Source organism: Herpailurus yagouaroundi, unplaced genomic scaffold, assembly GCF_014898765.1.
Source record: "Herpailurus yagouaroundi ecotype Mexico unplaced genomic scaffold, PumYag 141, whole genome shotgun sequence".
Classification (NCBI taxonomy): Eukaryota; Metazoa; Chordata; class Mammalia; order Carnivora; family Felidae; genus Herpailurus; species Herpailurus yagouaroundi.
The window spans coordinates 42,466,291-42,603,447 of NW_024412396.1; the positions used below are offsets into that span (position 1 = coordinate 42,466,291).

General features: G+C 42.4%; 4 protein-coding genes, 1 long non-coding RNA gene and 1 other non-coding gene across 10 annotated transcripts in view; 4 read left to right on the forward strand and 2 right to left on the reverse strand.

The window, feature by feature from the left end:
* Positions 1–18,766, forward strand: part of PALS1 (protein associated with LIN7 1, MAGUK p55 family member) — a 96,236-nt gene extending 77,470 nt beyond the window's left edge. For both annotated transcript variants that reach the window (XM_040477445.1, XM_040477444.1), the window contains exons 9-14: positions 3,038–3,109; positions 3,461–3,532; positions 5,735–5,902; positions 6,821–7,023; positions 8,278–8,388; positions 15,875–18,766. In XM_040477445.1, coding sequence (XP_040333379.1) covers positions 3,038–3,109; positions 3,461–3,532; positions 5,735–5,902; positions 6,821–7,023; positions 8,278–8,388; positions 15,875–16,051 — 803 coding nt within the window. In that variant the 3' untranslated portion in view covers positions 16,052–18,766. The remainder of the gene's footprint in view (positions 1–3,037; positions 3,110–3,460; positions 3,533–5,734; positions 5,903–6,820; positions 7,024–8,277; positions 8,389–15,874) is intronic.
* Positions 10,091–10,197, forward strand: LOC121032553 (U6 spliceosomal RNA). The gene has a single exon (XR_005791363.1). It is a non-coding gene; the product is annotated as a U6 spliceosomal RNA (small nuclear RNA).
* A 1,768-nt stretch (positions 18,767–20,534) lies between the features above and the next one.
* ATP6V1D (ATPase H+ transporting V1 subunit D) lies at positions 20,535–42,456 on the reverse strand. 4 transcript variants are annotated; one of them, XM_040477449.1, is made up of 9 exons: positions 42,288–42,456; positions 37,547–37,664; positions 28,183–28,262; positions 26,352–26,419; positions 25,395–25,439; positions 24,171–24,274; positions 23,518–23,584; positions 22,140–22,218; positions 20,535–21,199 (listed from the first exon to the last, which is right to left on the reverse strand). In XM_040477449.1, exons 1-9 carry the CDS (start codon positions 42,326–42,328, stop codon positions 21,058–21,060), a joined length of 744 nt encoding a protein of 247 aa, XP_040333383.1. In that variant the 5' UTR covers positions 42,329–42,456; the 3' UTR covers positions 20,535–21,057. The 4 variants fall into 4 exon arrangements, with proteins under 4 accessions (XP_040333383.1, XP_040333384.1, XP_040333386.1 ...); XM_040477450.1 differs by lacking the exons at positions 37,547–37,664; positions 42,288–42,456 and adding exons at positions 31,137–31,288; positions 32,485–32,622; XM_040477452.1 differs by lacking the exons at positions 37,547–37,664; positions 42,288–42,456 and adding an exon at positions 35,971–36,055.
* Positions 42,457–42,959: 503 nt separating this feature from the next.
* EIF2S1 (eukaryotic translation initiation factor 2 subunit alpha) lies at positions 42,960–64,805 on the forward strand. The gene is made up of 8 exons (XM_040477447.1): positions 42,960–43,099; positions 47,279–47,520; positions 51,568–51,647; positions 54,396–54,547; positions 58,135–58,241; positions 59,834–59,931; positions 60,838–60,981; positions 61,867–64,805. Exons 2-8 carry the CDS (start codon positions 47,280–47,282, stop codon positions 61,990–61,992), a joined length of 948 nt encoding a protein of 315 aa, XP_040333381.1. The 5' UTR covers positions 42,960–43,099; position 47,279; the 3' UTR covers positions 61,993–64,805.
* Positions 64,806–65,342: 537 nt separating this feature from the next.
* Positions 65,343–83,833, reverse strand: PLEK2 (pleckstrin 2). The gene is made up of 9 exons (XM_040477446.1): positions 83,705–83,833; positions 74,714–74,878; positions 71,132–71,313; positions 69,784–69,875; positions 69,338–69,525; positions 69,003–69,104; positions 67,488–67,571; positions 66,523–66,601; positions 65,343–65,816 (listed from the first exon to the last, which is right to left on the reverse strand). Exons 1-9 carry the CDS (start codon positions 83,744–83,746, stop codon positions 65,689–65,691), a joined length of 1,062 nt encoding a protein of 353 aa, XP_040333380.1. The 5' UTR covers positions 83,747–83,833; the 3' UTR covers positions 65,343–65,688.
* Positions 83,834–90,821: 6,988 nt separating this feature from the next.
* On the forward strand, positions 90,822–94,111 carry LOC121031938 (uncharacterized). Its single transcript, XR_005790990.1, has 2 exons — positions 90,822–91,353; positions 93,866–94,111. It is a non-coding gene; the product is annotated as an uncharacterized LOC121031938 (long non-coding RNA).
* The last annotated feature ends 43,046 nt before the right edge of the window (positions 94,112–137,157 follow it).

The window sequence follows — 137,157 nt, forward strand, 5'->3', positions numbered from 1 at the left end:
GATTCTCTCTCTCTCCCTCTCTGCCTCACCCCTGTTCACTCTTTCTAAAAACAAATAAACTTAAAAAAAATATATTTAAAATATAAGGCTTCAGAGAGAAGAACTCACTTTTTCATGTCCTTTAAAAACGGATGTAGTTACTTTTTCATGCAGTTGAGTCTATGTGTATAAAACCACAGAAGGCCACAAACCGTCTGCTTTAAAATCCAAAAGCTGAAAACAGATTTTGTCTATACTCAGTCATATTTCAAGGAATGAGGAATGGGCTTCTTATATTAACTTCAGGGGATGATGCTACACCCTTGATTCTTCACAGTAACAGACATGAGATGTTCCTCTAGAAATCCTGCGGTATTGAGCAGCCATCATGTTCTACTTAGTGCTCGTGCCAAATATCAATTTGATATCTTCTCATCATGCCAGCCTTAGCCCATAAATATTTAGAACTAGAGTATATTGACTGATTGTATTGAGTTTCTAAAAGTATAGAGATGCACCAAGGAGATTTCAGTGATATCATTTGTAAGGTTTTTTTTATAGGACAAATAAATGAACCCACCTTAGTTTGAGTTTGATGATGGTTTTGTTAGAAGACTTCTTAAGAAGTCATATTGTCTACCTTCCCTTAATGTCTGCTGTCATAACAACAGTCTACATCCATATGTACTATAAAAATGTGCCATAGAAGTACATGACTATAATGCTTTTAAACATTTTAATATGTAACTGATCAAAATTATTTTGCTCCTTATTTTTTCTAAATCTGTTAACATCAGATACTTACATTTATTTCTTTTTTACTTACTTTAAAATTTTAGTGCTCTAAAATTTTCCATCACCATAGTTACTTGTTTTTACTAGCATTGCAGTCTGTATAGCTCCTGAAGATAACCTGGTTATCTTTAATGCTTCTTGAGTGTATCAGACTCAGTATTAATGGTTTTGCTTTTGTTCTTATGAAATACACTGAGTTCTGCAGATTACGCCAACATAGATGGAATTTGCTTATTGATTTCCAAGAATCCTTGGCTTGAAACAAAAAAAAAAACTAGATATAAAAATTTAAAAAGTTGAACTCTAGTCCAAGTTTTTTAAGTAAAACCACTTTTATCTTTCAAAAAAAATACATTTGATTTTAAGGTAGATCTCTGAAAACAAGATGAAAATCAAAAACTTTGAAAGCCGCCTATATTAAAATCTTAATTCTAAAAGGAAAAACTTAGAATGAAATGTTTTTCATTTATTTGTATCATTGGTAGCTGAAAGGTGGAAGTAAAAAAATGATTAAAACATATATATGTACATATGTATATGTGAAGAAAAAGGGATTGAGAAGAATAAATGCAAGGGAATACATTGAGTAGTATCTTAAATTCAAATGGTGAATGTTCACATATTATTTTGTAAAGTGACCTCCTGGAATTAATTTCTTTAATTTGAGATAATTTTAAATGATCCAGAACCAAGATCCAACGTAGTACTTTCTACATAGTAAATGCTTAATGAAAGCTTTGTAAAAATTGAACTATTAAATTTTCTAACACTGGTTTATTATTTATCTTCTATTATAAGATACTATATTCTAGTAAAACATGTCCTAGGATTGGTTGATAGTGAGGCTGAAACTTAATACTTTAAACATTTGGAGGCTTATAATTATAGCTGACATACTCTCATATGATGGCAGGAAGATTTAAAAGGGAATATATTCTGCCAACTAGACTGAGTTTCATGTCTTTCTACCCTCAGCACATAGCCTGGTGTCTTCCATATGTATCACAGATTCTTTACTACATGATCTAAAATTAAACTGATCTCATTATACATTATTAGTTATTGAGAAGAAAGAGCAGTCAATTCCATTGAAGGGAGGAAAACATAAAAAAGAGGAAATAAAATGTTATGGTTTCATAGTACCATGAAAAGAGCACTGTCTTGGAGAGTAAGAGATAGGAATTTGAATCCTAATTCTGCTCCTTTTGAGTCTTCAGTAAATCATTTAATTTCATTGAGGTGTAGCTACCTCACCTGTAAATTCAGAAAATAATGCTTCATAAAAACATCAGTGTTACGCATAAAAATCTGTCAATTGGGGCCTGATAAGAAATCGTAACTGGAAACAAATGGTATCTACTACTATTTTAGTTTACTTTATGGTGATCCTCCCCTCAGAAAAACCTTTTCCAAATGCTACTTGTTGGTTAAATTGAAAAATTAAAAAGACTCTGTTTTGGATAAAATTTTGTGTCAAGTAAGTACGATCTATTCTTTGGGAGTTAACCCAGTAATCTCTAGAACATATTTATATCTTATGATTGAATCCATCCAGTTATTTCTGTGTCTAATTTTTTGTTTTTTCATTTGTATATGAGAAAGGGAAATAAATAGTAACTGGTTTGATTACTAAGAACCACTGGAAAGTGGGTAGGGAGGTAAGGGCTGGAAGGTTCTTTGAAAAGCAAATAAATGTTGATCCTACTCACAGAAACCTTGAACCAAAGAATCAAACAGTTATAATGTATAAATATCAGTAATTATTACTGATAACAATAATGCTGAAAAGAGGCCAGTTAATACTTTTAGTCATAAAACATTACTGTGTGCTAGAATACAGAGAATACAACTTTTAAGTTTTGTTGAAAATTGCATGTTGAGGAAAAGAGAGTGAAAAGGAAAACTATTTGTCACAATCCATCTCTTAGACTGAGACCACAGAGGGGAATTCACAAGAACTTTTTAAAATATGTGTCTTACCATTAAATAATGTACCCTCTAATTTACATTTGATCATAGTCCAACATTAGTGTTTGACATATTAGAAACATCTTATAATGGATTGTATTATTGTTGCCTGTTTGTTTCTTTTGTGGTTTATATGTTTATATTAAAAGAAGGTTACCATAACCAAAAAAAGGAATATAAGTGAAGAGCTACTTCTGGTGTTTTCCCCTTGATTAAAAAAACAAAAACCCTTCTATTCTTTTGTCTTAAATTATACTAATTTAATTATACTAATTATTTTCTTTCTGCTACTAAGGGAAAAGCTTTCAGCAGCAAAGGGAAGCTATGAAGCAAACCATAGAGGAAGATAAGGAGCCAGAAAAATCAGGTTGGACACTTAATATTTGACATTAATGAGAAGTTTCTTGGGTCTCCATCTGAACTGTTTAAATCAGTTAGAACTGTCAAGAAAGATGTATTCATGGTAAGAGTGATATGAGCAGCAAAACTGATTATCTTAGGACTCTAAATGAAGGACAAGATTTAAGTATTAAAAAGTGTCTGTGATGTGAGACTAATGGAAAATTGTAACTGTTTCCCTGAAAAATAGTTCTGTGAACAATGTAATATGTGTTTATAAATTTCAATGGAAAACTATTTCAGTTCTTTAATTTGAAATACATAGCTTTGTTCAAGGAAACAAGTACCACATTTATAGTTGTTTCTGATTGTTCAACAGGAAAACTATGGTGTGCAAAGAAGAATAAAAAGAAGAGGAAAAAGGTTTTATATAATGCAAATAAAAATGATGGTGAGTTCTCCTCTAAGATATAGCTGGATTTACATCTCAAAGAGGTCTATATCTAACACTTGAAAGAAATTAAACTGCTATTTTTAGGGAGTTATACTATTAGTCCTATTTTGCTTCTTAATGTAACATATGTGCTTAAGAAAGTCGTTTAGCAGAAATTATTTTCTTTTGGAATCCTATGAGTAATGCAGTGTTTTGAGTTTAGAGAAAAACTGGCATAAAAATTAAAGTACAATTTAGCATTATGTAGTGTTTGATAGATTCCTGTTTTTCCTACTTAAATTCTTTGCAAAATTAATACATGCCTCCAAATGAGTATTTTGCTTACAGTAACTCATGTCACCAAGACAACCCTTCCACAGAGCCTGCTACCTGTTGGCTGAGTCAGGCACAAAAGGAGAGTGTTTTTGTTTTGTTTTATTACTAAGATTTAAAAAAAAAAATTTAAGTGTAGCTTCTCTACACATCAAAGGCTCTAGTAACACAGGGTTTGTGTTCACAAGTGACAGCAGTCTGCTGGACCTGAGTGATGGCTGTTGCCTCTCTATTAGGCACCAACTACCTTAGTTCGGCAGTTTCCACATCCAATTTTTATAAACCCAACCTCATTTACTGCTTTTTGTTACCTTCTTCATTGGTCCTTAACGTGCATTAGAATTTTCTCCCTCTGCTTTGCTTCATGTCAGAAACAAGCCAAATAATAAAGCAAAGGCACTCCTTAACTTCTTATACAATTTATAAGGCTTATTATTCTCTCAGTATCTTGAGTTTTTTTTTTTTAGGTAGCATAAATTAAACACAAAAATAACATAGGTTATTGAAAATTTCTATTTAAAAGAGATTCAGTCTACTTTAATAAAAATTTTTTTTCCAAAATAAATATCCATAATGCTAATTAAATCACTATGTCATTAAGATTTATTGAATTTTTAATCCTTTGCTCTATATTTGGGTAAGTAATATATGTTTCTGCATCTTTTGAAACATACTAAATTGGTTCAGCTCTAATAGCTATTATAGAAAACCTGCATATCTGAAGCTTACAGATCTATAAACTAAGTCTTTATAAATAAAAATGCTGCCACAGTCTGATTGTACATGTTAGAAGGAAGAACTCAGATTTTTCAGAGTGTAAAGTATTTTGGGAAAGGCAGGAATTATATTTCTACAATAATAACTGTCATTTATAATAACCATTCTATTCCAGGGGTAGTAACTATATACTTTAGATACTTTCATCCATTTAGGCCTCACAATAAATTCCTTGAGATTACAGATTAACAAACAAGTTCAAATATTAAAAATCTGCTTTAGTTCTTAAAGCATATATAGCTGAGCTCGAATCTAGACAGTTTGGGTTCCTATTCTGCACTCTGTGCAAAGCACTGGCAAGACTAAAATGATTGCCTGACCCCGTGGAACTTACAGCCAAGTGTGACCATATATCTGGTGCTCTTTCCCCGTCAGGGAGTGAGAACAGGAGTGAGAAGATAGCAGGCTGCTAGTTCTCTGCCTTTGTTCTTACCACTTGACAGCTCTGATTTCATCTGGGTTATGGGCTTTAGGAATGTTACCCCACCTTTCACAATTTATACATCTTGAATCGTGACCTCAAGTTAGTATTCCAAGTTCGGATAGCACACATATGATCTGATTTCAAGTTATATAATCACAGAAAAGTATCCCTACTTTCTCTGATAACACTAGTTGTAGCTACTATTTGTAAATGTTTGTCAGTACCAGGTGTTGTGCTCAGCATATATATTGTGTCTGATCCTTAAACCAACCCTCTAAGTGAAGTATTATCTCCATTTTACAAAAATGGCAGATAATATTCTCATTAGTTTATCCCCTGGTGCCCACCCTCTGACAGAGTATTGACTGCAAACTAGTTATTTTACATAAGAAGTAGTCTAGTTATATTGTATTAAAACATTCAAACTATGAAGCATAAGGAGCAGTAAACACTTCCAGAAAGATCAGTATATTGTCTGATTTATTTTCGTAGTATCCTGGGAAGTATATATTCACATTGGAAAATATTCATATAATCCTACCCAGTTATTACTATCTTGATCCAAAAAGCTAAGCATTTTTAATGATAATAAAGTGTCTTCTCTCCAATTTTTTGGAAAATTTGAGTACATTTTTATTACATGGCAATAATTCTATCTGAAGGGCTTAACTTTTTCTTTTTCAAAGATTATGACAATGAAGAGATCTTAACTTATGAGGAAATGTCACTTTATCATCAGCCAGCAAATAGGAAAAGACCTATCATTCTGATTGGTCCACAGAACTGTGGCCAGAATGAATTGCGTCAGAGGCTCATGAACAAGGAAAAAGACCGCTTTGCATCTGCGGTTCCTCGTAAGTTTGGATGCATTCTCATTTTCCTGTGCTTTTCAATTTTCTATCTTAGAACCTAACTGGAGGGAAATTTTTCATCCAGTTCATCAAAAATAGTTTTTCCCAGAAAAGAGGAACTTTGTTTTAATCAAATCTTTTGAGAATATGTAACTCAAGATAGTCATTATTGAGAAATTTCCATTTTTCCTGTGGTACTAATTACTTTCTAAATGAATTTCAATTTGGGTTTCTTACGATTCCCTATTCAATATGGAATCAGCTTCTGTTTTTTAAACTGATGCAGAAGATAGAAATGTAGACCGAATGTCTGAACACAGAAGTTCTGTTTAAAGATTTTATAGTACCTAAGGGCGCCTGGGTGGCTCAGTTGGTTAAGTGTCTGACTTCGGCTCAGGTCATGATCTTGCCCTACATCGGGCTCTATGCTGACAACTCAGAGCCTGGAGCCTGCTTTGGATTCTGTGTCTCCTCTCTCTGCCCCTCCCCTACTCGTGCTCTGTCTCTCTCAAAAATGAATAAACTTTTAAAAAAAAGCTGTATCTTAAAATTAAATAGTATAAGTAAATAATAAATAGGTAAGGAAGTGAATAAATATTACACAGTGCCTAATCTTATGGAAATAAACTTTAGGAAAAAAATGGTAGTGTTTAAATGCAAGAAGCAATTTAAAGTGTAAGCATAAAATGTGTTACGGCAATTATAACTATTATTAAGATACTAAAACCACATTTTTGTTCATTTCTCAGTCTAGAAATAAAGCCAGTCAGTGTTAAACACATGGGCTCTTAACATTTCCTCAGTTCGTCATTTTACATTTCCTCTGTATTACAAAATTAAAATTTTTCCTGACTAGCAGAAATATCCCCCATCTTTACTCTGATCCATGCCCGTTATTTTTACCTGATTTTGTTTGCCTAGATACAACTCGGAGTAGGCGAGACCACGAAGTAGCTGGTAGAGATTACCACTTTGTTTCACGGCAAGCATTTGAGGCAGACATAGCAGCTGGAAAGTTCATTGAACATGGTGAATTTGAGAAGAATCTGTATGGAACCAGCATAGATTCTGTACGGCAAGTGATCAACTCTGGCAAAATATGTCTTTTAAGTCTTCGTACACAGGTAAATAAAGTTCTCATACTATTTTTTCCACTGGTCATCTGTTTTTTTAGTGGACAAAAGAACTTAGTCTCTACTATTTCAATTATAAACATTTGATTTAAGAAAAGTACAGGGGCGCACCTGGGTGGCTCAGTCGGATAAGTGCCCGACTTTGGCTCAGGTCATGATCTCATGGTTTGTGAGTTGGAGCCCCGAGTCGGGCTCTGTGCTGACAATTCAGAGCCTGGAGCCTGCTTCGGATTCTGTCTCCTTCTCTCTCTGCCCCTCCCCCACTTGTGCTCTGTCTCTTTCTGTCTCAAAAATAAATGTAAAAAAACAAAAAAGAAAAGTATAAATGCGGGGCACCTCGTGGCTCAGTCAGTTAAGCGTCCAACTTCAGCTCAGGTCAGGTCATGATCTTGCGGTTGCAGTTCTTGGGTTCAAGCCCCAAATCGGGCTCTGGGCTGACAGCTTGGAGCTCAGAGCCTGGAGCCTGCTTCAGATTCTGTGTCTCCCTCTCTGCCCCTTCCCTGCTCACACTGTTGTCTCTGTCTCTCTCTGTCAAAAATAAACATTAAAAACATTTTAAAGAAAGTATAAATGCTTTCACTAAATGCCTTCAGAATTCTTTAATGTTAAATTGGGTGAAAACATTTATCAAAGAACTTAGGGTAGTTAAAGCGTATTGTCTTAATAATGTTATTAGATAGAAAAAGCATGTTCCTGTAATCCCTGTTTAGACAGTGTGCTTCAGTTGAGGAACACACAGTCATGCAGTGGCAAAGGCAGGGTGAAAACCACAATCTCCTAATTCAGTCTGCTTTTTCTTGGGTGTACTTTTCCAGAACTTCTTTTTATATATGTGTGTGAAATTTTTCTTTATATTCTGCTTGTATTTAGCTCCCAGCACCCAATAACATTACTGCTTATTTCTACTTCCTCCAAAATGGAATTTGAATATGGTTATTTATAATCTTTATGTGATCTTATTAGAGGATATTTTAGCATCACATAGTTGTATACCTTCAGTGTCATTTTTATTTCATTATATAAACAGGGCAAGCTAATTTGTGTGTGTGTGTGTTGCATAGGTACATAATATATTCTTACAGTGAATGGTAGGATCTTAAAATATTGTGAATTGTTACAAAGATGTTTGGAAACATTCATAGGCAATGTTTTTTTTTTTTAATGATATTATTTGGAGTATATTACTGGGAAGCAAATAAATGATGAAAATTATTATAAAGATCCAAAATATTTTTTTTTTAATAGTCATTGAAGACTCTCCGGAATTCAGACTTGAAACCTTATATTATCTTCATTGCACCCCCTTCACAAGAGAGACTTCGTGCATTATTGGCCAAGGAAGGCAAGAATCCAAAGGTAATAATGTTGTACTGTTCCACTGAAAGTAAACATGAAAGAGTCATGACCTAATATGTCACAAGTGCTTAAAAGCTACATCGGCTTGAGCTTTCAAACTGATTATTCTTTGAGCCCTGTCACTTTTCCCAAAATTTCTGTTGTTGTTTCTGGCTGGACTGTGACAGCTCTCCAAAGCAGGGACTTCCCTTGTTGTTCCCCACACAGTCTCTATTGTTATCCCAAATGTGTGGTTACTCTTGGTATTCCTTAACCTTCTTTACATGGGTCCCTGTTATTTCCAATAGAGATTATGTGACCTCCCTGCTTTCTACCCCCAAAGAAAAAAGTACTCAGCAGATTCTTAGGGATTACCCACTTTTCTTTGTTACATACTCTGTATATGTGGGGAGCCGACTTGGGTGCTCTTGATTTTCTCTTCTTTTTTCTCTTTTTTCTCATTGAAATTTATGTTCTATCTGCCTTCCCCCTTTGGTCTTCTCAAATGACCTGAAACGGAAAAAATTTTTTTAATTATTTTAGATGCTGGACATGGTTGAGGTAGTTCACATTTTACTAAACATCGTTAGTAATAAAACTATACTGATGTACTTAATCAGAAAGCATTGACTTTGTTTAAATATGTGAAATGAACTGTCAAGTGACTTACTATATCAAAGTAACAAGTACTTTCCCTTGTTTTTTGCTGATTTTTTAAAAAATTTTTTCTAATTTTTTATTTTTTAATGTTTATTTCTGAGAGAAAGTGAGCGAGCATGAGGGTGGAGGGGCAGAGAGAGACAGGGATACAGAATCCCAGGCAGGCCCCACGCTGTCAGCACAGAGCCTGACACAGGGCTCGAACCCACAAGTTGTGTGAGATCATGACCTCAGCTGAAACCAAGAGTTGGATGCTTAACCAGCTGAGCCACCCAGGCACTCCCCACACCCCACTTTTTTTTAATGCTTATTTTTGAGAGAGAGGGTGTGTGAGTGGGGGAGGGACAAAACGAAAGGGGACAGAGGATCCAAAGCGGGCTCTGTGCTGACAGTAGAGAGCCTGATGGGGGGCTCAAACTCAGGGAACCATGAGATCATGACCTGAGCCAAAGTCAAATGCTCTACTGATGAGCCACTCAGATGCCCCAAATATCTTAAATATTTCTGTTTTACAGAGGAATCATTTAGTCTCCTCATTTCATTTGTTCTAAGTCTCCTTAAAAACCATAAACAGGGTGCCTGGGTGGCTCAGTCGTTAAGCATATGACTTGAGCTCAGGTCATGATCTCATAGTTGGTGAGTGCGAGTCCCATGTCAGATGAGCTTGTGTCCTGCTTCAGGTAAAAAACACAAGCCGCTGGCGAGCCCGGCTTCTCTCTCTTTCTGTGTCTCTCTCTCTGCTCTTCACTCACTTATGCCCTCTCTCAAAAAACAAACAGGGACGCCTGGGTGGCTCAGTCGGTTGAGCGTCCGACTTAGCTCGGGTCACGATCTCGCGGTCCGCGAGGTCGAGCCCCGCATTGGGCTCTGGGCTGATGGCTCAGAGCCTGGAGCCTGCTTCCGATTCTGTGTCTCCCTCTCTCTCTGCCCCTCCCCCATTCATGCTGTGTCTCTCTCTGTCTCAAAAATAAATAAACGTTTAAAAAAAAAAATTAAAAAAAAAAAAAACCATAAACACACATCGTCACACTTTTGTATAATATCCTTAAAAGTCACTAAAAGCGTGCTCGCTTTGGCAGCACATATAGTAAAATTGGAACGATACAGAGAAGATTAGCATGGCCCCTGTGCAAGGATGACACACAAATTCGTGAAGCATTCCGTATTTTTTAGAACAAACTGAGGGTTGATGGGGGTTGGGAGGGTGGGGAGGGTGGTTGACGGGTATTGAGGAGGGCACCTTTTGGGATGAGCACTGGGTGTTGTATGGAAACCAATTTGACAATAAACTTCATATATTGAAAAAAAAATTTTTTTTAACATTTATTTAAAAAAAAAAAAAAAGTCATTAAAAGCATAACATCACTCCTTTCCTGATTCTTGGCTATACACCATAGCCACCAGCCCTCTTTCTTCCTCCCCAAGATAATATCTTTTCCCGTTCTCGGTCTGCTTATGTTTCTTATTCAATCTATATGTGAAGGTCATATTTTTCAGTGTCTTAGGCTATAGACAATCAAGGACTTTCTCATCCTACATGATGAGCGTAATTCTGGTTGCTTTCTTTAGGCAATCTTTAAAGTAGGCTATCTGGTTAAAGTAGTGTTTCACCCTTTTTTCAGTTTTTGCAACATAATTGTTAAGTTCATTAATTAATAGAGTCAAAGTATCTGTTGTTCTTAGCACTTGGGATGATACCCAAAAAAATGAGACATGGTCACTGGCTGTTCTTGAGGGGGTCACAATAAAGAAAACAAAACTGGGGCGCCTGGGTGGCGCAGTCGGTTAAGCGTCCGACTTCAGCCAGGTCACGATCTCGCGGTCCGGGAGTTCGAGCCCCGCGTCGGGCTCTGGGCTGATGGCTCAGAGCCTGGAGCCTGTTTCCGATTCTGTGTCTCCCTCTCTCTCTGCCCCTCCCCCGTTCATGCTCTGTCTCTCTCTGTCCCAAAAATAAATAAACATTGAAAAAAAATTTTTTTAATAAATAAATAAACAAACAAATAAATAAATAAATAAAAAAGAAAACAAAACTGATACTCTATGAAACTTAGTGCCCAGTAATTACTTTGGTAGACCAGAAGAAATACCATGGTTGCTTAAGGAAAAGGCTGGATATTAAGGACGAGAGTGGACTTTATCCTACTTGTTCAGCCTAATTTTTCAATTTTCTAATTTGCACACTTAACTTTTTTGTTAGTTTTTTCTTCTCCAAGGATTCAGTATTGTGCAAAGGGCTATCTGTATACCATTCCAGAACATGTTAGGCAACCTTCTTTGGGTTGGTGGTCTGGAGTGCTCTCATGGGATTATTTATCCTATTATTTATTTTGAATTAGCTATCCCAAATTGAGTAAGGTCTAGAATGATACCAGTTATACATATTTTTAAGTGAAGAACTTAATCAGGACCAAGATGTTTTACTAGTTTACAGTATGCTTGATTTTCTAATGAGAAATTTCTAATTTTTAAAAATTAACTTTATTGAAATTATTTTATATATTTTACCTGTATAATTCAGTGAGTTTTGGCAAAATGTATAGCTGTGTCACTGCCATGCCAGTCAAGATTTAGAACATTTTCATCACTTTAGAAAATTCTCTCCTGCTTCTTTATATAAATTAAAAATAAAAAAGTTTATTATTCTGAAAGAGAAGGGGTGGGAGAGAGAGAGAATCCCAAGCAGGCTCCATGCTCAGCATAGAGCCCAATGTGGGGCTCCATCCCACAACCACGAGATTTTTACTTGAGCTACCCAGGTGCCCCCATGCTTCTCTGAAGTTAATACCCCTCCATTCTTCCCTAGGCAACCACTAATTTCCTTTCTGTGACTGTGGATTTGTCTGTTCTAGCAGTTCATTTAAGTGGAACCATAGTGTATATTTAAGTTTGCATCTGGCTTTTGATTAGCATAGTGTTACTGAGATTTATCAGTGTTGCATCTAACAGTTCATACCTACATATTGCTGAGTCGTATACCATGAGCTAAATATATCACAGTTGGTTCATTCATCAGTTAAAAACCGTTTGGGTTGTTTCCAATTTTGAGCTGGTGGGATTAAAGCAGCTTGAAATATTCAGTCTTTTGGTGGATATGGATGTTTTCGGGTTTTTTTGAATTGCTGGATCAAATGGTGAGTGTATATTTTAATTGTATAAAGTTGTAAAGCTGTTTTAAAACAGTTTGGTTCTACTTGCTCCCACTTTGGTTCCATTTGCTTCACATCTTACCAGCTTTCGCTTTTGTTGGTTTGTCAACAACTTTTGCCATTCTAATAAGTGTGAAGTATCATTAAGGTTTTCATTTGCATTTTCCTGATGACTAATGATAGTATTTTTTCATGTGGTTATTTAAGTATATTCTTTTGTGAAATGTCTTATTTTTTTTTTTTCAACGTTTGTTTATTTTTGGGACAGAGAGAGACAGAGCATGAACGGGGGAGGGGCAGAGAGAGAGGGAGACACAGAATCGGAAACAGGCTCCAGGCTCCGAGCCATCAGCCCAGAGCCCGACGCGGGGCTCGAACTCACGGACCGCGAGATCGTGACCTGGCTGAAGTCGGACGCTTAACCGACTGTGCCACCCAGGCGCCCCATGTCTTATTTTTTTAAATGGTGGTTTTATTGAGTTGTAAATTTTTTTTTATATATTCTGGAAATATTTTCTCAAAATATTTTTAATTTTAAAGAAGCACTCTTTTTCATTTTTCTTTTAATGATTTTTGCATACTGTCTAAAAATATTTGCCTACTTCCAAGATTATAAAGATTTTATCCTATGTTTTCTTGTAATAGCTTTCTTGTATTTGGCTTTTACTCTTAGGTCTACAATCTCTAAAATGTCTTTGTTTTAGTATGAAGTAAGGATGGTGTTGGTTTGGTGGTTTTTGTTTTTATTATTTTTTTTAATCACATGTGGATGTTCAGATGCTCTAGCATCATTTCTTGAAAAAGACCGTCCTTTTTCCCATTGAATTCAATTGGCATGTTTTTAAAAAATCACCTGGCCAAATATATAGTGGAGAGTGGGGTAGGATTATTTCTGGACTCCATGCTGTATTTATGCTAATTACACACTGTCTTGATTACTGCAGTTTTATTTAGAAGTTTCAAAAAAGTCAGAAAAAGGAATGAAGTATTCCTACATGGTGCATCATGGATGAACCTCGAAAACATTATAAGAGAAGCCAGTCACAAAAGACTACATGTTGTATGATTACATTTTATGGCAAACCTATAGGGACCTAAAGTAGATTAGTGGTTGCCTGGGGCTGGGGGTTGGGAGACAATGGAGAGTGGCTGCCTAGGGGTATGGATTTTTTGGCTGGGGTGGGAGGATGATGAAAATATTCTAAAATTGTGCTGTTGAATGCAGAACTCTGTGACTATACTAAAAATGATTGAATCATTCATTTTAAAATGGGTGAATTATAAATGAATTGTATCTCAAGAAAAGTGTTATCAAAAAAGAAAATCCCAGATGTTTCTGTGAAATTGAAAAGATGATTTCAGGGGCACCTGGGTGGCTCAGTTGGTTAAGCATCCGACTTTGGCTCAGGTCATGATCTCACGGTTCGTGGGTTCAAACCCTGAATTGGGCTCTGTGCTGACAGCTCAGAGCCTAGAGCCTGCTTCAGATTCTGTGTCTTCCTCTTTCTCTGCCCTTCTCCTGCTCACACTATCTCTCTCAAAAATAAACATGAAAAAAAAATTTCTGAAAAGATGACTTTAAAGTTTATATGGAAATTAAAAAGAATAACCAAACACTTTAGAAAAAGAACAGAGTCAGAGGCCTTTTGTCTTTGTTAGTTTTCTTTATTGTCGGTCTCTCATTTCATTAACTTATACTTACTTTGGCTTTAATTTGCACTTGCTCTAGTTTCCTGAAGAAAACTTAGATTTTAAAATCTTTCTTTTCTAATAGGCAGTTATAAATCCCTTTAAGCAGTTACTTAATGGCATCCTACAAATTTTGAGGTAATTTTTCCATTATCATCTTGTCAGAAATACTAATTCCCTTTGTCCTTTTCTTTAATACATGGGTTATTTAGAAGAATGTAATTTTCACCAATTTGGAGATTTAAAAAAATACTTTATTGATTTGTAATTCCATTATGGTCCAAGAACACTGTAGCCTTTCAAAAATGTTTGAGCCTTATTTTTATGACCCAACATCAGTTCTGTGTGCATGTTCCATAAATGTAATGGTTAGAATGTATAGAGGGTGGTGTATCTGATTGCCTTTTTATTCCACTTATGTTTTATCTCCTTTGGTATTTCTAGTAGTGCTTTTTATCACTCATACGATAGAAGTATTGAGCAAAAACAAGTCCACATGGACCAGTCAGGAAAGTGATGGTGTTCCTCCCTGGATGCAGAATGTAAATAATCAGTTAATCTGATTGTACTCTGAATTCCTGCTAGAATGGGGGTCTGAGAGGGCTAAACTCCTATGCCAGTTTTTTCAGTCCAAAACTTTTTGAGCAAAAACATTTTGTTTCATCTTAGTTATAAATTGTTATTTGAAAAATAAGAGGAAATTAAAAGTACCAAATGGTAGATGCCATTTTGGCAAAGGACAAAATAATGTCTTAAATTTGATAAAGAAAAAACAGATGGATTGTTCATGTGAATCTTCGTAAGATGTAGGGTTTTACATTTCAGCTCTAGCACCACAAAATTTAGATTCTGAGTTCTGGAATGTTCTTTCAATAATACTGAGATTTGAGTAGAATAAATTTTAGCAAGAATGTTACAGTGTATTTAGTTATCATGGTGTAGTAGAATCCCCTAGGAAACAAAGGATTCTGTGTACCACAGCCAGAGGCACAACATTCCAGAATGAAAATTAGAGAGCCACACAAGAAACTGCTGCAGGACAAGCCAGAGCTGTCATATTTTTAATAGGTTTTCCTACTGTTACAGAAGTTCAACCAGTTGAATGATAGAAGTTGTTTTGCATTGAGTGTCCAATATAGTATTGGTGTGTCTTTTATATCTGAGACATTTGGACTTGAGTTTAATTCTCTTCATTGACAAGGGGTGATCTGGGTGCTGTTTTACTTTCTTGAACACATGTGCCTGGTAATCCAGAGGATTCTGAAGAAGTTTTGCACCTAGCTTTATCTCTAAGGCTCATCTATATGAAACAGCTGTTTCCTTTACCCAGTATTTTAAAGTAGCCTACTCTATATCATTTCTGAAACTCTTCTTAGGATACTTCTTTTGCATCTTTAAAGACCTCCTTTGTGTACTGAAAATACAGAAGCAGTTTAAAGGCAAGTAAACATTTATTAGATTATTAAATCTTGGGTTGACCAATGTTTTCATAGAAAGATATCCACTCTGTTGATCCTTTTCTTTTCCCTTGATGTTTATTTACCCTGCCGAACAGATATAAAGGGCAGTGGCTCTTTATAAAGCCAAGAGTAGATGGCATTTTGGGTCCTACCACCCTTGCTTCAACTGGAAGGGTTCACTCTGTATTACAAAAGATGTTATTTTTTAGGGAAAGTTTATAATGCCCTAAAATGCTTGAAAAGGAAGGTCTGTAGGGAATTCAAAGTAACAGTCTTTGCTCTTGAAGCCTCTAGTCTAGTGGGTAAGACAGAAATATTTGAAAACCTGAGTAACAGTACAGATTATGTTGTGTTCCAAATAATTCAGTATGAGTCCTAATTGGTGCCAGAGCAAAGGAAATCACTGAGGCCAAGACAGGGTTGAGGAGGAGCTCCTGAAGTTGCATATATTGAGACAGCAGGCAATATAAGGTCATTTTTTGTTCTTGAGTCACCTCTGACTCATCGTCTATTTTGTTAACGGAATTACCTGTTTTTGTCTTCTTTTTACAGCCTGAAGAATTGAGAGAAATCATCGAGAAGACTAGAGAGATGGAGCAGAACAATGGGCACTACTTTGACACGGCAATTGTGAATTCAGATCTTGATAAAGCCTATCAAGAATTGCTTAGGTTAATTAACAAACTCGATACTGAACCTCAGTGGGTGCCATCCACTTGGCTCAGGTGAGGGAAACATCCGTTCTGTGGCGTGATTGGACCTGATCTGGCAGCCTACCACTAGGAAGATAGCCTTGATACTTCAGCAAGACCCTGAGTACAGGTGGAAGGCCAAATAAGCTATTCTTTGATCTCAAACTAGGGAGAAGAAAATCCCCTTAGGCAATTTGTTCATAGCGGTTATTCTGTATACATGGCTTCAGAGGTTCTTGGCTCCTTTGGGGATTCTAAATGGAAGCTTTCAACAGACCAGTTCCATTTTATCCATGTAAAAACTTTAATTCTGTTTTCACCTAACTAAATCTTTTCTGCCTGGCCCTCGTTCCATGAAAAACTTGTAGGACTATACCCAACAGGCCATATCTCGCATAGTTATAAATATTGATGCTATTTAACAGTTAAAGGACTTTGTGGGAATTGGGGGGATGGGGACTGTGCTTCTGTGCACTGGGCAAGACAGTATTTGGTTAGAAGGCTGGTTTTGTCATCAGAAATCGTTTCCTGGGGATTCCTAGCTGGCTCAGTTGGTGGAGCATGAGACTGTTGATCTCTGGAGCACCACACTGGGTGTAGAGATACTTTAAAAAATGTGTTTTCCTGAAAAGTAAGAAAAATGGTGCCACTTTGGTCTCAAGCTACTCTGTTAGGCTTGAATTCATTTGTGTGTCTTTTAATTCTTAAAACATTCCGTTAGAAACATCAGTTTTTTAGCTACTTTGTGGATCAGATTTCACTGCACATTCAACAGATTCTGATCTAGTTAAACTTACACAGCATATGCTGATCTTTTTAAAACTGTCACAACTGATTGTATAACCTTGCTTTCTTTAATCTGTGTAGTACAATAGAATGTATAAGTTACACTTATGAATGGCAGATGGTCATAAACTGTTGATCGTTTCTTCCTCATGATGCAAGTAGTTTTTCATATTCGTGAGAAGACAGCACATTCAACAGTTTTTGCATTTTTATACATGAGCACAGTAGAATTTGAGGACTATGCCATATAGGTAAGAAACTGGAATTCTGTGATGAATATAGCTGCTGTACTGTATACTGATATTTAATAGATTGACAAATGGTTATTGATAACACTCATTCAGCATTGGAATAAAATTATATCCAAGGGGAAATGCTAGAACAATTGACTTTGAGATCACAAGGAAAGGATGACCTGAAAGTCATTTGAACATTCCCCCCCCACACCCCCGCGGCCCGCCCCGCTTAAGCATATAGAAACAGGTTTTTATCCTATCACGTTCTGCCTCTTATGACCAGAATGCAGCAGCTTGCTACACCATAAATGTTTAAGCTAATGGGATTTTCATACTATCTCTATAGCTGTAGCTTTAAATTTTAACTTCTGTAATTGGCATGGAAAGTTATTTTGTAGTCTTTTCAAGCCTTTAGGGATGGTGTGATGTGTGTCAAATGACCTCAAATGTGAATGTCTTGATTTTATTTTTATGATGACTTTAGCTACAGCATTTCCTGTTCCCAAAGCTAAACACTGGAATAACATGGAGTTGTCACTTAATTTAACATAAGCAATTGTTTTTAAGGTGTTTTTCTTGGTGTCGTGTATGTATTTGATTTCTGTGTAATTTTATTTGAACAAATGTAGATAGTTTATGTTGCCGTTCGCTGTTCAAATTTGCATGGCCTTGAAGTTGGCTGCAATGTGTCTTATGTGGAAATTCTTCCTAAGGAAAGGTTATCTTGAAAGTAACATTCCTGGGTTAAGGGAAGGAATGCCACACATACTATTTTTCAGGTCTGAAACACTCCAGCTTCGGGCAGTGAAAACCAAGGAATATTAGCACTTAACTCTTCAGTTCTCCAGTTTACCTTTCATTCCTTAGGCAAAAGTAGTCTATGGTAGACAGTGGAGTTTTTTGAGCTGCTTTTCATAAGACTGTTTTCAGCCCTAACATCTAAAATGGTGGCAGTTGAAGTAGCTCTTGTGCCAGTTCCTAAGCCTGCAGGCTTTAAAAGCAAATCTCCTACCAAGGCACATGCCATGTCAAAGTATACTTTTTGAGGGTCAGTGAAGTCCTATAGATCTCATTAGCACTGGTAGAGGGATAGAAATGTTCACATCCCAAACTTTTTTCAGTCCCAGTAACATGGATGTATTGTGTTGATATTCAACAGAGCATCCCCCTACACAAAGTGAAAACTTAGTTGTTTTTGACTTCCTTAAAAAAGAAAAAACAAAAAACCTTGCTATACACCCAGTTGTCCAACTGCTGTGGCCACAGTTCATTTCCTGTCCCTTGTGGTTCTGACTGGCGACTCCAGTGTGGGAGAGGTCTTATCCACTTATAGAATGGTATCAATAGCTACAAAAATGCATATTAGTTCAAATAAGGAAATCTCTTCCTTTGCTAAATTTTCATAAGTCACAACAACTGGAAAGGAAAACAGTACTTAACACTAATTCAGATTTGCTTTATATGAAAAATGTAATGTCTGGATTTTTTTTCCTTATGGCCTAAGGAATATTGATAAGGAATAATTTGAATGTAATTTTCTGAATGTGTATGGAAAATACAAACCAGGGATTTAGCCTTAATAAAAGGTAACCATTCTTGACATCTATTCTTAATCCTCCTTTGTACTCTTATCTCGTATCTGCACTCTTATTTTGAGTTGTCCTACTGCACACTGTCTTGTAAAAACAAAAGTAAAATTATATTTCAAATAAAACCATTGAGTAAGTTGTGTTTATGTCCACTATTCAAGGTTTCAACTCGTAACCACCCTGTCTTCAACTTTTTGCCATAAAGTTCACTGGATTCTCTGGGTGAAACGTCAGATACCTTTTCATGTATTCTTAATGGCGGGGGAGTGCCCCCTATTGGTACAGACGTAGGTTCTGTCTCCTGGTTCTAAAAAATTAAAGATAGCTTAACATTGTGAACTTAATCATATAATAGGCAAATTCCACTTCTATGCAGCCAAGGATTGTAGGACATGGTTAACTCCCACCCTAGCCTCAAGTAGACTACATTCACTTCTCCCTTTTCTACTCTACCCCTCTAGATCTCCCAGAGGAAGCAAATCATACCAACAAAAAGTGTCACACGTATACATACCTGCTACCCAGCTGGCTTTCCATTCTTGATCATTCCCTTCCCCTATGGATCACATCACCCCACACAAACTGTTCACAATTTCTAGTTGATCAGTATGCTAAAACTATAAAGTCATCTGAAGTTGTGTAGGGAGTTTGGCCAAGGCCAATAAAAAATGGAGTTTTAAGAAGCCATGGGAAAAATCTAGGTTTTTCTCTGGCCTCAGTAATTAAGGTGAACACTAATTTTACCTAAATGAAAAACTATTCAGTAACCTGGCTTCCTATAAGTACACTTCAAGCTAACTTTTGCCTCCTAGAGAGGCAGTACATACTGCTTAAGAACCAATGCCTCCATGCCAGCTCTGCTATTTGACCTGACAAAGCTTCAGTTTTCTCATCTGCAAAATGGAGAGGATAGGATTTACACCTTACTCCGGTAGTGGGAGGATTAAATGTAAGCAGGTCAAGGTTACCTATTTTCAAAGCTCAGGAACTCACTCACTGGTTTTCCAATCATTATCAAAGTTACTTACAGAATAAAAGCTCAGATTCAATGTAACAGGTTTTCCTAAAACTCAGCTCCTCCAGCACAAGCCTTGTGTCTTACCTTTACCCGAAGTTTTAAATCTAGGGGAGGCAAAAAAGGATAGAGGTTAAAGGTATCAAAACACTAAGGGCTGACTGCCTAGATTCACTACTTCTAGCTTTTTGGCCTAGAACCAATTACTGAAGCTCCTTGTGCCTCAAAGTTTTCTTCTGTGAAAAGTGGCGTTAAAATAAGTATCTCTTTATGGTTGTTGTGACAAGATAAATAAAACACTTAAAACAGTTGGCACACAACTAAGATTATTTTATAGCAGGTATTAAATGTTTGCAAGATTACTTGGTACTTTAAAAAGCCTTGGCTGTGCTATCAATGGACTTAAATACAATACTCATAAGCCTAGTGTTAACAATTTCACTAAAAACTCTCCCACAGCCAGTCACCTCAGACAGTGGGTACAAGAAAACCTGAGTAATCATGGATGGCTCACACCAAATCAAACCACCAAAAACCTCGGTCTGCTTCTAACAGAGCCACTTAAATGCCTCATCTTCCTATGTGGAAGACAGCAAGTTGTTATAGTTTAGAAGATAAAAAGTTACCACCTGAGAGTAAGAAACAAGGTATTTTTTCTTAGATGAGAAAATATTAATGACCCCCCTTAACTCACTCATATTTATGAGTATCCCAAAACTCAACAGTCCTCTCAGTAAGTTTATCAGTAAAGCACTTCATATGAAGAGGGGATAAAGGGAGGCTATCCACCTCCTGCATGTCTGCAGAGAAAACGCTTTAGGTAACAATCCCATGTGCCAATCTGAGCAGAACGTGACTGATTTTAGCAGTAAATTTCTTAAATAAAGGAACAACTCATTTTTAAATCATTTTACTGTTTACACCATAGTCACATTAAAATTGGCAGAACTCCCATGACAGACAAGACAGAGACCTGTCATGCAAGGAAAAATAGTGAAGGTTTCATAAAGCTTGAGAGAAGTACCACGGTAACAAGGATGGCTGCAGCAATCTCAGGGAGCAGGTAGGAACAAAGGGTGCTACAGTGACAGCTGGCCTGAGGCCACTGCTGTTCCCTAAGGGGAATTTCCTAATATGCTTGGTAAGCAGAGCACTTGTAACAGATGTAAACAGAATAGGGTACCATTTCTGCAGAGTAACTTCTACAGGTTCCTGGGCAAGGTCTACAAATCTCACATGATATAAATGGTTGCTGAATTAGGATTTTGCAAAGGCAGCCCCATAACCAACATCCTGGGAAATGTTACCACCAGTGAAATTCTTAGGCCAAAAAATAAATAGCCACACGTACCAAACCTACACACCGTGAATTAAAATGGTGCCATGTTAGGGCTTATGAAAGAACCAGAGCAGGAAACTATTCAAACAAAAGATCCTCATCCTTCTCTTCAGCCAAAAGATTAGCAGGCTCCATCACCTCTCCAGCTGCCCTCCGCTGTTCCAAGTCCTTCTCTGATTTTTCCTTGAGAATCTTTTTCTTCTCTTGGATTTTCTTTAACCTGTAAAACAAGGAGGGGATTTTCTGAACATGGTTTCAGTTCTAAGTAGATGTGACTTCTTCTAGTTTTGTAACATAACATCTACAAACTAGAAAACTTTCATTTTTAGTGATTTATAACCCATTTTTAAAGTATTTGAGGTAGAACATAGACATTTTAAGCTAGTAACAGACTTCAAAAGTTCCTATCCCAGACTGAATAAACTTTGAGATCCGCCCCTTAATAATGGAACAGCGTTTGAGCATTCAGACATTTAATAAAATTTTGGATCATTCCATCTGGATCACTACAACCCTGAATGTCACTGAAGGACAGAAACACAATAACCTCTTATAATTAAGATTATAAATCATACTCAGATGCTACTCAAGATCCAAGAAGGCCACATCCTTCCTGAATACTTGCCTTCACCTGTCTCCCACTTCTCGGAAGCTGGCACACTGACCCCTGTGTACTATACCTATTGAGGATCTGCTGTCCCTACAAGGCCTAACTGTTGATAACCAACTCAGGTAGATGCATCATTTCTGACGACTGTGCTAATCCTCTAATGGTGTCATTTATCTGATTACATAATACCCCCCAGTACTTTATACTTTCTCCTGGAGCATGTTCACTATGCAATACATAAATGTTAACTGATTAATTCCAGTTTCTTTTTATGTGGGAGACACCTGATCTAAATTAGGATTTCATTTTAAAGAATAATCAAGTCTATCAATAGTTTCTCCTAAGGGCCTTTCTAGAGTGCCACATTTTAAGTATATGCAAAACTCAGCATACATTAGTCTCCATAGCCTTATGCCAATATTAGGTCTTGCTTCTCATTTATCACAATAAAATACAGGCTGTGCTAATTCTAAAGAACGTAAGCCAACATGTCTCTGAGAAAATCTAGCCTTTGGAATATGAAAACAAAAAATGACCAATTCCAACAAACCTATAGAACTCTTCTCGCTCTCTCTCATCCAGCTCTGTGATGATATAAGCAAGGGTACGTTCGATCCGGGGAATGATGACTAGGGTTTAAAAAAATAGATATGTGTATATATATATATACATCTATATATATATGAGAACTTCAAACCTTTTTTCAAACTGCCAGTGCTCATCTGTATAATACTTTTTCTAATTGTAAAATTAATGTACATTTAATACAGGAAAGTTGGAAAACAAAAAAAAATAAAGTATAATCCAACCACCCTAAAATAACTACTGTAAATATTTTGGCATATACCTTTCTAGGGTCCTTTCTATAGACCATTAACACTGAATCACAATATACACAACACTGAATATACTGGATTTATATGAATATGTAACACTGAACCACAGATGCTAGTTTAAATAGAACACCAATCCACTGTAAAAAAGTAAATCATCAGTGATACCAGGGTCAGGAGATCAAGCCCCATGTCAGGCTCCATGCTGAGCATGGGATTCTCTCTCTCCCTCTGCCCCTCTTTCTAACTCGCACTCTTAAAAAAAAAAAAATAAATAAAGATAAAAAGTAGATCATCAAGCAAAGAGAATGCACTAAGTTGTAGAGTTTTACGGTAGTCATAAGGTGCTATTTTACATAGAATTTGCCTATCTGCTTCTAAAAACTGAACTGACTGAAGAGTTGGAACGATTTATAACCTTACCCATTTTGTTTTGCTTGCAATTCCACTGACAAAGCCTGGCACTAGCAACCAGCCAGGAAATGTGTGTGGAGTTTTGAAAAATGAGATAACCTCATCTTTAACACCAAAAGACCAAAATAAGTTCTGTGCTGTTCAAAATCTATTCCTTTCTTACCTTAAAATTGAGCATTTCTTTAATGAAAACGGAGTTCTTTGAACGGAAAGTATTGTGCCAACATTAAGTGTAGTTTTAGAACAATAAGAGATGAAAAAAAAATGCATCAAATGGGAAAATTTTTAGGAATCAAGAAGAGCAGGACATAAAGCTTACAGGAAAAGGGATTTAAAGTTAAATATTTAATGTGTTCAAAAGATTACTGAATCACTGGAAAGAACTAGAGAAAACACTAGAGCTCTTGAAAAATAGTTTTGCCCTTTATTCATAACCAGGAATGAATAAAACACTTCAGAACTTTTAACTTCCCATTCCATTGTGTAACTCACCCCCAAATCATAAACATACTTCTATCAAAGCACTTAGTAACACTTTACTGCTGACTCATGGCCCTTCCCACTGTGGGGGCAAGGTCTTATTCACCTTGTGATCAGTGCCGGATTCCCAGCAGTTACATAACAAATGTGGAGGTATGGACAAGCGGGTGAACAAAAAGCCTCACAGCAGCTTACACTCACCATGTTCAATGGCATTTACACGCCTGTTGGTTATCTTAATAGCTTCATCCAAAGTAACAAAGGAAGTCTAAAATAAGAGAACAACTAATGTAAGCATGAAGTCTTCCTAATCATGTCCTGTTCACTTGGCTTCACTCAGACTGCACTTGTAGAGAACATTTGGAAACCAAGACTACTTTTCAATCTGCTTAAACAGGAAAATTCTTGTGAGATTGCCACAGAGCTAATACTATTTCTATGCTATTCTAATTTGTTCACTTCAGATTTGCCTAATGTTATAAAAGTGGCAAGGGGAAAGAATCAGGCACTATTACATAGATCTACATTAACTGGTCACAAAAGGGAAAAAATAGCTTTCATGCATAAACTAGGTTATATTTACATTTAAATCCAGTATCCACTGTTGCTGTTCTCACCTACACAAGAGTGAAACTATACCATTGCACACACATTTTGTTAGTAGTAAGAAGTAGACACAAAGGTACAGAAGCCATCATTTAAGGAATCAAAACACCCCTGGCTTTTTTTTACATAAAGTCACGGAAACAGTTTAAAGCAGTAAGTGCAGGATGTGTGGATTCAAGACCTGAAGCTTCCCCTCTCGGCTCTCAGCTCTCAAACCGAAGCAGGTCTCTAGTTCTCCTGCTACTGACCTGAAGTGAAGCCAGTTCCACCAGTAATTCCACTGCTTTGGCATAATTCCTCTTTAATTTAGCCAATTGTTCCCCACCTCTGGCTAAACCAGTCAGTTCATAACCTGAAAGAACCAGTTAGACAACACTTGTAGGTAGACGTATAATCTTCCCGATAAATTTCCCAAAAAGAAGTCAGAATAATACCAACCAAGAAGAAACAAATTCACTAACCCCTGTTAAATGGAAACATTAAGTACCCATCCTACTCCCTAGGCATGCTGAACAGTGAACATGTTTGTTTTGATGTGAAGTTTTAAGCATTTAAGTTTTTATTTAAATTCAGGTTAGTTACCATACAGTGTAATATTTGTTTCAGGCATACAATACAGTGATTCAACACTTCCATATAATACCCGGTACTCATCACAAATGTACTCCTTAATCCCCATCACCATCACCTATGTAACCCATCCCCCACCCAGCTCCTCTCTGGTAGCCATCAGTTTGTTCTCCAGAGTTCAGACTTAACAGTGAACATACTTTTCTCCCTAAGGAAGCTATTCTAAATATAACTATAGAAGAAGCTTTTAACCAACCTTCACTTTATTCACATTGTGCCCATCCCCTTGTATCATATGGCCTGATGCCTGCCCATGTAGTAACTCTCCATTAACAAGTGACTCTCTAGGATGCTCCATTTCTTTATTCAAGCTGTACTAAATATCCTCTGTGAACCAATGAAAGAATAGTACCAAAAACTGTTGTTTCTATGAAGAAAAGTTGATTACTTTGAAAAGACTCAACAAAGATGTGTTACTACCCAAAAAATGCTATCAAATTAGGAAATTCTAATACAATTGTAAAAAATTGAGGCTGAGCTATAAAATCTAGGAAGATTCAGCAGAGAGTCTAAAACCTTAAAGAAATTCAAACTGGAAATTATAAACAATGCATTATGGGTGCAGTTTATGCAGAAAGACAATACAGAAGTCTTTTTTTAATAGCAAATGACTGTATATTTATCTAGGTGGAAATAAAACATTTTAAGACATCACAATGTTTTAAGACCCCTGCCATAACACTTTAACTAACCATCGTCCCAATTGTACCAGATGAGAAGGCTGCTAACACACTGGAGCCACTAAAATCAAAGAAGGTCTATCTAGCACCATTTTCCAGAAAAAAGTTTAAAGAGGAACCTGGAGAATCCAGAGACACAGACTACCCAAGTTTCACACTTACTGTCAGTTCCTTCATGGTAATGTTCGAACACTGGCAAAGTAACCCCTGTTAAATACAAAACGTGTGAATTACAAACATGCCCTTGAAGTACTGTTTCTTAATCACCACTCTTCCCCTGTGTTTCTTTTTCAGCAAATACTCAAAAGTCAAGAGACTGTCTGGAACTGGAACTGGTTTCAATAAATGAATTTAGGAACTTGCTATCTTAAGCGTTCATTCCTTATTTAATAATCAAATTATCCTGAGTCATAAGAGATCGGTTCCTTTCAGTTTTGAGGCATACATAAAATGCAGAAAAAAAACTGCACATATTTTACACATACATTTTGATGAATTTAGATACCTGGGTACACCCATGATACCATCACCACAATCAAGGCAATCAACCCATCTATCACCTCCAAAAGATTTATTGTGTCCCTTTTCGTGTGTGTTAAGAACACTCAACACAAGATCTACCTTAAGTTTTTAGGTACACAACACTGCATTGTTAACTATAGGCACTATGTTGTACAGCAGATCTCTGGAACTTATTTATCTTGTGTATCTGTAACTTTATAGCTATTGAACAGCTCCCCATTTCCCCCACCCCCATCCTCTGGCAATGGTTTCAACATGTAAAGCCAATAAACTTGTTCTAAGTAGAAGAGATTAGTTAGGACATGAAGATCTTGCTGTATGAACACATTAGTTTTTAAATGTCATTTTTTTCTTGGGGCACCTCAGTCGGTTAAGCGTCCGACTTCGTCTCAGGACATGATCTCGCAGTTCATGGGTTTGAGCCCCACATCAGGCTCTATGCTGACAGCTCAGAGCCTGGAGCCTGCTTTGGACTCTCAGTCTACCTCTCTCTCTCTCTGCCCCTCTCCCACTCGTGCTGTCTCAAAAATAAAACATTAAAAAAATAAATAAACGTCATCTTTTCTTCCCAGGCATGCTAAAGGGTTGAAAACTTACCTGCTACATTATCTTTCTTAGCTCGAATCTTCACTTGGGCTTTATTTACATTTTGAATTACTGTGGTGCTGCAGAAAGAGAAAAGGCCAGGATTTAGTTGAGATTTTAGAGTGAGAAAACTACAGAGACCGATCAGGTAATTTCAACAAGGATGAGATAGCACAATTAAGTATGTTCCGAGAATGGTCTTTCCAGAAAAAAAAAAAAAAAATCACTGCTGCCAGAAGAGGGCCTCAGAGAGTAAAGAATGAACAATTTTTCAAAACATTAAGGGGGAAAAAAAAAAGTTACAGAGAGGGAGGGAGGCAAACCATAAGAGACTCTTAAATACTGAGAACAAACTGAGGGTTGATGGGGGTGGGGGAGAGGGGAAAATGGAGGAGGGCACTTGTTGGGATGAGCACTGGGTGTTGTATGGAAATCAATTTGACAACAAATTATATTTAATGTAAAAAAATTAACCATAAGAAAATAACAAAAAATTATTTTAAAGTACATGGATTGAGTTTTCAGTCAGGCATGTGGTGCCAGAAAGGTGATTTAAGGGCTTTTATTCAGCTAATGTAATTTAGAGAAAATTCGTTCCTTCTAACCTTCTAGATTTGGCTAAGGAGGACTTTAATTCCTTTAACCTGGAACCTAACTTCCATCTGGTTTTGTCTGACTCCCCAGTTTGTTCTTATAGTGTTTTCACCATAACCACCCTAAAACACATTCACATTCCACTCATACTACTGATTCCCTGTCTCTGCTAGAAAAGTCAATGCAAGGTGCTGTCCCACAAACACTGGCAAAATTAAAGTCCATCTCTTCACAAAAGGACTTCTGCCCCTGAGGCTGTAAGACCTGCCCATTAGGTAATGCTCCTGGATAACACAAACTAAGAATGGAGACACTGTGTCATTGAGTAAAGACAACAAAAATGAAAAACCCTGAAAATTTCCACCTCTGCCCCCAAATAGCCATTTGCCTTCAGGAAGGCACTGAATTTAAATGAGGAGTAACAATGCTTGCCTGGTTTACCTCACAAGGTTATTTGGGGAGAATCATACAATGTAACTGGCAAAAACCCCTTTGTAAAACAAAAACATTTTATATTCTTTGTAAAGCATGTACTGATGTGTCGAAGTCCTTAGAGAATTTATGCCCTTTAACAACCAATTCCATTCTCAAACTTATCCTAAGGAAGTAATTCTACAGAAACAAAAAAATATATATACATTAAGATGTTTACAGCATCTTTTCTAATATTCAAAAAATCTGAAAATCAACCCAAAGTCCACCATTAGAAATGGTTAATAAATTATGTACATTTAGAGAAACGTTATACAGCTATGTAAAAACCAGGAAAAATTTTCATGATACAATGTTAAATGAAAACAGACTAGGGGCGCCTGGGTGGCTCAGTCGGTTAAGCGGCCGACTTCGGCTCAGGTCATGATCTCGTGGTCTGTGAGTTCGAGGCCCGCGTCGGGCTCTGTGCTGACGGCTCAGAGCCTGGAGCCTGCTTCTGATTCTGTGTCTCCCTCTCTCTGACCCTCCCCCGTTCATGCTCTGTCGGTCTCAAAAATAAATAAACGTTAAAAAAAAAAATTTATAAAAAAAAAGAAAACTATAAAATGTTAAGTACCCTGTGCCTCCAACTGTGTAACAGACACATGTGGATGATAATAAAGGCACTAGTGTTAGGGTGACAGAGTAGTAGCAACGAACACTTGCACCCCCATCGTTTGTCTTTATTGCTTCTATGGTTTTCATTAAGAACAGCTTTGAAGTGAAATTATGAACACGAAAGCACTTTGATTTTTCAAAACACCCCATTAAGTCTTACCTGAAGTCTCCTGCCGTGAACTTGGCCTCTGCAAGTGAAAAGGCAGCTTCTCTCATCACTTCACCCATCAACATTTTAGTCTGGAAAAGCATAAACCAACAACTGATCCAACCAAGTTTATTACAAGGAAAAAACATCAAAATTACATTTAATAACCAGTATTTTATGCCAGGTGCATGCCTAAAATAATGACTTGATAACAAAAATATCCAATTTTGTTTTAACAGTTTTGGTTATGGTCAGTTAATAGTGTTACAAAACCATACAGTTTATAATTAAAACATCAGAATAAAGACATTAAGAAATAGAAAACGATCTTTACTGAAGGACCAATCTTATTCCTGAATGAGTTCATGCCAATTTGCTCACTGCAATGCAGTCAAAATCTTAATGGCATAGTGGCTTTAATATAAACCTGAAATATTTAATGTTTGGGGCGCCTGGGTGGCTCAGTCGGTTAAGCGGCCGACTTCGGCTCAGGTCATGATCTCGCGGTCTGTGAGTTCGAGCCCCGCGTCAGGCTCTGTGGTGACAGCTCAGAGCCTGGAGCCTGTTTCAGATTCTGTGTCTCCCTCTCTCTCTGCCCCTCCCCCGTTCATGCTCTGTCTCTGTCTGTCCCATAAATAAATAAAAACGTTGAAAAAAAAATTAAAAAAAAATGTTAAAAAAAATTAAAAAAAAATATTTAATGTTTGAGAATATTCAATAACCTTTTTAAAAAAAAAGTTAGGGCAGATGGGCAGAGTTGCCAAGTATTAAAAATGTATAGCTACACGGGTGCCTAAGTGGCTCAGTCAGTTTAGCATCTGACTTCAGCTCAGGTCATGATCTCACAATTTGTGGGTTTGAGCCCTGCAATGGGCTCTGTGCTGACAGCTCAGAGCCTGGAGCCTGCTTCAGATTCTGTGTCCCCCTTTGTCTCTGCCCCCTCCCCCCCTTGCACTCAGTTTCTTGCTCAAAAAATAAACATTAGAAAAATTGTTTTTAATGGGGTGCCTGGGTGGCTCAGTGGGTTAAGCGTCCGACTTCGGCTCAGGTCATGATCACAAGGTTTGTGAGCTTGAGCCCCACGTCAGGCTCTGTGCTGTCAGTTCTGAGCCTGGAGCTTGCTTCGGATTCTGTGTCTCCCTCTCTCTGCCCCTCCCCCACTCATGCTCAGTCTCTCAAAAAATGAGTAAACGCTAAAAAAAATTTTTTTTTTTAATTTTTTAAAAAGGTATACCTACAATAAGGAAATTCATTCGATATGGGAAAAATAAGACAATGAAACAGAACAGTACTCAGAAAGAGCCGCAAGCCTATATGGGAATTTGGTAACAAAGAGACCATTCAACTGGCCACCCACTTACAAAATGATAAAGCTAAATCCCTACCTCTTCACATCTCTCTCACTCACACACACACACACACACACACACACACACACACACTCTCTCTCTCTCTCTCTCTCCAGAAGTCATTAGTTTCAAAAAAAACTATAAAGCATAGAATATTTTCTTAATCTTTTTAAAAGGGCCTTTCTAAGCATTATGTATAACCCAAGTACTATGTTAAAAAGAAAAAAAAGACTTCACCAAACAAGAAATATTTTTTAAAAAGGCTAGGAGAAAATATTTTTGGCATTTTACACACTAACCAGACTATTGTAGAACTTCTACAAAAAGATATTCACCAAGAAAATCAAATTACCAGTAAACATGAAAAGATGCTCAACCTGACAATCAAAAGTAGTGCAAATTAAAAGATACCAATTTTAGTCCCATAGATTGGCAACAAATAAAAGAGATTACTAATACCCAGTTATGATGAATTTGAGAGAATAGGTGCTCTCATAATCATTTGACAGGAATGTAAATTAGTATAACAACTTGGAAAACAATTTGACAGTTATCCATCAAAAATTTAAATGAATAGATCCTTGAGATTCTAAGATTTTCCAGAGAAATGCCAGTACATATACTGTCAGAAGGTGGAGAAGGGACAGTCGAGCATCTTCCAGGCTAAGACGACACTCTGAGACCGAAACCCAATGCAAGACACTGCAGACCATTTACAGTTTTATGCAGGGAGGGACCAACAATCCAGGCAGCTATGCGGCTATCTCTGCCAAGTCTGGATCATAAACCCCCAGCTTTTATAGAGGGGGTGGGGGGTATGGTGGGGAGATCACAAGGGAGTTACCTAAAGTGATACCCTCTGTGCACCAGCCATCTCTACCAGTTGCCAAGCGAAGTCATTGCGCAGCACGAACAAGATGGAGCACTGACAAATGGGAGTCAGTGCTGTCAGCATTACTACCCTCTACCCTCAACATCTTTATGGCCCGTATAACCTTTACACACCATTCTTCCACAATGACCCTACGGACAGGTATTGGGAGGGGACTTGCATCTCTATACCACAGCAGCAACAACAGATCTGTACGACCAAAGAAAATACTTAGAACTACAATTTCCCAGCAACGCTTTCTGCAGACCCAGCAGTCAGAGCAATTGTCAACTTCAGCTTAAGTGGTGGCCTATGACAAGACGACGTTTCCAGACACAATAGAAACATTAACGATGCAAGGTTAAGGGCAGTAAGAAATGTTTTACAGGCAACAGGTGTGGCAAATCTTCATTCACAAACAACAGGGTAGTGGTTTGGGCCCCATGAGCTAAGAACACCCCTGGCTTAGGTATTTTCCCTGGGAAAAGACCCCATGTATTTTGCCCCTTAGTATCATCAAAGGGTGTACCTATATTGTACAGAGGCATTTCCGTTTGCACTAACAACCCTACCTCAATACCAAGCATCAGAAATTCAGAAGCAGTTATTTGCATGTGCTGGGCCCTGACCAATGCATAATAAAGGGTTAAGACTACTGGATGGGAGGCTGTGGCCCCAAGGGATTAGGATACCAAGCCACCTGGAGGAGGCATTCCAAGTTTATTTCCAATGAACTAAAGTCTTACCACGTGGGAGGTCTTGTAGCAATCACAAAAGGAGGCCCTCCTCCCCCAACAGACCATGGGTCTCCAGATAACACCTGCACAAGAGCTGCAAACTGCATGGGTGTTGCTGGTGAGGTGTTCATATGTAGATGTCTGTCTTGCTATGGGCATAGCCTTAAGGAGATGAATTGCTGGTTAGTCTTGGAGACCATCCTTTCAGGGATCCACCCATGATAAAGTCTTTAATGTGCTATTAGCCCATTCATCCTTTCAATTAGGCCTGCAACAGTGAGGCTGTATGGCAGGTGGGAAGTCCATAATATACCCAGGTCTCTGCCCATTTTTGGATATCATGGCCAGTAAAATGTGTCCCTTGATCACTGAGTAGGGGGGTGTTTGTACATGCTCTCCAGTTTTGTTAATCTGTTACAGTTGCAGCCTGATTAGCTCTTTTTATAGGCTAAGGCTTGTACAAGTCCTGTGCAAGTGTCCACACAGGTCTGTACATATTTGTGCCCTCCCAATACTGGCAAAGGGCTTATGTAATAGATCTGCCAGTGAGAAAGAGTTTATAGTCCACCCAATACACCCCAGGGTGTGGCATAAGGTCCATCGCTTGAGATGGCACTGGGGGCAGTTCTTGTCAGCAGCTTGTAGACTGAATATTTTACAGAAAAATGTAATCTCATTTCTCAGGTACTTTTGGGACCTCAGTGTCCTGATTTATGATGGACCCATTCTGCTACATCAGACAGGGTCAGCATTTTCTCCAGCTGAAGGGCTCATACCCAGACTAGAACATTTGCCTCAGGATTGCCTGGTAGTGTGGATGGGGAGTGAGCAGGGACATATGCCATACTTGGATGGCTGTTCGATGGCTGCACTGGGCTTAGAGCATACTACCCAAACATCTTCTCACAGTTCTACTTTCCACAGGGGTCTATTTAATATAGCCCAGCCTTCTTTGTGCCATCATTGCATCTATGTTGTCAACCTTTACAACACTGCCCAGCTGTCAGCAGCCAAATTGATGGGCACTGGCTCATGTGTCAACACAATCCATACCATTTTCAATTCTGCCCACTGACTTTGATTAGTTCCTTCAAACGAAAGTACATCAGAATCCAGCTGGATGGCAGAGGAATGCCAAATAGGCAAGTTTCCCCAGCAACAGCCATCAGTATACTATGCACCTGCTGGAGATGAGCCTACCTCTTCCCTTACTGGGGGCGGGGAGGAAGCATAAAGTCAGACAATTCTGAAGTTGGGCAGGGTCGATTTAAGTGACCAGCCCTAGTACCAGGTGCAGCTCATGAGAGAGGAGGTTCCTCCTCTGTAGATAAGCATGCCATTTCTGTAAGGTGCTTACCTGGGCACAGGCACTCTTAGGTTTGCTGAACATGTCTGTCCTTAGTTCATCCTCCTACCAGCAGAGAGGTTCGTACCATCACAGGCAAATCAGCACTCAGGCCTTCCATCTGCTGCAGTGCAAGATATATAACTAATACCTGTGCTTCCACGGGATTCTACCTGGCTTCTGTTTCCTTCCATAATTGAAGCCACAGAATCCTAACAGGATCCGTTTCCCATTTCATCCATCCCACAAGCCCCAACCAAACCCTTCTAGACATGAATTTACATCTAATTCACAAGTCACAGCTGGCATTAATATCTCCAAGGTCTGTACTTGTTTTACTGTCATTTTTTAGGATAGCCTCTTGTTGGTTTGCACCCCAATCTCATTAGCTTCCCCTCCTAACCAAGGCATATAAAAGGTCTTAATGTCTGCCCTATCACTAGACAGGCAATAAGTAGTCTTCAGTAACCCAGTAAACCAACAAAAAGCCTATAATTCCTTTACCATTTTAGGGACTAGGAAGATTTACATTTTATCAATGACCATCTGTGGCATCACTGGTCTTACACAAACTGATGATGCCCGGGAACTTTACTGATTAACCCAGTCTTTGGATTTGTTGGTATTTACCTCTCACCCTCAAGACTTCACACCTGGAATGAGGTGGCTGCTTGAGACAGGGAGGATAAATCATAAGTTAACAGAACACTGACATGATGATAAAGCACCATCTCTTCTGAAAATATTCATTTTTCCAAATCTCTGGCTACCATCCTGTGACAAACAGAGGGACTAAGGAGATACCCTTGGGCAACACCTGGAAGGTCACTCGGGTTCCACACGAAGGGAAATTGGTCATGGGATTCACATCCGAATGAATGCTGGAAAAGGCATTAGACAAGTCTAGCAGGTAATAATAAGTCTTAATGGATGCCATGATTTCCCCTAACAATAAGGCTGTATTAGGTATCATGGCATGGATGAGCAGAGTAATTTTACTGAGTTCCCTATAATCTACTGTCATTTGCCAGGTCCCATTAAATTTCATTATAGGCCAAACCAACTACTGAATGGGCTTTGAGCAGGCCTGATTACCTCCACCTTTTCTAATTCTTTAATGGTGGCAATAATCTCATCATGCCCCCCCCTAATAAGTAGCTCATATCATTTTATGTTTATTACTCTTTAGAAACCAGCAGCTGTATAGGTGCGCATTTTGCCATGACCCACAACAAGTTTCACTACTTGGATACACACCTGAATCCACCTGTCGTTGTTAGATTCAGATCCTGCAGAACATTTATGCCCAAAATACTCAGAAATGTGGGAGATATGCACTAGAAAACAACAGGCAGGAAGTCTGCAATCTGTAAGTAAAGACTAGTTTGCAGAACTTTGATAATCTGCCCCACATAAATATCTACTGCCTTTACTTTTCCCCCAAATTTCAAGGGGTTTCCGTAAGTGTGCATTCAGCTCCAGTGTCTATTAGAGCTGGTAGTCTGTAAGTGCAAGACCAATAAATGGTTAATTCAACATGCAGCCTCTGTTTGCCCCCTACTGCAAGCAATGTTAGCATAATCCCTAGTCTCTAGGGGTAAGGTGTATCCACTCCCAAAATTCCTGTTAGCAGAGGTGCTCTGGGGAACACACCTGGTTTTCTTGAGCTTTCCTCCAAGGGAATAAACTGCTTTCCCTTAAGCAATGTCTTCCATAGGCTTACCAAGACCAAACTGGGTTGTGTAGATTTTCTCTCCGGGACCTATATAAAATTAGATCTTGGCAATAATTTTTGAGAGACCTTGATGGACCCCCTCTCTGCCATTTTATCATTGGCAGGACCTTTTGTTTTCCCATTTTTCAACCTATTTCCCTTATGACAGATTCTTCTGGTTTGACTTAAGTCAGCCACCATAGTAGCTACTATAGCAAATGGGTTGATTAACCAAAGGGACAAGAACAGATACTAAGTCCCATATCATGCCCCTGGGGCTGACTGTAATATAAGGTCTTCAATACCAGAGAAAAATAATTCTTTGTTGAGGCCTCTAAAATGCTAGGCATAAATGGCAGGTTTCATTCCCAGTTCACATATAATTTCTTGTAGTTCTTGCATAGAGATCAGGGAATATCCCCTTTGCTAGGCCAAGTTTTTTTTTTAATTCCCATTATATTTCAGTTTTTATTAATGGTTGGCTCACCGTCACAGTCACAAGTTCAGCACACTGGTATGTAACGCATTATTTATTCTCTAATTTGTTTATTCATTACTATATATAGAATATATACACATATAATTAAAGCTGAATTGGGTCCCCATGAAGTATATGTTGAAGTCCTAACCCCGGTTAAAATGAGGCCTTTAGGCTGGAATCTAATTCAATCTGACGTCCTTTTAATAAGAACATTACAACACACAGACACCACAGAGGAAAAGCCATGTGAGGACACAGCCATCTGCAAGCCAGAGACAGGCTTCAGTTAGGCCAAGTTATCTTAATACTAGCATTTATCCAGTCAAATTAGCTAAGTGCCCATGATTCTCACCTAGGACTGTGGCATGTATTTGTCACAAGGCAGGTTGAGCAGGGACTGGGGCCATTTTTGACGTCCCAAACCTCCACCAGAACACCATCTTCCCCAGTATCCCACAGTCCCAACACTCAAGCTGCCACCCCTTTTTCGGCCCTCCTTCTTAAAGTGGCTGACTGGCTCTACTACGTCAGGGGCAGAATATTCCCTCACAGTCGTTTCCTGACCATGGGAATTTCTTCTGCTCATCCTCAGGCAAACAAGCAGCCTGGGGCTCTGTTCCAACCAAAGGGCATGCCTATAAATCATCTTCCCCCTCTAGGAAAACATCCTCCTCATCAGAGCCATTACCCCAGGGATTGCAGGCCTCAGGACGCCAACTCTCCTGAGACCTCACAGTTCTCCCTTTAGTGCGAGGTAGTGGGCACTCACCCTCCTCCGCCTGCCACCAACGGCCATCATTCCCAAGTGCCCCACCCCCCCAACCCCGCTGCTGGATTCCTCCGGACAGAACAACCCTAGGGGAAGAACGTGCTGCTCCCACGTCCTCTTACAAAGCCAATGCCACCTCTCCAGTCCGTTCCAAATCCCTCTCTACTCCCAACTCTCCCTCCATGGCACCTCACAACACACAGACCAACTGCCAAGCCACCGCCACAACTGCTATTCCACTCTCCCTTCTCCTTTTCTCCCCCTCTCCCGGTTTCAGGCAGGCTATACACCAACCCCTTGGCCATTTTCAGGCACCCCCACACTCACACACCCGGCCAAGTCTCCCCACGTGGCGGTGGCTAGCCAGCTCAGGCTCCCCCCACCCCTGGCCCCTAGACCAGGCTAGCTTCACTTTCAGTTTCCTGGCTGGCTTGCAGGCTGGTAGAAGATGGAGGAGGGACACTGAGAAGGCACTCAGAAAAACAATGCAAGCCTCTCAGAACCGGTTACACCCTTTTACTCACAGTAACTTACCGACTGGGGGGGATCAGGAAGCCTAACAACCCAAAAAGCTACTGTCCGCCAAGCCTGGCCCATAATCCCCTGCTTTTATAGAGCAAGGGGCATGGTGGAGTGGTTACAGGATAATTACCTAAAGTGGCACCTTCTGTGCACCAACCACCTCATTAGTTACCTCGAGCAGCTCTCCAACCACCTCTACTACTTACCTAAAGTGGCACCTTCTGTGTGCCAGCCATCTCTACTAGTTACCTAAAGTGGCGCCCTCTGTGGGCCACTTTAGGAAAGATCAGGACAAGCCTTCCCACATTCTGGTTACGGCAAACATTAACCTCCATGGAGACTGGAACACATAGCCCCAAAGTCATAGTGCAGGCATGAACAAGATGCAGGGCCAAAGATGGAGTCAGTGTTGTCAGTACTCTTACACATACACAAAAGGATTTAAGAGTACCCTCCCCCACAAAATAGTAAAACTACACATTCATCAACAGGAAAACGGCTAAATTCCATTGTCCATTCAATGGAGTACCATGCAGCTGCTATAAAGAAAAAGGAAAATCTATGCACTGATGTAGATAGCTGTCCAAACTCTGCCAGGGGGAGCAGCCAGGAAACGTTATTGAATTATGTAACAATTGCATGTCTGTTGCTAAAAACATCATGAAAGACAGACAGGGAGACTGAAAGACTAAAAATCAGTGTCATGAAGAACTCCTCTGGGAAATGAAACAAGGGTAGTTAGGTAGGGGAAGAGGAGTAACTTTCACTTTTTAAATATACTTCCATATTCACATAGCAATTACCCAAAAAGCAATGAATTGAAACATACTATGGGCCAGCACTGTTCTAGGGACAAGAAAGTCTCTGCTCTCAAGGAACTAACCAACCAAACAAGAAAATATGCAGTAATACATACTACAACTAAAATAAGGAAATGTGACAGAAGTAAATATGGTGGTCACTTCTGATTAGGTAATGAGGGATGGCCTCTCTGAAGAGACCAGAATGGCCAGAGGAGCAAATCACAAGAAGTTCTGAGGAAAGAACACTTCAGGCAGAAGAAACAGCTACTGAAAAGGTCCTGGAGGAAGATGGTAGGGAGAATGTTCCAAATGAGATCAGAGAGGCAGGCAGGGGCCAGATGGGATCAAGTGGGGCTTTGCAGGCAAGAGTAATGAGTTTGAATTTTATTAAGTAATCTGAAACTTGTTACAGTGATAATGGTATTTTTACTTTTGAGAGAAAAAAAATTAGGGGCAGCTGGTGGCTCAGTCAGTTGGGTGTCCCGACTTCAGCTCAGGTCATGATCTCACGGTTCGTGGGTTCGAGCCCCGCATCGGGCTCTGCGTGGACAGCTCAAAGCCTGGAGCCTGCTTCAGTTCTGTCTCCCTCTCTCTCTGCCCCTCCCCTGCTCACACTCTGTCTCTCTCTCTCTCAAAAATAAACACACAAAAAAAATTTTTTTTAAATAATAAAAAGACAAAATTTTAAATTAAAATAACTTAAAGAAAAATTTAAATGCCAATAGCCATGCTAGATTTTCCTTAGATACCTCTAAAATAACTGTTCTAACAACAGTTCATTCTACCTCTATTATCTTCTTTAGGATCTGTCGAAATCGAAGAGTTAAGGCATCAGATTTTTTCTTCAGGAGGTTTCGACCTGTCTGTGCTCCTTTTAATCGAGCCTTCATGATGGTCTGTGCCCTACACAAACAAAATTAGAGACATTTATTCACACTGTTTAAAAGACATACAAATATCTCCCCAATACAGTGTTAAAATCATGCTTCATTCTTTGATGTCATGAGAATAAAAATATATAGCACTTGTGCTGACAGTTACAATTAATTGGTTTCTCAATACTGTAGATTTCCACCCTCAGCATTCCATAAATAAGAAGTTCATTTATTTAAAACAGAAACAATTCTTTAACCAATATCTGGAATTAGTTATTAAATTATGATAAAATTTATCAGGAGTTCTATCTTATAATGCCACCATAGTTAAAATATTAATTTGATTTGTAAGTTAAAATAATATCTGTGTTTCCATTACACATGTATTAAGCATTTAAAAAAAAAATCTGTCCACTAAAAATTTCATAATTTGAAATGCACTTACCTCAGGACCAACAATTCCACTTTGAGGAATTTATCCTACAGATTTACTCCCACATATACACAAAAATATACACAAGGTTAAGGATGAGTACTCCAGCCTTATATGTAATAGCAAAAGGGTGGATATTAGTGTCCCATAAATCACCGTTCTTCCAAGGGAATGTTATGCAGTCATAAAAAAAAATAAGAGGAAGGTAGATCTACATATGCTCCCTATTTTATATTCTCTTACTCATACAAAATAAGGGATAAATATGCTTATTTTGATACAGAGAATAGTTCTAGAAAAGATTCACAGAAACTGATAAGTTTCCTTTGGGAAATGGGACTGAATGAAAAAAAAATGGATTACTTTTTACTATTATATTTATATTCCTTTGAACCTTTTGAGTTTTATACCACAACCATTTATTACTTTTTCTATTAAAAGTGTGGCACTAATGTTTTCATATCATCAGTCAAAATCCTACCAACAATCATTTTATTAATTTATAAATGATTCTAGGAAACAATGACACATATAAGACTTCTGAGAAGTGGCAAACTACTGAAGTCTCCTTACCTCCTTATTCCAATCTTTTCCTATCAAAAATCCCAATACAAGTCAAGAAAGTAATAGCAGAAATTGACATTTCTGTCCTTCCTACCCTATGCCAGGTAAAATTTAATTTTTAAAAAAAGTGGGTAATACAATTTAACAATATGTTGTATAATGTTGATAAAATGATTTGTATAAGGGGATATAATTTCATATTACCAGTGTTGTAACAAACTGCAAAGTATCATGTATTAATGGACTTTTGGGTAAATTCCTAGATTTTACTCTTTTACCATAGGGGAAACGTTACTGAGATAATTCTATAGCTGGAAGAAACTTTAAACATTATCTTGAAAATGAGACTTAGAAAAACGAAACACTTTCTCACTCTAGGTGAAAAAAATAAACAGACTGAAACAGATTTCTGACTCCAGTGCCTTGTCCAAGGCTCAAATCAAGGCTCAAACCTAGTCCCACTGTATCCCAACCACATGCCACGCTGCCTATTAGAAACAGCATCAGACGGGGCGGGGGATGCCTGCGTGTCTCAGTAGGTTGAGAGCCGCCAGACTTCGGCTCAGGTCATGGTCTCACCTCACGGTTCATGGGTTCGAGCCCCGCATCAGGCTCTGTGCTGACAGCTTGGAGCCTGCTTCAGATTCTGTCTCCCTCTCTCTCTCTGCCCCTTCTCGACTCTCTCTCTCAAAAATAAATGTTAAAAAAAAATTAAAAAAAAAAAAAAAGAAACAGCATCAGATGAACAGCTCTCTCTTTGAAAACTATCAGTGGCTGACTTTGTACTGACTGGCCTCACTGAAGGTCTAAGCAAAGCTGGTTCAGTTTCCAGCCTGAGCTGGAGCTATCCTCCCCAATGTGTACATTTAACATATCATATTGTTGACACTAAGGACCAGAATTTGAGCTCGAAGGGCTGGATCAAATTTAAGTCAAATCCCAGTACTGCAGATTCCAGCAAGTTTATTGTAAAAAAGATAATCTGGTTGTAAAACTGAATTTACCATGCTAATTTTAATTTCCTCCCAGCTAATGGCACTTCTGTGGAACAAATTTTAATTCTTGAGATTTGAAGAGTGACTTGCCCAAGGACTTACAGCCAGTATGTCATAAAACCTGTAAGATGCAAGTATCTGACACAGAAGTCACGAAAGTATTTTCTATCCTAGCTCTTAAAACACATATTCTTTTATAAGTTTCAGAGCCACTTGACCATAGGAAAAATGTATGACCTTCATCTAGAATGATGACTGTTTTCAGCTGAATCAAACGCATCTGACCGCATGACAAAATACCCACTGCTAAGCCTTACGGAAAATATTTAGAGAAGCAGTTACTTCCTGCACCTGATTTTCCTCTCAATCAGCAAGCTGAGTGCTCTTAAATAGCAGTTTTCACCTTTTGGAACCTATTAGTCTTCCTGTATAAGCCCAAAGAAGTTTATTTTCACTTTAGTCTCAAAGTAAAAACAAAACAAAAATGCTAACATTCTGACTACTATCAAAGATAAACACAGCCAGACATTAAAATGGTGAAAACAGAATTTGTTCAGTAACCACTAACAGTGGGAGAAAGAGCTGAGCTCCATTCTGATTTGTGCAGAAGTGGTTGGGTATTTCAAAGGAATAAGGGAGAGGACTAAGAGCAGCCTCAAGAAGGGTCACAGAACTGAAAAATTACCAAGGGTTAGTCAGTAAAAATGACTTTAGGCAAGCTGTGTCTACTAGCTGGCAATCATGAAGTTAGGATTCTATCCTCCCACAGAGACTGGCAGACAGAGGCCCTATCCTTCCTAATATCTATGTTTCAAAGAAATGGCTTTCAGGTCCTTGAGAAAGGGACTTCTAACTTGTAGAATAGACATATACATCTCAAAAAGAAAAGAAAGGATTCATAATTGTAAGCTACTTTTACTGAATGCCTTAAGGAAGGGAAGTCAGGAGCCTATTGTCAAGTATTGGATCGTGGCATCTGGGTGGCTCAGTTGGTTAAGTGTCTGACTTTGGCTTGGGTCATTATCTTGCAGTGCATGAGTTCGAGACCCGCATCAGGCTCTGTGCTGGCCGCTCAGAGCCTGGAATCTGCTTTGGGTTCTGTGTCTCCCTCTCTCTCTGCCCCTCCCCCTCTTGCTCTCTATCTCTCTAAAAAAAAAAAAAAAAAAAAAGAAGAAGAAGAAGAAGAAAAGAAAAAAAAAAGTATTGGATAGAACAAACAATAAATTCTCCTGGAAGCACTGAGCTTTCTCAGGCAGCCATGTTGATGGCCTTAGGCTATGCTAGAATTTGGTGGTCTCTCAGCACAGACATTTGGTAAGACTCAAACTCAAGTACTGGGAGTTCTGCAGATCTCACTACTTCAAAGTAGCCTTGATCCTGACCTATTTTACAGGCAGTGCCTTTCTCCACAATGGGCTTGCTTCCCACTTAATACAAATATCTACTAGAAAATCAGCAGGTAAAGGTAAAAAATAACAAAATCCCCAAACGCTTTCATTTCATTAAGAACTGCAGCCACCCTGGAAAGAAATCTAGGAGTGAGTTTGAATATAATTCTCTTATTTTAAGCATTCTCAGATTCTCTAAGAAAAAGATCAAGATGAAGAAAAAGAACAGAACACCCCCAAAGAAATAGGACCACAATCTAAAGATCTAAATGTCAGAGGCAAACCTGATTTCCTGCTCCTTGCTGGAAAAAACAAACAAACAAGACAAAAGGAAGTGGAAGAAGAGAGAGAAAATAACAATCTATACTTTCCACACATTGTTAGGCACATTTGAGAAAACTACAAAACCTTTTACAACTGTTCAAACACTTAGGGCTTTTTCTCCTGCCAAAGAATTCAGACAAAAGAGAAAGGCAGGCCACAACTGGGCAGATTCCAAGGCATAGGTTCACTCAAGGAACATTTTTTGTAGACTTTCTATTGATTAATTATTAAGACACTCTTCTCCTGGAGAAAGCTCACAGTCCAGGGGGAAAGATATGTAAACAAATATCCACTTTACAGTGTGATGGGTGGTATTAACAGAGTTCTGAACAAGGGGCAATGGTGATGAAGCAAAAAAAGAGTGCCTGGGAAACTCAGGGATATCTTCCAGCCGCAGGTGACATTTCATGGGATCTTAGAAAATGAGAAAAGGGATCCAAGATCGAATCTGACGTCCACGCTAGTGCAATTCGATTCAACCCCCAATTTGGCCTAGAAACCTCTTCTATGTGCTTACCACAGTAAACTTCCCTTCTCAAAGTATTTATGACACCTCGCTGGCCTGTCCATCTCTCCGCTAAACTGTAAGCTCTCTAAGGCAAAACTGGCGACGATTCATAGTTCTATAAACCCAGTGCCCAGCTCAATAAGGGAATATGGAACGAATGGCTCGATTAATGAATAAAGACTGCGGACCTCCATAAAAACCAGCAGTTCGGACAGACTGTTCCTACGGCTTGGGATCTTTCCAGTCTGGTTCCCTCAAAGGAATATGTGAGGGGGTCATCAGGAAGCGTCGTCCCAGACTCACGAAAAGGGACGGGGTGAGCTCAGGATCTACCCAGGAAACAATGAACCTCCCTGCTAGTCCAGGGTATGGAGGGGTCGCTGCTCCGAACAGGCGTTCATGAACCTATGAATGCTGCTCGACCCGTTCTTTTACTTACATTCGCGAGGGAAAGATTTCAATTCGGTCTTTGCCCGACATTCTGACGATGATAGTTCGGTTCGAGTCTGGGCCGGGCTATCGTGGCTGCAACACCCACAGCCACAGGGACCTCCTCTACGGGAGTCAGCTGGTTGTATCACCTGACCTCCTCGCGTTGCTAAGTGGCAGCCGGGATTCTTACACACGCATTCTTAACTTCCGCTTCCTGTTGGCACTTGGCGGGGGCGGTTGGGGAGGAAAAAAAAAAAAAAAAGGCGATGCCCGGATGTTGAGGCCTCGCCCCCTCCACCCCCGAACCGCCCCTCACTTCCGGTTCGCCTCCTAGCCCCTCCCCCTCCCCCTCCCAGGAGGCTGAGTAAGGCTTTGCACGCGCGAGGTGAAAGAACAGGGGAGGAGTACACTCCTTCTCTTCCTCCACTTTTCGTCTTTGGTCACAGCGCCACCTCATGGTTGACAGAAGCTTTGAGAGAGACTTAATTCTTCAAGGACAAGGAATGAGAGTCCTACCAGTTCCCTGCGCCTTGAAGGTTACTTAACGAAAACGACAGATAATCGAGAAAACGTACTTTTCAGGTCCTCCTATGATCTACTTTCTTCCTTTTCTTCGGAGGACCTAGACTCTATGATCGGTGAGGAAGAGGGACCGCTGTTGTACAGGCGCATGCGCAATGCGAGGTGGTTCCGCATGCGCGGTGGGATAGAGCGAAGCGCACGCTGAGGTTCGGTTGCCGCTGCGGCTGGACTGTCTAATCTCTGCGATTAAAGAGCACGGCACGGGATCCCGGCGCGGGATTCACATACATACCTCAGGTGATTAGTCCCCCAGATCGGTTTCTTCAAGAACTCGCTTTGGTTGTGTCGGTTGACTGGTGGTCGAGAGAGAGTAGGCCCTGGGCTAACACCCCTCCCTTTCCCGTTCCTGCGCGGGAAGTGTCCGACACCACCCGCCAGCGCCGGCTTGGTCGGCAGTGTTAACAGAGGTGTCATTATACGAGCGGAGGGATCTTGTGAAGGAAAGTGGGCCAAACGACTGTACACCTTCAATATACTGAAAGTGAGGGTACCTTGAGACGAGGGGGTGGCCTTGGGAAAACGCTGTGACACCCCCACCCCAGGACACTAAGAATTCCGCTCCCACCCCTTTTTTTTCCTTCCGCCCCAAGCAAATGCTACCTCTCAGTGGAAACCAGACCAGACACGTGAAGGGACCATTGGGGTGGTCCGTAACGTTGACAAGAGCTGGGTTAGAAAGATCCAAGAATAGTTTATTTGTCCGATAATTGATTTTTTTTAAATTGATGTTCATATTACTGTATCGCTTGACTTGTGCATTTTTACAGAATGAGTCACCCTTTGCATCGAAGCTAAAACATACTGTTGAAGAGTTCACTAATCTTAGTATCGGTTTGCCGTATTTCAGCACCAATGAGAAGAGAATTACACGCTGTGGCCTCACAGTTAAACATAACTAAAAAGATAAGGGAATTTTAGGGTTAAATGCGTATTCAGCCTCAGGTCCCCTTTATTATCCCCCATACTTAGGCTACTTTGTTTCTTGGAGAAGTTGTAACAGAGAAGTCCTGGTTTTTCTCCCGATTGAAGTTGTTCAAGGAAAAAAACTTGTGATTATGTGTCTTTCAACAGTGTGTGAATTATATAGAGCTTTACTACTGAGTTGATCTAATGCCAGGTGACAGTTACTGATTCTAAGATCTCAGAAAGACACACAGTAATATTTGTAGGAATCAGGGCTTCCTATTTCAACTACAGTGAAATAGTTTAAAAGCTTATTTGTGTAGCACTTCTAGAAACTACCATTCAGAGAGCGTTACTGGTGACAGTGAGAGACAAATTAAAATTATCGTGAATTGTCTCTCACATAACACACTTAACTTTGGAAAGGAATGTGGACGTCCTGGATCTATTATGGTTACTTGACCATGCACTGGTTTAAGGAGTCCTACCTACCATTTGACCAGGCACAAGGTATTTGAAATTGGCTTGGAGTTCAGTTAATACATTTTGAAAGGTGGATATTCAGCATTGAAGAACACATACCATATTGCAGTATTCTGACGCACTGAGATTCTGTGGGTTAAAGGTATTCTGGATTTACTGTGCGAAGTCTTGGTTTTAGTTCCTGTTCCAGTACCTTTTAAGTATTTATCTTTGAGGAAGCCATTTAATATTTCTGTTCCTTGGTTCCCTGGAACCCTGCTTCACTGTACTCCTTTCCTAGTACCCCATATTGCAATTGATATGCTTACCAGTTTGTTTCCCACTCTATGATTAACTTCCTTAGGTAAGAATCTTTAAGTGTTAGTAGTACTTAGTACATAGTAGATACTGCAAAAATAATTGTTTAACGAATTAAGTTACAAAATACAAAAAAATTACTCCTTTGCCTTTTATCGTCATTATTTGTATAGCACAGTACACTTTGCAGATTTACATATATTTTAATCTAATTTGATACACTCCACAAACCTGCAAGGTCCATGACACAGACTAGAAACTGCAGTTTAAGGTGAATGCATTTCCCAAGCAACAACAGGTAGTAGGTAGGAGAGCAAGGGCTGAAACCCATGTCTAGAGCTATTTTGTACTTACTGGCTATTCTTTGTGTTGAATAACATACCATCAGCTGTGTTCTTTTTTTTTTTTACTTTGTATATTGTAAAGAGACTGGTACCTCCTAGAACAGTAGCATTCATCTCTCCCATCAGGATTCTTTTACAGTATTGCTTGTATTCTTTAATTATCAAATTAAGCCTTGATTCCCCAGAATTATCAGCTTTACTATTTGCATAAATTTGGTAAGTAAATGTGGTTAGCCTCTATTAAATCTCTTAAAACTGTTTCACACATTCTGTGACATCATTTACTTCGATACCCAGTTTGAGACTTTTCTAGCTCTCAAATTTTAGTGCTTTACATACAGATATTTGACAACAGCTGTCCAAAAGGAAAAAAAAAAGCCATTTAAGAATGAAACAACCAGCTCAGCTGTTTCTTGCTGGGTAATTCTGGCCATTGAATGTCTACTTCCCTTTATTTGCTAAATCCCTATTTTGTCAAGCTACAAGAGAACTACATTTTGGCCCTATTATTAATATGCCACTTTATTTTTGTTGTTAAACAGGATAGATTGGTACTAAAAGTTTGCATTAATCTATGATCTATGATTCAGCAATGAATATGTATATTGCATTTTTTAAAGATGCTTCTGATATATCTATCAGTAATACTGGGAGAATATATAGCCTGATGAATCAGAGCACAGACTATGGATCCAGACTTCATAGGTTCAAATTCTGACTATCAGTTGTTAGCAGTATATGACAGAACAAGTTGCTTAGCCTGTTTGAATTTCTTCATTTATAATATAGAACTAGGGGGAAAGTGGTACTCAGGCAGTAGCCAATACCTATAGGTGGTAGATGTAAAAATCAGTGGGAAGCCACTGTGAAGATACATGTGGATGCAATTAGTTCTCAAACTGAACTGCAGCAGAACTCTGGTGTTCTGTGGGCTGGATGTGGTTGGTCTGTCTTTAAGATCAAGTAATGGCAGCCTTATTGCCCAATTAGGAAAAAAATAAGTAAATGAATTTTCACACATTTTTTGTAGGCCTTTAGATCCTATTACTGCCTGTTTTCTGAACTTTGACAATAGTAAATTGGTTAAGGTTAGTAGAAAAACATGAAAATCAACTGTGATTCATTTTAGAGCTTTCTTTTAAAAATACGTTCCTGGGGCGCCTCGGTGGCGCAGTCGGTTAAGCGTCCGACTTCAGCCAGGTCACGATCTCGCGGTCCGTGAGTTCGAGCCCTGCGTCAGGCTCTGGGCTGATGGCTCGGAGCCTGGAGCCTGTTTCCGATTCTGTGTCTCCCTCTCTCTCTGCCCCTCCCCCATTCATGCTCTGTCTCTCTCTGTCCCAAAAATAAATAAAAACGTTGAAAAAAAATTTTTTTAAAAATAAAATAAAAATACGTTCCTGTGCATGGTATAATTTCAGTCTTGTGGGTCATAAAAGGAGTGGTGCTGAAAGTAGGTTGGGTAGATCAAAGGGAATAGTTTTAAATATATTTAATGCTTGGTGGTTGGGACGCCTGGGTGGCTCAGTTGGTTGAGCATCCTTCTCTTGATTTCACTTGGGTCATGATCCCAGGGTCGTGGGATCAAGCCCTCTGTTGGGCTACGCTGAGCATAGAGCCTGCTCAGGATTTTCTGTCTCTCGTTCTCCCTCTCTTCCCCATTCTCACGCGTGTGCTCCCCCCAAAATAAAAAATAAAAATAAATAAATATATTTAGTGCTTGGAGTTTAAGAGATGCTTGAACTTTATAGTAATGGAGTTCTATAAAGCTATTCTCAAGATTGGGTATACCTATTCGATAGAAGTAAAGTGTTTAGTTGTATTTAGTTATATTTATTTTTTTGTTAATAAGTTTTTGGTCTTTGTCGTAACATGATACTGTGAGTTTGGCTAGAATAAATGATAGGGTATATTGTTTGATATATGGTGAGGGCTGTGGTTTAAGTAGTGGGAAGATTCTTCCCTTTATGTGGGTGGTAGTATATAAAGTCTTAGCTGACTTGGAGAATGAGTAGCTTTGGTTTTGTTGATAGGTTTATAGTAGTAGTGATGCTTCTCATCATTTGTTATTTCTTAAAGTGGTGGTATTTAAAATAGTGTTTCAAAGTGTACCTTTAATCCTTAAGTCTCAGAGTACTTCATAGATGGTCATTAGTTTTTATGATTCCTCTAAAACTGATGTCAGAGAATCACTCAAGCCCTACAAAAATGTGGAGCAACGTAAAAATTAAAGCCTCGTTCCTGAACATCCATCTGTTTTCTGGTACCATTTAAGAAGTTTGAAGAGTTGAGAAGACTAATCATTTCTTCCAGTGGCAAGATGTGGAAAATTGACATTTCTTTATTTTGACCTTAACTGAACACTCACTTGATTCTTTTGTTTAAAATGCAGAATGCCGGGTCTAAGTTGTAGATTTTATCAACACAAATTTCCTGAGGTGGAAGATGTAGTGATGGTGAACGTAAGGTCCATTGCTGAAATGGGGGCTTATGTCAGCTTGCTGGAATACAACAATATTGAAGGCATGATTCTTCTTAGTGAGTTGTCCAGAAGGCGTATCCGTTCTATAAACAAACTCATCAGAATTGGCAGGAATGAATGTGTGGTAGTCATTAGAGTGGACAAAGAAAAAGGTAAGTGGGAAAAATATCTAAAATACATATTTTGGATTTAAAAATGTTTTATTTTAGTTTTTCTTTTTAATTACTGGCTGCTGTAAAAACAAAAACATCTCCTTTTATGCTTAAATTCTTTTTACATACAGAGTTGTTAGAGAAGGATGCCAATTAGCCATCTAAGTAAGACTTCTTAAGTTAGTAGTGGCTTAATTAGCACATCCCAGGACTAGTTTTTGTGGGTGAAATGACTTTTATTCCCAGAGGTTACAGGCTCTTGGTAGTTGACTCATTTTGGCTAAACTCAGAAGAGATAGGATAAGTAAACCAGAGTACTAGTTCATTTAGATTTGTAAGATGCTTTTTTCCTGATTTAAAGCTAAATTTGCAATCAGAATATTGGATGAACGTGGAAATGGGGCAGGGGTACAATGGATTTTAGGAACATTTTATATAAGCTTTGAAAAAGCAATATGCTGCAAACACACACCCAAAACCCAGTATTCTGTACCTCTTCGGTTATCAGAATGTTTGTGACTCCCCCAAAATCATGTGGGAGATTTCAGATAGTGCTGAATGTGTATTCATTTTTTTACTTGTCCCCTTTTTTCTGGACTCCATGTAAATCTTCACCTTTGTGAACACATTTTTTTCTAGACACAGTGTACAATACCATTAAGTAAGTTTGGGGTTCAACTTCCTTAAAATAATTGGTTATAATTGTCTCACTATAATTTATTAGGTGTTAGTTTTACATAGTAGTTACCATCATTGCTTAAAAGACCAATCACCTTGATTGAACTTGTCTTTTTGAATACCTCAGCCATCTAGTTAATTGTGACACTTCTGCAAGTGATTGGTTTTATACATAGCTTGACATTTTTTTTCTCTGATTATAGTCGTAGGTGATAAACTTTAGAGACATTTTGTTATCCCTTAGGTAGTGACTACCACTTAGCATATTGATTATTATATATGTTTTGGTAGGGCTTAACTTCTAGAACCCCTTATTATTAAACTACTAAAGACAAATTATACCTTAAACTTGTGTTAAGTCTTCATATCACTGCCCCACTAGGACTTAAAATGGTGTCTTGTCTAGTATTTTATTTTCTATCATAGAAAATATATACACAAGAAGGAATCAAATATATTTTCAGTTGCAATCAGAAAAAAGTGAAAAGGTATACTTAAGTACAGTAGATGTAAAAGTATTTTCATAGCAGCACTGTTTGCACAGTGTTAATTAAAAACAAGAAACAATCAAAATCATGGTTAAATAAATTGTAACATTCATGCAGCGCAACTTTGTACGGAATGAGATCTCAGTGTTCTGATATGGAAAGATCCTAGAGTAAGATACAAGCAAAGTACAGAAGATCCTATAGAGGGCATCCACTTCTGATATTGGAGGATTAGGTTCTGTTGGACAAATGTTCCAATGTAACAGTTAAACAGTGAAAAGCTGTGAACAAATATATATATATTAAAAAGAAAAAAAAAGTGCCTAAAGATGTTGGGAGCAACCAAAGGCAGGCCAAAACTGAAGGTAGGTCAACCCTTGGAAGAGAGGAACTGCACTGGATAAGTTTTACAGTTGTTTGTCTGAGTGCATGCCATAGATAGCTTCCAGCAGGGCAGCTAAAATTCTAGTGGAAAGTCTATAGTGTTTCAGTGGCTTGAGAATCAGATGAGAGTTCTGGACAACCACAACATTTGGAAGGTAGTGATGAGGATTAGAGAAAGGACCAACTCAAGGAGAGCCCCTTAGTTTAAATTATAAATTCTCGGGGCGCCTGGGTGGCGCAGTCGGTTAAGCGTCCGACTTCAGCCAGGTCACGATCTCGCGGTCCGGGAGTTCGAGCCCCGCGTCAGGCTCTGGGCTGATGGCTCAGAGCCTGGAGCCTGTTTCCGATTCTGTGTCTCCCTCTCTTTCTGCCCCTCCCCCGTTCATGCTCTGTCTCTCTCTGTCCCAAAAATAAATAAACGTTGGAAAAAAAAAATTTTTTTAAATTATAAATTCTCAAATCTCTGCCTGAACCCTGAACCAGTAACGTATAGGATGAGGTACAGCCCCATGAGGGGCAACAGGGTAAAAATCTAAACAGATTTTGGTTGCTTTCCACCTGGGGAAACAAAGCTTTAATATTTGAATTCAGACAAGTTTTGCTTACTAAAACAAAAAATCAGTATCAAGAGGAACATAAAGGAACTCAGAGTCTCTGGCACATATTATTCACGATGTCCAAAATTGCTAAACGTTTCAGAAAACAGGAGAGAAAAGGCAGTCAGTCAGTGGAGACCAACCCAGAGGTGACCTTAATATTGGAGTTAACAGACAAGGATTTTAAAGCAGATGTTGTTAACTGCTCAAGAATATTAGGAAAATAAGCTTGTAATGAATGAAAAAAATGAAATCTCAGAGAAATTAGAAACTCTCACAAAGAACTAAATACAAATTCTAAAATTAAAAGTTTAATATCTAAACAACTCACTGGGCTAACAGCATAGATGGCAGAAGGCTCAAGTCAAACTTGCAGGGAGTTCACTTAAAAGAGCCAATTTTGGGGCGCCTGGGTGGCTCAGTCGGTTAAGCATCCGACTTCGCCTCAGGTCATGATCTTGCAGTTTGTGAGTTCAAGCCCGGCGTCAGGCTCTGTGCTGACAGCTAGGAGCCTGGAGCCTGCTTCAGATTCTGTGTCTCCTCTCTCTGCTCCTCCCCCACTTGTGCTTTGTCTCTCACTATCAAAAAATAAATAGGGGCACCTAGGTGGCTCAGTCAGCTGAGCATCTGGCTTTGGCTCAGGTCATGATCTCACGGTTGGTGAGTTCGAGCCCCGCATCAGGCTCTGGGCTGACAGCTCAGAGCCTGGAGCCTGTTTCAGATTCTGTGTCTCCCTCTCTCTCTGCTCCTCCCTTGCTCACACGCTGTCTCTCTCTCAAAAATAAATAAAGATCAAAATAATAATAATATGTGGCTATTTAAATAAATAAATAAATGTAAAAGAACCAATCTGAAGAACAGAGCAGGAAAAAAAATGTGTCAAATACTAAAAGCTCTATTCCAAAAGAAGAGAGAGAAAGGGCAGAAAATATATTTGAGGAAATAGTTGTCAAAAGTTTCTGTATTTACTGAAAAAAAATCTACAACCTGGAGAAGCTTGGCAAACCTCCAGCAGGATAAATACTAATAAGACCACATCTAGGCATGTTAAACCATTGAAAAACAGAGATAGGGAAAATCTTGAAAGTAGCCAAAAGAAAACGACTCATGATTTACAGGGGAATAGTAATATGAATTAGTATGGTATTACTGAAAATAGTGGCTGTCTGAACATTGAATGACTGACCATTTAAAGCACTGAAAGAAAAATTGTCAACCCAGAATTCTATATTTTAAGAAAATATTCAATAGTGAAGATCAAAAATGATGACATTTTTGGGTAAATAGAAACTTAAGAGGATGTATTACCTAATAAATCTCCATTATAAGAAACAATAAAGGAAGTCGTGCAGGCCAATGAGGTGTGAGGCCTGACATAGGAAATATGTGGGTAAATGTAAAAGACTATTTTTCTCTTAAATTCTTCAAAATACATTTAAGTGCTTGTCTTGTTATATACCCATGGGATTTTAATTTATGGATGTGATTGACAACATGAAGAGGTCAATGCTGTGGCCACATCATGCCATGTAGGGCCACCATGAGGAAGCACCAGTTTTGGTCAGGAGACAGAAGGAGCATCAAGAATACAGAAAATGTAGATAATACAATTGACCTTGTGATGATGGATGCCAAAAAGACAAGTATAGAGAATCTTTTGACTAACTTTTATTTGGGTAATTGAAAGTATTAGTTAGTTCCCTCTACTAAAGTGATGCAGAATATGCAGTTACATGATACAAGTGCCTTCTGAAAACAGAAATCTCTCATCTTATATTTCTTACGCAGCATTTTATTGATAATAATGTTAGTGGGAAATAAGTGTAGATATGCCAACCAAACAACATGGTTGCAAAAATTTATCACAGTGCTAAGCTTTTTTTCAAACTTTTCTCATACAGGATATATTGATTTGTCAAAAAGAAGAGTTTCTCCAGAGGAAGCAATCAAATGTGAAGATAAATTCACCAAATCCAAAACTGTAAGTTTGATATTTGAGTGAAATTAGTTCACTATTTAATATATTTAATAATCAGCATGTAATATTATAGGCAGGAAAAAAAAACCCTGAATTTTCTGTAACTGTATTTCCATTTACAACTATGAGTTGAGAAGAATAATTTGAAGTCTTAATTTCAAAAGAGTTATGACTGCAGTGTTTTATCTGGTGGTGGTACTACCTTAAGGCATTGCTTATGGTTTGCTATTCTGTAACGAGTATATTGGATGTTAGTGTTTTTAAGTTATTTTAGGTTAAATTAACTATGGGTGATTTCAGTCAGTTTGACTTACGGTAACATGTAGTTCCTGGCTTTAAACCCTGTTTGGGGATATTCGAGACAACCAGCTATTGTATGTTAAGAATAAGCAAGGGTCGGGGCATCTAGGTCACTCGGCCAGTTGAGCATCTGATTCTTGATTTCAGCTTAGGTCATGATCCCAGGGTCATGGGATCAAGCCCCAAGTTGGGCTCCATGCTGAAAGTGGAGCCTGCTTAAGATTCTCTGTCGCTCTGGCCTTCCCCCACCCCCCACTTGGACTCCCTCCCTCTCTAAAATAAAATGAAAGGGGCGCCTGGGTGGCTCAGTCAGTCAAGCATCCAACTTCAGCTCAGGCATGATTTCATGGTTCGTGAGTTCAAGCCCCGTATTGGGCTCTGACAGCTCAGATGGAGCGTTGAGGCTGCTTCAGTTTCTGTGTCTCCCTCTCTCCCTTCTCCTCTCCCCCTCTCTCTCTCTCTCTCTCTCTCTCTCTCTCTCTCTCTCTCTCAAAAGAAGTAAGCATTAAAAATAAAATAAAAAAAGAACAAGCAAGTGTTTGTGAATCCAGGAAAGCAAGGCAGGCAGGGGCCTGTTACTAGTTCCCCTCCCCCGCTTTGCTAGGGTTCTTTTCTGTTTCATTTTCTAATTTCTGCTGAAATTCCCTACTTCTGTGCAGTAAGCCTTAATTAAGCAAGAACAGTCATTTTTTTTCATTCTTTATCTTCTGTCTATATTTTTCTCTTCTCTGTTCCCATATAGATTATCCTTTATTCTCTAGGTCTTAGGTTCTTAATGGCACTGTTTCCATTGTTTCTGTTTTCTTTTTCTTTTGTTCTCTCTCTCTTGTGTGTTTCTGTCCTCAAGGTAAAATGCCAAGAAAACAATGCTTTAAATGAAGAGATTTTTGAAATCTTGATTAACCCCAATAAATAAGAGAATACAAATCTAAACAACCAAAAGACCATTATCCAAACCTTTCCTTTTGTTTTACTGATCTGTTTACTATTACTGCAGTATGGTTTACACATTAGAAAACACAATCAGTAAAATCCCTTCTTAATAATCTGATGACCTGGGGCACCTAGGTGGCTCAGTCGGTTAAGTGTCTGACTTTGGCTCAGGTCATGGTCTCCCAGTTCTGGAGTTGAAGCCCTGCGTCAGGCTCTGTACTAACAGCTTGGAGCCTGGAGCCTGCTTCGGATTCGGTGTCTCCCGCTCTTTCAGCTCTTCCCTTGTTTGTGTGCTCAAGCGCATGGGGTGTGTGTGTGTGTGTGTGTGTGTGTGTGTGTGTGTCTCTCTCTCTCTCTCTCTCTCAAAAATAAGTAAACTTTTAAAAAACAAGTAAGTAAATTAAAAAATAATAATAATCTGAGGCCCTTGCCATTCAAAATGTAGTCTCTAGGGGCACCTGGGTGGCTCAGTCGGTTGAGTGTCTGACTTTCGCTCAGGTCATGATCTCATGGGCTCTGTGCTGACAGCTCAGAGCCTCGAGCCTGCTTCGGATTCTGTGTCTCCCTCTCTCTCTGCCCCTCCCCTGCTCATGCTCTGTCTCTCTTAGTCTCTCAATAATAAATAAACATTAAAGACATTTTTTTAAATAAAAACAAAACAAAAAAACGAAAATGTAGTTTCTGGACCAGCAGCATTGACATCACCTGACCACTTAATGCAGTATTTCAAGTCCCACTAAGTTTGATAAGCTCCACTCTAGGAAACTTTCACTTTGTTTTGTCCCCTTAGAATATTGTAAAATGAGTATGTTAGTAGATCTTATCAGGATGATAAGGTGATAGGATGAAATAGGCAATGTTAGTACCTCTTCTCACTCAATTTTCATATGTAATATGAAAACCTCTTTTCTTGTCTTTAAGCCCTTTTATTTTTAGGAAATTAGAAAAAGGGTTTGGCAGCAGTGAGTGGGAGGTAGGTAGGATTGAAGGATAACTGTTAAAATGATAACAGAGCAGAAAAATATTAAAATCTCAATTCTGGTTCCATGCTGTCATATGGAGTAGTAATAATAGCTTGCACTTGCATAAGAGGATTTGTATAATTTATAAATTTTGTACATTTGTACAATATTTTCCATTTATAGTGTGCTGCATTTGGATGTATTTGACCTGTGTGAGAGCTCACTGCTGTAACAAGGAGAGATGTTAGTAGTTCCTTCTTCCAGAAGAGGAAACAAATTCAGAGAGGTTAATTAGTCCCAGAGTCAACTCATAGTCTGGGTCTTAGGACACTAAATTACATCCTGTTTCTACTTGTTATACCTACTTGAGTTAACTACTATTGGAAAGCCAATATTTCTCTATGAAAAAAGAACTTGTATGTTGATCTTTTGTTAAGAAATTATTGTAGTCTAATTAACCAAGGTTTTATATGCTGTCTACTGAAATATAAAAATACCTATTTTTTAATAGCTCTCTTGAATCTTTGAATTGTTGAACTCTTCATTTTGTTTCTAGGTTTACAGTATTCTTCGACATGTTGCTGAGGTGTTAGAGTACACCAAGGACGAGCAGCTGGAGAGCCTGTTCCAGAGGACTGCCTGGGTCTTTGATGACAAATACAAGAGACCCGGATATGGTGCCTATGATGCATTTAAGCATGCAGTCTCGTAAGAACATCTTCTTGGCTCTGTTTCTACCTTGATACCACAGCTGTGCTAGGTTTAGCACATGGGTTGAGAGCCTGACATGTAATAAAAGCACAACATCCACGTATTCTGTCCTTGCCAAATTTAGGTTAAAACATTTCAGTATAAAAGGCCCATAATATGGGCCAATCCTATATAACCAAGCATCTGTAATTTTGTACACCATAGTTTTTGTAAACCATATGGTTTCACGTTATCCGCTTACACATTTTCCCCTCCTAGTTTTGTTATTCTGGTTAACTTCAGGTCCAGTGTAAATGTCTCATCTATAACAGTAACCTTATTTTCTTTACCTTAGTTCCTTTGACCTTCAGCCCATGCCACTTAAGCCAGTTTTCATATGGCCTCACCCTGGGTCTTATTATCACCAGAATTTGCTGTGTTTCCAAAACCTGTAATTTATACGTTCTGTTCTTTCAGCACAGCTTCCTGTCCTTCCAGCTCCCCCATAGTTAGCTCTACTCTGTGTCTTCCTAATTCTTTTGCCAGTCTATGATTCCAGACCTTTTTTTTCCTCCCTGTCTTTTCACCCTTTCCTGCCTTCTCTTTATTACTCAGCATAGACATACCATGGTCCATCATTCCAACAACTTTCTTGCCAATGTCATGAGCTTTTGCCCTGTTTTTCCTTCTGTTACATCCAGCCTTGGATCGATGTTCCTGCCTTCTCTACACTTGTAGACTACTGGGTGCTGCTAGGAAAAACCACAGTCTTGCAGGTTGGTGCCACTGCATACTCATGGTCTCCAACCTCAGCTGCGCCTTCACTGCTGCCTCACATTCTCTCTGCTCTTTGTCAGTTCTTCTCCCATTCTTAGAGTGGCTATTTTAGAGCTTTTCCACACTCTCCATCAGATACCCAGTCCCCCTCTCTTCCCTCCCTCTCAACTGGTATGTTTCACTACCTATTTTATAAAGACAATATAAGCCATTGCACAGGATCTCCTGTACTCCTTCCACTATCTCAGCAAACTTCTCCCTCCCATCCATCATTACCTCCTGTGCTGGAATTCATATCCTTCCTGCTCTCAAACTAATCTTACCACCTGTGCACAGCTACTGCTCAGAGATCTCTTTTTATTCATTATTCTCTCTTCTGGGTTTTCAGCCTTTATCTTTGTTGGTTTTGCTCCATTAGTATAAAAATATGCTCTACCTTCTCCCATTTATACTAAAAGCAAACTTCTTTACTACCTTCCTCTACTTTCTCCTGTAGCAAGTATCGTATCCTTTCTAATAGCCAGACTCCTTCACTTTTGTGTACTTCCTGTCTCTCCTTCTGCACCTCCTACTCTTTCCCAAATGTTAATGCCCCACAAGCAGCCTCACCACTACACCAAGGTTAATTTCCCAGCCTTTGTGCTGCCAAAGGATATTGGTCCCCTCAGCTCTCAGAATGGCCAAGTAAGACCTGGGACTGTTAGAGTCGCCAGCAAGCCAACTCATCTGGGGCTCCAAATCCCTTACAGTCCCCCTGGTCCCCTCATCTGACTTTTTTCTTCATATTACATTGTGGGAAAGGTAAGAAGAATAGTTAGAATAGCTAACATTTATATATGCCTCACAACAACCTGTGGTATAAGTGCTGTTATTATCCCAGTCTTACAGGTGAGAAAATTGAAGCAGAGATTAAATAATTTGTACATGTGCACAGAGCTAGCAAGTGGTAGAGCCCCAATTCAGACCTAGATACTGGCTCCATATGGAGCTTATGCTATTAACCATTAAGCACTGTGGTATATTTCTTTCCTCCCTGATTTCAGTCCTGCATTCGTCAGCCAGTACATTTCATAATTTGGTGTGCTGTCATCTTCCAGTCCTGGCTTAGCTCTGTCACTTCCACTCCAGCACGCCCTCCATTACTGCTCGGCATTGGTATATGTTGTCTTTCCTTTTCCCTAACATTCTTTTGTTTCATCAGCCATGGAGTGACCACATTTAAAGATAATTCTATGCCACATGTGCTTCATATTTTTTTCTTTTAATTAAGAATAAAATTTCTGAGATAGTTGGAAACCATATTTTACCTTTCCCAACCCATTCCCCTCGTAAGTGGTAACTACTATAATTAGTATGCATCATTATTATTTACATTTTTATAGTTTTATTACATATATATATCTGTAAAGTACATATAGAATTTTTGTATTTAAAAATATTTCTTATTCATGTAAACTGAAAAACAAAATTTATTGTCGTTGCAGATCTCTGTACCTTACAGTTTTACTTATAAGGCTGTTAAGAGCAAGATTCTCGAAATTGATAGATGTGTGCCTACTTCATATTAATTTTTATACAGTATTTCGAGAATATGCTTTATTCCTCTATTAAGAGATATAAGGTCACACACACACACCCTTATCCCGTATTTTTGAACAGGGCTATTAAGAATATACATACACATAGCAGTAGAGTTGTTGGCTCATAGGACTGATTACACACATCTTTAAATTGACTCAGTTTTGTCAAAATATTCTCCGAATTGGTTCTACAATTTATATTTCCTCTAGCAGATGTATGAGCGTTCCTATTTCTCTTTATCCTCACCAACATTTGGTATATATCTCAGATTGTTTTCCTTTTTGCCAAACTGATAGGTGTAATAGTATCTTGTTGTGGTTTGCATTTTACTGGTTGTTGGTGAAGTTAACAGTTTTCCTGTGCTTACTGCTGCTTCTGTGAAACATCTGTTCATCTTATTGCTCATTTTCTGTTGGTTTGTCTTGTTACATTTTGTAGGCAGTATTAGCTGAATGAAAGTTCCCTCCACCCAAATTCTTTTGCTTTTCATTCCCGAACCTCTGCTGTTTAGGCCTGATGCTTGCTCATGCCATTTCTACTTTAATACTTTATAACTTTCTTACAACACTTCTGCCTTTGCTTTTTAAAGTCCTACCATCCTTTTAGTCATTCATTTTTTTCATTTGTTCATGTTCCGCAACCATGCTGGTGACTAAGACCCTGGTCCCTGCCTTGTGGCACTCAGAAGGGTCGGGTGAAATGCCACGATAGTCCATGCAGCCCTTCCTAAGCCCACTGACTGAAAGTAATCCCTTCCTCTACTGATTCCCAAGGATGCACTTTTATTTTTAAATTTGCTTGTATGTTTTTGTTCTTTTCAGGCTCCTTGAAACAGAGACTGCTAATTACATGGAAATGCTTAATTATTGTGGGATGCCAGATGTTTTAGAAGACATTTTAAATTCCTTGTTTTAGCCAGATCTCTAAAATTTTTCTTTACATAGTAATCAGTTAGGTGTTTTCTATTTGTCATAATTGTCCTAAGTGCTTTACTTGCACTCTCATTTAATACCACAGTCCAGTGACTGGGTGAATGAGTTTTCATCCTCATTTTACAAGTTTTGAAACTGAGGTCTGGAAGGGCCCCGAAACACCATTATTAAAGTGCAGAGCTAAGATTTGAACTCAGTCTTGACACTAAAGCCTGTGCTCTTAAACATTCTGTGGTACTGTGTTTGATGTCAGTTATTAGTAAAGTAACTTTGATCTTTTATGTTTGTGTGTGTGTTTTGTTTTGCTTTAATTAGAGACCCATCTATTTTGGATAGTTTAGATTTGAATGAAGATGAACGGGGAGTACTTATTAACAATATTAATAGGCGTTTGACACCACAAGCTGTCAAAATTCGAGCAGGTAAGTGATTTTTTAAATGTTTAAAATACGTTGCATAAATTAAAAAGTTGTTAAATGATGAGACTTACCAAAGAATATTTTGCTATATCAACATCTATAAATTTTTCTAAATGTCTATTTCTTATAACAAGAAAAGTTGAAGAAATTATTTTTGCTTCTACTGAATCATAAAATGTATATATTGACACAAGGGAAAACTGTCATATATGCATTCAACTAACATTAAGTTAGCCCCTTTTTTTTTTTTTTAATTTTTTTTTTTTTAACGTTTATTTATTTTTGAGACAGAGAGAGACAGAGCATGAACAGGGAAGGGTCAGAGAGGGAGACACAGATTCTGAAACAGGCTCCAGGCTCTGAGCTGTCAGCACAGAGCCCGATGCGGGGCTCGAACTCACACACCGCGAGATCATGACCTGAGCTGAAGTCGGCCGCTTAACTGACTGAGCCACCCAGGCGCCCCAATTTAGCCCCTTTTTTTAAAGGGGGGGTGTAATTTTGTTTTAGAAGATAACCTTAAAATATTCTAATAGTACAGTAATATCCTTTTATGCCTGCAGATTAACCACTGTTAATATAGTTTGGAGTATATTCTTTCAGACATTTTTCCTACACATATACACTGTATAGGAATATATGCTATTTACATTCATAGATTTTTTTGTTTTTTACAAAGATGGGATCATACTATGAAAAATTTTCCTCAACTAGCATGGTTGCCTTTCCATGCAAAACATGGGACTATTTCTCATTTTTTTTTTTAATGGCTTGGTGTGATATTTTTAATGTTTGTTGACAGAGAGAGAGAGAGAGAGACAGAGACAGAGTGCGAGTAAGGCAGGGGCAGAGAGAGGGAGACACAGAATCTGAAGCAGGCTCCAGGCTCTGAGCTGTCAGCACAGAGCCCGACTCAGGCCTTAAACTCATGAACTATGAGATCATGACCTGAGCTGAAGTCGGGACGCTCAACCGATTGAGCCACCCAGGCGCCCCAGCTAGGTGTGATATTTTATAGAACAGTAAAACCAGTATAAACCAGTCTTCTCTTGATGGACATTTATCTTCTGCCAGTTTTTTCACTGTGAGAAAAAAATACTACAAATTAGCATGCTTGTAACATAGACAGTTACCCAATTATATGAGTGTTCTGTTAGGCAAACTCTGAGAAGTGCAATTGCTGGGTCAGAGGGTATGTAGTTTCTAAACTGTTCTAAGCAACTTGCAGTTATTGTTTCATTCAGCCTTTATCACACTCCTCCTCCTCTCCACTTGACAGATAAGGAACTGAGGCATAGAGATGTTGGAATCATGATTTTAACCCAGGCATAGGCAGAAATCAAGGTGTTTGTTGAATTTCTCTCCTTTATAGTCATCATTCAGGGGCTTGATGTGGAGGAGAAGATATCATTTCACTGCATATTCAGATTTTATAATTATGAAAGTTAACATCTAGGGTTATTTCTATACTGAAAGGATTATGAAAGCTTTCATAAGTGTTTGAGTGCTAGTGTATCTGCCACATCTCTGATTTTTAAGCCTTTCAGTACTTTTTTGCATTATTTGGTATACGTTTTCAATTTCTGTACTTTTAGATATTGAAGTGGCTTGTTATGGTTATGAAGGCATTGATGCTGTAAAAGAAGCCCTGAGAGCAGGTTTGAATTGTTCTACAGAAACCATGCCCATCAAGGTGAGTAATGTTTTCTCTCTCCCTGCTAAAATACCAACCTAAACCAAATCAGATTCTTTTTATGATCATGTTTCATAACAGGTGTCGGGCAGAGTGGTTCTTGGTGCTGTTGTCTAAAGGATGCTACTGCTACTGTCACAGTGGATAAAGATTTCTATTGGTATTTAGTGCCAGGGGGCCGGCTGTGCTAAACCTCCTTTATAATATAAAGAGTTGCTATGGGGCATCTGGGTGGCTCAGTCAGTTAAGCGTCCAGCTTCAGCTCAGGTCATGATCTTGTGGCTCATGAGTTTGAGCCCCGCATTGGGCTGTCTGCTGTTAGCACAGAACCTGCTTCAGATCCTCTGTTCCCCCTCATTTTCTCTGCTCCTCCTCTGCTGGCTGTCTCTTCTCTTCTCTCAAAAATAAACAAACAAAAAAAAAAGAATTGCTGTGCCCATAATGCCCATAGGATCTTGAAAAGGATAACATATTCTCATATTCACACATCTTTTAGGAGTTTTGGTCTGAATCTTCTAAGCAGTACAATTAACCAGATGGTGGTTATTCAGAATCTTAGATTTTCTTCTGTCGGTTTAGTTTAGAACCAAATAAGAATTTTTGTTGCTTTTAGAAACAAATTATCCATTGTTCTGATGATGGCTGTAGTTATGTTAGCCACCAAAGAGGGAGAAGTCTTAATTGTATATATTGTTTTTCAGTGGACTGTTTACATTGGATTATATCACTGTATCAACTAGTTTTTGCTGCATTAACAAACCAGCCCCAATTGCTGACTTACAGAATTAGAAATTAAGTTTTAGGGTGATTTGTTAAGGCAGCAGATTAGCAAAAAAGTTCTCAAACATGCTGATGGTTTTGTGTTGTATTGTTATGTTCATAATTGATTTTTTTCTTCTTTCTTAGATTAATCTAATAGCTCCTCCTAGATATGTGATGACAACAACAACCCTGGAGAGAACAGAAGGCCTCTCTGTCCTCAATCAAGCTATGGCTGTTATAAAAGAAAAGATTGAGGAAAAGAGGGGTGTCTTCAATGTCCAAATGGAGGTAAGGTCTATACTGTTTTTGCCTTGTTCTTAAAATATATAAGAAATTTAGGGGTGCCCAGCTGGCTCAGTCAGTAGAGTATGCAACTCTTGATCTTGGGGTTAGAGATTACTTAGATACATACATATGTATGTATGTACATACATACGGAATTTAAATCTGTAAATGATTTGCATTCTAAAATACTTAATCACTGCCTTTTAAAACATGAGATACATCTAGGATTATAATTCTGCTAAGCATAAAATAATCATTGACTCAGAGGGCCCTTAAAGGGACTTTTTAGAAGTAAATGAGAACTGTCACTCATTTAGAAGTAAATGAGAACTGGGATGGTTATTCAGGAGTAAGGTCACTGATGGATGTTGGGTTTTATCCCCCCAAAAGAGAAAAAAAATAGACAATAAAAATGAGTGGTTATTGTCAGAATTTAATGTGGAAGGCTTAAAATTTGATCTAAGGATTAGGAACGAGTAAGATTTTCTTCATCTCAACAAGAATGAAACCTAATTAGAAAAAAATGGTAAGTAATTTATTTTAAACCCAGAGGATGCATTTTTATAAGACATCTTATGGGTTTGAAAGATACAGCCACCAAGATGATGTTCATATTTTTCAGTTTTGGCTTATAAAAATGATAGAAGGGAATATTTTCTTTTAATACACATTTCTTTTCCCCATACTCTCACTCTTTTACATTTCTCCCATTATTTATCTAATGGAATTTATTAATGATGCAGCAGCACTCAAGAATGAACAGATGGCAGAGTTGGTGAAGGAAAAGTATTTTTTTAAGAGTTAAAATACTAGGCAATAAGAGTATTAAAGTTGAATTCGTATACTGTTTAACCATCTCACTTTGAAATTATGCCTCTGCTTCCACAGCCTAAAGTGGTCACAGATACAGATGAGACCGAACTTGCAAGGCAGCTTGAGAGGCTTGAGAGAGAGAATGCAGAAGTGGATGGAGACGATGATGCAGAAGAAATGGAAGCCAAAGCCGAAGATTAACTTTGTGGGAAACAGAGTCCAGTTTAAGGAACACAAAACAGCCCTTCCTGGCTGTAAACCCTAGACTGAAAGTTTTCCAGTATTGAAAACTTCAAAGCTGAATATTTTTTATTTCCAAGTATTTAAATGTTCCAACAGACCAAAATGTGAAATGCCCTCCTAAAAGTCAAAAAGTCAGCTGTTTTCACACAGTAGCTCAAGGGAGTGGGCCTAATTTCACTAGAGATAAATCTTTAAGAACATAAAATTGGGCTTGTGGTTTCCATTTCTGATGTCTCCAGATTGGCACCCCTTTGTAGTTCAGTGCCTCCATGAGATTTACAAGGGGGCACCCAAAGCAAATAGCCTCAACCTTTCTATATAAAATGTATCAAGCAAACATTAAATAAATTTCTGGGATATTTAACTATAGGCTTCTTCCTTCTTGTCACCAGTTAAAAACATTATGATTACTAAGATCCTAATTCTATTATCTTCCTTTTAGTCTAGATGTAGAAGAAACATAAGGGCAGGTGACCAAAGGATCTATACAGCGGATCCTTTCAAAGAAGGGTTTGGAGAAAATAATTTCTCAATTTTAACCACAGTTACAGTTGACTCTTAGGGAGAAAAAGCCTTAAAACACAATATAAAAATTACATAGGATGTGTGCCTTTTGCCAGTTTGAGACTGAGAATACATGGTATGAGGGAGAATTTATCACACTGGTTCTTGTTGGTGTACTAAGCTGCTCGCCCTGAGTTTGTAATTTAGGGTGGTAAAGTTTTTTTGTTTGTTTTTAAAGATGCTGCCTTAGTTATTTTGAGTATCATTGCTCAGCTTTTGATTTTTTTTTTTCCTCTCCCATTAAATCATTCACTAGGTGCCACCTAGAGCTTTAGTTCTTTATAACAAATAGGGATCTGATTGAACACAATTACAATGATTTTTCTATATTTCCATCATTTGTATGTTTAAGAGCTAATTGTTTTAAAGGTATATGAATCTAAAGGTAAAGAAATGTAAAGAAATTTCATAGATAACATAGTAACTTAGATACATATCTAAGTTACTATTTGAAGTTAAGTTATAGTAGCCAGGGTGTAGAAAGTCTTGAGTTTGAAGACTGGTCTGTTTTCATAGATTTAATCTCTTTGGATACTTGAGGTACTAGATGTATTCATTTTATTAATTACTCCTAAGAATAGCTATTTAAAAACATAAAAGATTAAACCTAACCCACCTTACTTGACTGAGGACTAGACTTAATTCAATTATTAAAGGGACTAGGAAATAGAAGAGTGTGTTGGTGAAACAGTCAATGCCATTTTTGGAGGTTTGTCCCTTTATTTAATTCAGCAGCCTCTAGTAGCTTTTTAAATCCCAAAGTATAACTTCCTATGGCTATTTCTACAAGATAGCCTTGATTGCCAGCTAACATGCCATACTGGGAATATTTAGAGGAGGATCTAAATATTGGCACATGATTTTCACTTTGGTCTTTTTGAGGAGTCAAAAAACGAGTCTATAAGGCTTGTGACATCAAGAATGTCATCAAAATATAACTGATGCTCCCTAAATGTTTGCTGTAGGCAGGAGAATTGAATTTTCACCTTGTTTACTGACGTTTTTGTACTTCGAAGGCGTAACTGTTGAGAAGTACCGGTGACCTCTATGGTGAGTGATTTTATCCCATGCAAGCCTTTTGCTCGGCCCTACAACAATTTTGCAAATTTATGACCCGTTCCAGAGAAAAGGTTAATACCTCACTGATACCTTGAAGGAGAGAACTAAGTAAAAGCATACATATACCCTGCTGCCCTAACAAGATCACTTCCAAACGTGAGGACAAGCTACACACCCACTCCAGATAACCTGAGGAACAGATTGACAAGGACAATTGACAACTTTATCCAAATCTTGCATCTCCCCACAGCGTCTTTTCATTAAAAACTGACAATTTCATCTACTCCCCATTCTGCCTTTGAGGTAAAAGCAGTTATCAGCTCACACAACTGAAAATTAGCAGTAGTTTGGGTCTCGTTTAATCATAATTGAAAGTCAAAACCAGCCGAGAAAAAGTGGGAACATTCAAAACATTTCATTTGCTGTATTTTATAGCAAAAGAAGACGGACCGGTACGTACATGGGTCATTTTCATTTAGGGGAAACCTACAGAGACCTGCTAAGCACTAAATCACGCCAAGCATTATGATGATTACTCAGCTGCCATACTTTCAAACATTTTAGCTACTTTTGTATGAAGATCCATCAATTAAAATAGTTTGGGATTTTTAAAATTTCAAGTACTGGTACCTTGGCAACAGTTGCCCCCTGATTTGCCTCAAGGTGATGGCCATCTACTTTTTTCAATGCATGAAGATTCTGATACACCTATATAGAACGGTGCCGTTGCACCAATTTGGAGTCAAGCCATCAAGCCAAATGCAGTTTAATTTAGATAAACACTTGTTGATATTCAAAGAGCAATAAAGAAACTAATTCCAGGGACATCAGACCTTGGTGAAATGCCAAATGGAAAATGGTGCTTTAAAAGGCAGTCTCTTACAATGTAAGGAATAAAATAAAACCTCATTAGCTTGGAATTCCTGATCATTCAGGTCAGGTATTTCTAGACCAGATTAAGAGGAGACAGTTCAAACTAAAAGGAAATTTTTTTCCTTAAGCACTTTGGAAATACTATTCCCCTTAAATGTAAGTTACATATCTATTCATTAAAGGAAGTCTAAGCACTTGTACTTGGCAAGAATGCTGGCAGTAGCTTGTGCCAGATTACTGTATAAACTTGAAAGTAATAAAAATGTTTTTAAAGATACTGTATGATACAGACTTTTCACTACTTCAGATTAACCCCACTGGTGAAGCTTCTTGGTACTTACATGTCTCAATGTTAACTTTAAAACAAAAATTTCATGCCTTAATTTAATTCTTTTACATCTTTCTCTGTCCTTTAGCAGCTTCTGCTCTGCATCTCTTTCTGAATGCCATTTTTCATAGAAACACTGTAACTTCACTCTTTTTTGTATGTGTGAGTAATCCCAACTGAGCCCATGATTTCTGCAGTATATATGCTTATGCAGGCTTCTTTTTCAAAGCAAATCAATATTCAAGGAATGTTCAACCAAAATTTTGCCATCATCCCCATTTTAAGATGAAGCATTTTAAGATGACGTGACAGGTCACTTGACATGTTTTCATAATCTTGCATAGTAATTTACATAGGCTCGAGTATGGAAAACCTTTGAAAACCATATAACTTTGTCCAGGAAATTCTAATAGCTAAAAACATGGCAGTTTTTATTAATTCCAAGGAAGGAGTTAGTTTTTAACAGCACTTCAGAGACAGCCAACACGATATTAGCATTTTATTTAGTATTGCAACGTGGCTAGTTAGTGTTACAACAGGGAACCCTACCTTGGTGCCCGAGGAATGGCTGGCTGTGAAGATGGGTGAAAGTCAAGATGCTGACGCCTAATGGTTGTTCTAGCATTTCCAGGCTGTTAACAGGAAGGTGGGGAAGGAAATAGCACCACTGCCGATTGTGATCTAAGGATCACCAGTCTCACTGCAAAGCAGTGCAAAATATACAAAGAAGCTATAAGTCTGCACACGCCCATTCTCCAGGATATCTTGTCTGTCCCATCCGGTAGGAGGAAGGAAACCTTGTCCTGTTCCTTCAGGAACACGCTCCCTTGTCACGTTAGCTTTTTGATAGCTTCAATCCACTCAGCTCGCTCAGCCTTGCTGCTGGCCTGGATGTAATAGTGTGTGTCATCCTTGGTAATCACTTTGAAGAGATTCCCCTGGACATTTCCTTTAACCCCTGGGCAGAAGAAAAATCAGTGAGTGAGTATCCATGTCTGCTTTCAGCTAGAAGTCAACTGAGCCAAAACCAAAAATACATATGAAGTGTTTTTCAGTGCCAACGTATGTGGTTAGGGAATCCCACCCAATGCCCGCTTCCCTTTTTTCCTCCTTTCCATTCCCTGTCCTTCACCTGTGCCCTCCTGGCCTGCTCCCTGCACCAACCACAGATCTACAGTTCCATTCACATCAAAGAATCCAGTATGCTTATGATAAAAGCAGGCACAGATTTGGGACCTGATATTAACTTGTTTCACTTCTTTGAACCTCAATTTCCATGTCCATAAAATGGGAATAATACTGTCTTAGCTGGCCATTGTGAAATTAGCGTGCTAATAGACATTCAGCTGTGTTGCTAATCCTTAAACACTGTAGGCTTCTATTCTTAGGTGGCAATTTATCTGCCAGTAGGCACAGAAACTGAGGGGAAAGAATACCAGAGACAAGGATTATTTAGTTGTGTTGTTAAAAGACTAAGAACACCACCCCCCTTGCCCTTTTCCCTAATTCTGAAATTGGCTTCAAACTCACACCATTCGTCTCACTGAGAGAGCATACTCCGCTCCCATAGCTCAGTCCATCAGCAGAGCACTGCTGACAGCACAGCAGGGGGGGATTTGAGGAGGAGCCTGAGGCCTGCAGGCCAGCGTGAAGTTGCACCTTACCAGTGGGAACGCCGTTATCCTCCAGAGCAGACACGAGGGAACCACGAAGAGAAAACCCACCCACTGGCCGGTTCTCTTCCTGCAGCGGAAAGGATTCCTCATTAGGCATAGTGTGAATGCATAAAAGGGAAAAAGGAGTTGAACTCTTGCCTGTAACCACCCTGAGGCCCGCTAAGAAGTCAGAGAGTCATCTGGAAGAGTAGGTGAGGCTGAATTTAGACATCACACGGCCATGTGACATGCACTAGTAAGGAAATCTGGCCTTCATTTCACTGCCAGCAGTGGCAAGGCCACATTCCTCCCCTCACTCCATCGTGTGCCACTGTTAGGGCGGGAATTCCTGACTGAAGCCTGGTGATGGAGGAATTGCCCACTCTCCAATATTTCAAAAAATGAATGAAAATCCTACATCTACCAAGACAAGGCTGGACAGGCCAACTAAAAGGCCATTTTTCTTTGCTTTTGACTGGAATTAAATCAACTCATCACACAATAACTCATATTCAAAACTCAGAGTAGCAATCCTTTGATCAATTAGAAAAAAGAAAACAAAATTAGTAAATTATGACCTAAACAGTACATGGTAAAAGAAACTTTCCACAACACTGGTGGGGACAAAAAAGGCTGAGGGGCAGGATTCATGGGATCTCCTCATAGAAAGGGGTGAAGAGGCTGGAAAGCACTAGTTAGGAGTCTTTCAGCCCGCTCCACCCTCCCCAGCCACACAAAAAGCTTTGGAGAAACTAAAAGATGCTTTCCTCTCAAAATAATGATAACCCTCTTGCGCAGGCAACAGCGTGCTGAAGGGAATGATCAGACCATTGAGTGCAGCTTGGATTGTGGGAGGAAAGGGAGGGAGAGATGCTGAGAGAAAGGAAGAAAGTACAGCCAGCTGCCTGCTATGCCCAGGAGAGAAGGGTCTGGAAGTATCACACACAGGTACCAAGTAAACATGTGACACTCACTTTGGAAGGGTCATAGTAATGCAGAAAAGCCGGATCCTTCCTCAGAACAAAGCGCCGCACCTTCCAGTTTTTCCTTTTGTGTCCCTGAGGCAAAGAAGGGGTTCAAGGCTCATCTGTGACAGCTCTGTCCCTTCCTCCCACCTCCATGCAGCTAATGCCAAACATCCAAGCCAGCTGGCTCCAACAGACTACTTTCTAAGAGGAGTCTGCTGGAGACCCAGGGATTGCAGTGACTTGGACTTCCCTGCTCAGAGACACATTAGCAAAAACACTGTCACAGTTAGCCAAGTTCCCAGAACCAAAGAGGGTCACACTGAAGGAAGAGGGGAGCATGACTCAGGGCCCACTCAGCGTGTAAGGTGGACAGGGAGGCAGCAGGTGTCAGCTACACTAAGAGCTCACGGGCAAACTTGAACCCAAGGGCTCCAACTTTAAGTGTCAACTTAGCAAAAAAAACAAACCTACACACAGTTGCATGTACTTATGTGCACACAAATACAGCGAAAACCACTTCAACGTTCTGCATCAGCAAAAGAAATGATCACCTCTATGTTAAAATCTAAATGTGTAAGACACTGGTGTGTGTGTAACTCTCTTTGGCTTCACCCCCTGGATCGCAAAGCTTCCTCAACCCTTTAGCCTGGAACACCCAGAGCCCCTCCCACACCTTCCTCGTGGTCTTCCAGGGCCTCACTGCCTCCCCTCACTAGACTCCTGTCAGGCCTGGGAGCAGCAGTAGAGATCTATCTGGGGAGACAGGCAGTTGCATGCACAGTAAATAATCCAAGAGCAGATGGGGATCCTGATATGCAAGAAGCAGGTGACAAGGACAGCCATGTGCTCCAAGTAAAAATGGGCAGGGCACTGAGCAGCACGTGTGTCCATGGTACAGACATGCACATTCGCACGGTGTGTGGGAAATGCACAAACACGAGGGGTGTGCAGAGGTCACTTCACATGCTGGGATGTGGGGATTCTGTTCACAGAATAGCCTGTGTGTCAGGCACAGGTAGAAAGGCCGCATGTGTGCCTGGGACAGGGCTGCTCTCCAAACACTGTTAGCGGTAGTGACCACAGTCAGGTTTTAAACACGGACATTACACTGCAGAATTTTGTCTTAAAAGACTTTTTTTTTTTCTAAAAGTGTATCTGGAGGGTATGCAGAGTCACACGGAAGAAAGACAGAGACCCCAGGAAGTGTTCTGGAGCTGAAGGCCAGCAAATGCAAAACACTGATCCAGTAAGCAATGTCCTTCCAGACAAATGCATGAACTGGGCAGTGCTGCAGACGTTTTTTAGCACTGTGATACTGACTTATGCGTACTTTCCCCTGTGTCTGGGACACACACGCACACGTGTGTGAACGGGCACATTCATGCCTCTTGCCTTGCTCCCTGCAGCCGCCACCGGCTCCTGCTTTAGCAGATTCTGCTGGTAATGAGTGCCCTTTAGCAGCTCAGCCTCTCCCACCCTTTGGGGGCATTCTGTCCATCTCCCTCTCCAAGACAAGCATACCTGCTTGGCCAGATAGCCTTGTTTTACCACTGTGCCACTCAACTCCACAGTGCTGAGGCTAATTTCTTCCTTGGAGCTTATCTTCTTCTTGTAGCTCTCAGCCTAGTGGGAAGGAGTGAACAAAGGCTCTGTTACAAAAAGGCTCCAGTTCCAGGCTCTGGGACTACCACAGGGGACAGGAAAATCCTTGGTACAGAAACCTCACTCCCCCTGAGGGTGAAGAAGTCCCCAAACCCTAGGCCTCTGGCCCATGACTGTGGATCCCCTGGCCCTCACTCGGTTACCTTCTCCTTCCCTCTGCCCCAGCGGCAAGAAGAACCCACTCCCTAACTTACGAAAGTGTACAGGGCCGTGGAGTCATCCAGGAACTGCTCGGCCAGGTCTCCAGAGCGAATGGCTCCCATGCTTCGGACGCCTACTGGCTTAAGGAAATTCTCTTCCATGAGCATGGAGGCCAGGGTCACAGCCTCCAGACGGTTAGCAGAAAAGCTGTTGGAGATGAGCCAGTCCACTAGGGAGGAGCCTGCATTGGGGCAAGGGGAGCATCAGTCAGATGACAGGCTACAGACCAGCCTCCCTGGGGGTGCTTGGCTGTGACCTCATTGACCCTAACCTCCTGGGCAGCCTTGGGTTCTACCCAAGAGCATGCGGCCATCTCAGACCAGCCCATTGGCCACAGGCAGCTCTGGCCTCAGCACAGGAAGGCAAGCATGGCTGAGTCTCAGGTCGCCACGCCCCAGGTTTCCACTGCCCAGCCCAGCCCCCAAGAGGGGATGCTCACCTATGAAGGTCTTTTTGTAGGTGCTTCCCTGTTCCATGTTGGGGCTTGGCCGGATTCCGCTGCTGCTGTCGTGCATCTTGTCCACAATGCGACTACACAGAAGGAAGGCAAAGGAGAGGGGCCCCACAGTGTGTGATACCCACATCACACCAGCAGGTAGGAGGGGGAGTCCAAGAGTGCTGCTACAGGTATAAAGCAAGTGGCAAACGGTGTGATACACATCACAAAGTAAGAGGCGTTTCCGTAATGCATCAGATTGGAGAGGTAGGATTTCAGGATGTTTCTTTTCTTCTTGCTCATCTAAATGCTCTCATGTCTCTACACTAGATGGGTATTACTTTTGTAGCAAAACTTAAGAGCTATTACTTTCAACTTAAAAGCAAAATAATACACAATAATGATTCTCTATGATCTGCAGAAGTCGGACCTCCTCCAGCTACTTCTCAAAGTCACCCATCACTTCAACCCACTCCTACCTCCACTGCTCCTCCTGCACTCACCATGGTCTAGCAAGCACCCATGCTGCACAATCAAGATTTCAGTGACTTGCATGGAGCTTTCTGGGAGCCCAGGAATGGACTCGTGCCTTGTCTTTGATGGGTGTTAACAGTTCTGCTGCCTGGGAGGCTAGGGGGTATTTCCTGTAGATGTAACAGTTTCCATGATGGCACTCCTTTCTGACGTCCCCACTTTAGAGTATTGCCTCCACCAATGATCTGCTTTCCTTCTGTTCTGTGAAATGATTCCTGCCACCAATGGAAGATCTTTTCTCATTTTCTATTTACGCCCCTGAGTTGGAAAGCCACTGAGATGAGACCTTATTTATTCATATTTGCATCTCCTGAGCACCTAGTACAGTATATGGCATTCAAGAAGCCCTCTATAACTATTTCCTGAATGAATGGATGGATGGATGCATGCATGCATAAATGGATGGATGAATGAGGAACCTCACAGAGCAAGAATGCAGCCACTACCAGAACACACCATTCTTGCCACCAGGCTGCAAACAAGACCAGTGACTTGGTGAGTGGAGATTCCTAGGGGGCTGTGACATAGCCCCAGGCACCCTGGCTGAAATTGAAGGGAGGGTCTCAAGACATTGAGGTGTGAAAGCAGCAGAGGCCCCAAGATATTACATAGGAGCAGGGCAGGGAGGGAGGGCCACTCCCAGGCAGAAAAAATAATACAAACAGGACAGTGACAGCAGAAAACCCTGATGCACAATGGTGGCACCAGACAGGCGTGTGTAATAACAACAGAACCCACCCCCTCCCCAGTCGCACTGACAGAAGCAGCTGCAACAAAGCCAGGCAGGGTGAGGGGCAGGGGTGGGCTGGGTACTCACTGCAGACTGATGTGAGGGGGCAGCTTGAAGGAGTTCTTCAATATGTGGAGTTGCTGGACTTTCCCCGGCTGCCCAGCATGAATAGCCCCTGTTATCTCAAAGGCCCAGGCGTCCCTCTCCTCTCGAGAACAGGCTTCCAGGAAGTACTCAGTGGATGTTTGAGTCTTCAACTTAATGAGAAGCTGCAGGAAGAGATGGCTCGTCAGACCAGCACTCAGAGGCCTGGCAGGCCAGAGAATGTTGGCCCCAAACAAAGATGACGGGGCCACAACAAGCCCAGGACACACAGATCTGGTGGCTGCCGAACTCCCAACCCCTCAACCACGTCCCAGGGGGTGGTCTTCAAAGATTCACTTGTCAACCTGAAGCAACAGGGAGCTCATGGCTCACAAGGCAAGCTCTCCCTCTTGGACAGACTAGTTAGCGTAGGGACTGTTGCCTGGGTACTTTGCCTCCTTGCTTCTAATCACACAGACTAACCTTACCTCCCATGACAGCCCCTGTGCTGAAGTGAGAAGTGTACTGGCTTTCAAGTCCAACTGATCTGAATGCAAATCCTAGCTTAGCCACTTAGCTATGAACGCTTAGGCACATTAAGGAACCTCACCAAGGGGTGCCTGGGTGGCTCAGACCATTAAGCATCTGACTTAGGCTCAGGGCATGATCTCACGGTTATGAGTTCAAGTCCCTCATCAAGTGAGCTCGAGCCCCACTTCGGGTAAACCATGAGCCCTGCTTCGGGTGAGCCCCACTTTTCTCTCTCTCCCTCTCCGTCCCTCTCCCCCCCTCAGCCCCCGTCTCTGCCCCTCACTCACTGGGCCCTCTCCCTCTCTCAAAAAACAAAACAAAAAAGGAACCCCACCAAGCCTTAGTCTCTTTATCTGTCATATGGGGATATTAACACCTACGTTGGAGGAACTGTACCTTATGCTCCTTTTGGTCCTCTTTTCTTCAGTCATCCCCAATCTTTCACACACTTCTCATATCATATGGCTTAAACCCTTAATCAGCTCATGCTCTGTTACATGTTCTGCAGGTGGTCGCCATTCTCATAAACTATGACCCATGGAATGGAGCCGGCTGCTCCAGGAAAGCTCTGAAGGACACAGGGTGGCACGGCTGACGGCCCGAGGTAGCTCTGGTGGCACCATAGACTCGCACTCTATGAGGTCAGCAGACAGTCTTTTTGATGTAGGCCACATCTCCTCCATTCCTTAAATGTGCATTTAGGGTTTTTTGGGTTATTTTTGGCCACTGTGGGATTCTGATGTTGACCCTATTAAATGTCATCTTAGAAGCCTACTGCTTCTTTTGGGAAAGCGGATGCATTCTATTTCATTCTGATTCTGTCTTCCAGTGCATTAATTCCCAACTTGCTTTGTTTGCAGACTCAACATCCCTCACCTCAACTAACAGTAAAAACAGTGATGAGATGAGGCTGGTTCACAGTCCCAAAGGATACCACAAATCCGTTCCTCCAAGTTAACACTGACTCACTCATCAGCATCGTAGGGGAAGAAATTCACCCAGCTCCCTGCACCTGCACTGGCAGTCTGTAATCAACATTTTAATGAAAGAATTTCAGGAGAGACTATATAATTCCATGTGAAATCCACACATACTCTTTCATAGCTTCCCAAATTAAAAAAATAATATATATATATATATATGTGTGTGTGTGTGTGTGTGTGTATACACATATATACATTCACATACACATGTATATACTTTATAACGTGTTCTTAGTGAACTTGCTGGCTCCTCTTGACCTCTTGCAGGTCAAGTACTCTTGAACTGGGAGGATGACAATATGAGAATGTTAGGGAAAATTAACATGAAGTTCACAACTCCAGTTAGCAAATTTCACTTATTTCCTTTTTTGAAAGCTTCTCTATCTCCAGCCCGTTCTACCAGCACTCTTGCTTTCCACTGTCCCTTAAAGATTGTTAAAGGGCATCAGGTTAACGAGCAACCCTACAAGGTCTGGGGTTTAATTTATTGAGAACTAGAGTCTTAACTTCACTTAGAAAACTAGGGGTTTTTCCTCTTAAAAATGTCTCCACTGTAAATGTTTCTTCTTTCTTAAACATCAATTCAACAAACATTTACTAATCATCTGCTATGTGTCCAGACATTGTGTTTGGTCTTCTTACCCACAAGGAAGAAGGTGCAGCCCCAGTCTTCCCAGGCTGGGCATCCTCCAGCAGCCCCACCTCCACCCAACAGAATGCTACCCCACCTGACTTTTTCCCTTAATCAGTGGCACTTCCAGATTAGCAGAGGAAATTGTAGAATGACATTTCATTTTTGCAACCTCATAGGGTGGAATGACACTCAATACCTTCCTCTCCCTTGTCCTCAACATCCAGTTGACATGTCCTTCATAACATTTTCTTGTGTTTCCCCCTACTTTTTGCCTTATTTCATGACTCACTATTTTAATAGCTCCCTTTGTTTTCTTATTTGAGAAAAAGCCAAAACTACAAAAGAGTACAGCAGTTAACATAATACCAGGAAACCCACCTCCCAGAATGGACTGTCACAAACGTTTTCTTATACTTAGAAGGCTTGTCAATTGGTTTAGAAAAGTCAAAGAAGAAAAACATAAGTGGTTAGATCCCTTCTTTATTGATCTAGTAACCTATTAGAATCAGAGCGTAGTTCCTCATTTTAGTCCTCCTAAGAGTGTTTCCACCAGTCCATTCTCTTACTTCAGAACCTTCAGTGACTCCCCATTACCTCCATCTGGCCCCAGCCAATCTCCCATTGCTCCCGTGGTGAACATTCTCCTTTTGCCACACTGGCCATCGTCATCTCCAAATCTATCCCTATCTCTCCCCTCACTTTCACTCAAGACTTTCCACCTGACATTCCAGAATATCTGCCTCTCTCCTCTTTCAGATCTTTGCCAAGTCTCTATTCCTCCCAATGCTGTACCTGACTCAACAGCCTATAAGTACGTCTTCCTCCTCTTCAGGAATATGGTGTTCTCTATGACTAATCATGTTTATACCAACATTTGGAACTCAGAATGTTTTTCGATTAACCACTTGTTTTCATAAGATGACTAACTCCAGGGAAAGCACTCTTACCATTTTCTTCCTTGACTCCTCCAAGCCTAGCAAATTTCTTGGCACAAAATGGGCCCTTAAAAAAAACGACTGATTCAGATAATTTTTCATGGTAGGGTTGAAGCTGCGCCTGACTTTTAGAACACTCACCCCCTTAGAGGATGAAAGCCATCACATTGAACCCCAAGATAGCAATAGTTGCTCCCATTTGTGAGGTTCCTCCTAGCCTACAAGGTGCTTTGACAGACTGTTACCTTCTGCATGATTCTCAACAGAATCATGGGGGATAGTGAGGTGTCACTATTTTACCCCATTTTATAGAGGAGGAACTAAGGCTCAGAGAGGCTCAATTACTTGCCCAAGGTCACACCTGCTACACAGCTCAGCAGGACTTGAATTTAGGTTTTTTCAATGATAGCTCTTCCTATTATCCACATCACCTTCACCAAAGAGGCCAGAGATGAGAGGGTCCCGGGCAGAAAGGAGCCGAGAAGCAGGGGCCTTCACTTACGGGTCGGTTTTCATACTCCAGGCAGGGGCAGGTGATGGTGCAGCCATCCAGAAGGATCCGGCCCTTGGGAGGGGTCACCTTCCGACCCCCCTGGAGCTTGTAGTACAGCAGCGTGTTCTGCCGGAGGATGAACCATCGTGCTTTCCAGTTGTGGACGATGTGACCCTGAGGATGGACAGTACAGCCCTGTGGTGAGATGGCTGAGGGGACAACACTGTGTTCAGGGAGCGGTGTCCCACAGCACAGGTAGCCAGACTGTGCCGTGGGATCAACTGCCCAGAAAGGGGGACAGCATTATCTTTTTTTTTTTTTAACTTCACTTAATTTTTTTATTTTAAAATAATTTCAATTCATAGGAAAGCTGAAGAATAGTATTAAGAACTTGTATGATAGAATCATTTAAGAGTAAATTCTTAACATGATGCTCCAACACTTCTGAATATTTTATTGTGCATCTCCTACAAAAAAAGGGGGCGGATATTTCCAACATAACCACAATGCAACCATCAACATCAGGAAATTTCCATTAATATATTATTATCATCGATTCCACAACCCCCAGCCAAGTTTCACCAATTGCCCTAGTAATATCTTTAATAGCCAAAGAAAGGATCTAGTTCAGAATCATACATTTTATTTTCATGTGCATGAAAAAAGCATTATCAGTCTGGATCTCTTTGTCATCTGAGTATGTAACCAAGACCTTTGGCATTGACCTTCCAGTTCCCATTTGACCTTGTTTGTGGTTATAAACCTTGAAAGAAACTACAAAGTATACTGAAGAGGAAGTCCTACTACTAGGAGACCGCTGTTGCTAACATTTTGTTTTCTTATTGTCTTTTTTCCTTAGTTTTTACTTTCTGGTTTAAAAAAAAAAAAAATCAGGACCATGTTACATATAGTTTCATTACCTAGTTTTTGTTTTGTTGAGCTTTGCTGAGCATCATCTCACACTGATGTATTTCTTTAAAACATGTTTTTGAATGACCGCTAGGTGGATGCAATATTTACTTGTCAATCTTCTATTGTTTGAACTGAGGTTGTTTCTTTTTTTCACTGTTATAAACAATTCTGCAGTGAATATTCTTGCACATAAATTCTGATCTGCATCTCAGATTTTCTTTTCCTTAGCATATATTCCTAGAAAGAATGTCACTAGTCAAAGATGTAGGCAATTTGTAAAGTTGAAGCCATAAACAGTCTACCCGTGCTAAGGACCCTAATAATCTTGCTTAGCTTGGTATGGCAAGACTGAAAGACAGGGTAGTTTGGGGGTTCTCAAGTGAGTCATAGAGCCAATGGACAGGATAGTAAGGTAAAGGCAAAGAGCCTATTTCTAGAACAGACCAACAGATGAGGGAATGTCTGCTGAGGAATCAGAAAGGAATGGGTTTAGTACATACTCATGAAAGCAACTTTCATGGCATATTTCCCAGAGCAGAGCCCAATAAGAGTGAGCTTCTAACTAAGAGAGATGGGCTTTATCTGAATCAGAGACCATTTCCCTAGTTCACTCCTTTCCTTACATTTCCTAGCATTTATTAAGTTCAAAGTCTCCTCGTGTTCTCACATTTGTGGAACTGTGATTGTTCGATGTGTACTGTGCACAGTGCTGTTAGGGAACCAAAAGTTGTGGGAATTGGCCGAGTGAGCACTGGGCTATGCCCAAACAATTTACTGTGGCAACTCAATAAAACTTTTAACTATGTTAATATGACAAGAATTTATTAATATGTCTAAGTGCTATTACATTGCATGGCGATCAAGCTCTTCACAGAAGATAACTTTCATAGTCAAGTTCAAGTTTACATTTTTTGCTCTCTCCCATACTTAGGATCGACATGTAACATGACGGGTGACAGCTTTTCTTGATGTGGGCAGACATGTTTCAAGAAACAAAGAAGATTTGGCTTTGACGTCTCAGCAGTTGGGGTTCTCTACTGCTCCCCACATGGCCCAGACTCGGGTCCTCTTTTTCGATGACCCCCTTCTGAGGGGCTGTTGAAGCAGCATTAGCAGTAGATTGTTGGCTCAAAAGATTGTGTACAGGGAGAATGCAATCCTAGTTGATGGAATGGGGGCTGGTGTGAGGTAGAGAAGTGAAGAAGGTCAAATAATCTTCTATCTTAAAACACAGGTGTTACAGGCTAAATTATGTCACTCCTCACACACACAAATTCATATACTTTCAGTGTTGACTGTAGGTGCAGATAGGGCCCTAGAAATGTGATTAGATTAGGATGAGGTCATCAAGTGGGCCCTAATCCAATCTGACTGGGGTCCTTATAAGAAAAGGACACTCAGAGACACAGAGAGACATCAGGGAGGAATATGCACAGAGGAAAGACCATGTGAACACATGGCAAGAAGGTGCCCATGTGCAAGCTGAAGAGAGGCCTCAGAAGAAACCAAACCTGCTGACAGTTTGACCTTTTACCCTAGCCTCCACAACTGTGAGAAAATAAATCTGTTTAGCTGTCTTGTCTGTGGTATTTTTGTTTCAACACTCTAGCAAACTAAAGCAACAGGGAGAGGAGAAATGGGGCTGGAGACGTTCAAGAAAGTGTCACCAACAGATGTTGAACAGAACAAACCAGTTTGGAGATACTGTACTTTCCTGGACAAAATGCTACATTTCTCAGAATCCCTGGCACGAAGGGAACTGATAGGTGACCAAGTGGCTGCCACCCCTATGCTTGGTTTCCCACGGGAAACAGGAATTTTTGGAGAGAACAATGTTGGAAGAATAGGTTCTTCTGACACCCAGTCCCCAGGGCTACCAGGGACAAATAGCAAACAATGTCAGCAATGATGTTTCCGCTAGAAATGTCTGCTGGTGCTGGTAGGTATTTTTGTGTAGCTACATCATCTCTGGCTTTATAGCATCCCAGCCAGGTTCTATGGCCCTCCCAAATATTCCTGAGTTACTTAATAGTTATTATTCCTCCATGAAATCCCTTTCTGTTCAAACTCACTAGAGTGGAATGTGTTTATGAGCAACTACAGATCCTGACAGTAAGGGTGAGAGGTCTGAGGAGAAAGGCTGATGAGAAAGGATTTACTGTGTAGGTAGAAACCCTGAAGCAGCTTGTGACCCTCAAAAAAAATGTTCAAATCTTCTGACCCAATAATTCTACTTCCGGGGATGTGTGTGGAGTAAATCATCTAGGAGAGGGAAAAGGTTTTATGTATTGAGACACTTAGGATCATTGCTTATAATAAAATAATGCAAAGTATTCTAACTGTGTAACAATACCATGCCCACTGTGGCTATAGGGGAGGCATTCCAATCCTAACAGATGGCAGGAAAGGTCATTGGTGGAGCCCTCAAGGTCAAACACAGCAGTCTGAGTCAACAAGAATCACAGCGCCAATGGTCTTTAACACAGGTAAAGCACTTTTACTTACATTTTTTCATACGACACCTAAAAATGACTCTAGTAGCTATTTTAGAAAATTTCTGAAGGGATACCTCAGGATTGGTAATAGTCATCTCTAAGGACTAAGACTGGACATAAGGCAACAAGAATGAAAACTTATTTTTCAATTTACAGCCTTGAGTACTTTTCTAGTTTTTTTTTTTTAATAAAAGTATGTATTATTTTTATAATGGAAAATTAATTTTAATTCAAACAAACAAAAATCCTGATGAGATGATTAGGGAAATAATTCATACACTTATCTATTCATCCAACAATCAATGACTAACTACTACTGCACCAAGCACTGGGCTGGCAGCAGGGAGACAAAGATGAACAAGATACTGACCCAAGACAGCAGAGGAGACACACAATGATGCCACTCAATGTGATAAGTTCCAGGACAGATGACTGGTGGGGTCCCCCAGGATATCCACCTTTTGGTATTCACAACCTTATATATACTTTTTCCCCACATTGTACAAGGGCTGATCTGTGTGACCAAGAGAATACGGCAGAGTAATGATTTGTCAGGTTAGGTTAGAAAAAACGGACTCTGAGGAAAGCTAGATGCCACATCATGACCGGCCCCTATAGAGAGGTGAGGAACTAAGACCTCCAGCCACTAGCCATGTGATTGAGTTTGGAATCGGACCCTCCAGTCAGCCAAGCCTTCAGGAGAGTGCCACACTAGGCAATATTTTGGCTGTAACTTCATGAGAGACTTGAATCTTGCAGCTAAGCTCTTCCTGAATACATGCCCCTCAGAAATTATGTGAGACAATAAATGTTTACGGCTTTAAGATGTTAAGCTCTGGCAGGGCACCCGGCTAGCTCAGTCAGTTAAGTGTCTTGACTCTTGGTTTCAGTTCAGGTCATGATCTCAAGGTTCATGAGTTCGAGCCCTGCACTGGGCTCTGCACTGTCAGTACTGTCTCCCTCTCTCTCTGCCCCTTCCCTGCTTGTTCTTTCACTCTCAAAAATAAATTAAAAAAAAAAAAAAAGACATTAAGGTTTGAGGCAACTATTATAGAACAATAGAGAAGTGATATAGGTCATGATGCAAACCCCGAAAAGCAGCTTAGGTGGAAGAAGCTCAAAAGAGAGTGAGTGGGGTTAGGTTGGCTCCCTGAAGAGCTGCTACTGGGGCTGAGTCTTGAAGGTTGTGTAGAGTTGGTCAGGTCAGGAAGGCAGGGAAAGGAGAGCTTGAACCATTTCCACTTTTGAGAAACTCCAACTGGTTCTGTATGGATGAGGCTCAGAGGCCTGTGGGCAAAGGACAGAAGTGATGCAGGCACAGTCAGCTTCAAGTTCCATGCAGTAAAGTTTGATCTGTAGACTGTGGCCAGAGGGGAGTCCTGGAAGACTTCTAAGAAGAAGCTGCTAAGAAAGGCTTAGGTTCTCATGTTAAGAAGATCACCTTGACCACACTGTGGCAGAACAGCTGAATGAAGTGGGCCAGACTGGAGCAGGCAGTTCAGTTGGCAGATGCCATAATAATCCACAAAATGGGAAGGAGAACTCCATTATCCCTGGTCTACAGAAAAGCACGCCATGTTCAGCAGAAATAAGGAACTGGTCTAATGTCACCAGGTAAAGGGATCGAGGCCAAAACTACTGTGGTATAAGTTGAAAGATATCCCAGGCTTCCCTCTACCCAGGGAGTTTCCTCCCTCTCCAGGTCCTTGTCTGCAAATGGCTGGCCAAGGCCAGAGGCCCACTGGACCAACCACAAGTGGCTTAGAGTCCCTAGAACCCCTTTAGGGAGAGGGAGGAGAGTCCATAGCTGGGATAACAAACCTATGACTGGGTTCAAGAGGCATGGAATATTATAGCTGGAGGCACCCTTTGAGAAAGTCCATACTACTCCCTACTTTAATGATGAGGGAACTGAGGCCCATAAAGGTCTTACCCAAGACCTTACAACCCTAGAAAAGCAGAGATGGTACTTGTTACAGATTGAATTATGTTTCCCTCCCCAAAAGGTATGAAGTTTTAACCCCTGGTACCTATGCATGTGATCTCATTTGGAAATAGAGTCTTTGCAGATGTAATTAGGATACCGTGAAGTCATAAAGGATTAGGGCGGACCTAATACTAACTGGTATTCCTTATATGAAGAGGATAATTTGGACAGTGAGATATACAAGAAGAAGATGGTCATGGGACAGTGGAGGCAGAGATTAGAGTGATGCATCTACAAACCAAGAATGGCAAGAATTGCCTGCGTGAATAATAGGTTTTATATTTAGGTTTCTGTCCCCGGCTCCTGGCACAGAGCTCTGAAACCCTTGTAATTTCCTGGGTAATAGGAACGTCTTTTTTCTAACGAGGTGACTCAAGTGGGCTCCTGGATGAAGGCTGGTCACCATAAAGAACCACAATTAGAAGCTTGGCATTTTCAGCCCCACCCCAATTCTCTTGAGAAGGGAGAATGGCTGAAAACGGAGTTAATGATCAATCATGCCTATGTGATGAAGTCTCCACAAAATCCCAAAAATACAGGGTTCAGAGAGCTTCTGGGTTGGTAAATACATGGAAATGCTGAGCCTGGCATGCCTGGAGAGTACATAGCAGCTTCATGCCCCTTCCCACATACCTTGCCCTACCCAGGTTTTCCAACTGGCTCTTCATCTATATCACTTATCATATCCTTTAATAAACTGGTAAATATATTTTCCTGAGTTCTGTGAGTCACTGTAGCAAATTAACTGAAATGGAAAAGGGGGTGTATTGGAACCTCCAATCGATAGCCCATTGGTCAGTCAGAAGTGCAGCTAGTGTCTAAAGTATGGGTGGGGTGGGGTGGAGGGGGGCAGTTTTGTGGGACTGATCTCTTAACCCATGGGATATGATACTATCTCTAGGTAGATAGTGTCAGAATTGAGTTAAATGGCAAGACATGTAGCTGGTATCACAGAGAATTGCTTGGTGTTGGGGAAAACCTCTACACTTTTGGTGACCAGCAGTGTCAGAAGGGAAGTGTTGTGAGTACAAGTAAAGGAAATTCACAGGATAAAGAAACAATAGGTTGTTCCCTATAAGGTTTTCCCTACATGGGAAGGAAAAATCTGCAAACGTCAAAGCAAAAGAGCCAAGGGAGGATTCTCCCCTATAGGTTTCAGAGGAAGCATGGCCCTGCTAACACCTTGATTTCAGACTTCTAGCCTGCAGAACTCCTTCCAGACTTGTTTCTTCTATGCCTATTTTTCCTTACTAATAATACCTTTTATATTTTCACTTTTTGGGTTTTTAGATTATAAGCATTTTTAACATCTGCAAAACCATAATATACTTAGTCATTTGTTTATTTGTGCGGACATATAGGTAGTTTCCAGTTTTTTCACTACATAAATAATACTGTGTTCATAAAGCTTTGATGGTATTTTCTTGGGATAGAGTCCTTCCTACAAAGGACATTTTCAGGCCAAAGGGTGTTAGCATTGCCATGTCATTTTCTAAGAGGGTCATCAGAGGTATGAGCCGGGCAGCAAGGCCTGAAGTACCTCAGTGTCTTCTTAAAGGAAAAGCAATCTTGTCCGTGCTGATCTCACTTCCTTCCCCCTCACCCTCCTTTAAAGCCAGGCCAAGTGAGTGCCCTGCATTTTGCCTGGAGCTTTGCTTCTTTCTTGTCTGGGCGGGAGTGAGAGCCAGATCTATCATGCCCCTGCCCGTCAACCGCTTTCACCCTCCTGGGTGATGACTGTTTTGTACTCTGGGCTTCCAGCTCAGGCCCTGCCCCCACCCCAGGCTTTAAACCGTCCTAAATCTATGGAATCCCATGGCCCTAGCCTTGCAACTAGTCCAGTGGATACAGAAGCTGCTGCCGGCGCCACCCAGGAGGAGAGGGAGTGGGGGTGGGGGGGAGAAAAAGTTGAGATTGATCAATAGGCGGGAACTGTTAGCAGGGGCACCCAGCCAGGTCCCTCACCTTGCAGGAAAGGGTGTGGCTTCCGCTAGCTTCAGGGCCAGCCTCCAAACACCAGGCTTTGGGTTTAGCTGGAATGAGCATTCAGTATTTCAGCCAAGCGCCTTCTGTGGGCCTTTGGGCTGGACCTGTAGACTGTTCTCACTTCCCTGCACCCTGAACTCCCTTGGCCAGCGACCCAGGACTGGGCAGCCATCCAGAAGAGAATTCACATCCTTCCTTCTAGCGTTCCCGGATTCTGCATGGTGGTGGTGGTGGGGAATCTTAGGAGGAAACTCCAGCAACTGGGGGAGACCCCTACTAGGGCCAAGCTATGTGGACAATCAAAGATGCCTATCAGATGCCCTGCCCAGCTCACACTCTCCCTCTCACCTCACAAGGTGCAGGAAAGTTGGAGCAACCCCACCACAGGTTGTCTTTCTGAGGTGAAGATGCTTCCACAGAACGAGAAGGACTAACCACAGTGGCTTGGAATTTGGTACCTGCTTGTGTCCAGCCTGACCCTTGATCCGGCATCAGCCTCCTACTAGATCTCCTGCTTGTAGTTTTGAGCAAACAACCCCCCTGCCCTCCTATACAAATAACGTGTAACATAGCATGGCTACATTACCCATGGACCTGAAAGCAATCTGAGACTTCAGGGCTGCTCTGACCGCCAGGGGAGGCAATGGAAGGGGGAGCCCCATCATCTCTCTTCATCCATCTCCCTCCCAAAGCTACAATCTCAGTAGAAGAGCCAAAAGTCTCATCCCCAGATTTTATGCCCTGCTGTTATGTTAGTATAAACCCTTAGTGTGGACATCAATGTTAAAAGAATTTTAAAATATTGAACTTCCTCTTGCTGCTGCTCTTTGGTTCATTTTCCACCTTGATCTGTGTGCTCTTTGTCTGTCTGAAGTCTTGTAAGCTGTGGGAAAGGCGACATGGGCCATGGGCATGAGGCCATGGGCCATGGACTGAGGATGGAGACTGCAGTCCCAGTTATTAGTCCCCCGGCCCTGGGCAAGTGGTTTCATCTTTCTGCCCCTCAGTTTCCTCATCTGTAATTCAGTGATAACAACACCCACCCTGCTGTGGACAGAATAAGGTTTGGAGTCAACCTTATGGGTTTGCACCCGCTCCATCACCACTAGCACCGAGATCCTAAGCAAGCTGCTTAATTAACCTCCCCGAACCTAGTTTCTCCTTTGGGGAAAGGGAGGAAAGTGGTGCTACACGTGTGGGACTGCGGGGGGCTGAAGAACACGAGGTCCGGGACTCCTACACGCTAAGAGCTTCATTCAGAAGCCTGGGCTGCCTCCTCGCTCAGGGGTTACTGTGAATAGTACAGGAGATGATGCGTTCGTACATAGACGGGCGCCGCGAGCACACTTAGGTTGCTTCAATATAGCATATTTAAATACTGTACTCTTTCCAGCTTAATACGTTGTTTTAATTAAGATAACCCTTCAGGAGTCGCCCCCCGCCTCCTACCACTAGCCAAGCTGAACTCTCCTCCTTGCCTGTGTGCCCCGGCCGCTCTGTTCCACCTGAAGCCGCCCTCCAACCCCGGCACCCGGCTGTCTCCAGGCCGCCGAGACCGCCGTCGGGCGCGGGCTGGGGACCCGGCTCCGGGAGCCGCCCTCCGGGCCAGTGTCCGCTCACCCTCTTGACGAGGAAACCCTCTTTGAGCACGCCGTCCTCCATGTCGCTGCGCGCGCCAGCCGGGCCTCCGGGCGCTCCAGGTGCGCTGTCCCCGCGCCGCCCGCTCCTCCGCGCGCCCGCGGCGCCCAGGAAGCACCTCCGACCCCGCGCGGGCGACGCCTCCCTGGCCCGCGTCCAGAGCCCGAGACCGCGGGGCCTCCCGGGCAGGAAGTCACGCCAGGTCGGGGTTTCTGACGTGGTCGCCCCCGCAAAGGCGCGCTAGGGTCTGCGGTTAGGCCTCCGGGTACAGAGTCTGCGGGCTCTGAGCGTCCCGCCCTGCCGTCGCCTCCGGGAGCCTTCCCCGTCCCGCGCTTTCCGACCGGGTGGGGTGCCCCATCCAGGTACCCCTGAGCGCGCGCGGCGCCTCTGGCTGTCTGGTCTTTGCCCATCTTCGCCAGCCCCCAGCCTTAACCAGGTGCCTGCCTGGCACTTAGTGTATGGCCCTCGAGTAATACTTACGGAATTAAACGGCACTGAAAGGATTTGCAGGGATTCCGAGTAATCCCGAGCTCAGTGGAAATGGGGGTGTGGGGGGGGGGGGGTGGAGAATGGATGGAGTGGAACCAGCTGGGAACTTTATCCTGGCCCCCGGTGGGCGCAGGGCAAAGTTCCCGTTGACAAAAAAAAAAAAAACAAAAAAACGGTCACAGGTTTAAAGAAGCAGGCGCAGATTGCAGGAGCCCTCTGCCTCCAGAATATACCCACCCACCCCCAAAAAAGCTACAGCTGGGGATTACTTCATTAGGTGCAAAATTTAAGGGCATGTCGAGGAACTCAGTAATCTAGATAAATTATATTTTAATGCAGTATCTTTGAAAATCAAAAATAATGCAAAAAAAAAAAAAAAATCCCCAGATGAACAAAATAACAAAAATTTAAATGAGGACGGGGTCAGTCATGTCCTACCAGACCATACTGGAGCCTGCAACAAAAGGAAACATAGCAATACTGATTCTTTCTAGTAATCCTTAGGACACATTCAGCTTGTTCATTGTTTGCACTGGGTGTGAAGGGCCCCCTAAGGATTGTTCACCAGGAAGCGGAAAGGCCCTAGCCACTTAGAAGAGAAGAAAAGTTTCTGTCAGAACAAAGTACCCCAGGTTGCCTTTCAGAACCAGCCTGGTGCACAATTCCAAACCGGTGCCAATGCCCCGGAAATGCCTTCTCACTGACTGACTTCAGATCTCCCCGTGAATCCAAAAGTAATGAATGTATCTTCCACTCCATTTCAAAACGCACATAGACTCAGTACCTTCTGAAGCCAGGTCTGTAGTGGTGCAAGGTTTTATTTAATGTACAACAATCCCATTAGGTGAGTTTATTATCCCTTTGTTTTTTCCCAGCAAAGGAAACTGAAACTCAAAATAGTTAAATAACTTGCCCAAGGTCACACAACGTAGGATTTTAACTCCAGGGCAGTGTGGACACTACACTTACTTCTCAGTTCTTGAGCTAGAAGGAGGAGTAAAGAATCACATGAGCTCTGAAATCTTGCTGGGCTCAAACCTAGGACATGGGAGGATAGAATGGGAAATTCTTATCCTCTTTGGCTCTGGCTGTGGCCTGCTCATCTCCTTCTTCCTCTCAAATCCAGGAAAGCAGGGGATTGGCACAGACTACCACAGCCTACTAAGACTTGGAAGAGGTGGCAATACATTTGACAAGAAGTGTTCCTGAATGAGTTCACAGAGATGGAAAAGGGAACAATACTGGTCCTCTCTCCTGGAAGTGCCCCCTACCAGGAGGAAACTAAGGCCTCTGCATACTTAGAACTTGCTTCCTGTCCTGGGGAAGCCCCTGGTCCAGCCCACCCCGTCTGACTCACTGGACCCATGGCATGAGTCACACTCTTTCCTCACCCAGCTGTAGTGGCTGAGCCACCAGCCCACCAGGGAACCACGCTGACATAAGCCCAACTGAACCATGGGGAAGAGGATGAAGACAGAGGAAGCAGACAGTGGTGAACAGCTGAGACTTGGAGAAAGGAGAGGGAAAGGTAAGGAAGCCCAGAACACAAGAGCTTATCTTACTCTTCCAGGCAGACAACTCTCCTCTCCCTCTCAAGACTTAGGCTGATGTGGAAGGATCCTTGACTCTCTCAGAAGGTCAGATAATATCTAGAATGTGTGAGTTGTAGAGAGCTATATGGTCAGTGTTTGTGATTCATGTGAAATTCCAATGTGAAATTCCATCATTAGAGAGTCATTCCTCTAGCTATAGATAAGGATCCACTGTTTAAGATACTCACAGTAGAGAACGGTAAATCATGAATCCTTACTCACAATGAATACATTGACTTACTGAGTGTATCAGAATCCAGAATCAGAATGTAATCAGAATTTTATAAATGAAGACTCCCAAAGCCCAGAGAAATAAAATGACTTGTCCAAGGCCCAACAGCCAGTTAGTGGCAATGCAAGACCAGGAAACAGGCTAACAGTACTTTAAGGTACTTCAAGTACTTCAAGGCTAGCTCTCAGCAAACGCCAAGGGCACTTTCCCTAGCAGTGTCCTGCATCAGAACAGGACTGCCTTGAGGGTATAACTACATACACTGGAAAGAGTTCTGTCTGCAAAGCCAGAAAAGACTTTAAACAATGTCTTCCATGTTTTTTCTGACCATAAATAATTTTTGTGCTCATTATAGAAAGTTTAGAAATTACAAAAAAAAAAAAAAAAAAAAGATAACACCACACAAATCCCATCATCCAGGCAGATAATATTTTTACATTCACCTATATTTTTATTTAAAAATTCTTGAACCTTGTCTTTTTTTTCATTTATAATAGCTAATAAGCATCTTAGCAGATCATTAAAAATAATTCAAGGGGCGCCTGGGTGGCTTGGTCGGTTAAGCGTCCGACTTCGGCTCAGGTCATGATCTCACGGTCCGTGAGTTCGAGCCCCAAGTCGGGCTCTGTGCTGACAGCTCAGAGCCTGGAGCCTGTTTCAGATTCTGTGTCTCCCTCTCTCTCTGCTCCTCCCCTGTTCATGCTCTGTCTCTCTCTGTCTCAAAAATGAATAAACGTTAAAAAAAATTTAAAAAATAATTCAAAAACATAATTTTAATGGTTGAATAACATTTCATCCTGCCTATATCATAATGTATTTCATCATTTTCATTTAGGTTGAATTCCCTATTTTACTGTGTAAATGATGTTATGATAAATACCTCAGTACATAAACATTCTGCCACATCCCTGATTATTTTTGGATAAATGTTGAAAGCATGCTTTTAGGTTAAAAGGTGCATTTTGAAAATTCTTGATACACATCTCCAAACTGCCTTTTAGAAACATACCACGAGATGCCTTTACCAGCAGCATATGATAATGGCAGTCTCGGGTGTCTACACCAGTATTACCTGTAGTATTTTTAGAAATCTTTGCTGATTTTATTGGGAGGAGCAGAGCCCCTTCCTAGATGTATAGGCTCTGTGTTGTCTTTATCAGGGGATGGCTAGCTGGGGGAGATCCCCCTGGAAGAGACTCGGAACTGGGAAGTGGCCAGGAAAGAGGGCAGCGAAGAGATGCAGTGTAGAGCACCACTCACAGGAAAAGGGGGGCATGTGGGGTCTTGGGCAGCCGGGAAAGCACCCTGAAGGCATTGGGCAGAAAAAAGAGGAAGGAGAAGGGAGCTAGAAGTGAAGGCAGCAGAGAGAGCCAGTAGAGAAATTTTGCCCAATTCATGGTTTTGCTCAAAGCCATCCCAAGTTGCTCTCTTACAGCCAGAAACGTATTCATTCATTCATCATTTCATTCATTCATTCACCAAGGTGGAGACTCATATTGAATATGTTCCACGTACAAAGCACAAACCACTTGCCAGGAGGAATACACAGACCCTGGCCCCAGGCCTTACACATCAGTGTAGACAAAGTACCACTTTGATTAACCATGAATATCCCCCTGGTCTGCCACAGGTGGCAGGGCAGGCCCACCAACACAAAAAGTGGTGTTCCAGAACAGTGCTACCCACACCATCTGTGCTGAAGACCAGTGCTTTTGATTTCCCCTGAGTCGTGGACTATTGTGTGGTCCTAGTGTGCATGACTAGAACATAGCCTCCACCACAGGCAACTTACCAGAGACTTCTGCATCAACCAAACTCATCTATATTCTGTTCAATGAAATAAAACCATCCATCATGCACTTGAATGTCGTGGCAATGCCCAGCTGCCATAAAAGTTTCCACCAAACACTCTCCATTTCTGTTCTTAGCTTATCACAGAGCAGTACCAAACAGACCACTCATAAAATAAACCACACTTCGAGTGTGAGTTCTGGAAACTTCACATCTTATTTCAGCCATTACATGACCTTTGGCAAATTACTTATCCTCTCTGATCCTTATTTTCCTCATCCATAAAATGGGGTAAGAAAGTGCCTGTCTCACGGGGTTATTGGGCAAAATAAATGAGAATATGAAAGTAAATTGTGTAGTGCCAATGCCTGGCACACAGTAGGACACAATAAATTCCCTCAATTCCATTTGATCCCAACCTTGTGAAGTTAGTAGGAGTATTGGTTGTAAGTACCCCACAGTTATGGATAAAATACCAAAGCTGGGAAGGGGGTAGAAGAGCAGAGAGTTTATGTTTACTGTGTTCCTATTATGTGTCAAAGACTTAGCATATACTATTTTATCTAATCCTCAAAAATTCCCTGTGAATTGGGGATTATACCCATTCTGTAGATGGAAATGAATATTCAGAGAAGTTAAATAACTTGGCCAACATCACAAAACTAGTATATGGCTCAGTCCAGGTTAAAATCTAGACCTGATTCCAAGCCTTGTTCTTTCCACTACTTCATACTGTCTCCTTTGGCTAAAGGATGTTCTCTCTTTGGAGAAGGAATCCCATTGGCCTAAGTCAGAGGGTAACTGTGGTAAGTTGCATTCTTGTTCCCAATTATTCACTGCCTGTGGTAGGCTTCCCTGACCCTTTGACTCAGGGTGGGTCTTGTAACTTGCTTTGACCCACAGAACATCACCTGCACATCCCAGTGGAAGATTTAAGTGCCATCACCTGGTTCCACCCTTGCTCTTTCCACAAGCCCGGCATGGCCCAAATCAGGGCTGCTTCCACAACTTGGGTCCAGGAGTGCACACAACTTGGGAAAAGAACTACAGCCAACGTGAGTAAGAAGTAAGCCTTTGTTGTTGTAGACACTGAGGTTGGGGGAGGGTTGTTTGCTACCACGGTGTAACTGGTGAAAGTTCATTGATACCCACAGCTCTCCACCTCAGCTGCGTCCCAGATCCTGAAGGACGCTACTGGGCAATGCCAGGACTGTGCAGCTTGGAACACCTAACATGGACGGGTGGAGTGCCCTCTCATGAACACCCTGAAACTCACCTCCCTGTTCCACTGGCAAAGCTGAAACACCTTGAGAGAGCTGTCAGTCTCTCCAGGGTGTTCAGCCAGCCTTTGGTCGGGGACAGCCCAGACTCCCTGCTTCCCCACCAGTGCCCTCCATCCTGCCTGTCCCTCAGAACCCAGCCTTTTAGGAGAAATGCTTGTGGCAGCTGTCTCCTGGACAGGAAGGGCAGGGGGTGGAGCAGGATGCATCTCATGACTCAGCTGTCTGTTCAGGGAGAACTGGACCTGTTTAATATAGATAAGGGCCCTCCCCTTCTTCTCTCCCCCCTTCCCCCCTTCTCTAAATGTCATTCCTGGAGGTTAGGCTTTCTTTTGGCTTATTTTGTGTGTGTAAAAAAAAGGGGGGGGGCAACGTGGGGGAGCAGGGCGCCTGGGTGGCTCAGTCGGTTAACCATCTGACTCTTGATTTTAACTCATGTCGTGATCTCACAGTTCCTGATGGAGTCCGGCATCAGGGTCCACACTGACAGCACAGAGCCTGCTTAGTTAGGATTCTCTCTCTCTCCCTCTCCCAAAATAAATAAATACATTTTTTAAAGGGGGGGGGGGGTAGAACCTTGGCCTGGGAATGTCTGAGGAACCCCAGCAGGAAGGGGCTGGCTAAGGTGCCATGTGCTGGCCACCGTGTATCACTATCACATCTGGTCATATTTGTTCTCCGGCCTTGGAGGCTCCCACCTGGCCAATCATCAGAATCACCTGCAGGGCTTTTAACCAGCCCCACTCAGGGCCTCCACTCATAACAAGGCAGGTTGTGTACTGCATAAAGAGGGCAAATGGAAGCCAAAGTGCAAGCTATGCTCCACAGTCCACACATGCCCTCAACTCAGGGCTGCATTCTCTAAAGGGAGGGGGGATTTTTCTTAACCTAAAGTCTCTGTCCACTTGCCAAGTCACATCCTAGCAAGACTGCTTCTGCCCAGAGAAGGCACCTTCTTCTATTTCATACAAAGTAGCAGGGACCATGCCCATCCCCAGGAGATTCTGATTTGTGGATTGGAGAAGCCTCATTTAAGAAACCTGTCCTGGTGAGGAGGTGGGTCAGCTCTGGGAACCTTAGTCCTGAAAACCCCCTGAGCTTCTCAGCCCTCTTAGGGGGAAGGGCCCTCTGAATTCAAACGTGGGTGCCGACTGAAGACCAGCCCCATTGCTGACTAGACGGGGGCAGGAGGAGGGAAATCCTGTGCGTCCCCCAGGTGATGTGGCTCGAGCTGAATTCGGGTGTGCAAGTCAGTCTCCAGGCTGGTCTCCCACCTGCATTCAGGCCGGGCGGCATAAAAGCGTCCCCAGCCCCCACGCACCCAGCTCCGCCCTCGGGAGAGGCTATCAGTTGCTAGGTGGGGCGGTCTGCTCGGGAGATTAGAAGAGGGCGAAGCCTGCCCCAACAGTCCCCAACACAGAGCTCTGAACCTAGACAAAGTGAGGAGTAGGGGGTTGCTGCGGGCTTCGTGAGGTTAAAAATGCTAAGAGATGGCGTGAAGACTGAATTCTCAAAGTAGCAATCACTCACACCCCTTTTGGGAGTTTCCAGTGAGGGGGAAGCTCGGGCCAGAACTTCCCAGGACTGGAGGCTGACGCTTCACCGCATTCCAAACGCGGAACCACGTGGGCTGGGCGGGGCAGGCGCCGCGCAGAGGTCAGCTGTGGAGGCCGAGGCAGACTTCCCACCAACACCTGGCGAGCGGGAGCCTTGGACGAAGAGTTTAAGGAGGCTCTCGGAGTGTGGAGGTGCAAGGTCCACCCCTGAAAGCGCGTGTCTCCTTAAATTTTGTGCTGTTTCTCCTGCTAGTCTCGCCCCAGTCCCAGCCTGAGTCCTGACCACAGCGGGTGCAACTTCTGAATGACCTGGCTCCTCCACAGCTTTTGGGGCTGCCCGCCCATGTAGAAGCCCACCTCCCACGAGCAAGGTGAATCTCCTGTCACTTGAAGATCAGAAATTGAGATCTTTCCTGTTCAATTAAGGATACGTTTCCAGTAAGTGCAGACATGGAAGAAAATAGCAGACAAACAGTGGCTAAGATGGCAGACTCTGCATTTGATCTCCTTAAAGTGCAGATCCGACTCTAGAGAGCTATGCTGGGCCTGGGACTTTGCACTTGTAACTAGTCACCAGATGATGCTACTGTCCTTGGTCAGGAACCACAGGAGTTACTTAGCTCCTGTAAAGAGGAGACCTCGAACTCAGGACTGGCTGCACAATTTGCAGGTTCCAATACAGAATGAAAAGGTAGGCTCCAGTTTCAAAACTTAAGAATTTCAAGGTATCAGCAGCAGACTGTTAAAACAGTCGTGGGGCCCTATGCCACTGTTGGAGCCTCACAGGGTTGTTGAGAGGATTAAAGGTTAGCCCGTACAAGCACTTAGATATCACCTGTGCATATCCTTGATCATGTCGGTGATCATTATCCCTCAGCCCCAGACAGCCTCTCCCTGAACACATGGACTGTCAGACCTTATGTAGTCCAACATTCCTTTTATGGGGGAGGAAATTGAGCTTCCTGGGAAGAGTTCAAAGAATAAATGATAGGTCAGAGGGACAACTTGTGAGGTCACACTCAGAACTCAGACCTCTATGCCAGGGCTTTTCCTCCTGGGCTGTATTCAGTATGTGTGTGGGAGGGTGGGGGTGGAGGTGGGGGTGGGGGACAGGCAGCAGGAAGGTAACCTAGCATCTCAGAAATGCTGAGGGGAGGTTGAGACTAGATGGGTGCCGGTTGTCCCTGCAGGAACACAGTCCAAATCATTGGATCACACACCTGTTGGACTTTTGGGATGTATGTCCTGAGCTCCTTGGTAAGAACCTAGAATCCTGTGGGAATGGCACAGGTGCCCTCAACCACTGACTCTTCAACAGATCCAGTTGCTGTGCTTTGCGGTTCTTGGTCTGCCCTTCAAAGTTTCTTTGCCTCCTCCTTTATTGTCACCTACTGCTGTCAGGGTGCCCATCTCCAGCAGCTACTCTATAAATTGCTTACAATCGGATTAAATTTAGAAACATAACCCAAGGTATTAGGACTGTGCAGAAAATAAGGATAAATGGTGTCTGAGTGCTCTCGTCACATGATATGTGCTTCTCCAAAGCTTCTCCAGGCTTTTGCTTTTTCACCTGATTTCTGATTCTGTGCTTTGTTTTGCATGAGTGAGGTTGCCAAATATTGAATTCTGGATGAATGAGTTATCACTGTAACAATAAGGAAATTGATAATAGAAAAATTTCAGGTTTTAAGAATTATTGCCATTATTACTATTTTAGTCGTCACTATTAGGACAGGAAAATTGACAGTGAATTTCTGAGGCCATTCTGAGAACAAGACCAGCTCTTCACTTCCTATTATAAATCAGGGGAAGCCATTTCATGGTAACAGTAGTGCCTTCTCTTTCTAGAGGCCACTCTCAAGACAGCTTCTATTGAAGACAGCGCTTTGCTCTTGACCCCTAATTGCACTTTCCAGACATGGGGATACACTGTAGCCAGCAATGTGAAGATGGGATAGTGAGTTATCCAGCCCTCAGATTTGTGTCTACCCCAAACCAGGGCACAGACCATGGCTACCTCTTCCTTCCCTTTCTCCCTCTTACCCCTCCAGGTGTCTCATGATTGCTTAGGAAGGAAGAAGGTGAGCCTCAGGTGTCCGCCCAGTCAGGTAGACCTAAGGGCTGAGCAAGACAACTGTCCTCCAAGAATGGTCTTCCCCACTTCCCTCTCTAGCAGGATCCTGCTTCTCTCTCAGACCCACCTCTGTGGCCCCTCTTCTGAAGCTCTCTCCAGCTACCCCCCCCCAGAGTTGGGGCTCAGCCTTGTATGTCACTGCATCTTGGTAGAACTAATAATAGTAATAGCTGCCATATTTGGGCCACTGTGCTAAGTCATGCATTAATGCCAACAGCCCAAAGAAGTAGATGCTGTTATTTGCATTTGCAGATGATGAAATGGAAGTAACTTGGCAAGCTTGTACAGAGCTGACTCCAAATTTTGGGCTCTTAACTCAAAAGGTTTACTGAATATCATATACTATGGAGACAATCTCTCAAGATGCAGACCAGAGGCCTGGGGCTCCAATGACTTCTGAGTGAAACTCATGAGTGAGTGCAGAGGAGGGAGGTGTTTGGGAGGGCAGGCATCCCTGCAGCACAATTCCAGGGAGCTGAGTCTACAGCACTGAAATGCTTTGGGGTTCCCTGGGCATTTCTCTTTGTGGCTGTGGCCCGCTCAGGACATTTGTGGCTCTTGGAAGTGGAGTCAGCTAGGAAGTCTGTCACCTATGATGCCAAGGTCTCTGGGAAGTAGGCCTGCTGGGAAAACAGTCCACGTTGTGTCTCATGACCAGGAACAGCTTGAGAGACTGCCATACTTGTGAGTAAGAAACCCATGGAGGCAGACCTACTGTAGGCTCTGGAATGACCCAGTCCCCTCCTTATGTATCTTTTGTAGAGCAGACTCCCTGGGGAACCCATTTGTTTTATCTGCCAAGTCCTTGTCTTAGCCCTTGAATCAAGGTAGCAATCAGGGTTGCATGTCCCTCTGTCCTAAGGGCGGCACACTTGTATCTTGTAGCTCTGTGTTGTCTTCTCCTTCTGCCTTAGAAGCAACACCAGGAGATCCTTTCCTCCTGGGGTCCTGAGTCAGGACTAGATTCCAGGATTGTGGACCTCTTCCCTGTCCCCAGCCCTGGGTCTCACAGGTGGGGCAAGTTTGAGATCTCTGTGGTGGGTTTTCATTCTGTGACTTTACTCACCAGGTCGAGCCCTGTAAATGGTGACTGTCAATGAGATCATCTGGAAGGCCTGAAGGCTGGACCCATGGCCTGTCTGCTACCCATACACTTATGCATGTGCAGGCACGCGCACACACACACACACACACACACACACACGTGCACTCATGTGTGTCAAACTCCCATTGATTCTCTAACTGCCAGTTTGTCCCAATCAGTGTCTTGGTCCAGGAGTGAGATGACAAGTAAAATAAACATACTTCCTCTTTACAAGTGGCTCCTTTCTCTAAGTTCCTGTTGTCCAATAGAACTTTCTTTGCTGATGGAAATGTTCTATATCTGCTCTGTCCGACACCACGAAAGGCTATTGAGCCACTTAAAATGAGACTAGTGTAAAGAACTGAAGTTTAAATTTTATTTCATTTTAATTAGAATTTATACAGCCACCTGTGACCAGTGGCTAGCAAATCAGACAATGCAGATCTAGGGATCGTCATGTTTTCCAATAAAAACTCAGGACCCAGGGCCTGATAGGTCGGAGTAGATGTATAGGGCAATCTATTTGGAATTGGGACTGGACTGTTAATCTCTATGCTACATCTGTGCTTGAGCTCAGATTTAAAACCTCATCTTTGTCCCCCTTTCATACATTTTTCATTTTTATTAAAATTTTTTTTAACATTTATTTATTTTTGAGACAGAGAGAGACACAGCATGAACGGGGGAGGGGCAGAGAGAGAGGAAGACAGAATCGGAAGCAGGCTCCAGGCTCTGAGCCATCAGCCCAGAGCCCGACGTGGGGCTCGAACTCGCCGACCGCGAGATCGTGACCTGAGCTGAAGTTGGACGCTTAACACTCTGAGCCACCCAGGCGCCCCTATACATTTTTATTTCTAATCCTCCCAGCAACTCTGTAAAGAAGATCATCTTTATTTTTGCAGATGAGGCAACTGAGGCCCAGAGAGCTAAGAGACAGCCTGAGCTCACGCAGCACACTGGGGATCAGCCTCATCCCCAGAACTGTGTGGCTCCTGCTCTGGTTCCAAAGCGAGGCTCCTCCCACTGCGTCTCTTTAGGCGCTTTGAAGTCCATTCATCAGAGGGTGGCCCAGCCCTCCCACAAAGCCCTGGGTGCTGCTGCAGTAAAAAACTAGGGTAGGGAGGGGCGCCTGGGTGGCGCAGTCGGTTAAGCGTCCGACTTCAGCCAGGTCATGATCTCGCGGTCCGTGGGTTCGAGCCCCGCGTCAGGCTCTGGGCTGATGGCTCAGAGCCTGGAGCCTGTTTCCGATTCTGTGTCTCCCTCTCTCTCTGCCCCTCCCCCATTCATGCTCTGTCTCTCTCTGTCCCAAAAATAAATAAAAAACGTTGAAAAAAAAAGTTTTAAAAAAACTAGGGTAGGGAGACTTCTGAGTTCAGCCGCTGAGGGGAAGTTACTGGCCTATCCAGGAAAGGAGGGGAGTGGCCAGTTCACCCGCACAGACTGACCTGCACCCCAGCCCACAAGTGTCTTATGGAGGAGGCCAGGAGACCGCTGAGCGGGACATATGATGTCCAAGGCCTTCCTCCTGCCTGAAATTCTTTGCTTGCTGTCTGAATTCCACCAATGGTTCTTTCTTTCTCTCAACAAAGTGTAGAAGAGATTCTTTAATAGCTTGATATATGGAGAGGAAAAGGAGATTTTGATAGAGGAGAGAGTCATTTGCAAGGTAGAGTAGAGGGAAGGGCAGAACTGGGTGGAACCCCAGCATGGCACTTTAGTCAAAGAGCCTTGAAGACACAGGGTTCGCGGGGTGGGTGGGGTGGGTGGGTGCAGTGTGGGATGAGTGAAGAAGCAGGGGACATGGCAAGGAGTATTAGTAGGCCAGATTTTGGGGAGGCACTGAAGGTAAACTTTCAACCCACCTAAACTCAGTCTGTTCCTCTCAGGGCTCTCATGCCAGCCTGGTTCTCTCATGCCTCATGGCCTTTGCATGCACAGCTCCCTGTACTCCAAGCCTCACTAGCCTCTGCTTGGCACACCCCTCCTCTTCCTCTTTCAGGTCCAGTTTAAAGATTACTTTCTCAAGGATATCTTTCTGGCTCCCAGGCTTTATTTAATATGTATCGTGTTGCATGTTCTCACATGTTGCATGTTCTTACGGCATCTTCTTTCCTCCATGTGCTTAGCTCATCTTTTAATTGTTTACTTGTTATTATTTGATTAATGTCTTATTCCCTCATTGGATTCTAAGCTTCATGAAAACTAGGACTATGTGTGGTTTTACTCTTGATTTTAACCACAGCAACTCCTCATGATGCCTGCCACATAGGCACCATTCCATAAATAAGGGCTGAATAAGTTCAGTGAATGCAGGTTAAGTGGGTCCATCCACCATGGGGCTTTCTGTCCCTTTCCACAAAGAAGTTGACTCTTCCCAGACTGATCACCAGAACTGTGATGAGTCTGTCCCTAAGTCACTCTTAACTCCTTCATTCATACCTAGAAGAAAATCAGTTACAATGCTTTGGGTTCCAAGTAACCAAAAGTCCACCAACAATGGCTTAAACCCTAGGGAGATGTGTTTATCTACTTAACAAGGAGCCTGGAGGTAGGTGACATCAGAGTTGACCCAATGGCTCAATGCTGCCATCACAAATCAGGCTTTTCCCAACTTCCTGCCCTGTCCTCATTCATGCATTTGTTGCCACAGCAACAAACATCATTCTCTCAAAACACTGTCTCAAGCAGGAAGGAAAGGGACAAGAAGGGATTGGGAGGGTGTTTGTTTGCAAGATGAATTTAAAGAATAAAATGACCATCTGTACGAGCCTCTAGGATAGTACTTAACAACATGGTTTTGCAGTTAATTCTTTATCTATGAGCACCCCTCCCCAGTAACCTCCCCAACCAGCTTTTTCCTAACAGAGGCTATTTTGGAAATGCCCTTCATCAGCCTCTAGCACAGTCCCCAGGCAGCCATGGTGCTTGCAGAAGGGAGAAACCAAGAGTGAGAGAGGCCGGGAAGGTCTGAAGTGGGGATATGGGCTGTGTCCATTGCCAGAACTGGGGAACTCAGAGGGAAAGTGGGCATCAGGGTGCTCCTAGCACAGGAAACAGGAAGTAGTGAGTCTGAGAGGAGAAGGGGGAGAGCTGTGGTGATTACTGGCACAGTTGGTAAGGAGCTGTAAAAAAAAAAAAAAAAGGGAAGGGTGTAGACCCAGGGGTTTGTGCCAATCCAGCTTCCTGTATGTCCTGAGGTTTTCTTCCATCTCAGTGGGTGTCGTTTCCTTCCAGAGAGGGCAAGTATATGGCTGTCCCTCTCCTCAGAAGCATTCAAGTGCAAATGAGTCCTTGGTATTTCTACTGGCTCCTGCAGTATTTGGAGCGATGAAAGGAATTGAAATCCTCTTCTCCATTCTCACCTATTATGGTCCTGTGGAATTGAATACCAATAGCAGGCAGGGGAGAGAAGCTAAAATATTGAGGGTTGTTAAGAGAGAAGGAAGTAAAACCACTGATCCCACCCCCCACCCCCATTTTCCCCCTCGTTTCCATGCTCAACATCTGGCATTCTCTCTTGGGTCGTGACCTGCCTGAACAGGGTCCCTACTGAGGCTTCCATGGAGGGGTGAATCTGACAGGGTTGGGTTGGCTCTTGGGGTGCCATTGGACCAGAAAGGACCCTCTGCTGTGACCCTACTTTGTGCCTAGAAGTTGGTTCCACATGGTCCTAGCTCAGCTCTTGTCCATCAGAGAAGTCCGAGGCCCCCTCTACTGCATCCTCGCCTTTCTCTGCCTTAATTCTTCTCAAGTCCTACTTGGAAAGGAGGGACATCATCCCAACAGGCTCAACTGCTGTATTGTGCCTGGAGAAACAAAGTTTAATACCGCAAATGAAACCATTTTAATGGCTGCTTTGTGCTGCCCCAAATAAAACATCTCTAAGTGGTTTCTCAAGATAACACATCAGAAACCAAAACACACTCAACATCCAACATTTAAAATATTCAGTATGACTCTCAGATTACCTTTTCCTGTGGAAAGACAATCAGAACAATGGTCACTAGGATACTCTGCACACAAGGGAGCGTATTGTTGGGTCTGATAGCATCTCGGCTGAGCTACCCAGGGAGGAGGATGTCAGCCTCACCCTTGGGGTTTTCAGTGATCTCAGCAAAGTTAGGAACCAAAAACTGGGGACCATGACTGAGTCCTTTGAAAGTGTGGGACCCTATGTATCTTGCTGTGATGGATGTTTCATTGCCTGCTGCCACCTTCACTATAGGGACAATTGGTAAGCCTCTCAAATGGCCAAGTGCGAGTACCTTCCATAGCATCAGAGAAAGGGCGGACTTTGTGCTGATTTGGGGAAGGGAGTGGTGGTGGATAGTCTGGTTTTAAGAGGAACTTAAAGTCTAAGGACTCCTGGGGTTTGTGGCTTGGAAGCGAAGGCAGCTCAGGGCAGTTCTAGTCCTGAGGCGTGTCCAGGGAACCAGGACCACCATGTGAAGAGGGGAGAGTGTGCACAAGCTGAGTGAAGGGGACTGTCATTTTCCAGCCACACTCTCTAATCTCTGGCTAGAGCAAGGACCCAAGGCCCTGGAGGAGTCAGCTCACCAGTCTTCCCTTGCTTCTCCAAGCTCCAGGACCCTCTCTACCTATTAGGAGAAATTAGATGAGTCAAGGGAAACTGAAAGGTGGAGTGTTGGAGGTGGCTGGGGAAGGGTTGGCGTAGATAATATGCTTGAGGTGGCTGAAGACTATGGGAAGACAGGGGGCATATTCAAGCAGAAAAGCTACACTGTCATTTTTGTGACAGTGCCTTATAACTGTGAAGCACTATCCAAATGGCTTTTGGAAAATCTTCCTGTTGTCTCTGCCCATTTTAAGAGAACGTCTGCCCAGTGGCCACTAGGAGGCAGCCAAGTCCCATGCAGTTGAGATATCCCTGGCAAGGAGGGTCCACCAGGTGAGGAGGGCCAGAGGAACAGCCCTCATGGGCTGTGGCCATGGAAATTCAGCCAACCCAAGGCCCAGGGGCTCCAAGGCCAAACTTAAGCAGGCCACCTTTGTAAATGCCCCTCTCCTTACTCTCTAGCATCCTCGTATCTCACCCAAAGCACACTTAGAACTTCTTGTCTGCCACCCAGGACCCCACCCACCTTCTGTCTCACACACAGCTCATGGCAGGACTGACCTGCCCCAACCAGTTCCAGTTCTTATTCCCTCAGGTTCTACTAAAATATTGGCCCATCTGAGAAACTCATTTGCACTGCGTGGCTGAAGACAATTTACTATTTACTTTTTTCTTTCTTTAAATGTTTATTTTTAAGAGAGGGAGAGAGCACGTGAGGGGCAGAGAGAGGTGGAGAGAGAGAATCCCAAGCAGGTTCTGTGCTGTCAGTGCAGAGCCCAATGTGGGGCTTGAACCCACAAACCATGAGATCACGAACTGGGCCAAAAATCAAGAGTTGGACACTTAACCCACTGAGTCACCCAGGTGCCCAGATAATTTGCTATTTAGCACTTCCAAAAATACTCTTACTTGAGGGGATTTGAACCTTAACAGTGATGGTATAAACTTAGTTTCCTCAAGCGCCTGTATGGAGGGGCTATAGTAATTATAAGGAATATATTTTTCTGGCATGTTCTGCTACTGTTATGGGACCACTCACAAAGTCTCTTGCACATTTCTGGGAGTCTCCAGAAGGTATCTTATAGGAGCTCCACTCGTGTCCCAGGCCTCCAGTCAGCATGGGGGGATGCTTCCGACTGTTTCTAATGAAACAACAGAGGGACGACTCCCCCGCCCACCTACCTATACATGTATTCTCAAGTGTTCCAAGGCCAAAATGATATCTTGCTCCCCAATATCATAAAAATATTCACAGCCGGCACTTGTGTAGCACTTATCATATGCCTGGCACTTTGCTAAGTTCTTATATACACTATTCTCCACAACAACCCAGTAGGGGGAACTATCATCCTTACTCCTGTTTCACAAATGGAGGATTTGAGGCCCAGAGATGTTAAGTACTTTGACCATGATCACACAGCTGATAAATGGAAGAGGCAAGATTCAAACCCAGGCAATCTGGCTCCGCAGCTAGGTTTTTAACCAGTGCACACAATGCCTCTTCAGACAGCTCCAGAAACTGCAATTTCAGCCTCCTCACAGCCTCCCTTCTCACTGGCACTCAGTCTGGGGCAGACTCTTGCCCTGCCCAGTACTTCCCCTTCCTGCAGACCTCTGAATCTGTTTTTCAGGTAGGCCTAAGGGCCTGGTATTCCTTCCTGCCTTCCTGCCTTCCTGCCTTCCTGCCTTCCTGCCTTCCTGCCTTCCTGCCTTCCTGCCTTCCTTCCTTCCTTCAGTGTTATTTGCCAGGATGCTCCACAGACCAGCTCCCCACAGCGCCTCCCTACTGCTGCCTGGGATCTAGGACAGGAGACAGAGATGGGCTTTGGTCTGCAAAAGCCAGGTGAACTTTGGCAACCTCTCTTATCTTGCCCTTTAGGCAGCTACCTCATGTGATTATCCTGATGTTGGTTCTCATGGCAAGTGGAATTATCCCATTAGGACTAAAGGGATCATAGAATCCTAGAGTCAGAGGAATATTAAGGTTCAAGACCTATCCTCTCTTTTTATATGAAGTAAGTGCCTGCAGGGGTGAAATACTTCATTCAAGTTCACAAAACTCAAGTGGGCTAAAGCCATGACTAGAAACCAACCAACCAGATTATTCTGCTAACAACAACGTCTAACATTTATTCAACACTTACTACATGCTGGGTGCCAACACTAAACCCCATAAGTGCATTATCTTGTTTAACTCAATGTTCCTGTGGCCTAGCTCTGTTCTGTATTTTTCAAATGAGAAACCAATTCCAAGAGACTAAATAACTTGCTCAAGATCACATGGTCTTTAAGCTATGGGCTGGAATTGAACCCAGGTCTGTCTGTTTTTAATTATTATTTATTTTATCTCATTTTATTTTTTAAATTTACATTCAAGTTAGTTATCATACAGTGCAACAATGATTTCAGGGGTAGATTCCTTAATGACCCTTACCCATTTAAACATCCCCTCTCCCACAACCCCTCCAGCATCCCTCTGTTTGTTCTCCATATTTAAGAGTGTTTTATGTTTTGTCCCTCTCCCTGTTTTTATATTATTTTTGCTTCCCTTCCCTTAAGTTCATCTGTTTTGTATCTTAAAGCCCTCATATGAGTGAAGTCATATGATATTTGTCTTTCTCTGACTAATTTCCCTTAGAATAATACCCTCTAGTTCCATCCACATAGTTGCAAATGGCAAGATTTCATTCTTTTTGATTGCTGAGTAATACTCCGTTGTATATATATACCACATCTTCTTTATCCATTCATCCATTGATGGACATTTGGGCTCTTTCCATACTTTGCCTGTTGTTGATAGTGCTGCTATAAACATTGGGGTGCATGTGTCCCTTTGAAACATTGCATACCGTATCCCTTGGATAAATACCTAGTAGTGCAATTGCTGGGTTGTAGGGTAGTTCTATTTTTAATTTTTTGAGGAACCTCCACGCTCTTTTCTATAGTGGCTGCACCAGCTTGCATTCCCAGCAGCAATGCAAAAGAGATCTTCTTTCTCTGCATCCTCCCCAACATCTGTTGTTGCCTGAGTTGTCAATGTTAGTCATTCTGACAGGTGTGAGGTGGCATCTCATTGTGGTTTTGACTTTTATTTCCCTGATGATGAGTGATGTTGAGCATTTTTTCATATGTTGGTTGACCATCTGGATGTCTTCTTTGGAGAAGTGTGTATTCATCTCTTTTGCCCATTTCTTCACTGGGTTATTTGTTTTTGGGGTGTTGAGTTTGATAAGTTCTTTATAGATTTTGGATACTAACCCTTTATCTGATATGTCGTTTGCAAATATCTTCTCCCATTCTGCCGGTTGCCTTTTAGTTTTGCTGATTGTTTTCCTTCGCTGTGCAGAAGCTTTTTATTTTGCTGAGGTCCCAGTAGTTCATTTTTGCTTTTGTTTCCCTTGCTTCCAGAGATGTGTTGAGTAAGAAGTTGCTGCGGCCAAGGTCAAAGAGGTTTTTGCCTGCTTTCTCCTCAGGGATTTTGATGGCTTCCTGTCTTATATTTAGGTCTTTCATCCATTTTGAGTTTATTTTTGTGTGTGGTGTAAGAAAGTGGTCCAGGTTCTTTCTTCTGCGTGTCGCTGTCCAGTTTTCCCAGTACCACTTGCTGAAGATACTGTCTTTATTCCATTGGATAGTCTTTCCTGCTTTGTCAAAGATTAGTTGGCCGTATGTTTGTGGGTGCACATTAAATATTCTTTAACATATTATTTCCATTACTACATGGAACAAAAGAGGATACAGTGAGAAGTAAGTTTCCCTCACACCCTTTTACCCTGTTCCTCCAACCTCACAGGCAACCACTATTGATTGGTAACATCCGCCTGACACTTTACAGTTTTAAACAATAATTTCCCAGAAATTATCTCATCAGATTCCAGCAACAGCTTCCTAAAATATGTTAGGCATAAGTTTTTATTGTCTTCTTTTACAAATTGGGAGCCTAGCTCAAAGAGATTATAACTTGCTCACTTAGGCTTCTAGTAAATGGCAGAGCCAAGATTAAGACCCTGGTCATCTGAGACCACCTTCTGAACCTTTTGAAATACACCACACTACCTTCCTTAGTGAAAGAGTCTTGGGTTTTTAGAATTTGGAATATGCCATAAATAGTTTGCCTTCTACAGAGAGAGACTTTTAGTTGGTCAGGAAACAGGAAAAACCTCATCATTTCTTAAGTATTTACATTCCAGAGTGAACTGTTCATTCTCTGCTTTGGGGCAGATTTACAAAGACACTTCCTTGTGTTTTAGAGAATTCTACAATTAAAATCATTGGGGTGCTTTCAGGCGAGACCAAGGATCCTGTGTGGACTGGTTTTCTAGGGCCACCATAACAAAGTACCACAGACTGGGTGGCTTAAATCGACAGAAGCTTCTCTCTGCTCTGGAGGCTAGAAGTCTAGAAGGTATTGGTAGTGTTGGTTCTTTCTGGAGGCTCAGAGGGAGAATCTGTTTCAGGTCTCCAGGCCTCTCCTGGCTTCTGGTGCTTGTCAGATATCCTTGGGATTCCTTGGTCCAATCTTTGCCTCTGTTGTCTCATAGCCTTCGCCCGTGTGTGTGTGTGTGTGTGTGTGTGTGTGTGTGTGTGTGTCTGCCTGTTTGTCTGTCTATCCGCCTGTTTTTGCCTGTGTCTCTGTTATCCCTTTTATCAAGACATCAGTCATTGGATTTAGGGCCCATTCTAATCCAGGCATGACCTCATCTTAACTAACTATATCCACAAAGACCATATTTCCAAGTAAGTTCACATTCTGAGGTCCTTCGTGGACATGAGTTTTGAGAGGATGCTTATTCAACCTAGTATACTGTGTCTTCCTGTTTTATTTAATAAATGGAATATGCTGAGTCCTGGAGGCAGGACAATTCTGCCCATCTTAAGGGAGGGAAAGGAAAGGAGAGAAAGATAAATGGAGGACTCCTCAGAGGAGCGTACAGATTACTGCTGGCTGAAACCAAGAAATAGCATGAGCTGGGTTGGGCTGGGCTTGGGGGGGGGACAGTGTATCATTTTATTGCAAGGCTTTTGGGTCAAAATGCTTGTGTTTTAGTGAACATGAGAATGAGAATAGGAGTGAGGTGGAGAGAAGAAAGGAGAGAGCTGGCTTAGTCACAAGAATAATCTCCTCCTGCCCCCCGCAACAGTAAATAGCTGGGGCCAAGTCCTAGGCAGATAAAGAGGAGATAACAGCTAATCAAACCTTAACACACACTGTAGGTTCCTTTTCTGCATTGAAAAAAAGAACAACAAAAAGCAAACCAACAAAAAGTAAATAGCTGGGAATTAATTTAACTTGGAATAAATGATTTTTTTTCAAAGAAAATGTTAAGGTGTAAAGGAAAACATGAGTGAATGAAGAGCTATACTTTTTTTTTTAGTTTGTTTGCTTGTTTATTGGGGGGAAGAGAGAGAGAGAGAATCCCAAGCGGGCTCCATGCTGTCAGTGCAGAGCCTGATGTGGGGCTCCAGCTCACAAGCCATGAAATCATGACCTGAGCCAAAGTCAGACGCTTAACTGACTGAGCCACTGAGGTGCCCCTGAAGAGCTGCACCTTGATCTTGATTGTGAAATCTAAATAAAGTTAAGATTACAATAGAATATAAAGACACAATGAGCTGCATTGCAGGGCTTAACAAATAAATAGTAAAACTCATCTGGAGTATGAATGGACAAAATATTTAGAAAAAAAAAATGTTTTAGGGAACTTAAAATAACCAGATAGCTATCATTACAATTTATCAGGGTAAAGACAAGAAAAATTGATGAGGGAAATATACTGAAAAAATAGATTGAAGGTATTTAAGAACTTTATGTAAGATGAATAAGCATCAACACAATGCTATAAGAATCATTATTGAATAAATATCATCTAAATAGTGAGACGTCCGCATGAATCAGAATGAGCTTATATTCATATTTTTCACCTCGTGCACTACAATACATTTCAAATGGGTCATAAAAAGCCAGAGAAGACAATGGAAAAGCAAATGTGTTTCAACCATGAAGAGGAGAAACCATTTTGACTATTGATGAAAGAGATATCACAGACAGGGTAGATGGATCCAAATGTGTTTTTAAGAGCCTTTTGTGCCACTGAATGTAATAAAGCAAACACAAAAATGAAAGCCACAGAAGGAGGAGAATTCTATATGGCAAATAAAGCTTTTTATCCAAAATAGCTAAGGAATTGATATAACTATAAAAGGCCAGTATCCTGTTCCTTTTTTGCTAAGTAGTCAAAGGAAGTGAGCACATCATTTACACACCAACCTCTACATAGAAAAATGTGCAGCCCACTATAAATCTTGAACTTGCAGTTTTAGCAACTTGTATATTGTTATAAAAATCAATTTAAATGCTAAAACTTAATGTTCAATTATTCAAATTCCCTGGAGACTAATTTGGCAAAAACTACAAAGTAATTCCTATCCTTTGATTCCATAATACTTCTTATAAGGAAATGTCTAAAGAAAATAATGTAAAAGAAAAAAATCATTTCTACAAAGTTTTCATTGCAATATTATTTAAATAGGAAAACATTAGAAACCAACCATTTGCACAATGACTTCTAAGTCAGTACCTTTCAAAGGGTGGGGCAGGGGCGTCTTATGACCCTCTAACCGGAATCCCCTGGGATGGTGTAGAAAGACAGGTTCTTGGGTCACACTTCAGACCTCGTAAATCGTAATCTGAAGGGGGCCTAGGAATATTCATTTTATCAGGCAGGCTAGATGACTCATAATTGCGCTGATGTGAGAGCCACTATACTGTAAGCCAACCACAGTGCAGGGGGGCATTTGGAGGACCAAACTGTATTTGAAGCAACAGCCCCTGTGCATGCACAGAAATGAAAAGGGAATAAATTATGAGGACTGCAGAGAGAATACCCAGCTCTGTGGGCAGCAAATGCACGTGTGTGAGATGCCCACAGAGAAGTGGCCACAACAGGACAGAGTAATAGAGCACTCACTGGGTGCTCATCATGTTGTATTTTGTTCTATAAATTGTTTTTAAACTCCATCGTGGTAATACAAGTTTTCAGGTATTTGTCAAACTCCTAGGAGGGTCACATGAAGAGTTAACAGAACACTGGATTTTTTTTTTAACTATTTTTTTTTTTTTTTTTTTTTTTTTGAGCTTATTTTGAGAGAGAGTGCTCACGTGCACACACACGCATACACACACGTGCGCATGCCAGGGAGGGGGAGAGAGGGGGAGAGAGAGAGAGAGAATGAGAATGAGAATATGAATATCCCAAGCAGGCTCCACACAGTGCAGACCCCAATGCCAGGTTCGAACTCATGAACCATGAGATCATGACCTGAGCTGAAATCAAGAGTCGGTTGCTTGACTGAGCCACCCAGGCACCCCTGGAATACCAGATCTTTAGGGTCCCCGTCTCAAAGCATCCTTGCCTGGATGTCACACCCTGTCCTTTTCCTCCCTTGGGCCCCCAGATCCTGGGTGATAACAGGTCTTTTCTGCCTTGGATTTGATCCAAGGCCTGGCATCTCATAAGTGTCATCCCGCTATACCCTTGGTCATGTCTCGTGTTGGATCTTGCTGTGTGGGATGAGCGCATCAGGACATTTTTCTGATCACCCATTTTTGCACCAAATTGAGAGCAGGGGGAGAGATCAGAAGGCAGCATGGTGGAGACTGTTAAGTATTGACTTTTCAGGATAAACAGAGGAGATGGGGAGTGTTGCAAATGCGATTCTGAACTTCTCTGGCTCCCAGACAATTCTTACTTTCCTGTGGGCTGATCCCTGAGGTGCAGAAATGCCACTGTGGCTCTGCTTCCCACAGAAGCCTCTTTCCTGGAACCTACAGATCCATTCTTGCCTGAAGCCTTGGGGCTTCTTGCCAGGATCTGTGGATGTCACAAGATACTACTTTCCAGTCAAGGTTGGCCAGCCTCCCCTGTGAAGGCTGGGCAAATGCCCAGGATGCCAGGCCAGTGGGCATCTATGTAGGAAGGGAGAGTCTACTTTGTACCACAGAGTAGCTGGGGGAGAGGGGGGCAGCAAGGCAACAACATACCCCAGATTTCATTCTTGATGTCCTGCAGCCCTGGGGGAGAATCTAAACTCTTCCTCTCAAACCAGCACATCGGTTCCCTGGCCCTGAAATACCAAGTTTCACCTCTTCCTGGATACCTGACCACTTCTCCCCTGGGTGGTACCCATTCTTTAAATTTTTTTAATTTTTTTTTTTTTTTTTTTTTTTTGAGTGAGAGAGAGAGAGTACAAGCAGGGAAGGGGCAGAGACAGACAAAGACATAGAATCCAAAGCAGGCTCCAGGGGCTTGAACTCCTGAACAGTGAGATCATGACCTGAGCCGAAGTCAGATGCTCAACTGACTGAGGCACCCAGGCACCCCTGGGTGGTACCCGGTCTTTAGCAGCTTCGCACAGTCCAGCAGAGGGGGCGCCTTTTCTCTAAGGGAGATCAGGCTGGGGAAAGAGTTCTCTCAGGATGTCAGAGTAGGTGCTTGGGAGCTGTCACTCCTCCCAGCCTCCATCTGCCACCCCGTAACCTCGCTGCCACCTTCAGACCTTGTGTAAGCCCTCCTCATGAGGTCAGAAACCAGCTCTGAGAGTGGATTCAGCACTTTCCCAGCCTCCTGTGTGGTGACCTACCCTCTGGAGGAAGAGAGCAGAGGGGCAGAAGCGGGCAGGGTGGGGGGCAAGAAGAGACACTGGGATGGGATCCTATTGTGACCTGTGGAATAGATCTTTCATCTTTTATCCAAAAGTATTTATTGAGTGCCTACTGTGTGTCAAATGCTGCACAAGGAAGCTACAACCATGAAAAGACAGACATGACCTTGCCTTCATGGACATTACAGTCCAGTGAACTCAAGGCAAAAAATAGGCAAAGTCAGGGAATGACATGTTTATATTATAATGAGGGCTCAAAGGAAATAAACAGGTACCGTGATAGAAAATAAAGTAAAATTCTGCTTCCAATAAGATGGTCAGGGAAGGCCTCTCTGAGTCTGGGTGATAGAAGCAGTTGACAGGGAATAGCACAAGGCTGAGATACCAGCAGGTGCAAAGGTCCTTCAGTAGAAAAGAGCTTGGTCTGGTCTAGGAACTGCAGTCTCATTGGAGTTGGGGTTCAGTGAGTGAAGGCAAGACCTGTGGCCTGAGATGGTTGGAGGGGTGGACAGGGACCAGACCAATCAGACTAAGTTTAGGGATTTTTATTTTTGTCTGAGGAGAACAGAAAATCGTTGGAAGTCTTTAAGCAAGGGACCCTTTGTGGCTTACATTTTCAAGCATCACTGTGGCTGCAGGTCTGGGAACAGGCTTTAGGGGCAGTAGTGGGAGAAAGAAGAACATTTAGGAACCCCTGCAGTGTCCAAGTGAAAGAGGATGCTGCTTGGAATTGTTGGTGGAGTTGAGAGAGAGGTGGGGATTTGGAGACGTGTTTGGAAGGTTGGACCCAGAGGACGTGCTGCTGGGCTGGAGTAGGTGATGGGGAGGAGTCAGGCTGAATCTCTGACTTCCAGCTTGAGCAGCCCAGTGCTGGGTGGTGCCATTTACCAAGGTGGGGAAGGTTGGTAGGGGCCAGGGGGACAAGGAGAGGGGAGCGAGAACAGGACAATGTCTTCAGACCTGCCCTGACTCCAAAGTCAAGGAAGTTATTATCTCATCTTCCTTCCCAGCCTCAAGTAAGGCCTGTTAACCCAGTTTTACAGGTTAAGCCCAATGAGTCAAGGGTTTGGGCTGAGATAACACCAAAGAGTCCATCTGCCATCTGTGTTCTGCATCTAGTCTAACACCCTTCCCAGCCCAGCTATGGAGCCCTCTCCCAGAGATCTCCCCAAGGCCACTTTGACCCATCTTGGCAAAGCTCCCAGGGTAGGATGCTCTGGCCCCAAGATATTTTGTCCCATCCCTAATCTCCCCTTGAGCCTTCCTCCTTTTCTCAGAAGGCCTTTTCCAGTGCCCTCCCCTGGGTCTCTGTGCCTGTGTCCTTATCTGCAAAATGAAGATAACAATCACACCTATCTCATAAGGTTGTTGTGAAATGGAAGTGAGTTAGCTTTTTAAACATGCAACAAGTAAAGCATTTAGAATCGTGTCAGGAATAGGCTCTTAGCCATATTTTAGTAGTAGTAGCAGCAGTAGCAGTAGGTTTTCATCAGTGTGTGTGCTTGAGGAGGAAATGTCTCCTTATTAGAGTAGACACTTCTGTTTTCTCAGCTGCAGAAGGAGGAAAGAATCGCTAAGGCCTAGGCTAGTGACAAGTCACAGACTGACAATTTTGAAAGAAGGTGCAGAGCTGGAAGATTAATGCTACCATATTGGAGCTTGAAGATGGACCCGAGAGTTCATGAAATATAAAAGTCTCCAAACCCCAGGCACCAGAGCAGTACCAGTGCACAATGATGTTTTCTCCAGTCTAGGGCAATATGGAGAAAAAATACAAATGATATGGTGGGTTTTTCTTAAAATCCAGCTTAATTCTGTTTTTTAATTTTGAGATGTTGTCCTTCACACTTTCAATATTAAAATATTCTGTCTCTATAAAATGTTAGTGATAGTTGTAGGTGACATGGTTATTTGCAATGATATTAACTGGCCCATGAAATCCAAAATCTGGAATGACTCATCTTTTTACAAATGGAGAAACTAAGTCTAGGTCATAAGTGCAGTATATGACAGAGCCTCTGCTCATGACTTTCAGCCTAATGCTCTTTTCACAGGACTCTTCCATGGCTGCCTAGGGCTCTTTCGCTTGCCAGTGGCTGAAACTAAACTCAAACTGTCTTTGGCAAAAGGGAAATTCAAGAATTTCAACCAGAAAGAAAGAGAAATAGGGTCTTGGTAGGAAAACACTTTGGATGCTCATTAGACACCTGGAAGTAGATACCATTGCCACCAGCCTCCCCCGTGGTTCAAAACCCATCAGCTGGCTCCCCCAGTCATTTCATTTCCCACCCCCATCCCTTCCAGTGCACACACACACCCCACACATACCACACAAACATACACTACACCACATACACACCACACCACACATACCACACCCCACATACATACACCACCCACCCATCACCCACACACTACATACATCCATGTACCACACCACACATACCACACGTACACACCACACACATACATATACCCCACACACCACATATACACACACACACACACACCATGCAAACACCTACTACATGCACATACATATCACACCACACACACACCACACACATACCATACTTACACACCACACACATACACACATACCACACACAACACACATACATACCACACATACACATGCACCACACAAACACACACTACATGCACATACTCACCATACAACACACACCACACAACATGCCACAAATACATACACACATACACACATAGCACATCACACACACACACACACACCCCACACACATACACAGCACCAAACAAACATAATACATGCACATACACAGCACAAAAACACACACTACATGCACATACGTGCACCACACCACACATACCACACACCACACATACACACACACCATAAACACATACACACACCACACACATGCCACACATACACATACCACACACATGCCACACAAACACTTCATGCATGTACACACACCATGGATACACCACACCATACACATGCCACATACACAAACGTATACCACATAAACACCACACATATCACACATGCACACACCACACACATACACACACATACCACACCACACACACCACACATTCCACATATACACCACATATTATATACACATCACACACATACATACACCATACCACACCCATACCACACACACCCCACACATACATACACCACATACACACCACACCATACACATACCACATACATACTGCACAATACACATACCACACATATGCATCACACTACATACACACACTACACACACTACACTCACATACCACACTACACATACCATACCATATACTACTCACATATGTAGCACACACACACACATACCACACAAGCAGACACAGATACCCCGTATACAAGATACAAACATTCACCACACAAACATATACACCATTCAACACACGCCACACACATACCACACACATACACAATCCACACATACATACACACACCAAACCTACATATACTACATCCACATACATGCACCATACTTACAATACACATATACACACACCACATGCACACTGCACACATACACACCACACACTACACCACACACACCACACACACTACATACAAACTGTACAAACCATACACATGCAAACCATGCCATACACCACACATCACACATTTACACACATACCACACACATACAAACATACCATACCGCATATATACCACACATACACTGCACACACATACATACCACACACATATACACACCACACACATTCACACATACCACACTACACATACACCACACGTACTACACAATACTGACACCCACCCCACACCACACATACACACACCACACATACAAAAACATATACCACATAAACAGATCACACATATACCACATAAACATGCCAACACACACACACACCATGTCACACACACCACACATACACACACCACACCACACTCATTCTATGTAGACCCCTTAAGATCCATTCTTTGATACATTGCATACCCACTCAAGCCTTCTCTCAGGACACACCAACCAGGAGTGTCTAATCCATTCCCCATCCAATGCATCTCACTTATTCCTCAGGGACAGAGCTACCTCCTTAGCCAAGGCCATCAGAACACACTGTCCCTAGCAGCCTTTCAACCATGATTTATTATCTGGGTAATTATGGGAAGCATCTGCATTTTCTTTATTGCATTAGTGATGATCACACACCCAGAGAACTAAAAATAAACAGCAGAAGGTCTCACTGATTTGAAGCTGGGTCAATGTTTATTTTCTCAAAGATTGAACTTCCTTGATATGGATGTGAAGTTATATTAAATGGGCCTTAGGTACATGGAGTGTGGTCTATTTGAATACATAGGTAGGTAGGATTTGTCTTTCTCTGGATGATGCTTAGGATATGGAAGACACACCCAGAAGATCTCCTGGTTTGCTGTGTTGCTGCTCTGATTCTGTCTCATCCCCTGCCTTGACACACTAAACAAATAGGCACCCTTCTCTAGGCCTTACTTTCCCCATCTGGAAAATGGGAAGATGGAAGAGAAGGCAGGAAAGACAGCAGAATATTGATCCTAACTTTTGTAGTGTCATTAGTCTCTGACAAAGAGCCTCAGAGCTGGCCTTTCTCTCTAATCCATTTTTCTTCAAGTAGGGGACCTGTATTCCAGGACTTGTGGAGCTACAGGATAAAAATGGAGCATCATCTTTTATGCAAATATTTAGGGGAAGAATAAATAAATATGGAGTATAATGCAAAATTTGGATTATATGCAATAATGCAATAATTATATGCAATTAATGCAATAATTTTTTTAAGTTTATTTATTTTGTAAGAGAGAGAAGGTAAGCAGGGGAGGGGGCAGGAAGAGTAAAAATCCCAAGCAAGCTCCATGCTGTCAGCGCAGAGCCTGATGTGGGAGTCCATCTCACAAATGGTGAGATCATGACCTGAGCCAAAATCAAGAATTGATTGCTTAACCCACTGAGCCACCCAAGCACCCCTTGGATGACATTTTTAAAATTAAAAAGTGCCACTAGCTGAGTTACAATACAAATTGAGCTCCCTCTCTTGCGAGATGTCTACTGTTAAAGTGAAGGCATTGACTGAGAAAGAATGGGATCCTATAAATTGGAGTGGGGATAGGTAAGAAGACCCTGATGAAGCTGGGGACGGTAAGGCCTTAAATTCTGAAGAGTCTTCTTTGCCAGAGGAAGCAGCCTCCCCACCTCCAGTAGTAACTTTTCCCTCTCATCTGAGGGCACTAACCCTGCACAACCTGAAGAAACCATAATGTCTTCCCCTGAGGCATTTGCTGTGCAAGACGATGCTGATTCTCCTCAGGACCCACCTCCATCACCTCTGCTCCTAGACCTACAGCCAGACTCAAGTCCCTAAAGATGAGCTACAAAGTAGGACCCATGAGGAGGTGTGCTGCACTCCAAAAGAACTATTTGAGTTTTCTGATTTATACAGACAGAAATTTGGGTAATGTTTGTGCAAATGAAGCTTGGGAGTGTAGGATGATGGTGGAAAGAACATAAAGTTGGATCAGGCCAAATTTATTGACATGGGTTCACTAAGCAGAAATTCTGCATTTAATGTTTCAGCTGAGGGCATCGTGAAGGGCTCTAACAGTTTGTCTGGTTGGCTAAAATATGGATCAAAAGGTGACCCACAGTGGGTGAATTACAAATGCCATGCCAGCCTTAGTTTAATGTAGAGAAAGAGAGTCAAAGGTTAAGGGGGTTGGAATTTTAGAGTGGATTAATCATTTAAGATTTACTCACCCACACTGGAATACCCACCCTTCACCACTACTGTGAGAAATAAATCTGTGAAACGAGCCCAGGAATCCTTGAAAATCTCTGGGATCACTCTTATCTGTAGGCCAGACCTTATAGTAAGGACCACAGTCACTGAATCGGGAAACCTAAATGCAATGGGAGTAATTGGATCCTGGTATGGTAGGGGTCAAATGTCAGTGCTCAACTACCGGAATCAAAGTGGGCATGGTTATGGTAAAGGACAGCAGAGCCAAAGCAGCAATCAGAATAGTCTGACTCCCATAGATCTATGGTGTTAGCTAGTTGATCATGGTGTACCTAGAAGTGAAATAGATAGGGAGCCTATTAAATTCTTACTTGATCTGTATAAGCAGACAAGTTCTGGGTCAAATGAACAAAAGTTTAACCTGAATCATAAAAAAAAGTCATGCTCCCTCAGTCAACTCCCAAATGTGAGCAGGTTTATAGACCCAGAACCCCGGGAATGAAGGAGAAGTCAGTTTCCCTTAATGAAGAACCCCAGTACACTGCCAGAATTTATACTGTGAATTTTTCTCCTGGCCTTTCCCAAAGAGACCTACAGCCTTTTACGTATACTTTTTAATTGTTTTAAATATTTATTTATTTATTTTGAGAGAGGGAGAGGGAGGGAGGGAGAATCCCAAGCAGGTTTTGGACTCTGTACTGACAGTGCAGAGCCTGTTTGGGATTCTCTCTCTCCCTCTCTTTCTGCCCCTCCCCAACCCAAGTCTGTTCTCTCTCTCTCTCTCTCTCTCTCTCTCTCTCTCTCTCTCTCACACACACACACACACAATAATAAACTTTAAAAAATAAAATAAAAAACTTTTAACTTTTTACTTTTAATTGTGAATTGGGAAATAATCAGGCCCTTCAGGGACTACTAGGCATTGACTCCAAAGTGACATTAATTCCGAGAGACTCAAAATGTCACTGTCGTCTACCAGAGCAGAGGCTTATGGAAGTCAGGTGATCAGTCGAATTTTAACTCTGATTCATTTCCCAGTGGGTCCCTGTCTTAGTCCATTCAGGCTGCTATAACAAAATGCCACAGACTGGGTGGCTCAGAAATTTGTTGCTCACAATTCCAAAAGCTAGAAGTCTAAGATCAGGGTGCCAACATGGTTGGGTGAGGGCTGTCTTCTGAGCTGCAGACTTCTTATTGTATCCTCACATGGTGGAGGGAGCTAGGGAGCCCTGTGGGATCTTTTTCACAAGAGCACTATTCCTGTTCATGAGGTCTCCACCTTCATGATCAAATCACATCCCAAAGGCCCCACCTACTAACACCATCACCTTTAGGGGTTAGGATTTTAACATATGAATTTTAAAACAAACATTCAGACCCTAGCAGTCCTCAAACCCATCCTGTGGTTATTTCCCTAGTTCCAAAATTCATGATTGGAATAGATCTACTCAGCAGCTGGTATAATCCCCACATGGGTTCCCTGACCTGTGGAGTGAGGATTATTATGGTGGGAAAGTCCACCAGAAGCATCTATCTAGAAAAAAAAAAGGAAACAAAAGCAATACCACATTCCTGGAGGGACTGGGAATTAGTGCCAAACTAGCATGTCCGTGATACCTCACATGCAGCAATTGGTCTGGCAAATGCTTTTTTCTTGACAACAGAATTTCACCAGAAGCTTTTTGCTTTCAGCGGGCAAGGCCAGCAATGTATCTGCACTGTCCTCCCTTGGGAGTATATCAACCCTCAGGCCCTATGTCATCATTTAGTTCACAGGGATCTTGATCACTTTTTTCTTCCACAAGATGTCACACTGGTCCATTACATTGATGACATTAGCTAACTGACCTACAGAACAAAAAGCAATGACTCTAGAGTCATCGGTAAGACATTTGCATGTCGGAGGGTAGGATTTATTAATCCCACAAAAATCCAGGGGCTCTTTACCTCAGTGAAATTTCTACGTGTCCAGTAATGTGAAACATGTCAAGATAGCCCTTGAAACGTGAAGGATTAGTTGCATCTGGCTCCTCCTACAACCAAGAAAGAAACACAATGCTTTGTATTGCCTCTAGGTTTTAGAGGTGACATATTCCTCATTGGGTGTGTTATCCAGCCCATTTACTAAGGGACCCAAAAAGTTGCTAGTTTTCAGTGGGGTCAGAAAAGGAGAGGCTCTGCCACAGATCCAGGCTGCCACACAGCTATTCTGCCACTTAGGCATATGATCCAGTAGACCCAATGATGCTTGTAGTGTCAGCAGCAGATAGACATGCTGTTCAGAGTCCTTGACAGGCCCTTGTAGGTGAATCACAGCACCAGGACCTTAGGATTTTGCAGCAAAGCCCTCCCATCCTCTGAAGTTAAGTACTCTCCTTTTGAGAAACAACTCTTTGTCTGCTACTGGGCCTCAGCAGAGACTGAACACTTAACCAAGTTATCAGGCAACCTGAGCTCCCTGTCGTGAACCAGATGTTATCTGACCTACCAAACCATGAAGTCCAGCATGTATTCCATCATCAAATGGGAATAATATATACATGATCCTGCTTGAGCAGACCCTGAAGGCAAAAGTAAGTTACCCAAATGCTCATGGTCCCCACCCCTGCTCCACTGCCTTCTCTCTCCCAGCCTGCACATACAGCCTCATGGGGAGTTCCCTATGATCAGTTGACAGGAGAAGAGAAGACCCAGGCCTGGGTTGCAGATGGTTCTGCATGGCATGCAGGCACATCTGACTGTGGACAGCTACAGCACTGCTGCCCCTCTCTGAGACATCCCTGAAGGCAGTGGTGAAGGGAAATCCTCCCAGTGGGCAGAACTCTTGGGAGGATGCACTGGGTTTTTCACTTTGTGTGGAAGAAGAAATACCAGACATGTGATTATACATTGATCCATTGGGCTATGGCCAATGGTTTGGATGGCCAGGGATCTGGGACAAACATGATTGGAAAATTGGTGATAAGGAAATTTGAGGAAGAGTTATGTGGATAAACCTCTCTGAATGGAGCAGGGGAAAACATGAAGATATTTGTGTCCCGTGTGAATTCTTACCAAAGGGTGACCTCAGCAGAGGAGAATTTTAATATTCAAATGAATCAGATGACCTGTTCTGTGGATACCAGTCAGCCTCTTTCCCCACCCACCCCACCATCACCCAACAGGCTCATGAACCAAGTGGCCATCGTGGCAGGGGTGGTGGTTATATAGGGCTCAGCAACATGGACTTCTATTCACCAAAGCTAACCTAGCTGGCCACTGATGAGTGTCCAAACTACTGGCAGCAGAGGCAAACACTGAGCCCCTGATACGGCACAACTTTCCAGGGTGCTCAGTCCACTTACCTGGGGTAGGTTGATTACATTGAACCACTTCTGTTGTGGAAGGGGCAGCATTTTGTTCTTACTAGAATAGATACCCTGGATACAGAATTGCCTTACCTATAGTGCAATGCTTCTGCTAAAACTACCATCCAGGGACTTACAGAATGCCTGATACGCCATCATGGAATTCCACCCAACATTGCTTCTGATCAGGGAACTTACTTCACAGCAAAAGAAGTGCAACGATAGGTCCGTGATTGTGGAATTCGCTAGTCTTACCATGTTCCCCACCATTCTGGCTTGATATGGTGTGATAGAAGTGTGGAGTGATCTTTTGAAGACTCATTTATAGTGCCAGCTAGGTGGCAATACCTTGCAGGACTGGGATAAAGTTCTCCAGAAGGCTGTATAAGCTCTGAATTAGTGTCAAAATATGGTGCTGTTTCCCCCATAGCCAGGATTCACAGACCGAGGAATCAAGAGATAGAAACGGGAGTGGCACTGCTCACTATTACCCCTACTTACTCACTAGCAATATTTTTGCTTCCTGTTCCCATGACCTTATGCTCTGCTGGCCTAGAGGCCTTAGCTCCAAAGGGAGGAATGTTTTCACCTGGAGACACAACAATTATTCTATTGAACTGGAAGTTAGGACTACAGCCCAGCCAGTTTGGACTCCCCACGCCCCTGAATCAACAGGCAAAGAAGACCAAGTTATCCCACTAAAGGGGATGATTGGTCTTCACTAACAAGGGGAAATTGGACTGTGAATGCACACTGAGGTAAAGGAGAGTATGTCTGGAATGTAGCAGCTCTCTCAGGATGTCTCTTGGTATTACCATGACCTGTGAGTAAGGTCAGTGAAAAACTGCAACAACTCAATCCAGGCACGGCTTCTAAATGGCCCAGATCCTACAGGAATGAAGGTTTGGGTCACCCCACCAGGTAAAGAACCATGACTACTTGAGGTGCTTGCTGAAGGCAAAAGGAATACAGAGTGGTTAATGGAAGAAAATCGTTCTAAATACCAACTATGCCGGCACCTGGGTGGCTCAGTTGGTTGAGCATTTGACTCTTGATTTTGGCTCAGGTCATGATCCCAGGGTCATGGGATAGAGCCCCATGTCTTGCTCTGCACTGAGTGTGGAGCCTTCTTGAGATTCTCTGTCTCCCTCTGTCTGCACCTCTGCCTTGCTCATGTGCGTGCTCTCTTTCTCTCTCTCTAAAAAAAAATTAAATTTTCGGTTGAGCATCTGACTTCAGCTCAGGCCATGATCTCACAGTCTGTGAGTTCCAGCCCCACGTCGGGCTCCGTGCTGACAGATCAGAGCCTGGAGCCTGCTTCGGATTCTGTGTCTCCCTCTCTCTCTGACCCTTCCCCATTCATGCTCTGTCTCTCTCTGTCTCAAAAATAAATAAACATTTAAAAAAATTAAATTTTTAAAAATTACATTATTATTAAAAATAAATAAATACAGGCTATGACCACATGACCAGTTACAGAAATGAAGGCTATAATTGTAAAGAATGTTTCCTCTTTATTTTTTTATGAATATACTGGTATGCAAATATCTTTTTTCTTCCCTCCCCCCATTCCCTTATCATGTAACATAAGATATATTGTCCTTCTATAATAATTTTAAAGATTTGTTAATTTCATATCATAGTATTTAAGTTCTATGATATCAGAAAGAAGAGTAAACATCATTAAAGGAGTTTATCACTTCTGGGGAAGGAGTGCATTTTTGGTTGTATGCAAGATTGTTGTATCATGTTAGGCAGATGTATGGCCTTTTTTATTGTCTGTATTTGGAGAATAAGTATGGTTTAAGAAGATGTGTATGGATGCCTAGTTGATGAAGGGTGAGCTTGTGATGGTTAATTTTATGGGTCAACTTGACTGGGCTATTAGGTGCCCAGAGGTTTGGTTAAGCATTATTCAGGGTATGTCTGTGAGGGCGTTTCTGGATGAGATTAACATTTGAATCCATAGATCAAGTAAAGCAGATTGTCCTCCCCAACATGGGTAGGCCTCATCCAATCTGTTGGAAGCCTGAATAGAACAAAAAAGGCAGAGTAAGGGAGAATTCACTTTCTCTGCCTGATTGTCTTTGAGCTGGCACATTGATTTTTCTCCTGCCTTTGATCTCAGACTTGGACTGGAATTTACACCATCGGCTTTCCTGGGTCTGTAGCTTGCTAACTGCAGACTGTGGGACTTCTCAGCCTCCAATACTGCATGAGCCAATTCCTTATAGTACACATCTATAATATATATCTATAATATGTGTACGTAATCTATATATCTCCTATTGGTTCTATTTTTCTGGAGAACCCAGGCAAATACAGGCCCACAATACTTTTAGGGACCCATGAAAATGTTTTAATTTTAATTTCTTTTAAAATCAGGAGATGAATGTAATAATAATAGACATATAAAAATGAGTCAAGACTGGATTATATTTGTCTTTATGCCAACGTAATTGTAAAATATAATTTTATGTATATTTTTATGGAGGGATGAGCCCATAAAGGCACAAGTGCCTAAGTCCCATGAAAGTCATAATGTGGCCCTTCTAACACTCCACAGTGCCCCATCCTTGAGGGTTGGAAGTCTTTTTGCCTAGGACCCAATGTCCACCCATTGGTTCCATGGGTTGACCAGGATGGTGTTTCTGTGGCCTTGCATTGACCTTGAAGAAGAGATTATTTTTGGAGTTGTTGTCTTTGAGTTATATCTATTAATAGAACTATGTGTGTGTCTAGTGGGAGGTGGGTCCAGCAGTGCCAAAAGCAGAGTAAACCAGAACCAGGCATAGATGAGTAATAGCCTCTCCTCTGAAAAGAGGATGGCTATCAAGGAGCACCTTCCCTGCCCCCACCACCAGTTTTCCTCTGTGTCCTGTCCTGGTTCTTGTCTAATTAGGTTGACTTCTCTCTCCTATAGATCAGGACTAAATATTTAGTAAGCCCACATTATGTGTCAGATACTCCTCAGGGCAAAGATAAACAACAAATGCAGCCTTTGCAGGCAACAGCCTCATAAACAAGATGTTAGAGCCCAGGGTGTACAGTGCTATGCAAAGATCCGTTTTAATTCTACCTGGATGAACCCTGAAGGCTTCACAGAGGAGGAAGCACTTGAGGAGGGCTTGTGAAGATGAATATGATTTTGACCACAAATGTAGCCTCAGGGAAAAGGGGAGGATGGGCATGTGTCCTTCCAACCCCCATAGGGAAGGATTTGTTTGTGATAGTCAGAAATGTGACAGAAGCAACAAAATTGCATTAAATGAGCTCTGTAAGTTGTGAGCCAAAAAGTGCAAGTGTTTGTTCTGTGACAGTGTAAAACTGACAGTGTAAAACTTTCTTCTAGCCAAAGGGAAAAATGAAAGAATTGCAAATTAAGAGCATCCTGTCATAGAAGACCTACCACTATCACAAACTATTCTGTGTCCTGAGGTCTTTTTACTCACCTGCAATCTGACAGGAAAAGAAGGGAAAGAAGAGCATTCCAAGGAGATGGCTTGGCACAGGCAAAGGGGAGGAGGGCCAGGTTCTGGGAATGGCGGTAATGCTGTCAAGTCAGAAACAGGAGTATAACACTGGCATGGCCCCAGTCAAGCCTCATATCCCAAATGAGGAAACAGGTACTAAGTAAGACAAGGAGTATCCTTGCCTTTTGTGGTACGTGGGTGGCCTCTTAGTGATAAGTGTGATAAACTGTGTGTCCAGAGTGTGTTTCTAGGGATCCAGCTATAAATATCCTAGCTGATTTAGGAGCTATATAGTATAATATGGTATAATAAAAATATATGCACTTTTTGGTTCTTTATCCTGGGTTCCTGGCACAAAACTCCTCAAAACCTTGGAATTCCCTGATAGGAATGTCTTTTGATATTCATACTGAGTCCTTTTGAACACACAGTAGTTTATGCTAAGGAGGTGACTCAGGGTAGAGTCTCCAGCTAGCTTCAGGATGGGGAGCTGATCACCAGAAAGACCAAACATGATTAGAGGGTGGGAATGTTCAGCCCCAGCTCTCAAACTCTTGGGGGTGGGGGAGGGGGCTGGAGATTGAGTTATATAAACTCTGAAACAATGAGATTCAGAGAACTTCCAGGTTGGTGAACACATCAAAGTGTTCAGTGAGTAATGTGCCCTGAAAGGGAATAGAAGTTCCACTCTCCCCTCTAGCCTCATTCTTTGCTCTATGTATCTCTACTATTTGTCTCTTCCTGAGTTGTATCCTTTATAATGAAATGGTAATCATAAGTAGAGGACTTTCTTTAGTTCTGTGAGTCATTTCAGTGAATTATCAGACCTGGTTTGGGGGAAATTGTGGAAACCTCTGAATGGGTCAGGTAAAAGTTAAGTGTCATCTGGGGATTCCACTTGCTGGTATTTAAAGTGGGGAGAGTCTTTGGGACTGAGTCCTAAAGCTTGTGGGATCTGATGCTAACTCCAGGTAGATAGTGTCAGAATTGAATTGAATTGAATTGCTAGACACCTAGTTGGTGATGGAGAATTGATGGAGAAAACAACACATATTTGGTGTTGGGAAAAAACACTCATGGGAGTCAGAAAAAAAAAACATGCACATAGAAATCACAATTCATAAGGAAACATCATCACCTTGGTTTAAGGAAGACAATTTACAAAGCAGCTCATGGACTTCACAGTTTTCTTATGACTAATTCAAAGTCCTTTTGGCTTTACAGCCAAGGCAATGAGAGTCCACAAAACCAGTTTTTTCCCCAGGAAAAATTAGATCTTCTGTTCATTTTGATGCTAAGCTGGAAAGCCCACATAGAGGCACTGAGTACCCAGGGTTCCTGGGGCTTCATGGCCTTGAAGCTCACTGGAAGCAGTTCCTTTTGGAAGGATGTGGAAGGAGGAAGCAGGACACCAGGTTCCAGCTTGCCTCTTCCACAGATGCCCTCCTTGCCTTTGCACAAGTTGTTCACATCTCCACCTTCATGATTTCTCATCTACATAATGAGGGGTACTGGACTTGATGATTGCTAAATTCCACCCAGCCCTAAGATTGCCATCCATGCCTCTAATCTATGGAGGATGCCCCAGAGATTGCTGGAGGACACAGTTAAGGAATAAGTCCCTATGGGGCTTATCACATTGAATCACAATTAATGTTGAGTAAAGGAATTCTTCAGGGAAGCAAACATCCCCAAATTACTCCCGCCCCACCCCTGAGCCAGATGCCCTCCATGAAATCAGAGAAACAAATAGATAGGGTGTTAGGCCCAGGTCAGCAGAGGCCGGGCATGGAATGATTAGGAGGGTGTCCTGTCACACATCTTATCTTTGGGTCCTGGCTTCCCAGTGTGTCCTTTCTCCGGAGGGGCAGCACAGTCACCACCTATTACATTTTCAAGGGCCTGCTAGTCTAGACAAACCGTTAAGACACTGAAATCTCATTTGATATGCACATGACACAGAGCAGGGGCTGGGAGGGGAATCTGCTATGCTAATGCTAGAGTCAGGATCCAAAAATATGTCTGCTGACATGAAAGATGGGTCGAAGTTAACAAGATTATGTTTTATAGGGAGATATGAGAATCTCAAGCTCAGATCTAAAAAAGACCACCTAGATCAGGGGTTGTCAAACCACAGCCTGTTTGCCAAATCCAGCCTGCAGCCGTTTTTGTAAAATTAGATTTTATTGGAACACAGCCACGTTCAATTGTTTATATACTATCTGTGGCTGCTGTCACACTACAGCAACAGAATTGAGTAGTTGTACAGGGATCGTATGGTCTACAATGTCTAAAATATTTGCTAGCAGAGGTCACATGAAATAGACAAGTCCTGATGCAGAGATCTGAATTTATAACAGCTTGAGTGAAAAGGTTAAAAAAAAAAAAAAAGATCATTTAGTCTGCATGAGTAGCATTATAATGTGAAGACAAGGTATGTTTTCAATAAGTCTCCTTTAGATGTAGGTGACCAAAAGTAATACAGAATTACCACAGGAGAAATGTACTGGAGGTATGCCGTGGTATCTCACAGAAAAGAAGCCCTAGAGAAGGTGGTGAACCTCAGGAGCCATCTAGTCAGGAACTTTCTCCCCATCTCTCACCTCTCCTGCCTATGCCTGCTTCTCTCAGTACAGACCAGCTTTCTGCACATAACATGGCAACAGCAAGTTTCCTATCCCAAGTTTGATAATTTTCACAGATCTCTGTTTTTTCTCTTCTCCCTCAGCACAAAGAAGGATGACCTCTCCCAGTCTCCACCCTGCAGTTAGTTAAGTGAGGCTTTAGACTGCAGCCTGACTGGGGAATGTGAGTAGAAGTGATGTGCATCCTTTAAGGTAGAAGCTGTTCAAAGCAGACAGGATTTCTCTATGTCCTCCCCCCACCCCCTCCATTCCTTCACCCCCATCTGTGCAGCTGGAAGTGAAGGACTTTGTTTTTTAATGTTTATTTTTGAGAGAGTGGTTGTGAGTGGGGGAGGGGCAGAGAGAGAGGGGGACAGAGGATCTGGAACAGGCTCTGTGCTGACAGCAGTGAGCCTCATACAGGGCTTGAACTCACAAACCGTGAGACTGTGACCTGAGCCAAAGTCAGACACTCAACTGACTGAGCCACCCAGTCGCCCCTGGAAGTGAAAGACTTTTAAGAGGATGGAACCTTAGGGTGGAAAGATCTTGGATCCCTAAATCACCACTTGGAGAAGAGCTTCCGAGGAGAAGTACCCAACCCCCATCAAACTTTACATGGAAAGGAAATATATTTTCATTGGAATAAGCCACTAACATCTCGGGATTGATTCATTTCCACGGCATAGCCTACTCTGTCCTGATCAATATAGCTGCCAATAGCTGCTGAGTTTTTGTATCTCACAGTTGTAGCCACCAGAGAGGCACTCAAGTCCCCAAATCCCAAGAAATTAATTGATTGGAGCAGCTTAAATATAGTACCAACCTCTTGGCCAATCAGCTATCCTTGGGGACAGAATCATAGCTGAGCAAGGCAATCCCTACAAGGACCACGTGGTGGAGTTTTGGGGGGTGCAGTTTCCAGAAGAAAGCCTGGAGAGTTGGAGGGGGTGGAGGGAAGAAATGGCAAAGGGAGACAATAGACAATAGTCCTGGCCTACCAAGCATTGGAGTGTTATGCTCTGAGAATAGTGTTTTTTGTTTTGTTTTTTTTTAAGTAGGCACCATCCCCAGCACAGAGCCCAACACACGGCTCGAACCCATGACACAGAGATCAAGACTTGAGTTAAAATAAAGAGTCAACACTTAACCAATTGAATCACTCAGGCACCCCTCTGAGAATAGTATCTTTAAAGAGATCCTGAGTTGGGATTCCTGGAAAATCCATTAGGACAGATTGGAAAGAAGAGAGAGTAGGGTGGTGAGGAAAAAGCCTCAAAGAACTCTGACCCAAGATGTAGAATTAAAGGAAATGTGAACGTTTAATCTAGGAAATGGAGGAGTTGGCAGGGACACAGGGACTCTCTTCAAGTTGATAAAGGACTATCCCATGAGAGGGACCCTGCCATTCTCCAAAGGGCCACACTCGCCCCAAAAGGTGATGAACATGACAGGAAAGTCACACTGCAGCACAACTCGAGGAAGAACTTTCTATTTGGACCAGCTAGGAGGGGCTCAGACTCTTTCAGCCCTAACTTGAGTCCTAGGTTAGGCTGAGATGGCTGTTATGAGGCCACACCAGCCAGGTGGGTCAGAGCCGCTGAAGATGACACTCCTGCATTCCTGTCCTGGTTGCCCATTCCCCTCTAATACTGAGATTCTCAGAATTACTTTAAATTGGTCACCCAGTGTGACCAAAAGGCCAAGTGAACTTTGATGCAAGTTATCGGCACATCATGGTCCACGCTGTCCAGAGACAGCCTCCTTCCTCACAGCACACTGGAGCCCTGGAAGAGGGCTGCTGTGGACACCCAGGAGACCCTGGGAACAGGCTCTTTCACAGCCCTGGTTGCTGATCCTTGAAGCCAAGGCTAGGAGGCAAGGCATAGTGATGTGGGGGGCAAGGAGGAGAGATCTCCCAACAACTGTCCCAGGACCTTGTGGTCTGAGGGGCAGAAACAACACACTCCCAGAAACAACTTAAAGACTAAGATAGTGCTACATTGTGTAGAATCAGGGGTCTTCTTCCCTCGTTTTATAGATGAGGCCCAAGCGACAATGCAACTTAAGCTACTGGCCGGGCCAGGATCAGAATTCTGCTCTTCAAGGTCTTATAGGAAGCAGGGCAGTGTAGGGTGGTGGTTAGGAGCAGAGGCCAGAGCTCGGCCACCTGATTCTGCTACCTACCAGCTCTGTGACTGTGGGCAAGCTAACTTACCTCTCTACCCGTTTCTCAATTATAGCATCTACTTCAGAGGCTGTTTTGAGGATTGGACTGGTTGTGATTTCCAAGGCTTAGAGATCACATAGATAGGAAGAGGCAAATCCAGGACTTGAACCCAGATCTGTTTGATCCTGAAAGCCAAGTGTCTCTTGCCCCTTACCCTCACCAGGCTGCCTCTCTCAGCCCATAAAAGGAAATCTTTTCAGTTATTTTCTCAGGGAGGGCTCCCTTGGTCAAGCTTGTATGTGCTAGAAGCTTGAGAAGTTTCTGTTCTCACACATGGGGAAACTGAGGCACAGACTGTCACAACAACATGTCACCTTCAGGAAGGGGAATTGAGTAGTGAAACCTGCATCAGATGGCTTTTGAGTCAGGTTATTGAAGTGAAAAGTAACCACAAGATACAGAATAAAGGCCTGAGCTATCAACTTGGCCCTAGGACTCAGTGTAAAGAGGCTAGATTGGGTCCAATTGCCCTTTGCCCTGGTTTCAGGTCACCATGAGCCTGCTAGCCATTGGACGAGGGAACCCCTGAGGGGTGGAGCAGGAGAGAGCAAAGATACAGCAGCACTAGGAAAAGCACCCTGGCACCCAAGTGGTGAGACAGCAGGTCTGCTTGAGGCTCCAAGCCCTGCCCAGAATGCTTCACCTTGGCCTCACAGGTCCCTGGGATGCTGAATCCTCAAACCTTCCCTAGATCAGGCTGTCGCCTTCCTGCCCATCAGGGTAGTATAAATAGATTTAAACTGTACCTATTTTTTCACCCAAAAGTTGCTGATGGATTTGGCTGTTCCTAATCCCATGCCAGGTCGGGGTGATGTCCCCGTCTCTGTCATGTGGTTTAGAGGCTCAGAGTTGGGATAGGAAGCCAGGGAATAGATAAGGGGCTGCTGAGTCAGAAATGTGTGCAAGGTACGGCCATCTGTCAGGCCGGGGCTGTGGTTCCTAAGCTGCCAAAGGAGTGGCACAGAAGATGACCCAGGTTTAGAGCTCAGCTGAGAGCATTGAGAGAATAAGAAAGGTAGTAAGGGTGTCTGTCATCCTTGACCCTGGCTCTGCCACTTACCAGCTGGCTGATCTCTGGCAAACTAATGTCTTTGAGCCTCAATTTTCTTATCTGCAAAATAGGGAAGAATCATACCTCCCTCTCAGGAGGATCTTTGAAAAGATACCAAATCCTCAGGTATACCAGCTGCAGAGCAAGGGCTGGCTTGCGAGCAGGATGGGGTGGGGGTAAGAGCCTGGCTTCCAGATCAAAGTGCTTGGGCTCAGACCCTGGTTCTGTCACTTTCTGGCTGCTTGGACCTGGAGGTACGGTGGGGGGCTGGGGAGGAGTACTCGGCTCTTCAGTTTCCTCACTGACAAAATAGACACAGACAAATGCTTCATGCAATTGTTATGAGAATTTAAATGGTTTAATACTTGAAAAACACTTAGAACAGCGTTTGGCACATAATACACTAGAATCTGTTAAATACCAGCTGATGTTCTTTTTCATCCATGTAAACTCATGCAATTTTACCTGTTGAAATTTCTTTTCCGCATCTGGTAAACATATCCTCCTTGAAACTGTCATCTCTCCTTCCTATTAAGGATTGCACTGTAAGTCCTTTCCTTCATGTGTCACTAATTGCACAGTATCCCCTGACTGTTTTTCCCCCAGCCTTCTGGCTCTCTTCGTCTCCAGAAGTCAGCATAGATCACTGTCCACTCTCTCCTGTTTGCAGCACTGGGCTCAGCGGGGGCTTCCTGAGTGTGCAGACATCCAAATACCTGTCCAGTTCGCTCCATGATTGGAACGCTGTCTGTTCATTCATTCATCAAACACTAATGGGGTCCCCATCATGTCCTAGGCACTGTGTTAGGCACTGGTGGCAAAAGATGAATAGCCAAGTTCCCTGCACTTACAGAACTCACAAGTCAAGAGATGAGGAGGTCAAAAAGTGAGAAAACAGATCATTAAAGTAGACTTGTATAGGTTAAACAATGAGAGGAAGCCCTGAGTCCCATGGGAACACAAAGGAAGGACTCTAACCAAGGAGGGGAAGGGGGGATTGGAAACAGTCTCCTAGAAGAGGTGACATCTCCTAAAGGGCACCATGCCCTGGCCCAGGGCACCTGTTGAGCACCTGTGGACACTGCTGGCCATCTGCTGTGCTGTCCTCTCCAAGGTGGCTGACTCAGTCCTACTCCCCAGCTGACCCTCAGTTTCTGCTCCTTGCACATTCCCTCCTGCCACTAGGCCTTTCACATGGCATCCCCTCTCCCAGCAGTATTCTTTGGCTCCCAGTTAATGACTTTGGTTAGATCTGGGTTCAATTGGGACTTCCTCCAGGTAGTTTCCCCTGACCTCTCTGACTAGGTTAAATCTCCCCATCAGACACACTCCTAAAAATTTGCACCCCTATTTTGTAGCCCTGACTACATTATACAACTGTTTAATTCTCATCTCTTACAGATCAAACACAAGGTTAAATGAATAACTGAATGAATACATAATCACTGAATAAGGCGGGACAATGTGTATGTTAATCCTGAAAGACTGGAAATTTCTGCTTCCTTTTAAAGGTACTTATCATAATCACTTATTTATATTAACTATCATTTATTATATGTAATAAGCATTGCAAAAAGTTCATTTGTTCACTCATTCACAAATATTAATGAAGCACCTCTTTGGGGGTGGTCACAGTTCTCAGCACTGGGATGAGAAAGCAGTGAGTTAGCAATGCGCCGTGCTCTCTGGACCGTGTGTCCGGTGGAGAAGATAAAATAAAGAGACAAAGGCATAAAGTGACAAAGGCATGAGGAAAGAAATCAGGCTTTAGAAAGTGACCAGCTGTTATAACCCCACAGCTGCCGACCTTCACAGCTCATCCTGTTCTCTAGGATATCTCAAGGAGAAGCATGAATGACTCAGGAAATCCAGGAGAGCGCCTTAGAAAAGTCCAGCCAGTGGGCCGGACTTGAGCCACCTGGAACTGGCTCCCTAGTGCAGGCTTGCAGGGGGGCTGTGTATGGGGGGGTGGGTCTCTGTTGTTGGCACCAAATGCTCAGGAGCAGCAGGCTGGCTGGGCTAGGAGGTGATGGGACACCTGAGGCCCCAGATGGAGGTAGATAAGGCACAGCTGTTGTCTGTTGCCAGGTGTCTTCCGCTGGCCAGAGAGCTACTATTTGCTGCTGACACAATGGCCTGACATACCCCTGCCTCAGCAGCCAGGAGCGGGAAGTGAGGGCTGAGCTGGCCAGTCCCTTGTGACAGTGAGTCCTGCAGCCTTGAAACCTGAGGAGATGGCTTGAAGTCAGTGCTTGCCGACGCTTCCCCACTGGGGGTGAATGTTAGGCTATGAATCTTTACTGCCCTGAACATGGGACTCCTTATAGTAGATACATGGGTAACAGAGTCAGTGTGGGGACTGCTCTAGGGAAGATGGACATGGGGGTGCAGCTGGAGTGGAATGAGCCTCTCCCTCAGGCTCAGAGTTGATGAAATGATGGGCAGTTCTCTGCCCTTTATGGGTTCATGATAACACCTGCCAATTCCCTTGTTCATTCAACAAATGTTTATTGAGCTCCTACTTTGTGCAGACCCACACTGTGCTGGTTGCCTGTGATGTGGCAGTGAATGAGATATGGTCCTTGACCTCCCTCAGGTCACCTGGGCAACATTTCGTTCTTTCTAAAAAACTCGTCAGGATCTTAAGCAATCCTTGTTACAATCCTGTGAGTCCCATGAGAGCATTACTGTTGTTACCATTTGATGGATGGGGAAAAAAGGTTAGTTAATTTGCTTAAGGGGAAGCAAGATAAAACCAGAAACCGGGTCTTGTTTATCCTTTTGCTGAGCCCCCACCAAGGGGAGTCAGGGAAGTGGTACTATATTGATTTTTAATGGTTCACCCTTACCATTAGAGTCGGAAAGTAAAACTTGACAAATTAGGGAAGGCTTCATGGAACCCCTGACCTTATTTTCCCTATTCATTATTTAATTTTTAGTGCCTTAGTCCTGAATAGAACCAACACCCTTGACAGGCAAAAAGGTAGATCAGAAACCTATTTGAAGTTCTTGCCATTCACCCCTAATGTCACACTTTGGTGCCCACCCTGATCAGTTTTTCTTAGAAGACCTCACTGGCTGGACGCAAACCCAACTTGGTTTGGAGTTGAAACACCTGCTTGGTTACATGTACACTTCATAATACTCAGGATCTTACTCTTCTATGCTTGTGCTTCTGTGCTTCCTTCCGCACCAAAGAGCACCCTGTTCCCCATGCAGGTAATCAATAAACCCTAATTGATTACTTGATTGGGAACAACAAATATATAGTTGAAGTGCCTGGAAATACAATCTCCCAAAGGCTGCCAGCCAGCTAGGGGCTCAAGGGACAGGTGTTTTCTGATGGATGTGCTTGTTCATCTCCAAGGCAAAGTTTAAAGTGAGTGACTGAGCATTATTTTAGAACAGCGTAAAATTGGAAACATGCAAATACTCAGTGATAGGGGAATAACTAAGCTATATTAAGGTTATATTATGATTCTGGAAGACTCTTTAGTTTTTAAAAGTGATCTTAAAATGCCACACAGAGAAATGTGTACCAGGTACCAAAGTAAAGAAAAGCAGAATCTGCAAAGAACACAGAAGTATACATACATACACTTCAAAAGATGAGAAGAAAACTTAACTGTTTAGTAGGCACTTTGTGTGTATATGGAGGGGGAAAAGTTCATTAAGCCAAGAGGATGGTTGTAGGTAGGGTCGAATCTGTCACACTGTGTGGTGTAAGGGGGAGAGTCCCTTGGACTTAGATGGCCCAGGGATCCTCATGTTGTCAATTCTGGACCATGTGATCTTGAACCATCCACTATCCTGATCTTTAGTTTGTTATTTGTCAAGTGTGAATTTTACACTTGTCCTGTCTCACAAGGTAGGATGTAAGGCTATTTCGAGTTTTTATTTACCCCCCCCCCCACTTAATATGATATTTATAGATTTCCATGTAGAAGTAATAATGTGTTGGACTGTGAGGTCCTATTCACACCTGGTCCGAAACTACAAAATATACAGCATATAAATGTTATTATCTTTCTGAAATCCAAAAAGCTTTGCAAAACCCCATGGGTTTTGAGTTAAGGAATCATGGATCTATACTAAGCATGTTAGACATATCGTTTTATTTAACTTAACCTTCACAATAATCCTACAGAGTAGGTTTTATCATTCCCATTTTACAGATGAGAAAACTTGTGTGTATAGAGATTAATTTGCCTCCCAATTAATAAGTGGGCCAGTTCAGATCAGAAGCATTCAAAGCCCATGGTTTTGGCCATGATGAGCATGTCAACAGGAGCCCAAAAATGCTTGCTGGAGTGACATCTGCTTGCATTTGACTTGTGAGACTACGAGAATATTTCTCCTAATATCTGATACTGAGTGCATGCCAACCACTTGTCAAGCGTTGTCTCATCTGATCTCCACATCTCTGGGAGATTTGGCCTAGTATCAGCCAAAACGGAGGCTTAGATAGGTTATATAACATGCCCAAGTAAGTCAGGGACCTGGGATTCAAACTCAGGTCTAAAGACTTCAAAGTCAGAGATGTTGCATCTTTCATGAGGCAGCCAGGAAGTTCTTAGGGCAATGTGGAGTGTAGATGGTCACATTCCGGAGACCAAAAAACGGCTGTTGCAAAATAGAGTCATGAATGTGGAACCATCTAATCCTTCCCCTTCCCTTCCCTTCCCTTCCCTTCCCTTCCCTTCCCTTCCCTTCCCTTCCCTTCCCGTCCCTTCCCGTCCCTTCCCGTCCCTTCCCGTCCCTTCCCGTCCCTTCCCTTCTGTTCAACGAGGTCAGCTCTCATCTCGAGGACACGAAATGTAAACTAGGCTTGGGTGCCAAGTGCTTTCAGCAGAGTCATAGGAAAAATATATGAAAATATATCTGATGCACAGATATGTCAATCAGAAGGAGAAAACATGTTGTTTCTTAGAATGTTCAGGGCCTACACAAAAGCAGAAATGATGAGATATTCCTGTAAAAGGCACCATCTGGTCCTGCTGGTCAGCAGGCCCAAGACCTTGGGGTAACAGACTGAGTGAAAGTCAGCAAAATAACACCTAATGTCATTTCGTTTTCGTTTCTAAAGTTATCCAAGGAAGAGGTTTGGTTTTTGGTATCAAAGAGGTCTAGACAAAGTTCTGTCCCCTGCCTTGACCTTTGGCTTTGGTTCAGCAGGAGGGACTGTCTCAGGGAGCTGCCTGCGGGCAAGCCAGGGAGGTGTAGTAGGCACTAGTAGATGTCCTTGACTGTCCACCCAGAGGTGGCTGGCAGACTGCCTATCTTTAAAGGACTCTTGGGAACCCTACTACAGAAAAGGATAGGTCCTAAATCAGATTAATCCCAATTGGATTAGAGTTGAATCCTGGGATATATGCAAAATTTGAAAGGTCCTGATCTATACTTCTGGGTGCTTTATAGTTTATGAAAGAAGGGCTTAGGTCTGGGTGCTCCCATGTCAGAGCTTCCTCTAGCTTTCAGCAATCAACCTAAGACTCAAAAACAGGTGCAAGGGTGCCAAGCATACACCATAACTGGCAAGGTCTCCTGGAGATGGAGCAAGAACTAGATGGGAGGTTTAATTCAAGGCCTGAGCAGCATCTCATAAAGGTTAGGAAGGGGGAGTGTGAGGGCTAAGGTCCGATCGCAGCTAACAGTCAGATGTTTAAAAGTCAGGTATATAGCAGGGATCTGGATTGTCAACCTGCAGAAGATTCTTACTACTGTGCAGAGAGCAGGGGATGGGGTTAGTTATAAGCAACAGAGTCAACTAACATAAACCAAAAAGGAGTTAATTGGAAAATGCTGAGGGGCACCTCAAGGAGTCAAAGGAAAGGCCAAAGGACACGCTTAGAAAAAAAACCCCAAATGGTGGGATGTTTTAAACTCTCACCAACTAGGTTTACCAATGTGCCCTGGTCTGCCCAAGACTTTCCCAGCTTTGGCACAGGAAGTCCCACATCCTAGGAAAGGCCTTTAAGGTCCCAGGCAGACCAGGGTGACTGGTCATCCTACAACCAGCAGGGTGGTGGGCCAGAGTTGACCAGAGAAAATTCCTCATGGGCAATGTTCACAAAACTTTTAATAACATAAATGTCTATTCCATTTTACAATATTTTCTGCACTGAACCAGAATCTAATGCCCTTCTTGTTGGTCCAAGCCTTTGATGCAGTCACTCTTACATTCAGTCTTAGAGGGGAGGCTAGAATGTGCTCCCAGTGAATTAAACTAAGCTGACTAAATTTGAACTACATCCACCAAGCTAAATCTCAGAGGAGCTCAGCAACTTGTCAAGAGTCATATAGATAGTTGGGCTGCCTTGGTGGCTCACTTGGTGTCCAGCTTGATTTCGGCTCCCGTCATGACCTCACGGCTCATGAGTTTGAGCCCCACATTAGGCTCTGTGCTGACAGTGTGGAGCCTGCTTGGGATTCTCTCTATCCCTCTCTCTCTCTACTCTTCCCCCCGCTTGTGCTCTCTCTCTCAAAATATATAAAAATAAGCTTTAAAAAAAAGTTATACAGATAGTAAGTGGCAAAGCCAAGGTTAGACTTAAGTCTGATTCGATACCTGTGCCGTTCCCCCACCATTGCCCTCCTCTGGGGTGTCCTAATACTACCAGTCCCTGGAGACCCCAAGGTCTGTGGGTGGGATGGGGGTCTGAGCTTCCCGGTAGCTTCAGGAGAGCCTCTGAAGGCCCATCTCACAAAGGTTAGAGCATGTGAGGTGAGGTGAGGTGAGGTGTGTGTGTGTGTGTGTGTGTGTGTGTGTGTGCGCGCGCGCGCGCACGTGTGTGCACATGCGTGCAAGAGAGAGAGAAGGAGAGAGAGAAGGAGAGAGGTTTCATTTGTAGAGCTCTGCAGGACCCTGCATGCAATCTTCTCCAGGTTGGGAATGCTTATGTAAAGAGAAGGGTTTGCAGAAACCAAACAGACCCACCCTTCAGTTATGCTAACCCCATCCATGACCCAGCCTCTAGGAGGACATGCTAAGGGTACAAGGGACCCCAGGCTCTGCCTGCAGTCCTCCCCTGCCTGGTCCTGTTCCCTCAGGAGGGACCTCACAGTTTTCCATCCTTAAGAACTCTCTCCATCTCTCTTCCCTATCCCCTCCCCCTGACAAGGTCTCCAGCGACTTCCACACTCTGACCCCTGACCCCATCCCGTACTTCTCCTTACCCACTGCCTCACCAAGCATCAGCCACAGTGGCCTTTGAGATGTTCCTCAAACTATCCGAACTTACTCCCAGCTTTGGGCCTTTCTACTAACAGTTTCCTCTGCATGACATCATCCCCATCTTCACAGGCTGATCCTTCATTATCCAGATTTCAAGCCAAATATCATCTCTCCCCAAAGACCTTTCAGGGCCACTCAATCTAAAGGAGCTCCCTGTTCATTTGCATACCCGTCTGTTTTAATGTATTACAACCTGTTGTTTTGTTTATCATCTGTCCCTCCTGCCTTGGTTTACAAGACATTTCATGATCTAGGCTGGGCTTCCTGTGAGCTCCATTGTTCACCCCTGGGAGCTCATGCAGACCCACAGAGACCCTGCTCTGGGTTCCCTGCCTTGCACGTGGGGTCCTTTCTACCTGGAGGCTGATCTTTGCTCCACCTCCCCCTTTGCCCCACCTCCCACTCTCCAGGTTGTATCAGACAGAGAAATATTTCCTGACCCCTAAACCTAGTTAATTCCTTCTCCCCTACATCAGCCCAACAGGGTTCTCGGTGCCCCGTAATTCAGGTAAAGGCATCACACAGGGAGGGCAGAGATGAGTGTTCCCTGTTCACTGTTGTGCTGCGGGCCTAGCACAGGACCTGGTGCACAGTTGGGTAGATGGACAAATGAAATCTGCTGCATCGACAGCACTGGAAGAACTCAGCCATTGTGGCTGGCAGGCTGTCACACTGAGAGTTTCCAGGGAAACAGCTCCCACCTGAGTGTGCCTGAACTAACCTGAGAGCTGGGGATAGATGAAGACCATGCTGCTGGCAAAAGGCAAGGAGTAAGACTGTTCCAATGAGAGGAGCACAGGGACAGGGAGCAGGGGCTGCAGGGAAGTTACATGCTGTTCCCTCCAGATTGCACAGGACTGAGGGGGAGGTGAGGAATGAGGCCAAACCACAGAGGGCTATATAAGTCTGGAGGAGGCAGAGAGCTTGATACTAAAGATAATGGGAGATCATTAAACAAGTCTGGAATAGGGAGTGAAATGGTCAGATCTGCATCTAAACGGAAAAACCACAGCAGTTGGATGTGTTTGGGGATGGAGAGCTTCATCCTCAACCTAAATCCTTGAGATCTGTCCCAGGGCACCTCGCACTAACTTCTAGCTCTTGCTCTTAATCAGTACAAGATGCAAAGGCTTCGGTAGAAATCTCCCTCCTTAATCCTTGTAGTAGGTTCAGTAGTGCTCCCCCCCACCTCTGCCGCCCAAATATTTAGCCACATTTAAATCCCAGAACCTGGTGAATGTGACCTTATTTGGAAAAATAATTAAGTTAAGGATCTTGAGATGAGATCATCCTGGATTACTGAGATGGGCCCTAAATCCAAAGACAGGTGTCCTTAGAAGAAGCAGAAAAGAAGACCCAGATAGAAGAGGAGGAAGCCATGTGACCAGAAACTGGAATGGAGCAGCCACAAGCCTAGGAAGCCAAGACATGCCAACAGCCACCAGAAGTTGGAAGGGGCATAGAAAGATTCTCCCCTAGTTTCCAGAGGGAAACCCCTGTTGATACCTTAATTTTAGATTTCTGACTTCTGAACTGTGAGAGAATAAATCTGTGTTGCTTTAAGCCACCCAGTTTGTGATAATCTGTTACAGCAACCCTAGGAAACTAACATAACTCCATACTCAAACTAAGATGCAGCCTCAGGGGCCCTTCACCATTGGTGGACCCCTATAAACTTGGAAATCTTCCTTTCTGTTTGGAAGGTAGGCTTGTAATAGAAGCATGGAGCCAGACCAGACTGTCAGTGTATCCTTCTCTATAGTTCTTGGCACTGAAAGGACACCTTTGTCCACACCAAGAAATGTATCACCAGAATGAAGCAATAGACAAATCAATGGAGCTGGGTCTTGGGCCAAGCTCCAAAGACGCTGAGAGAGAAGCTGGCAGGGCTCTGTGGAGACTAATGGTTTGGTAAAATCAGTAGGACAGTGAGTTGCTCTATGGTGGTGGGCACAGATATGGCAGAAATGGTCATTGTTCAGATGGTATTCGTAGCTTCAGGTTCCCAAAGGGGACTGTGGTGCTCTGGAACATTCAGGGTGGGCTTACTGGGACCAACTTACTTTAAGACTTCACTCATTGAGCATTCCTTGAAGTACCCACTGTGTGCTGGTTTTGTTCTGCACTGTACCCATCTAGGCACCTCCTAAGGCATAGTCAACATCTATATTTCTGCACAGCCAGCAGCCAGCCCACCTCTGAAAAGCACCAGTACTCAACCTGAAGGTCTACTGTGTGTGTGTGTGTGTGTGTGTGTGTGTGTGTGTGTCCTAGGGAATCCTTACGTATCCCTGTAGATAAGCCAGGTTCCTCTGTTAGAAATTTCTCTTTTGCAGAGCTAAGCAACATTGCAATGACTTAACTATCTGTGTGAGTGTCCAATCAGTGTCTTTCTCACCAGCTAACTGTAAGCACCCCCACCCCGATGACTACTCTGGCTCACTGCAGGTGTCCCATAGGAGTTGAATAAAACAGGTCAATTCTCAGGTGCATCTGAGTTTTCAGAAGGAGAAATATTTCACCTGGTAGTTTCAAACCCTCTGAGAGTGCCAACAGCTAGAGGCTCAGGCTTAATCGTAAGAGAAATAAGTAGAATCAAAGGTAAAAGGCCAAGGGCAAAAATAAGGCCATGTGTGGGAGGGGAAGAGATGTCAATCCTAAACCCACAGCTGCCAAAGGCCACAATTTTACAACCCTCCGTCCACAAGAGGAATCCTTGTGCCCATTTTTTTTTTAGGTTTTGACTAAGATGGCATCCTATAGCTCCTTCCTCATAACCTAATCCCCCCCACCTCAGCTCTCCCCCTCCTAAAGAGTCATTTCTCTTTGTGAATAGCATTTGGATGGCTGGACTCTAATGAAATCCAGAATCTCATCAAAATAGGAAAGGGCACCTGACACACCACAAATCCTCCCCAAAGGGTCTTCTGCTTACACTGAAACAAAAAAGTGATTTGCAGAGAAATAGGATAAAACGGTTACAGACTTGTTGCCACCACATTTCCTCTATAAAAAAGGGATGTAACAGTACCCACCTCAAATGGGAGAAAATTTGAGATTGTGCATGAACACTCATCGCTGTGCCCAAGTTGCAGTCCCAATACTTGAAGTCTCAGTGTTAACTGTGGTAAGAACTGCAGCTACTGTAAAATTATTGAGACAAATTCCTATAACTTGTGGTATGATCAGTCAGTTGCTCCCTTTTCCTATACCTGTTTCCCTGCCCACCAAACACAGGCAGTCCAGATATCCTTGGTTGTACCAGGGGGAAGTATGGACAAAGCACTTTTCTGAGATGGGCACCCCAGAAGGAAAGGCAAGATTATGGTCATTCATTCGTTGTTGTTAATTGAATATTAGACTCTTGTGAAGGCTGGGCAGATGTCAGAAGATGTAGCCAAGGTCCTTGGCATTAGCTCTCCTTGTCTCAATGCAGTATTGACAGAAGGTCCTTTTGGATTGAATGACAGTGGGGCAGAGGAGGTTAAGGAAAGTATCAAGAAAGAAAGGCATCCCTTGAGTAGAGTACAGAAGGGGCTGGCCAGTTAAGAAGAGTCTTGGGTCCCCTCAGACTTCTTGTTTTGAGCCCTGCCTCTTGCCTTTTCTCTGAAGCTCCATAAGGTAGACCCTGTTTCATTATGCTTGCCTCTTTCTATAAAAACCTGCTCTAAGGGAATAGCCTTATATATTTGTTTATACAAACATGTAAATGGCCATTGGGGCTTTATGCTTACTCATTTTTATAAGGGGAAACGCTTTCAGTCAAAGAAATTAATACATTGAAGTGAGTGCAGGAAACAGGGGCCTCCCCAATGACTCAGAAAACACACTGCCTACTGCATCCAGAAAACCAGTGGCTGTGGCAGGGGGGGACCAAGCCATCTGAGTTTAGTCGAACTGACTGAACAATTTCTGAATGCTACATTCTTTTCCTGTGGAAAGTGGGCAGGAGCATGGTAGGGGAGAAGAGGACAAGGGACACAAGACAGAGCAGAAGTACACAAAGTAGGGAGGGATTATTCCCTCCAAATGTGCCTCTCAGGGAAAGAAGAGTTGCCAGGGAGGAGTGCAGAGCTCTGTTTCTTCAAAGCATGACTTTGGTGTAATGGAAAGTAAGGAGCTCTGGTGGCTCAGCTCTTTGGAGTACCCTCAGCCTCCTTCCTTGGCCCCTTCTGGCTCATGACACTCCAGGTCATGGCTGGTGTGTTTTAAGAGGAGCTCATCTCCTGGGCAAATGCAGTCAACTTGTAGCCAACCTGAATACTGCCCAGGGCTCCCCATCTGCTTTGCAACCTAGGACCAAAGAATGGCCAGATTATGGATCATA

Bases quoted from the DNA above. Each gene is read 5' to 3' on its own strand.
- ATP6V1D (XM_040477449.1), bottom strand. From the start codon at position 42,328: ATGTCGGGCAAAGACCGAATTGAAATCTTTCCCTCGCGAAT. The intron at 37,665-42,287 runs GTAAGTAAAAGA...TTGTTTGTGTAG, and splicing joins GAAATCTTTCCCTCGCGAAT to GGCACAGACCATCATGAAGG. The intron at 23,585-24,170 runs GTCAGTAGCAGG...CTCTTATTTTAG, and splicing joins TGGAACTGGCTTCACTTCAG to ACTTCCTTTGTTACTTTGGA.
- EIF2S1 (XM_040477447.1), top strand. From the start codon at position 47,280: ATGCCGGGTCTAAGTTGTAGATTTTATCAACACAAATTTCCTGAGGTG. The intron at 51,648-54,395 runs GTAAGTTTGATA...TTTTGTTTCTAG, and splicing joins AATTCACCAAATCCAAAACT to GTTTACAGTATTCTTCGACA. The intron at 58,242-59,833 runs GTAAGTGATTTT...CTGTACTTTTAG, and splicing joins AGCTGTCAAAATTCGAGCAG to ATATTGAAGTGGCTTGTTAT.
- PLEK2 (XM_040477446.1), bottom strand. From the start codon at position 83,746: ATGGAGGACGGCGTGCTCAAAGAGGGTTTCCTCGTCAAGAGG. The intron at 71,314-74,713 runs GTAAGTGAAGGC...CTCTTCCTGCAG, and splicing joins TGGAGTATGAAAACCGACCC to CTTCTCATTAAGTTGAAGAC. The intron at 69,876-71,131 runs GTGAGTACCCAG...CCTTCTGTGTAG, and splicing joins CCCCCTCACATCAGTCTGCA to TCGCATTGTGGACAAGATGC.